Source organism: Oncorhynchus clarkii, chromosome 22, assembly GCF_045791955.1.
Source record: "Oncorhynchus clarkii lewisi isolate Uvic-CL-2024 chromosome 22, UVic_Ocla_1.0, whole genome shotgun sequence".
Taxonomy (NCBI): Eukaryota; Metazoa; Chordata; class Actinopteri; order Salmoniformes; family Salmonidae; genus Oncorhynchus; species Oncorhynchus clarkii.
Window position 1 is genome coordinate 28,171,768 of NC_092168.1, and position 144,179 is coordinate 28,315,946.

At 41.6% G+C, this 144,179-nt stretch overlaps 4 protein-coding genes and 1 non-coding gene across 15 annotated transcripts; 1 reads left to right on the forward strand and 4 right to left on the reverse strand.

Annotated features, from left to right (window-relative positions):
- Nucleotides 1–4,187: 4,187 nt before the first annotated feature.
- LOC139380729 (zinc finger MYM-type protein 2-like) lies at nt 4,188–33,420 on the reverse strand. Its single transcript, XM_071123704.1, has 24 exons — nt 33,306–33,420; nt 22,291–23,095; nt 21,852–22,140; nt 21,598–21,760; nt 21,049–21,261; nt 19,886–20,042; nt 19,426–19,535; nt 19,077–19,202; nt 18,695–18,845; nt 18,266–18,438; nt 17,931–18,096; nt 17,815–17,849; nt 17,562–17,694; nt 17,322–17,443; nt 16,889–17,039; nt 16,473–16,595; nt 15,776–15,876; nt 12,868–13,018; nt 12,564–12,718; nt 6,825–6,939; nt 6,223–6,468; nt 5,966–6,104; nt 5,605–5,797; nt 4,188–5,469 (listed from the first exon to the last, which is right to left on the reverse strand). The coding sequence occupies exons 2-24, from the start codon at nt 23,078–23,080 to the stop codon at nt 5,410–5,412; spliced, it is 4,062 nt and encodes a 1,353-aa protein (XP_070979805.1). The 5' UTR covers nt 23,081–23,095; nt 33,306–33,420; the 3' UTR covers nt 4,188–5,409.
- A 1,716-nt stretch (nt 33,421–35,136) lies between these two features.
- Nucleotides 35,137–61,610, reverse strand: LOC139380730 (M-phase phosphoprotein 8-like). The gene is made up of 5 exons (XM_071123705.1): nt 61,538–61,610; nt 41,667–43,761; nt 36,341–41,436; nt 36,117–36,203; nt 35,137–35,383 (listed from the first exon to the last, which is right to left on the reverse strand). The coding sequence occupies exons 3-5, from the start codon at nt 36,461–36,463 to the stop codon at nt 35,360–35,362; spliced, it is 234 nt and encodes a 77-aa protein (XP_070979806.1). The 5' UTR covers nt 36,464–41,436; nt 41,667–43,761; nt 61,538–61,610; the 3' UTR covers nt 35,137–35,359.
- trnaa-ugc (transfer RNA alanine (anticodon UGC)) lies at nt 39,056–39,131 on the forward strand. The gene has a single exon. It is a non-coding gene; the product is annotated as a tRNA-Ala (tRNA).
- Nucleotides 61,611–69,335: 7,725 nt separating the features above from the next.
- LOC139380731 (M-phase phosphoprotein 8-like) lies at nt 69,336–110,935 on the reverse strand. Of its 11 annotated transcripts, none has more exons than XR_011628459.1 (15): nt 110,605–110,915; nt 102,006–102,167; nt 100,072–101,058; nt 99,835–99,922; nt 97,819–98,055; nt 95,435–95,557; nt 91,873–91,961; nt 75,016–75,156; nt 74,792–74,878; nt 74,437–74,591; nt 71,523–71,680; nt 71,287–71,411; nt 71,074–71,157; nt 70,554–70,925; nt 69,336–70,503 (listed from the first exon to the last, which is right to left on the reverse strand). XR_011628459.1 is itself a non-coding variant. In XM_071123711.1 (14 exons), exons 1-14 carry the CDS (start codon nt 110,692–110,694, stop codon nt 70,884–70,886), a joined length of 2,568 nt encoding a protein of 855 aa, XP_070979812.1. In that variant the 5' UTR covers nt 110,695–110,922; the 3' UTR covers nt 69,339–70,883. The 11 variants fall into 11 exon arrangements, 6 of the variants coding, with proteins under 6 accessions (XP_070979812.1, XP_070979811.1, XP_070979809.1 ...); XR_011628456.1 differs by having other exon boundaries at nt 69,705–70,503; nt 70,546–70,925; nt 101,961–102,167; nt 110,605–110,917; XR_011628458.1 differs by having other exon boundaries at nt 69,705–70,503; nt 70,548–70,925; nt 110,605–110,904.
- Nucleotides 110,936–127,408: 16,473 nt separating this feature from the next.
- Nucleotides 127,409–131,508, reverse strand: LOC139380733 (acyl-CoA-binding protein-like). The gene is made up of 4 exons (XM_071123713.1): nt 131,371–131,508; nt 128,326–128,443; nt 128,164–128,226; nt 127,409–127,946 (listed from the first exon to the last, which is right to left on the reverse strand). The coding sequence occupies exons 1-4, from the start codon at nt 131,377–131,379 to the stop codon at nt 127,873–127,875; spliced, it is 264 nt and encodes an 87-aa protein (XP_070979814.1). The 5' UTR covers nt 131,380–131,508; the 3' UTR covers nt 127,409–127,872.
- Between the last annotated feature and the right edge of the window lie 12,671 nt (nt 131,509–144,179).

A 144,179-nucleotide genomic window follows, 5' to 3' on the forward strand; every position in this document is an offset into this window, starting at 1 on the left:
TTAGTTCATATCATGTGATTCGAAAAGGATTCATCACACATTAGAGGCCCTAATCACCACCTATAGTCTGCCCTCGCCTGGGCTGCAGGGTTCACCCACATGACCCTGCTGAGCGCAGCGCTTCCTTTATGCCCCCTGAAAGAACCGGGGATTGAGCCCAAACAAAAAAAAAACAAGAGGTTGAAAAATGTTTTTACACCAGGCCTGCTCTCTCTCAGGTCTGGCTGTGTGCGCACAGGGCCGTTTTAGCTTTAGATCAATGGGACAAGTTATTGGAGTCTGGCCAACTCTAACCGATAGAAAAGAAAAAAGCTGCCTCTTCAAAAAAAGGGGTTGTCATACCTTTGTCATAATGCTCATGATGAAATGACCTGTTTAAACACCTGAAGTTTATGCTAGACCATTTAAAGGTTAAGATTTCCAGATAGATTTAGCACTGCTAGTGGGGAAGGTTACAGGGGTCTATGTCCTCTGAAATACTGGTGGGATGGCCATTAAGGCCTTACGTCAGTCACACACACAGGGGAAACACTGCAGCCCCTTTCACACGCCCCTGCTGTGGAGTTCAGCATAGCAGCATTCATGTGGGGAATGATGGATATTATTTTAACATGACCTTGTGCTGTGATGTTAAGAGTTTAGGCACCATCTGCCCATCTATGCACTGGTCAATAGAGAACGTGCATGCTCATGGCATATAGCGCCCCCTATTGGGAACATGTTCAATACCCTTGTTCAGAATGTTTTTCACAATAATATGAACACTAAACAGGAATATGAATTACATGCCAGGGAAAAGAATGGACAATTTTGAGTTCATTAATTGAATTTCAATTCACTTCCTGAGTTGACCCCAATCACTTTACATCTAACAGTGGATGATTATCAGAATGTCACCATCATTATGATATTGTATGGCAAGACATTAACATATGGGCAATTCTACAGTAAGAGTGATGCTGAGACTAAGATTTTTTTCATTACAATGTATGCCAACAAAAACCAATGACTGCAAATGTAAACAAACCATACAACTCTCTGCACAAGGACTAGGTTTAACAATGTCCATTGACAATTTTACAAAAACATTTACTTGAAGAACAGTGCAAAGTTTGGTAAAAAAAAAAAGAGGGTTTGTGCTGTCGGTGCAGTCATTCTGTTACCAAACTTTACATCTACACAGTTCAAGTAAATATGATATTGTAAAGAATTATTTGTAGAAAATGTTAAGTCATCCTTCTTTATAGAGTTGCATGGTTTGTTTAACTTCGCAATCATTGCTTTTTGTTTGGCTTAATTTTAAAGGGAAAGTCTCACCATGGCTCTGTTTTATCGTGGAATTGACCATATCAATTCACTGAGAGAAAATAGGAATGGAATGCCAAACTTTTCTTACTAAACTTGATACTATTCACTACTCACCACTGGGAACACACTGGATAAACCAACAATGTTTCCACATCATTTCAATGACATTACATTGAGCCAAAGTGAAATAGACATTGAATTGACGTCTGTGCCCAGTGAGCTTACATCACTTCCTGTCATGTGATCCCCCAGCCTCTTTTCCTGGGCGAGTTGTTGACATGCGTCACCCCTTTATGCCCCCTCTGTCTGCCACCTAATAGATATGGGCCTTCATCAGTGGGCTGTCTGCCGGTCACCTTGTAATGCAGGAAACAAGTTACCACGACTACATGCGAGGGCCCTAGTGTTACGCCACTGACGGAACCAGTGAGGCGGCTCTCATATGGACACATCCTCATCCCGTCAGTCGAGGATGCCTGGTCGTTCTTTAAAACTAATTTCCTCACCATCTTAAATGAGCATGCACCTTTCAAAAAATGTAGAACTAAGAACAGATATAGCCCTTGGTTCACTCCAGACCTGTCTGCCCTCGACCAGCACAAAAACATCCTGTGGCGAACTGCAATAGCATCGAATAGTCCCGGCGATATGCAACTGTTCAGGGAAGTCAGGAAAGCAAAGGCTAGCTTTTTAGAACAGAAATTTGCATCCTGTAGCTCTAACTCCAAACAGTTTTGGCACACTACAGTCCATGGAGAACAAGAGCACCCCCTCAAAGCTGCCCACTGCAGAAGCTAGGTAACACTGTCACCACCGATCAATCCACGATAATCGAGAATTTCAAAATGCATCTCTCTACGGCTGGCCATGCTTTCCTCCTGGCTACCCCAACCAACAGCTCCGCACCCCCCGCAGTTACTTGCCCAAGCCTCCCCAGCTTCTTCTTCACCCAAATAGCATATGTTCTGAAAGAACTGCAAAACATGGACCCGTACAAATCAGCTGGGCTAGACAATAATTTAAAAAAAATGACTCTCCGCCATTGTTGCAACCCCTATTACCAGTCTGTTCAACCTCTCTTTTGTATCGTCCTAGATCCCTAAAGATTGGAAAGCTGCCGCAGTCACCCCCCTCTTCAAAGGGGGAGACACTCTAGACCCAAACTGTTATAGACCTATATCCATCCTGCCCTGCATTTCTAAAGTCTTCAAAAGCCAAGTTAATAAACAGATCACTGACCATTTCGAATCCCACCGTACCTTCTCCGCTGTGCAATCCGGTTTCCGAGCTGGTCACAGGTGCACCTCAGCCACGCTCAAGATAGTAAACAATATCATAACCACCATTGAGAAAAGATTGAAGACTGCTGCACAGTACATCGACCTGGCCAAGGCTTTCGACTCTGTCAATCACCGTATTATTATCGGCAGACTCAACAGCCTTGGTTTCTCAAATGACTGCCTCACCTGGTTCACCAACTACTTCTCAGGCAGAGTTCAGTGCGTCAAATCGGATGACCTGTTGTCCAGACCTCTGGCAGTCTGGGTGTACCACAGGGTTCAATTCTCTGGCCGACTCTTTTCTCTGTATATACCAACGATGTTGCTCTTGCTGCGGGTGATTCCCTGATCCACCTCTACACAGACGACACCATGCTGTATACATCTGGCCCTTCTTTGGACACTTAACAACCCTCCAACGAGCTTCAATGCCATACAACACTCCTGTGGCCTCCAACTGCTCTTAAAACGCTAGTAAAACTAAATGCATGCTTATTAACCGTTCGCTGCTCGCACCCGCCCGCCCGACTAGCATCACTACTCTGGACGGTTCCGACTTAGAATATGTGGACAACTACCTAGGTGTCTGGTTAGACTGTAAACTCTCTTTCCAGACTCATATTAAACATCTAGAATCGGCTTTCTATTCCACAACAAAGCCTCCTTTACTCACGCCGCCAAACATACCCTAGTAAAACTGACTATCCTACCGATCCTCGACAATGTCATTTACAAAATAGCCTCCAACATTCTACTCAGCAAATTGGATGCAGTCTATCACAGTGCCATCCGTTTTGTTACCAAAGCCCCATATACCACCCACCACTGCGACCTGTATGCTCTAATCGGCTGGCCCTCGCTACATATTCGTCGCCAGACCCACTGGCTCTAGGTCATCTATAAGTCTTTGCTAGGTAAAGCTCCGCCTTATCTCAGCTCACTGGTCACGATACCACCACCCACCTGTAGCATCCGCTCCAGCAAGTTTCTCTCACTGGTCATCCTCAAAGTCAACACCTCCTTTGGCCGCCTTTCCTTCCAGTTCTCTGCTGCCAATGACTGGAACAAATCGCAAAAAAATATATAATAAAAAATAAAAATTGCTGAAGCTGGAGACTTATAGTTCCCTCACTAACATTAAACATCAGCTATCCGAGCAGCTAACTGATCGCTGCAGCTATACATAGCCCATCCAATCTACCTACCTCATCCCCATATTGTTTTTAATTTACTTTTCTGCTCTTTTTGCACACCAGTATTTTTACTTGCACGTCTATCACTCGTGTTAATTTTTCTAAATTGTAATTACTTGCTACTATGGCCTATTTATTGCCTTACCTCAAAACACAATTTGAACACACTGTATATAGACTTTCTTATTTATATATTCTGTTATTGACTGTACGCTTGTTTATTCCATGTGTTTGTGTCACACTGCTTTGCTTTATCTTGGCCAGGTCACAGTTGTAAATGAGAACTTGTTCTCAACTGGCCTACCTGGTTAAATAAAGGTGAGAAAAAAACAACATAAATGTGAACACCATCTCCCATAGAGAACTTCAGAACTTTGTAAGCCATGTAAGAGAAATGTAAGCAATGTAAGAGGATAAACATTAAGAAATGAAATGATTTATTTTGTCAAGTCAGCCCACACGGCATCAACCTCTCGTGAAGTTACACACACTTTCAGTACACACAGATAGGCACATTCACATTAGGCTTCAGAGCCAGCCGGTCATTCACAGACCCAACCCTGACTTTTCCTTTCCTTGACAGGCTCTATCCAGACACCCTCCAGCTTCGAAGCGTGGTCTCCAGACATTACATGGAAGTCATTAGGCAAGGCAGGTGTCATTCAAAGAAAACTAAAACAAACAAAATCCTATTCAGAAGTCAACGTAAAAACGAGGTATTCGCTTGTGTAATTTATTGATAGAAAATAAAAGAAAACTTAAAAGGGGGGGTGGGACAAATTCAGAGCTTTCTATTGTAACTTGGATGCCTGGAGATGGAGTGAATTTGGGAAACGTAACCAGGCAGGTCTATAATGTGCTACTCCTGAAAGAGATCTGACCACCCTAGTTGCAACACAAACAGTTTCAGTTGTTGCCGTTTTAACAGATTATCACTCATTAGTTGGGAGTAATACATCACCCATTATCAAGTGCTACGTTTTCAACTAAATAATAAACATCAAATAGCTTAAATGAGACAACAAAACACAATGGAATTCAAACTGACAAAATATAGTCTTTCGGCAGGATACCATCTCCTTCATACTTGAACTTGCAACTACTCTGAAGCCCCAGACAGTACCCCTACAGCCCCCCTCAGGACAAAGAGAAGGGAAAGACAGGGACACGGGAGAGCTCCAGGCTGCAGCAGATTTAATTGATCAACTAATTCATGCTCTTAATGGAGGAGAGGAAAATGGCACATGGGGCACAATCGAACACACATCCCATCCCGGCGTAAAAATAACAAAATGTACAATAGAAGCAATCAATCAACCGCAATAAATAAATGTCTCATCTTTAAAAAGGCTTCTGGGGGTCAAAGCGGAGGATTCGGTGGGCATTTCTTGTGGATGTCTCTGTCTCTTCCCATCTACTACTTTTAACTTTCAGAAATAGTTACACAGCATAGCAGCCCAATCTGGGCTTAGCAAGTAATGCTACATCACGTGAACGGAGTTCCCCTATGGAAGGAAGGGCAACAGTTCTTGGGGAATTGCTTTTCACACGACACACTCCAATATCACCCTAGCTACTCGCAGTCAGAGTCCCCTTCCTTGGCCCTTCAGGGAAACACCGTCCTCCGATCAGCTCTGGGCATGTGTAGTCCCTTCCAACCGGACATCCACTGTACGCTCACAGCTGGCCTGAGATTGGTGTGAAATGGTGGAATTACTAACAGAGAACGCAGCAACCCAGTTGTAATGTTGTTGCGGATGGAACATGGAGCATAAGCGGACTCTTCTCTGTGATGACGGAAGAGTGGACTATTCTCCGCCTACCTCCTCCTCTTTTTCTAGATGGCGCTCTCTGTAGATGTCTTTTACCAGAAGGAGAGGGGTGAGGATGCTCTCCAGGACACTGCGGTCCATAGGAGTAGAGGAGTACCACAGGGAGCTGTCACTGTTACTGCTGCTGCCCGATGACTCTGGCTGCATATAGAACACATCCATACGCTGACTCAACGACCCTGGGCTGGAGAGGAATGACCACAAATTATAGTTATGTAGCTACATTTGGTCCAATATATTTGTTGTGCAGTGGTCCCTGACAAAATAACTAATAAATGAGTGCAATGTATTAAGGGAAGTTGCAATTAACCACTTGAGGAAGACAAGGTTATAGAAGTGCAGAGTAACTCACCATTTGGAACGGTAGAGTTCGTAGAATCTGCCCTCGTGCTTTTTGACTGGACAGTGTGTGGAGCTTCCCGAGCCGTCGTCTAGCTCGTAGGCTGCATCACTGTCCTCTTTACGTTTCCTCTTCCTGGACCCTGTTGGTACTGCTCACAGAGACAAAAAAATAATATTAACAACATGACAGGCACCCTGGCACAAAAAGGAAATGCTGATAAAAAGATGGACTCGACCACAAGTGTGTGTTTTAGTGGTCAGACTCACAGTGGTGGTCCTGTGGGGAGAAGGAGGGGATGCAGATGCAGACAGTGGTTTCCTGTGTGGTTGGGTCTGTGTGGTCAGGGCCATAGACATTTCTGAAAGAGAGGCGCAGGTGCTGCTCCACGGTGCGCAGGCCAAAGTACTTGGTGTTGAGATAGACCAGGGAACGCAGCAATGCTGCAGGACTCTGCTCCCCCAGCAGCTTACAGCTCCACAGGCACTGCTCCTCCACACGGCCCCACCGAGAGCCTGGGGGCAAGCAGACAAAACAGACACAGCTGTTAACACAGATCACAATACACTACCTCTGGACTTAACACAAACATAGGTACAAGGTATGAACCCTGCTACAATCGAATGTGGTTTTAAAATGTATCATGTCTACAGTGTCCTCATATCATAAATATTGTGCAATCACTGTTTAGAATGTGAAAAGCAAAAATGTTTCTAATCATTGGACACTGCAGGAAGGTCTTCTATTGGAGGAGTTGGAGTTCAAAACATACACTTCCAGGTCTAAACCTATTACCATAATGTGTGCTGAAGATCATTTAGTTGATAGACAAGTAAATTGAGCCGTGGTAAAGTGTGCGCTATTTGTTTACCATCAGGCATCACGCTGGGCTGCCAGTCTTTGAGGACCTTGTTGAGCTCCTCTCCAAACGGCTCATAGCACAGGTCACTGAACAGGTCATCTTTCCTGCCTTTGGCCTGCAGATGCTACAGACAAACAAGTAATACGTCACCAGTGGAGAATAACTGGACTAAAGGTAAATCTTGTGGGAATCCAAACCTAGGCCTGGTTATGAGATTGTGAAGAATATACATGGTGTCCTCATATTTTAAATAGTCAACACCTTGTTTCAGGATGTGAACAGCAAAAGTTATAATCATTGGACAAGACTTCAAAAAAGAATGATGGGAGGGGCAATAGAGGAGGAAAGATGAAAGGAGAGCGGTGAGAAATAGAGGTCTGTTCCTGCTCCTGAGAGAGTCCATTTCACAATACCATCTTCTAGGGCTGGACAATATTGACAAATTCATATCACAATACTTGACGGTATTTTAATGTTTTTGAATGATAAAAGTTCTAAATATGGTTTATGAGTAGTTAAATGACCCTAGGGTGACAACACATAAATTAGTAATTTAAAAAAATTGGGAATTCTCCATTTATACTTACTGTTCAATCCAACAACAAAAAATCCCCAGCACATTTATAATTTCCACACTGTGCCACGCAGCATGATATGGGCAAAAAAATATAGGCCTAGGTGAACAGTTGGAATTAAGGACATTTTATAGTTGGAATATAGTGGGCAGCACCTTGAATACATTGTTTGACATGACAACTGATGGGGTCAAATTGGAGTCACGATAGGGAATGCACCAAATGTTTGATATATTATAATAATTGATTATTCTTATGTTGTATTAATAGAAAGGGAGGGGCTATGGGACATTATAGGGTCCTAGACTACAGATTAACTATATATACACACATATTCATTGTAAGGTTTTAGAATTGTTCCACCGTCTTTTCTAAGTCTCTGCCTCTTATAATGAAATGTGAGAAAGCATTTCAAATATAAACAAAGAGCCCTGCAGGGGAGTAGAATAGATAAGAGGCTAGTCAGACATACCTCTATAAAATCAACTTGGAGTGGACATTTACTGCTGAGGCCTTAGATAAAATAGTGTCTCTCTTGCAAGTTTGTATAGCTGTATATGCATGGGCTTGGTCTGAGGAGTAGCAGGTAATGATGTATGCAGTGACATCACAGGGGGTTGACGAGAAGCATGATAAAAGCAACTTGGACTTTTCCTATGGGGCAGAACTCATGAGACATCAGTTGTATATGTGATGTTTGACTTCTGTCTACAGCTGTATTTCGATTAAAATTGTTATGATTTATAAGTGCACATTTTGAGTGTTCCAACACAATGAATGAATAAACCAAGGAGGAATTATTGACTGGGTAGGAACCAAAATGTTGGTCAGTGTTTCCAAGTGACCCTAATTAGATGCTACATTACATGCTGCTTTCTTACTTTGGCTGCGTTTCAAACTCAAAGTAGACAGACCTCGGCCCTAAACCCTCAGCACCTTGAATGACGTTTTACATCTTCCCATACGGGTGTACCTTAACAATGTCCTTTGCCCAAGCGAAGGAGACTGATGATTGGCGATGCAACGTCCTTGGTGAAAATGTTGAAGTTGAGCTTAAAAAAACAAAAAAACAACCTAAAGCTATTAATGTACCTAGTAAGCTAACGGATCTAGCTAGCACTCCTGTCAGGCAGCTAGCTACAGTTACCCATAGCTGGCTAGCTAGTATTATAGTTTGGTAATTTATTCCAATACATTTCAGAACTCCAAAAAATATGTTTATGAATCTAGCTATGTTTTATAGGATACCCACTATGAGACTAAGCCAAATTTGCCAACACAAAAATCAATGTATATAAATATCAACTCAGCAAAAAAAGAAACGTCCTCATGAGGGAGGATGTTTTCTGCAAACTTAACATGTGTAAATATTTGTATGAACATAAAAAAGATTCAACAATAGACAAACTGAACAAGTTTCACAGACATGTGACTAACAGAAATGGTATAATGTGTCCCTGAAGAAAGGGAGGGGGTCAAAATCAAAAGTAGTCAGTATCTGGTGGCCACCAGCTGCATTAAGAACTGCAGTGCATCTCCTCCTCATGGACTGCACCAGACTTGCCAGTTCTTGCTGTGTGATGTTACTCCCCTCAAGGCACTTGCAAGTTCCCGGACATTTCTGGGGAGAATGGCCCTAGCCCTCACCCTCCGATTCAACAGGTCCCAGACATGCTCAATTGGGATTGAGATCTGGGCTCTTCGCTGGCCATGGCAGAACACTGACATTTCTGTCTTGCAGGAAATCACGCACAGAACGAGCAGTATGGCTGGTGGCATTGTCATGCTGGAGGGTAATGTCAGGATGAGCCTGCAGGAAGGGTATCACATGAGGGAGGATGATATCTTCCCTGTAACGCACAGCGTTGAGATTGCAGGCAATGACAAGCTCAGTCCGATGATGCTGTGACACACCGCCCCAGACCATGACGGAGTACAGGCCTCGTACCATACCACTAGAGTGAAAGCACGGCCAGCATTAAAAAGTGACCAAAACATCAGCCAGGAAGCATAGGAACTGAGAAGTGGTCTGTGGTTACCAGCTGCAGAACCACTCCTTTATTGGGGGTGTCTTGCTAATTGCCTATCATTTCCACCTGTTGTCTATTCCATTTGCACAACAGCATGTGAAATTTATTGTCAATCAGTGTTGCTTCCTAAGTGGACAGTTTGATTTCACAGAAGTGTGAATGACCTGGAGTTACATTGTGTTGTTTAAGTGTTCCCTTTATTTTTTGGAGCAGTGTACTTTTGTACCTGTTTCCTACAGCATCTCCACAAGGTCCTTTGCTGTTGTTCTGGGATTGATTTGCACTTTTAGCACCAAAGTACGTTAATCTCTAAGAGACAGAACATGTCTCCTTCCTGAGCGGTATGACGGCAACGTGGTCCCATTGTGTTTATACTTGCGTACCATTGTTGTTTGTTTCATCACACCCAAGGACATTTCTCCAAAAGTACGATATTTGTCCTCATGTGCAGTTTCAAACCATAGTCTGGATTTTTTATGGCCGTTTGGAGCAGTGGCTTCTTCCTTGCTGAGTGGCCTTTCAGGTTATGTCGATATAGGACTCGTTTTACTGTGGATATAGATACTTCTGTACCTGTTTCCTCCAGTATCTTCACAAGGTCCTTTGCTGTTGTTCTGGAAGTGATTTGCACTTTTCGCACCAAAGTACGTTCATCTCTAGGAGAAAGAACGCGTCTCCTTCCTGAGCTGTATGATGGCTGCGTGGTCCCATGGTGTTTATACTTGCGTACTAATGTTTGTACAGATGAACGTGGTACCTTCAGGCATTTGGAAATTGCTCCCAAGGATGAACCAGACTTGAGGTCTACAATTTTTTTTCCTGAGGTCTTGGCTGATATCTTTAGATTTTTCCATGACGTCAAGCAAAGAGGCACTGAGTTTGAAGGTAGGCCTTGAAATACATCCACAGGTACACCTCCAATTGACTCAAATTATGTCAATTAGCCCATCAGAAGCTTCTAAAGCCATGACATCATTTTCGGAAATTTTCCATGCTGTTTAAAGGCTAAGTCAACACAGTGTATGTAAACTTCTGACCCACTGGAATTGTGGTATAATAAGTGAAATTAATCTGTCTGTAAACAATTGTTGAAAAAATTACTTGTGTTATGCAAAGTAATTGACCTAACCGACTTGCCAAAGCTATAGTTTGTCAACAATAAATTTGTTGAGTGGTTGAAAATGACTCCAACCTAAGTGTATGTAAACTTAAACTGTATGTATGCATGCATGTATGTATGTACGTATGTATAAGCAAGCTATTTTTTTCTGACATAGCGAAAATGCAGCCTTTTTTATTAAATTTGACAGTTTGCGTCCACCAGATTTTGACATGTGCCTACATTTTGCATTGAATTGTGGGTCATATCAACCCCGCAAGTGACCAACGTTCACTCACTCCCTAAATCGAGGGCCAAGGGGGCAACGTTAGTGAATTGGACCTCCCCTCAAACTGTATTCTAGTTTCCAGGGAAAGTGGCTAGCACAATTGCTGAGGGGGTAAAAATACTGTGTTTGGACTGCAGCCTTCATGTCCATGCTGCGCCTATTCCTGTCTGAGAAGATACCGTTGCACAAACATGCTCATCCAGGCCTACACCGGCACCAGCTCGCTAGCTGTGTTTGCTCTGACTCTTAGTACATTTAGCAAGCTAGCCAGCCAGCTAACTGCCAATTAACATTAGCGGTTAACAGATTTGAGTAAATTTAGCAAACGCTCTTATCCAGAGCAACTTACAGTAGTGAGGGCATACATTTTCATACTGGTCACCCATGGGAATCGAACCCACAACCCTGGTGTTGCAAGGGTCTTGCTCTACCAACTGAGCCACACAGAACACAAATTATTTTAGCAACAACTTGCTAAGAAAAATACAAACTAGCAGATATTTTGTGCATCTTACTGTCTGCAAACTACTAAGTGTATAGAACACTTGTGCAAAGCAGCATGTCACCAACATTGTTGCAGCCATCTGACCATGCAGAGTGAACGACAAGAAAGTACTTGTGACTCCGTGGCCGAGCAACTGCCCTCTCCTTGAGTGACAGGGTAGGGCTTGGTGTGGTTAGCGGCATGCAGCAGCAGGAGGGGGAGAGATGACTCATGTAGCAAACAGAGACAACTAGAGCAAACTATATAAACTGACATTATACTGGCCGGAGTTGCAAGATTCTCTGGTCTAATGAAACCAAGATTAAACCTTTTGGTCTGAATGCCGAGCGTCACATCTGGAGAAAACCTGGCACCATCCCTACGGTGAAGCATGGTGGTGGCAGCACCATGCTGTGGGGATGGATTTCAGCAGCAGGGACTGGGAGACTATTCAGGATCAAGGGAAAGATGAACAGAGCAAAGTACAGAGAGGTCCTTGATGAAAACCTGCCCCAGAGTGCTCAGGACCTCAGACTGGGGCGAAGACCTTCCAACAGGACAACGACCCTAAGTACACAGTCAAGATAACGCAGGAGTGGCTTTGGGACAAGTCTCAATGTCCAGAGCCCGGACTTGAACCTGATCTAACATCCCTGGAGAGACCTGAAAATAGCTGTGCAGTGACGCTTCCCATCTAACCTGACAGAGCTTGAAGAGATCTGTAGAGAAGAATGGGAGAAACTCCCCAAATACAGTTCTGCCAAACTTGTAGCGTCATACCCAAGAAGACTTGAGGCTGTAATCGCTGCCAAAGGTTCTTCAACAAAGTACTGAGTAAAGGGTCTGAATACTTATGTAAATGTAATTTCCGTTTTTCTTTTACATTTTATTTCTTGCAAAAATGTCTAAAAAACTGTTTTTGTTTTGTCATTATGGGGGTATTTGTGTGTAGAGTGATGAGGGGGAAAAAACAATTTAATCCATTTTAGAATAAGTGAGGAATGTGGAAAAAGTCAAGGGGTCTGAATACTTTCCAAATGTGGGCCTGGAGCCATTCTGGTCATTAGCACCTATTCAGCTGATGTTCATAGATCTATATAGCACTGAAACAGCCTTAAGACAGAACCTCCAACATATTGCTTTCACCTATCCATGGCTTGTCAGATCTGTGAACACTGCCTGAATGGGTAGGAGCAAAGGGCTACAAATTGAAATGGAACCAGGCCACAGTAGTCAAACGAGAAGGGGGAAACTAAACAGAGGTGACCGACCTGCTGGATGCCCAGGCAGAGATAGAGGACGCTGTCGGGGGCGTAGCACTCCCCGTTGGGCCGCCGTACCTCATGGACAAATCGTGACAGGGCCAGGCTGAGTTCTGATGCTTTCAGAGAGAGCGGGTTACTTGTCGACCGGGCCGGTGGAGGTTCTGAGGACAAAGAATTATAATCGCTTAGCAACTTAATTATATAGCACCTTTCATACAGAAAGCCAATGGTTCCAATTGTTGTACGATAATACTTGCTGTGGGCAGAGCTTACTCAGCCTGCTTGAGATAGTCTTTCCCTTTATGGTCACCTGATTGTTCAGCTGAGGACAGCGCCCAACTTTTCCAGGCGTTGACCGCGTAGCGAGATCTCAGGGGTAGCGAGCGCCCCTCCACAGGACCATCTGGTGTAGGGGGGGAGGGGGAGGAAGGGTCTCCCTCCACAGCTCGCCTCTTGTGTCCCTAAAACAAACACACAGCTCCTACGAATGAGACTGGTAATGTCTCGGTAGAAGCCTTCGTCGTGTGGGAGACTCTTTTCTTTGTATGAATAATTTTATAAAAACATAAGCCCACACACTTTCAATATTTAAATAATTTCCCTTTTCTGTTGTGTTAATGATGCCGGATTGTTTTTAGTATATATTTTATCAAGATGTTTAGATGTTAATCTTCATCATGGCTTATTATTTAATGTCCTCATGAAAAATACCAATCAGTTTCAGGATGTGAACAGCAATAGAGTTCGAATCATCAGACACAATTCTGCTTCCAATTGGAGCTAGTAGCTAGATGAAAGGGGCCAGGGTTAGAGTTGCACAATATTTTTTTAAATTTAATTTATCCATTATTTTACCAGGTATATTGACTGAGAACACATTCTAATTTGCAGCAACAACCTGGGGAATAGTAACAGGGGAGAGGGGGATTAATGAGCCAATTGTAAACTGGGGATTATTAGGTGACCATGATGGTTTGAGGGCCAGATTGGGTATTTAGCCAGGACACCGGGGTTAACACCCCTACTCTTACGATAAGTGCCATGGGATCTTTAATGACCTCAGAGAGTCAGGACACCCGTTTAACGTCCCATCCAAAAGACGGCACCCTACATAGGGCAGTTCCCCAATCACTGCCCTGGGGCATTGGGATATCTTTTTTTTTTAGACCAGAGGAAAGAGTGCCTCCTACTGGCCCTCCAACACCACTTCCAGCAGCATCTGGTCTCCCATCCAGGAACTGACCAGGACCAACCCTGCTTAGCATCAGAAGCAAGCCAGCAGTGATATGCAGGGTGGTATGCTGCTGATATACCGGTACCATGGTAATATCACTGTACCAAAACGTCATGATACCAACATTTTAATATACAGTAGTACCGTTTCTTATGATACAACCACACCACGCTGGCGCCTTTTATAAAGTCAGTTGTTTATAAGTTCAGTAAATTTTTATTGAACCGGTCAAATAATATCCACTTCACTTTAATTTATGTATTTTTATTTCACCTTTATTTAACTAAGCACATATCAGGTGTGGCAGCTGTAAATCAGCCAACCGTATCCCATACCAGCCCTCACTTACCTGCTTCTCTCCATCAGCTCTTCATAATAACACATGGGACCTTACATAGCACTTTTCAAGGACTCAAAGTCGCTTCACAATTATAGAAACGAAAAAGAAAAAACAAAACAAGAGGGAAAACAGACTAAACATGAATAAAGAGAGGGGTGAGCTCAAAGGGAAAGAGTGTGATATCAGTGTATGGGGACGGTAATGGTTGGGATTTGGATATGAATCTGGTTTAGGGTAAGGGGTGGGATTCATGCACATCTATTCCTCCGTCAGATTAAAATATATTTAATTTAGCAGTGATGGTGAGCGGAAATGGGGATGCAAACCCAGAAGAGTCTTCTGTTGTTAGATTTGTACATTGGAGCAGCGCTCAAAGCGAGGAATGTTGATACATTGTATAATTTCATTGCCTGTTGTAACCAAGAGCACAGACCAGTCAGAGTAGACTTTGCAAGTTCACTTTCATGCATCCTCAGTGTCAGAGGGAAAATGGAGCACCGCTTCGCGACAGGCATGATTTCAGCTTTACAGCAAAGAAAACTGCTTGTCTCTAGCCTAAACAGTTAAAACAATATGACCCATATTACCAGAGGTCTAGTCTCTAGCCTAAACAGTTAAAACAATATGACCCATATTACCAGAGGTCTAGTCTCTAGCCTAAACAGTTAAAACAATATGACCCATATTACCAGGTCTAGTCTCTAGCCTAAACAGTTAAAACAATATGACCCATATTACCAGGTCTAGTCTCTAGCCTAAACAGTTAAAACAATATGACCCATATTACCAGAGGTCTAGTCTCTAGCCTAAACAGTTAAATCAATATTATCAGATACTTTTTATTGGAATTTGCAAACATATTTTTTATTTTCACAAACCATGTCATGGGCCGTTTTAAACTAACCCTGGGTTGCTATTTATTGGTTTGATAACAAACAACGTTGTTCAGTCATGTTACCTAGCTAGCTAACAACCTGGTAACTTGACAATTGGTTTAGGCACATTTGATTGGCACAGAAAAAAAAAAGAAAAAAAAGTATGCTACTCATGAGATGTGCTTCAAAAAGGTTATTTTCAAATAGACTGGTGCTCCTTAAAATTCTGTTAGATGCCTAACGTTTTAAAAGTTGGAGCAGTGTGTGTCTATGTGTTTGTGGGAGAGAGAGAGTGTGGGGGGGGGGGTGTTTATGAGAATGAGGGAGACAGTGAAAGTGGGGGGTGTGTTTATGAGAATGAGGGAGACAGAGAGAGTGTGTGTGTCTGTAAACTGAAGATTAAAGAAGGTTTCATGCAGTGTTTTCCCCTAACTGACACAATGACATATACACTCCTTCCTCCCATTCCTCCAGCCAAATCACAGGCAGGGCTTTGCAAATATGAGCAAATCAGACATTCTATGCAGCATACTATTATACAGCGAACAGTGTGCAGTTAAATTTAATATGTGTTGTATTGAGTAGAAGTGTGAATTTCAGGTTTTTAGAGAACGTTTAGAAAACAGGAACAAGTGTCCGGGGGATGGGGCGAACAGGATGGTAGGACACAGATATTTGCCCCACCGTGGTATCGTGATACTTGGCCTAGTATATTACTGTTTGTAAAATGTTGGTATCGCGACAACACTAGTCAGGGTGGGTAGTTTACCTGTCTCCTGGCTCTGGGTGCCACTTCCTTCTCCTCAGCCAGGAGAGGGGGCAGGGTGAACCCCATGTCCACGTCCAGGCCCTCCAGCGCAGGGACAGGGTCTGGGGCACCACAGGACAAACAGACAAATGGATGAGCCAAGTCAAAGCCAACCAGACTTAGTTGGACAGAGGTAGGCAGAGCTAAAGTGAACCGGGCTGAACTGAGACAAACTGAGCCAGACAGATGGAGGGAGGGATGTGAATGAGTGAATTAGCTACTGGCCCTTAACTGTGGGGGTGAATTAAATCAAACCGCCGTTTTATAACTAGCGTCTCTCTACTGAACACATTGTCCAGTGCTGCTGGTCACTGGCTCAGTTGGCTAGGTTCTTTAAGCTACCATTATAAGCATTATTCATTTATTAGCTAGGTCCTTCACTGTTCCTTCTGAATCCACTTCGGATTATAAATAATAAAAAATCCCTTTGTCCGATAGGAGTGACGAGTCAAATGAGCAGGCAGTCCAGAAATAACCCTAGAGAGATATTTATCTGTACAGTACTGTTCCATAATATAAAAAACACACCCATGTGACATTGTAACACCTCCCCACTGTACAGAGAGCAGTCAAATAATATAATTTCCCACAATAGAGAAGGACAGCACTAGAAAGTGTCTCAGTGTCAGAGTGGTCAGATGTTGTTCAGTCGTCGTACCTTGAGGAAAGTCGTTCTCCAGGTCCAGGTCTGGTTCATACTTCTCATCCTCCCCATCCGATTCAGAGCTGCTGCTACTGGAGCTGCTGGACCTGGCCTCTCCTCCTCGCTCCCTCTTAACATCTGAAACAGTCACACAACAATCAACCTCACAACTGTGCTTCCCATTCAGGTGGACAAAAACACGTACTGGTAGTCATGGATAACGTTTCATGGCTTGTTTCATGTCCTCACATAACAATACACCAATCACAGTTTCAGGATGTGAACAGCAATAGAGTCCTAATCATTGGACACACTTCACAGTACTTGAGTAACACAGAGTTTGCACTGTTGGAACATGCAAACTGTGGATGTGATATCCAGCTTTCTTTCTTTCTCTCTGTGTGTGTGTGTGTCTCTCTCGCTCTCTCTACCTGGCTTCTGGTCCTCTGCGATCATCTCAGCTATGGAGAGGAGGTCAGCCTCGTGGGGGTCAGTAGGGACTTTGGCCTTAAGCTCGGTGATGGTCTGGACAATCTGATCTGCACCCTGCATCGTGGTCGGCAGGAATACCGGCACTGGAACCTGGGATACAAGGGAGGGAGAGGGACAACTGGTTGGTTAGGGACTGTCCATGTGTCAAATACTAGTAACAGTAGATTGAGAGTCAATATTCGCTCCACCTTATTATTTTCACAACAAGAATGTGATTCATAGTTGTCCTCATATTTACAAAATACCAATCAGAGTTTCAGAATGTGAACAGCAATAGAGTTCTAATCATCGGACACACCTCTGCTTGAAATGAACAAATTTGCACCTTTGGGACAATTCTATAGGTTCCATGGAGCCCAGGGCGTTTCTTACCGGGACGGGTAGTGTGATGGGCATGGGTGTAACCTGGGCGTAGAGGTTCATGGGGACGGGGATGAACACGGGTACAGGGATGGGCACGGGAATGTACTCCCTCTTCACCCCGTCATCCTCATCTGGAGACAGACACACTGGTCAAAAGTCAAACCAAGGACAATGACACTACTTTGTGGAAGATAATGTGCTGAACAGTTTGAACCACAGCTTCTCAGAGAGTAATATTGAGCTGTGTACCCGTCTGTAGGAGCTTGCTCTGCATGTGTGGTTTGCAGTAGGTGGCCTTGGTCATAGTGAGAGGCTTGCAGAGTACAGCTTTATTCTTTACATCCTTTAGGATCCCTCCACCGGTGTACGGCTGACTCAACATCTAGCAGATAGAAAGGATAAGAGAGGAAACTTGTTAAAGAAGGAGAATGATATTCTTTACCTTACGGTCAGCTGTACTGCAACAATTATAGGGTTTTAACGTGAAGTGTTTTTTTCTCACCGCAATGTTGGTTGCCTCGGTTTGTATTCCAAATCCTGTCAATAGAAAACAGGGTTCCATAAGTCAACCACAAAGAATCACTTGTATTAAAAGACTAAACACACACAAATTAGTACCAAGTCTGGTGTTCTCTGGGCCCTTCTGCGTTTCCAGGTTGGGTTCGTTCTGCTGGCAGTAGAAACGGAGGAGACACTGCTGGTCACAGAAGTGCTTCATCTCTGCTCTCCACTGTACCGACTCAGTCAGGTTCCCCTGCACCTTACAGCAGTCACAACGCGCCGCCTGGAGGACATACAGGGTAACGCACACAAAAACACCCTTCATATAAGAGATTGATCAAATCAAAATCACCCTCTGGAGACAATTGAGGACAACATAAAAATAAGTAATCATTGACTAACTCAGGAATAGTATTTTTCACAGCTAAACTGATTTAGGTAGGTGCACTGACCTTGTAGTACCACTCATGGAACTTCTTGGCGCAGGTTTCACTGCAGAAGTCCCTGGAAACACCAGCCAGCTGCCTGGTTACTCCTCTCTTACACAGCTGAGTGCAGTAGTTACAGGTGACACACTTCAGACCCAGCCGGTTGGCAAAGTCCTGCTTGAACAGCAGCTTACAACCTGAGGGGAAACAGGGACAACAACTATTAGGTGGTTACATGATGTCAGTGCTCACCTGACAAGACAAACTGTGGCTCAACTCATGTTTGGTCTGAGTGAAGTGCCCCATCTAGTGGCAGAACATGGTAAGGCCATGAATAAATATGGGATGAGGACAAGTATTATCCACCCCGAGAGTGTTCAATCAGGTTTCTCTCACAATCAAAACCGACTAGCTAACAGGTACACAGATGAAGGAGTGAGAGCCTTGGCGAACCTTCGCTGCAGAAGGGCCTCTTGACTCCAGAGAACTTGACAGTCTCGTGGAGTGTCTTCTCCTCCTGGCAGTACTCGCAGAACGTGACGATGCAGTGCAGCTTCTTGTAGTCCTCACAACATATTTTACTGCAGAACTGGTACACTCTATCCTGGGGGGGGGGGGGAATAGATACCGACACAATGTTGAATGCTCTTGCATATTTAATTTTGACCACTTTATTTATCCTGCACACAGAGGGAGAAGTGGAGCATGTACACTCAGACTTCCAACAGAAAGGTGTACAATTAACTTCAATTTTGAGAACAAAAAAAGACTACAACTAAAAACCTAATAGAATTGTGTTAAATAAACCACGTTCATGACCATAAAGTGAATTTACCTCCCACTCCAGGATTTCAGGCTTTAGGCTGAATGCTCCTCGACAGTAATTACATTTGAGCTGGATGTTGTGGTTCGTTGTAGACAGGGGAGCTTGTCCATTGGTTACTGTATGAATGGTTGCATTCTGAAGAAAGAAAGAGAGAAAAACATTTAATTGAGCTGCAGACAACCAGATAAGGGCCCAAGACAGTCAGGGACTCATATTGTTTCATTGCACTGCACTAGACATGCTCTTTCTAACATGAAACCTAACTTTAAAGTAGGCTTTTAGAATTCTTATTCAAATCTTTAGTCCTGGTGAAGGTGACATTTACAATAATAAAGACAGAATTGGAGTTCATACGTACCTGGAACTTGGTGACACACATTGAGCTGCAAAAGTTTACGGCCTTCCCCTCAGGCAGTGATGCCTGGTACTGAGGTAACGATGTCTTCTTACAGAAGTGACACGTGGGCTCTGAATCCGCAGAAATAAAAACACAGAACACCCCTTACCACATAACCTTCCTACACAGGGTATGATGCAACTTAAGTAAGCACCAGCACCTTTTTTATTGTACTTGCTGCACTACACTCATACACCCATGCATATGTACACAGAGACAAATAAAACAACTAACCACCACATTTAAGCAACCACACCAACAGTTAGTGTAAAGGACATAAGATGTGGGCTCACTGGAGAGTGAGAGTGGCAGTGCTATAATATGTGTGAGACGAGGTTTAATCCAGGAACTGAAATTCAAGTAATGAAGTTAAAATTGAGAACAGTGATGCTCTGATGGTGAGGGATAGACAAATACTGACGGAGGATAGTGGTAGCGCTGCTGGCGATCTTGGTCTTGTTCATGCAGGCTGTGGAGCAGTATGGTTCCATTGAGCCGCTGGCCCCGATGCAGTGAGTTACTTCACTAGACCGGACCATGGCCCTACAGCCAGTACACATCGTCATCTTAGAGTTGGCCTGGAGGAATAAGGGAACACAAATATTTGTAACCATAACATTAATAGCACCTAAGGTAGATACTATTGTTAACAATTAACAGCTGATATGGACCAATAGAAACAAATAGCAAAAATCTACAATCGCCCAGTGTCAGGGAGAGATGACACAGCTGGCTTTTTACCCGCTTGCAGTCCCTGATACAGTTCTGAGTGGTTGTTACCTGCTTGTAGTCCCTGATACAGTTCTGAGTGGTTGTTACCTGCTTGTAGTCCTTGATACAGTTCTGAGTGGTTGTTACCTGCTTGTAGTCCCTGATACAGTTCTGACTGGTTGTTACCTGCTTGCAGTCCCTGATACAGTTCTGAGTGGTTGTTACCTGCTTGTAGTCCCTGATACAGTTCTGACTGGTTGTTACCTGCTTGTAGTCCCTGATACAGTTCTGAGTGGTTGTTACCTGCTTGTAGTCCCTGATACAGTTCTGAGTGGTTGTTACCTGCTTGTAGTCCCTGATACAGTTCTGACTGGTTGTTACTTGCTTGTAGTCCTTGATACAGTTCTGAGTGGTTGTTACCTGCTTGTAGTCCCTGATACAGTTCTGACTGGTTGTTACCTGCTTGTAGTCCCTGATACAGTTCTGACTGGTTGTTACCTGCTTGTAGTCCCTGATACAGTTCTGAGTGGTTGTTACCTGCTTGTAGTCCCTGATACAGTTCTGAGTGGTTGTTACCTGCTTGTAGTCCCTGATACAGTTCTGACTGGTTGTTACCTGCTTGTAGTCCCTGATACATTATGGTTGTAACCTGCTTGTAGTCCCTGATACAGTTCTGACGGGTTGTTACCTGCTTGTAGTCCCTGATACCTTATGGTTGTAACCTGCTTGTAGTCCCTGATACAGTTCTGACTGGTTGTTACCTGCTTGTAGTCCCTGATACAGTTCTGACTGGTTGTTACCCGCTTGTAGTCCCTGATACCTTATGGTTGTAACCTGCTTGTAGTCCCTGATACAGTTCTGACTGGTTGTTACCTGCTTGTAGTCACTGATACAGTTTTGGCAGCAGAAGCGTTTCTGCTTGCCATCGATGATGAGGAAGTGGTTGGCGGTGGCGCGGCTGGGCAGGTATTCACCACACTGCTCACAGCAGTTCACAATGAGCCCGTTGGCCATGCGGTAACGGTTGAAACAGGCATCACTGCAGATCTTATGCGTGACAGTCTTGAAACTCACCTCATGGCGGATCTGTTATGAGGAATGCCAATAGAAATAATTATTTTGACCACATATTGTTATGAATCAATCAGTGTATGAATACTCTGGAAGTAGTAAGATCTGTGAGAGACTCTAGCTGGTGTTGTTGGGGTTGTTTATAAATACTCTATTGTGAGATGGAAGCCACGCTTAATTTTGATGCCAACTGTTTTCCATGCAGTAACCATGGTCACCAGGCTCAAGGCTTGGACAGACACAGCGGATGAGAAACTGTGCCGTCGGCAGCAATGTTGGAGGGCGAGTGATTGGAACGCATCTCATATATGCTCAGTCCCTAATCGACCCCTACCCACGGTTGTGACTAACCTCAGTGAGCTTGCTGCAGACAGTGCACTTAGTTTTAAGGGAGGACTTGGGTGGGTTCTGTTTATTCTCGTAGGCTCCCAGACAGCCTGTACTGCAGAACTCCTGGAACGATTCACTGGAGTCCACCTGGGCCACAATAGTGCCCTTCATTGTAGTGATGTCCCTGGAAGACAGGGTAATGCACACACACACACATTAGAAATAATGTAGCAAATTAGATATAGATACACAAAAAAACAACACTTCCTTCTTACTTTTTGCACATGGTGCAGCTCTTCTTAGGGGTAGGTTTGTGTGAGAAGGAAGAGAGGCAGGTGGTGGAACAGAAAAGGTGTGTGGACCCTTTCCGCTGGTAAGCCGTCTGGCCTTTCTTCAGAGGCTTCTTACAATTGGCGCAGGTCACCTTGACAGTGCGAGGGGGGTTCTGGGAGCCTGAGGGGGAGGGGCCAGATGGTTTGGGCAGGGATACGGCTGGTGATGTAGAGTCCACACCCGTCCGTTTCTGGTTTCGCGGGAACGAGGCCGACTGGGAGATCCACGAATCTGTGGCAGGAAGAAAACAAGAACAAAAAACAAACATTAGCACACCTGAAGAAATGACTTAACATGGCTGCAATGTGAAAATAATAAAAATAAGCCAGCACAGAATGATTCAGCACATTCGTGTGAAATTCATGAGTGAGTGTTTATTACCAGGCGTCTGGTGGGTCACTGTGTCTCCGTTCTGTACAGGCTGGCTAGTGGTGGAGATGTTGCTAACCCGGCCAGGGTTGAAGGTGGCCGGGAGCCTGTTGGTGCTGATGGAGCTCTGGGCCTCAGGATTCAGACTGAAGGTGCTGCTGATCTGCAAGCCATTCTCCACCATGCCCACCTCGCCCTGCAGTGATGTCACACTGGTGATCACCAGGTTCATGTCCCCTTCCGCCATTGGCTCGGCTGCTGTAGCTGCCGTGGCAACAGAGGGCCCCAGCGTTGTGACACTGGCAATCTTTATCTCAGAATCGGGCTCTGTGCTGCTCAGTATGCCTTCGCTATCTGAAGAAGGGCCTCCGGCTGTAGCAAGTGAGGAAAAGCCTCTGTGCCCGGGATCCTCCTCATCGTCAATGACGATGGGCTCTGTAGGTGCTGCAGAATAGGTGGCGGGTGGACTGGGGATCTTGGCGGGGGCTGTGGCTGTTGTCGTGTTGATCATTGCTGTGGTATCTGTTTCAGTGGGGTGGGGCTCGGTGCTGTCTGTGGGTGTGGAGGCAGCTTGGAAAGAGGGAGTAGCAGAGGGAGACGGGGCCTCTTCCACCAGCACCACATCATCATCGTTCTCTATAACCCTGGAGGGTTCCTCTATTGCCTTGGTGACAGGAGCCTGGGTTCTCATGGGGGGTGTAGTTTGCTCTGAGGGAGTAGTGTCTGTGTCCATGGGTTCCTTATCTGGGGCTGTGCTCTCCTCCTCTACTCGAGGTTTGGCCTCTGATTCCCCATCCATCATTTAGACTGCTACCACCTGCACCCACATAAACACAGCACAGATTATTAGGTACAATTTACCATAAGCATATTAAGTGCAAAGCATGTCAAGTGCAGGTATCCCAGGTATAGCTGTGTGTATGTGAAGAAATAGGAATACGGCCAAGCACTGTCTAAGCTAGCAGGTTGATTCCCTAAAGAGTCATTAATGAGTTCAGTTAAATCCCAGTTAGGAGACTGTGGTTTCTTTCCAGACAAACAAATGATGTGGCTCCTCAGAGACTTCCCTGGGAATTGTAAAACATATTTGAAATGTTGTGCATGCCTTGGTGTACTTGGAACGCACATGTGTGTTCAGGAGACATTGATTGGATTACATGTGAATCTAGTTGCATGGCTGAATCTGGAGCATAAAAATGCCCGCAATACCACTGACTGTCCAGGGGAGCCACTGTCCTGCAAGAATACTAATCTCTGAATATTTTCGCTCTCATCCTTTCCCACTTCTCTTGTCCCTTCTACCCCTTTTGGTCTCCCTCTACTCTTTCTATCCAGGTTCTCCTCTCATTCAAAACTCTAGCTCCTCATACAAACAGCCACACACATCTATCCTCTCAGTTTCAACCGTCTGTCTCCTCACCCTTTGTCCACCTCTACCATCTCTGTTGCCAAGTGATGCAACACCTTGGTTGCTGTAGTGATCAGGAGACTGCCATGGGGGTTGGTTGTTCTATGAAGGTAGACATCAGGCTAACATTCAGTACTAGTCAGTAGACACCAAATGGAAGCCAAGATGCAGCACAACCTGGCTACACTCATTCTCCAGTTTGGGTCCATGTTTAATCCAGTCCACTATACCAAACACAATTGTAGACAACGGATTGCAGTTGCCACAGAGACAAACGGTCAATTTTGCAGAGCCTTTCATGAGCGCAATGGACATCCCCCCAAAGTCCACTGTTATGACAACATATATCGAACAACAATATAAATGCAACATGTAAAGTGTTGGTCCCATGTTTCATGAGCTGAAATAAAAGATTACAGAAATGTTCCATATAGGGAATCACGATATATAGGTGAACATATCGGAATTGGACGATATTAGCTAAAAATGCTAACATCGGTATAGGCTGATGTCTAGTTTAACGCCGATGTGCAAAACCAAATGTCAAAGCTGACGTGCATACCTATATAACGTAGGTACATGACGTAATGACGCCACGTAAAAATGACAAACACGTGCAACACAGCATTCCTAACATAGCCCACAATGTCTGCTGTTTGGATCGAGCAGTCAACAAGTCGAGCAGTCATTTGAAAGAGTAAGAAAATATCAGCAGCGAAATCCATTAAAGCCAAGATTGCCCTTGACAATCAACCGTTCTGTCGTGGGTGATGTTGGCTTTCGCCGACTGGTCGAGCACCGGTACACACTACCAAGTGCGCTATTTATCAGATGTTGCCCTACCGGAGTTACACAGTAATAGTGTCACACCTATTAGCTTTACGACATACATACTATGGAATGTAGTTTGGTTCTTTGCGTCCCCAAAAAGATAAGAGTAGCCATGTCAAAGCTGTACAAAAATCTGCAAACACCGAACGAACGATGTGTTTACAATACCGCGTTGGTAATAAAGCGTCATTTGTTTGACCACAATTTCTTCGGTAGCTACCTAGCTAGCCCCAATACAATTGGACATTTATTTAACTAGGCAAGTCAGTTAAGAACAAATTCTTATTTTCAATGACGGCCTAGGAACAGTGGGTTAACTGCCTGTTCAGGGACAGAACAACAGATTTGTACCTTGTCAGCACGGGGGTTTGAACTTCTGGTTACTAGTCCAACACTAACCACTAGGCTAACCTGCCGTCCCGATCAGCCTGAAAACAATGGCCAGTAGAAACTGCAGTCATTTTCATTATTCTTAGCAATGATTTAGGAATCCTTGTAAGTATTAGCTACGTTGCCACTTATTGTCCGCCAATTGAAATTGAACTTCAGTTCAGGAAAGTAAATAGCTAGCCAGCTACTAAACTCTGTTGCACAAAGCTAACGTTATAAGCAGCCAGCTAGCTTCATCTGGCTAGTGAGGTTCAACCAGACCGGGTTATGTGTTGTGAAGCTAGCCACAATAGGGACTAGGTACAAGTGGAATTTGCAGTTTTCCTTCAAAATGTAAAAAGTATGTAATTGACAGTGATGCAAGTGAATACAAATAGATTTATGCCATGCTTTTATTTTGAAGGCTAACCGCAAAGTCCACTATCGTGGCTAGCTTTACAGATGGGCCCAAGCACCAATAACCAAATAAGAACTGTCTTATAAAGGGTTATTTTAGATGACACCTAGCTACACAGTTAGCTAGCTAACTATAGCTACTGAAACAGATGTCGTGTTGCTATGTTTTGGGGATAAAACATTGTTTGCATCCATGAGCTAGCTAGCTTTTTATTTTATCACCAGCACTATATGTGCAAGAGACAACTTCACCAGCATCATAGAGCATACATATCAATGAATCGTTGTGACATTAAATATGAGTGATGGTGTAATAACTGTAAAAATTAAGGAACGAGTTAAATGCAGTCATATTCAGGTCCTGATTGGTCAACAAGCTTATTTGACACGCAAAGACGCAAACGGCGTTCCATAGAAATTCTGGTTGAGAATGAAACGACTGAACAACAAAACAGCGGCGCAAGTAAGAGAAATAGGTTTTGATTAGGTTTTTACTGGTAGTGGGGACATACGTAAATGCCAACAAAACAATGTTTTGGTCAGTGTGGTGTGTAACCTTTATTTAACTAGGCAAGTCAGTTAAGAACAAAATCTTATTTACAATGACGGCCTACCCTGCACGACGCTGGGCCAATTGTGCGCCACCCTATGGGACTCCCAATCAAGGCCGGATGTGATACAGCCTGGATTCAAACCAGGGACTGTAGTGACACCTCTTGCACTGAGATGCAGTGCTTAGACTGCTGTGTCCATGTGCGTTAACTATTTAACTGTACTAGAATGCTTTAAAGGCCGCTAAAACTTTAAAATAAAAATTGGTATTGTTTTTTTGCAAGACAAATATCGGAATCGGCCAAAAACGTCATATCGGTGCATGACAAGTTCCATATGCACAAAAGCTTACCTTAATTTTGTACACTAATTTGTTCACCTCCCTGTTGGTGAGCATTTATCCTTTGCCAAGATAATCCATCCACCTGACAGGTGTGGCATATCAAGAAGCATGATCATTACACACCTTGTACTGGGAACAATAAATGGTCACAAAAAAATGGTCACAATAAATGGTCACAACCGCACACCACTTGTTAATGGCGAAGTATGAGCGAGCGGTTTGCTGATGTCAACATTGTGAACAGAGTGCCCTATGGTAGCTGTGGGGTTATGGTATGGGCCGGCATAAGCAACAGACAAAAACAACTGCATTTCATCGATGGCGATTTGAATGCACATACCATGACGAGATCTTAAGGCCCATTGTCCTGCAATTCATCTGCCTCCATCACCTCATGTTTTAGCATAATAATGGCACAGCAACCATGTCGCAAGGATCTGTATACAATTCCTGGAAGCTGAAAATGTCCCAGTTCTTCCATGGCCTGCATGTTCACCAGACATGTCACCCATTGAGCATGTTTGGGATGCTCTTGATCGACATGTACATCCAGCAACTTCGTAAAGCCATTGAAGAGGATTAGGACAACATTCGACAGGACACAATCAACTTTATGCGAAGGAGATGTGCCGCACTGCCTGAGGCAAATGGTGGTCACACCTAGGGTTGCAAAGGGCCGGAAACTTTCCGGTAAATTTCCCATGGGAAGTTAAGCCTGGGAATTTTGCTTAAATTAATCAAAAAGTTAGCTTATAACAGTGAACCTTTTTTGGTGGGATACACAAAGCAATTCTAGGTCTTGTGGCATATTTTGGTTAAACTATCCCAAATTCAATGGAATTGCAACCCTCTGCATGCACAGTGCATTCTTCCATCACATGTACCGCTGATTCTCAAGATCTTGCACACTAATGAGATGCTATAGATGCTATTGAGCACACACTACTACACTCTGAGCCAAGGACTACATGCTTTCTAGTAAGTTTTGATTACAATACTGGGTGGGGTGAATATATTTGTATTTCTATCCATACATTTATATAAAAATATATATATATAAAAAATGTAAAAAACTTATTTGGGACAGGGGGCAGTATTTTCACATCCGGATGAAAAGCGTGTCCAAAGTAAATGGCCTGCTACTCAGACCCAGACGCTAAGATATGCATATTATTAGTAGATTTGGATAGAAAAGTTTAATGTTTCTCTGAAGTTTCTAAAACTGTTTGAATCATGTCTGAGTACAACATAACTTATTAGAATCGGTCGTTGGGCAGAACATTTAAAAAAAATATAAATATGCACTTTATCATAGAGAAAATACATACATGTATTGTGTAACATGAAGTCCTATGAGTGTCATTGATGAAGATCAAAGGTTAGTGATTAATTTAATCTCAATTTGTGCTTTTTGTGACTCCTCTCTTTGGCTGGAAAAATGGATGTGTTTTTCTGTGAGTTAGTGGTGACCTAACAATCGTTTGTGTTGCTTTCGTTGTAAAGCATTTTTGAAATTAGACACTGGCTGGATTAACCTCTTTGATCTCTAGGGGCGCTATTTCATTTTTGGATAAAAAACGTTCCCGTTTTAAGCGCGATATTTTGTCACGAAAAGATGCTCGACTATGCATATTCTTGACAGTTTTTGAAAGAAAACACTCTGAAGTTTCAGAATCTGCAAAGATATTGTCTGTAAGTGCCCCAGAACTCATTCTACAGGCAAAACCAAGATGATGCGTCAACCAGGAAATGAGCAGAATTTCTGAAGCTCTGTTTTCCATTGTCTCCTTATATGGCTGTGATTGCGCAAGGAATGAGCCTACACTTTCTGTCGTTCCCCCAACGTGTTAGCAGCATTGTGACGTATTTGTAGGCATATCATTGGAAGATTGACCATAAGAGACTACATTTTCCAAGTGTCCGCCTGGTGTCCCTGCGTCGAAATTGGAGCGTAAAGCCAGGTGCAATTATTTTTCCATTTGAGAGCAAGGAGAAACCAGGCTTCCACGAAGGATATATCATTGAAGAGATATGTGGAAAAACACCTTGAGGATTGATTCTAAACCACGTTTGCCATGTTTCAGTCGATATTATGGAGTTACTTTGGAAAAAAGTTTGCGTTTTGAGGGCTGAATTTTCGTTTTTTTTTTTTTTGGTAGCCAAATGTGATGTACAAAACGGAGCTATTTCTAATACACAAAGAATCTTTTTGGAAAAACTGAGCATCTGCTATCTAACTGAGAGTCTCCTCATTGAAAACATCAGAAGTTCTTCAAAGGTAAGTTATTTTATTTGAAGGCTTTACTTGTTTTTGTGATAGTTGCCTGCTAAATGCTAACGCTAATGCTAACGCTAAATGCTACGCTAGCTAGCTACTGTTACACAAATGATTGTTTTCCTATGGTTGAAAAGCATATTTTGAAAATCTGAGATGACAGTGTTGTTAACAAAAGGCTTAGCTTGAGAGATAGCATATTTATTTCATTTCATTTGCGATTTTCATGAATAGTTAACGTTGCGTTATGGTAATGAGCTTAGGTCTATAAATAGAATCCCGGATCCGGGTTTGGTCGTCGCAACAGGTTAAGGATAATTTTATCTTTAAAATTATAAATTTTTGTTGTTTTGAATTTGGCGCCCTGCACTTTCACTGGCAGTAAATCCTTTTTGAAATCACACTGTGGCTGGATTAACGAGAATTTTATCTTTAAAATGGTGTAAAATGCTTGAGGAATTTTAATTTAGATTTTTGTTGTTTTGAATTTGGCGCCCTGCACTTTCACTGGCTGTTGCCGGGGGGTACAATTCCTTTGTCTGTACAAATAAAGTGAAACGTAGCTAGCTTTCACGTGAGGGCGCCAGACCGAGGATGTGGCACTCTGCCAGACCACTCACTCAAAGAGCCCTTATGAGCCCCCCTTTAGAGTAGAATCCTCAAAACAGGTTCTAAATACTGTTGACATCTAGTGGAAGCCTTGGGAAGTGAAACATAACTAATATCCCACTAAATCTTCAAGCTGAAAAACTACAAACCTCAGATTCCCCACTTCCTGGTTGGATTTTTTCTCAGGTTTTTGCCTGCCATATGAGTTTGGTTATACTCACAGACATCATTCAAAGAGTTTTAGAAACTTCAGAGTGTTTTCTATCCAATATTACTAGTAATATGCATATATTAGCATCTGGGAGAGAGTAGGAGGCAGTTCACTCTGGGCACGGTATTCATCCTAAAGTGAAAATGCTGCCCCCTATCCCAAAAAGGTTGTAGGCTACTATTTATTAGTTAACAAAAAAAATAATCTGTGTCATATATTCACCCCACCCAGTATTGTAATCAAAACTTACCAGAAAGTATGTAGTCCTTGGGTCGGCCAGTGTAGTAGTGTGGGCTCAACAGCATCTCATTAGTGTGCAAGATGTTGATTATCAGCTGTACATGTGATGGAAGACTGCAATGCACACGTGATGGAAGAATGCACTGTGCATGCAGAGGGTTGCAATTCCATTGAATTGGGGATAGTTTAACCAAAATATGCCACAAGACCTAGAATTGCCTTATGTGTATCCCTCAAAAAAGGTTCACTGTTATAAGCTAACTTTTTTAAATGAATTTAAGCAAAATTCCCAGGCTTAACATCCCATGGAAATTTACCAGAAAGTTTCCGACCCTTTGCAACCCTAGGTGAGCTACCACCCTGTATCCACTCCTCGTTCTATTATATTTTCAAATACATCTCCCCCATCAGGCATCTGATGTAATTAAGCCTATACTAGAGAAATTTGAAGTTTGATATACATTTGCTAATATGGGTGATTGTTAATGGGACAATTGATGGCTAGTCCCATCAAACTAGTAGTACTAGGTTAAAAAATAAATATATTTTTTAAATTGGTGCATATTAATGTTAGAAACTTAACGTTCTATTTAAAGTTATCGTATCCATTCAGGCAATTGATCGATATGGATTCGTCATCCATATCGCCCAGCTCTAGCCTGTAGAATGGTTTTGGCCAGAAGCTGTTTTACGGTAATAGACCCAACTACTCCAAAACTGGGTGGTTGGTCATTATAAAATGAGACTCTACCCACTTCCTCATGCTCTGTCGCACACAGATATATAGAGATCACAACGTTGTATCTGTCTCAATGGCGCTGCCCATGCGCTCATTGACGCCATAATGTGACAGATACAATGTTGCTACCTCAATACATCTCTATGTGACATCAAGACAGAGAATGAGGAAGTGGATAGAATCTTGCTTCTTATGATTATCTTTATTTGTACTATTTTCTACATTGTGTAATAATAGTGAAGACATCAAAACGATGAATTAACACATGTGGAATCATATAGTAATCAAAAAAATGTGTTAAATCTAAATATATTTTATATTTGAGATTATTCAAATAGGCACCCTTCGCCTTGATGACAGCTTTGCATACTCTTGGCAAAATCTGTCGTCAAGGCAAAGGGTGGCTATTTAAAGAATCTAAAAAATAATTAGTAAAAATATAAAAACCCTTGAATGAGTAGGTGTTATAAAACTTTTGCCCGGTAATGTATGCATGCATGCATGTATAACTTTGTAAGACTATAAATGACCAACCACCCAGCTTTGGAGTAGTTAAGGTCCAATTCCCTGCTTTTGAGAGGAGCTGGCTACTGTACTGGGGCGGCAGGTAGCCTAGTGGTTAGAGCTGACAAAATGTAATTCTGACCCTGAACAAGGCAGTTAACCCACTGTTCTCCGGTAGGCAGCTGTCTGTTCCCAGGCTGTGTCACAACCGACTGTGATCGGGAGTGCCAATAGGGCGGCACACAATTGGCCCGGGTTAGGGGAGGGTTTGGCCGGGAGGACTTTACTTGGCTCATCATGCTCTAGCGACTCCTTGCGGCAGGCTGGGCGCCTGCAGGCTGACAGTGAAAGGTGTTTCCTCCAACACATTGGTGTGGCTGGCTTCCGGGTTAAGTGAGCGGGTGTTAAGAAGCGTGGTTTGGCGGATCATGTTTCGGAGGACGCATGACTCGACCTTCGCCTCCCGAGCCCGTTCGGGAGTTGCAGCGATGAGACAAGATTGAAATTGGGGAAAAAATGGGGGTAAAATACCCCCCCAAAATAAAATGCATTATAATCTCCAAACCACACACACATAAATGGTATCCATGAGTTTGTCTGAAAAATAACCTAAATCTCAATCGAAGAATCCCTTCAAATAAAGGTTAAATAAATTGTTTTATTCAAAGTATCAATAAGAATGTTCTGGGTTCTATACATAGAGTAACATTATGCATTATTCATATCAAAATAGTAAAAAATAAAACCGCAAAAGAACCTGTGCTAGAACCAAGTCACTGATACAGAAAGGAGAAAATAGACTCCAGACTGCAGTGCAGCATTGTGCGAATGTACTCCACATTCACGTGTCTCCTTCCTGCAAAGGGCTTGGACATGCAACGTTCCACCAACAAGACGTATCAGTTGATGCGCCTATCCTCATAACAGGTGTGGTTAGAGAGACATTCAGGATTTGAACTGAACACTGAAGCACTGCACTAGTGTTACACAGACGGTACAACAGCCACATTCTCATACATCTGCAAACAGGCAATACAGAGCACAGCTAAAACTGCATCATTTCAATTAGATCATGGGGAGTGACTAAGGTATGATGTAATTAAGACAAGCACATGCCCCTTGCTTTCATCATACCCCAGGTGGTCTGCTCTTACAGTCATGACCATTCAGTCATATTATGTAATGTGTATGAATGATGCTTGATGTAGAGTGAAGCAGCTACCAAACACCTGACTATGCTCAATTGTAGTCCTATTCCATTCCTGCTGTTAGACTGCTAATGCTTCATATAATTTCTTGCCATAAAGCCCCATGTTTAGGGCTACTAATAGCTGATGATCACAATGATGTGGCTCAATACATGGAAAAATACCACATTTTGTCCAAAGCTCTCCCCATATCAGGCCGTGCCCGTCACTACACAACCCGGGTAGAACCTCCGTTCAACCGCGAGGACCACAGCTCCTCCACTGTCAAGGCAACCGGATAACAATGTCAACCCGCCTCGCTATCATTTTTATTCAGAAAACTTAGAGCGAAAGGTCCAAAACTTCAGGTGGATAATAGACCTATGACAAATATCATTAATGCATACCCGAGAAGACCCACTGACGAACAGAGGAGAGGGGTAGATGGGGTCAGTGAGCTAATTTGAGGACCACAAAACGTGGTTCAGTTCCGTTCCCACCTCTGCTTGCCCGGCCTTCCACGAAATGGATTTGCGGCGAACTGGAGAGATGAGCCAACAAGACTGCGCCATTCTTATTGAAAAATTAACGTAAATTATTCCAGACTATTAGTGACCCATGTGATGTTTAGTCGCATAACCGACAAAAATCCTAGAGAGCAACGTATTATTCACGTTAATCCGACAATGTGATAGGCTACATAGCTAGAGAAAAAAACGTGCTCTCTGAGGCGAACACATCATTATTCAGTGGATATTATTTGTTTTCACAAAACAGTCTGAAAACCAAAACAAATGTATTGTTTATGTAATACCTGTGTAACGTAAACGTTTAATTGGAAAGTTACCCCAGAGATTACCCGGGGCAATCACAGAAAATACACGTTGCCACCCGAAGGGGGGCGCTATACTGTTACATATCTACAAACTGCTCTGTTTGTGTCAATAAAATAGTTGACAGACCTAAAAACATATTTATTTTCAATGTGTCGTTTCTACAACACTAATCCAAACATGTGGGGGTAACTAAACATTTTCAACAAGGGCTAAATTGCCCCCCCCCCTTCCGTCAGCAAGCAGCACTGCCTCACGTCCGCCATTAGAGAGCGAGCGAAACAATATGAAAGAGTGGTGGCAATATAGCTTAGTACCCTTCCACAGCAGAGAGGGGGAGAAAATCTCAGGCGGGGTACAAACTGACTGATAAATCGTCACATATTTACTTTCTAACATAGCAGGAGACTTAAGGGAGCCCGTGGACATCTGTCTAACACCTCAGCTAGTTGTTGAAACTTTGACTAATTAACCGTAAAATGTCAATAAAACGTCTCGGAAATTCTTACCGGAGTCGAGCTTGAAACGATATAGCGCCACTTTTGTGCCTTGATATAAATCGGGGAACGCACGCATGCGCCCCAACGTAAAGACGTTCTTGTCCGCGAGTGGGAGAATTCTGCCAACGAGATCTGAACGAGATCTTTCTTCTGTTTCATCATCGCGCAGGCGCACAATGTTCAATCAGGAGTGGTGCGGTTGACAATTAAATTGGTCTCGAATACCTGAAGCTCATAATAATAGCAGTACTTTACCATGAACCAGCCACATAATGCATTTGGCAATGATTACGCATTTTACTATGCCATCTGGTGTGTTTACGGTTGAACCGCAATCGAGGTGTCATTGACCACACTAGAGATCCAATCAGCATTCAGTCCTGTCCCGGTTGCGTTCAGGTCCAACACACGTCTACCGGTGGTTTCTACATTACATAATGACTTTCAATAGAATATTACTGTGTGTCAAAATACATGTTAATGGAAAATGTCAAACACCACCCTTGGAATCATGTAGCATGTGATATGAAAAACCTAATGTTGCAAACATCTGGTTCAAATCACCCTCTTAACACTTTGGCCAGTATGTGTTCGGTAGACCAATGTTATCTTAACCATTTCGGAACCGTCTTGCAACGAAGCATTGCGGAGTTGGACCATGCTAACATGTTGAGAGAACACGGGGCACTTTTTATACAAAGCACACAGGACTAGAGGGCGTATAAAAATGGCGGATCAGGTGTGTTTACGTGAGATAAAATGTGGTACTGAGTCAAGCATGGGCTCAAAACAAAACATATAAACCAGGTGCTATGTCCATACTCTGATAACCTACATCTGCAAATTTACCGAATTAAGAAGACCCAAGAACATTACTTTCATGGTGATGATGCTATAACGGCAATATTTGCTAAAGTGCTGAATCATTCAGGATCATTGATCTATAAAAGAACAGGATCCGCTTGCTCTGACCCAGCTCTAAAGGACTAAACAACTAAAACAACGGTAATGGGTAGAACGGATCCTGCTTTTCTCAAATTAACGTCAGATTTGACTTCGTAGCAGTTTAGGCGAATTGGGTTAAAGGTTAGGGTTAGCTAAAATGCAACAAAAAATACATATTCTGGCGTTATTTTGACAACTGTTGGATCCCTTCTAGTCATGACCCTTGTGCTGTGGGGCATTTTTATCCACATCGTTTTATTGGTCTAACCCCCGCCTAGCGATTAATTTATGCTATTGCAAGCAGATGATTATGTGCACTGACTGTATTAGGCTATACTTTATTGTTGAAGAGTGGAACGTTGATGCTCATAGTGTCTGCGTGTAAATCACATGTGAATTAGTAACCTTAGTGATATGATCTGGCATCTTGCGTAAACACCCTGCTAACACCTAGGCTTTAGCTCAGCAGGCCAACCCAATCCTGGGAAACCTGAGTTCGACCCCAGTTGGTCACACAGCTACATCCTGTAAAGTGCTTATTATACAAGTATGAGCCTTTATAGTTAATAGGCCATTAATAAAAATACATTATCAAGACATTTGATATACAGTACATATTATTATTATTTTTTTAATCTAGATGTACATCTATCCTAATTCCAAACCATTCACAAGCACTTATTCCCATTTTGCAGTCCCATTCTATTGCAACAAATGGGTGACACAGACTTGAATTGCTGGTCAAAGTTGTGAAGTAATCTGTCTTGTGTCGTTCATCAGCAGGATTTGCATTCTAAGCTACCATGGCTGTTACTCTCTCACACAAGCAGGAACAAATGCCCTGTTTCAAAATACTGCATTCCAATTCTCTACTACACAAAGTGTGCATTTGACCACTCCTCCTCATGGATTTAAAATACCTGGATTGGTGTAAGAATAAACCAGAGATTTTCCACCATAATTCATAAAGTCAATTTATTTTCAATCGATGAGGGGGAGTTAAAACAAAAATGCAATAGGGGGAGAAATTGGACCACAGCCCTATGAGTCTTGCAACCGTCACTCAATCCGCTCCGGCCATTTTGTTCGTCCTCAAAAGGACTCTCTACTGATGACGTTCAGATAAAGGACCGCCCAGGAGCCTGTTCAGGACATTGAAACGGTACAATACATTCAATACATACACACACAGAGAAAAAAACATGATCAAAGTACCGGCAGACACAAGACATAAATAAAACCTCACTGTTTTATTGAACTAGGCGAATATATCACCCTGTTTTACTTCAATACCAGTTTGTACAGCAGTTGACAAAAAAGGGGAAATGATTTCAATGATATGGCTGTTAAAGCAGAAGTAATGCTCACATCAAATGAATTCCCACCTCTTATAAAACAAGGATTACAGTAGATCATCATTGAAAACTGTGTATCGTACGTCTACAATGGCATGTTGTTGCCAGGATGTGCTCTGCATTATCCTCATCACAGCTACTACTTTAACTACAAGTGATTTGGACGACTATTTAGACCAGGTAGTTATAATCATGCATTCATGAAAGCTCTTATGTAGTTTCGGATATAGAATTATGTGTTGCAAAGGTGCCTAAAACAACAACTTCAAACTTATGGTCACCGCACATGTACAGTGCATTCGGGAAAGTATTAAAAGCCCTGGACTTTATCCACATTTTGTTACGTTACAGCCTTATTCTAAAATTGATTAAATTGTATCCCCCCCTCAATCTACACACAATACCCCATAATGACAAAGCAAAAACGTTTAGTTTTTTAGAAATGTTTGCGTTCTAATTAAAACACAGCATTTATCTTTACCTCCCCCATTTCCCCCTTATTTTTTCTCCTCCCCCGTACCTTCATCAGGGCCGTCTCTCCTCCCAGTGTCTGAGCGTTGACGTAGGACCCTGCCTCCAGGAGGATAGCAACTGTGGTCAGGAAGTTCTGAAATGATAAATGAAAGGATAGCGGGTTAAGTTAGTAAGTAAACATTGCAGAACAGACATTTAACATACAAACAAGGGGAATGTATACGTGTGTACTTGTAATAAGGTGGTTTAAACCAGTCTGTCCTGTGTTACCTTCTCTGCAGCGTGCATTAGGGCAGTGGTGCCGTTCTTCTGCCGTCCGTTCCCCTTCACCCCCTTCTTTATCAGCAGCCTCAGGATGTGATCCTGTCCCCCTGCTGCTGCCAACATACTCATGGAAATACCACTGGAGTCCTGTGGGAGGCAACAGACAGAAAGACAGACACCTTCATTACCGAGGACCACAGCTTTCCAAAGCCACTTGTAGCAAACAAGTTATATATGATAATAGATGGGGAGGGGCTAATTGCTTAAAGAATTAGAGGGGCAGTTCACTTATTTGAAGGTTTAGCTGATTGTATACTTACCTAGGGCGTTGTCTTTTCATCCAAAAAGGTTAAGTTCATGAAAGCATAAAGCAATGGTGATGATAGATTCCTAGCATTACAACGTCATGAAATCTCAAAGCTGTTTCCTTGAACTGTTATTGGTACAATTCTAAATCCCTGTTGGAACACTAATGGTGGACCTCAAGGCTATATGAATATTCTGAGAACTGGAATAACATTTTAACATTTACATCAAGTAACAATTTATTAACGAAGCAAATACGGTATCTTAGATTACACACAATGAACACCAGGGGGTAACGAAAGGCAGCTTGATAACAAATACATGTTCGTGAAAAAAAACTATTTAAACATCTTTAGACAGTAAATAGTGGGGTGTGGTTGAAACCCCTGATTATTTTTCCTCAGTTAACACCTAACACCGTAGCAGATCTGTTGCAGTTATTACACAAACTGATAAATATAAACACTCATTTATTTACATAATTCCTCCTTGAACCTTAATGCAATTAGAATCAACAAAGATTGACTTGCAATAATAACATTATCTAGGAGGCAAGTGGATGAAATATATAATATTAGTAGTCAAGTGGATTAAATAATATAGAGAAGCAACAGCTATCACACCCTATACAGGTTAGTCAGCCTAAATTAGTGTTGAAAAACTTAAACTGCTGCTGTGAAATCAATAGCAACATTAATAAAACAAGTAGACCTACACTACCATTTATTGTCTATTAAAATAACAAAATTGATCAGAAATACAGTGTAGAAATTGTTAATGTTGTAAATGACTATTGTAGCTGGAAACTGCTGATTTTTTATGGAATATCTACATAGGCCCATTATCAGAAACCATCACTCCTGTTTTCCAATGGCACGCTGTGTTAGCTAATCCAAGTTTATCATTTTAAAAGGCTAATTGATCATTAGAAAACACTTTTGCAATTATGTTAACACAGCTGAAAACTTGTTCTGATTAAAGCAGCAATAAAACTATTTAGACAAGTTGAGTATCTGGAGCATCAGCATGTGGGTTCGATTACAAGCTCAAAATGGCCAGAAACAAAGGACTTTCTTCTAAAACTCGCCAGTCTATTCTTATTCTGAGAAATGAAGGCTATTCCATGCAATAAATTGCCAAGAAACTGAAGAGCTGTGTACTACTCCCTTCACAGTACAGTGCAAACTGGCTCTAACAAGAATAGAAAGAGTGGGAGGATCCTCTGTACGCCTATGTAGATATTCCATTTAAAGAAAAATCAGCCGTTTCCAGCTACAATAGTTATTTACAACATTAACAATGTCTACACTGTATTTCTGATCAATTTGATGTTATTTTAATGGACAAAAACATTTCTAAGTGACTCCAAACTTTTGAACGGTAGTGTACATGGACAGCTAAAGACTGAAGTACAAGAGGAATAGGCTCTGTGATTCTCTGAAACCAATTACACACACACACACAGAACGAAGGAACTGTTTCCAAATGGCAAAACACATTTCAGTTACTTCCATGTATGTATGTATGTATGCATGTATAATCCATTAAAATAAAACATTTAATGGAGCCGGCCTTTGTGTAGTCATGTGAAGATTCTATATTGAACAAAAATATAAATGCAACATGCAAAAATTTGAATAATTTTACTGAGTTACAATTCATAAGCATATACATCTATGGATATCACATGACTGGGCAGGGGCACAGACATGGGTGGGCTTGCCAGGACAGAGAGGGGTGCTAGGACAGAGAAGAACTTGGATCGGCCTGAGCTGGGAGACCCAAGAGACCTTTTCTTTATTTTCTTTTTCCATTATTTTACCAGGTAAGTTGACTGAGAACACATTCTCATTTACAGCAACAACCTGGGGAATAGTTACAGGAGAGAGGATGAATGAGCCAATTGTAAACTGGGGTGGCACCTAAGGTTGCAGAACGCAGTGCTCGGCTTGGGGTGTAGGGTTTGAGCATAGCCTGATGGTAGAGAGGGGCAGTTTTTCTTGCTGTTCCGTAGGTAAGCACCATGGTCTTGTAGTGGATGAGAGCTTTGAATGGAAGCCAGCGGAATGTGCGGAGGAGTGGGGTGACATGAGAAAACTTAAAGTTTGAAAACCAGGCGGGCTGCAGCATTCTGGATAAGTTGCAGGGGCTTAATGGGTTAAGTGGGGAGCCCAGCCAACAGCGAGTTGCAGTAGTCCAGATGGGAGAGTACAAGGGCCTGGATTATGACCTGCGCCACTTCCTGTGTTAAATAGGGTCGTAATGTACAGATGTTGTAGAGCATGAACCTGCAGGAGCGGGTCACTGCTTTGATATTTGTAGAGAACGACAGGGTGTTGTCCAGGGTCACACCAAGGTTCTTATCAGTCTGGGAGAGACACACCTGTCAGGTGGATGGGTTATCTTGGTAAAGGAGGTCCTGTGTGGCTCAGTTGGTAGAGCATGGCACTTGCAACGCCAGGGATGTGGGTTTGATTCCCACGTGGGACCAGTATGAACAAATATTAAAATGTATACCCTCTGTACTGTAGGTCGTAATGTAAAGGAGAAATGCTTACTAACAGGGCTGTGAAGTAATTTGTGCCCAACATTTGAGAAAAATAACGTTTGTGTGCTTATGGAACATTTCTGGCATCTATTTTAGCTCATGGGACCAACACGTAACAAGCTGCGCTTATAATTTTCGTTCAGTATAATTCTAGAACAGCCAAAGAAACATTTTTCTTTACGTGATTGGTGGATTTCAAGCAGCTCAAACATCAAACCAGACTCTCTAACCGGGGCACAAATGTAGTACTTTAACTCATTCACACCGCACTTCTACCAGGAATAGCCTAACCCACTAAATCCTCGGTTTGCTGAACAGTTGTTTTAATTCAAAACCTAACCTACACATATACATTAACTACACATACAATGGTACAGGCAAAAATACAATTTCCTTAAAGTATTTTAGAGTACTAATGTTACTGTCCTCACTACAACAACAACAACAAAACACATGTAATTCTGTCCTTGAAACATTTAATTAAAATACTTTAGAATTCCAGTCATTCCTATGGAGGACTACTCCTAGTGGGGAGTGCCAACAAGGCCAACCAGTGTCTTCAAAGCCTCTTAAAGGACAATACATAGCATCAGCAATCCAGGGTTTACATACATCGTTGGTGTAGCTCATGCCAAAGGATTTTGAATTTGGGCGTCAGAATACATTGTGCCCAAAAATTTTAAAAAGCTGAGAAAATGTACGTAAAATTCAGCTAAACATGTTTATATTCATACTACGTCACTATGTAGTCTAATTGCTACGGATACATTTGTAGAATAAAGTACGTAGTGATATTATGTCCTTAAAATGGTTCTACATTCTTGCTTTATGTTACAAAGTGAGATCAGAATGAGCAAGGATGTCAGATTAAATCAAAAGCTTTTAAAACTAGCTCAAGGTAATCATAAATACAGATAAACAGGAGGATCTTCTGGAAGTCCCAACAGTGTCCCTGGTTTCTGATGCACCCCTGGATTTTGTTGGACCCCTGGTTTCGGGGTCCTTGGACTTGGTTTTTCATGGTCCATGTTTTGTTTGCCTGAAATATGCCTCCTGCACATTGTCATTAATGTATTACGCACATAGTTTTTTACATCTTTCCATGTCCTGCCTTGCAGAGCTGGTTCAGCTGCAAGACATGCATCACATTCCTTTTTACCTGGAATCTTCATCAGTTTAGTGAAGTCTCCTAGCTGCCGCCTGACCGCAGCCTGAGCCTCATTACTCCATATCTTCTGTTTCCTTGGTGTTGCCACAGGACCTGCCTCAAGTCTGTCTTCTTGACCCTGTGCAGGTACTGTAATTGTTCCACCAACCCATTCCTTAGCACGCTTTGCCTCTTTTTGTTTCTTTGCTGCTCCTTTCTTTGTCTGTTTTGAGGGGTCCACTCTTGTAAGGCCATTCTTTCGTTTTATAGATTTTACTGTGTTGTGCACATAGTTTTTGATGTCCCTCCATGTCCTGTCTCTTAGAGCTGGTTCATTGTGCAGGCAAACTTCACAGTCCTGTTTACCTGGAACCTCCATCATTGAGATAAAGTGTCCCATCTGACGGTTCACCGCAGCCTTAGCTGCATCACTCCACATCCTCTGTTTCCACACTGTGCCCACCTTATCTGTCCCCACAGAACCTGTCCCCAAAGGAACTGCACCCAAAGGAACGGCAACCGCAGGCACTGCCCCAACAGGAAGTGTCTGTGCATTAAGTGTTGGCGTAATAACAGTACGCGCTGGAAGTGTCTGTGCAGGATATGTTCCGGCAGAATATGACCTTGCAAGTTGTGACCCCGCAAGATGTGTCCCTGCACGATATGTCCCCATAGGATATGTCTCTTCAGGATATGATTTTGCAGGATTTGTCCCCGAAGTATATGATCTTGCAGGAGATGATAGGTCATAAGGACTTGCAGGATATGAACTTGCAAGATGTGTCCCGGCAGCATACGAAGCTGCTGGATAGGTCTCTGCAGGATGTGTCACAGAATATGATCTAGCAGGATTTATCCCAGTAGGATACACCCTTGCACAATCTGTCCCAGCATGATATGACCTTGCAGAATGTGATCCAGAAGGATATGACTTCTCAGGATATGTCCCAGCATGATATGACCTTGAAGGCTGTGCCCCCAATGTATATGACTTCGCTGAAAATGTCGCTGTAGGATAAGATGACCCAGTGGTATATGTGCCAGTAGGATACGCCCTCGCAGAATCGGTTCCCGCTGAATATGTCCCTGCAGAATATGCCCCTATGAAATGAATACAGAGAAGAAAATTATTCATGAATGTGTCATTATCATATATTGTAAAGAGGAACAGAGAAAATAGTTTAGGGTAATGAGTTGAAAGCTTCTCAAAAATGTAGCTCTAGTTAACATGTCATGGCACAAAATTTGAATTGTGATTTTGACTGAACATTTAACCCTTGAAACAAAATGAAAATGTTGTCCAAATACTCTCCAAAGCAACTGATACCCACCATATGTAGGTGAAACAATCCTTTCCTCAGATGGTCCTGGAATTACCACTGGAACCTGATCCATTGCAAGCAGCAATTTGCTGATTTCTGCTAGATGTGCTGCGTTTTCAGACAGTCTGTAGTACTCTTTGTGGACCTGGGTGTCATGTCCCAATAATTTTGCCACCTGATCCAATTCACTTTCATTTAAGTTCAGAATTTGGCAATGGATAGCAACCTCTTTCCTCACTGTAGCATGGATCAGACTTTCAGGATTCTTTGCATCACACTCATGAGCAAATTTCCTCAAACAGTCAGACCCTCTGACGTAGCTTGCTGCATCTGGGCTCCGTGCAAAGACATAAGGGTTGTCCTTTGACACACCAACTTTGTCTCGGTTTGCAATTAGGATCTCAAGAGATGAGATCATCCTCGCCGTTAGTAGGACCGGCATTGTTCTACCATTTTTGCCTTCTATTTCCACCCTGGTTAGTTTGTCGTCACCAAGCTCCTGTTCCAGCCTTGAGAGGCTATTGAAAATGTCTGCACTAGCTGGAGATTTCTTTCTGTTTGTGTACGTTTCCAACAGCATTTTCGCAACCTCTCCTGTCCTTTTTCTGTTGAAGAGAGCTATTTCGGCAAGAAGAGTTTCATTGAGCTTTTTCCAGACAGCGTTGGTGGGGCTCTCGAGCAATTCTCTCTTTGCTGTGTCCTCTGCAACCTTGAGAAACTTCTGAAGTTTAATCAAATCCTCAGTTAGTGAAGACACATCAACTTCATCACACTGAGGGACAGCGCTGAGGGACAAACCGGAAAAACAGTTATTCCAATCGTTTTCAAGAAGCTCAATGAACCTTCTGGCTTGTGCCTCTGCATCACGGTCCTCTGTCATACGACTCTCCCCAAAAGCTATTTCAGTAGCTCTTTTCAAGGAATAGCCAATCTTTAAAGGAAGAGATTGGGTCTTGTACCTGTCGGAGGCAGGATCAAAACCACTCATTTTCCTGGCAGCATGAACGGCCAATTTGAATTTGGATGGTACACATACTTCATGCAGATATTGGACACCACAGTCCATCTCATTTACAGTAAGTACAAATCTAGCCAATTCCCTCATTTTTGATCCAATGTATGTAAACTGTGACTTGGCATGGCCATGCTTTGCAGATAATGCATTGCCATATTTACATATTAGGGGATCATTTTTGATGTGGCATAAGATGTCATCTTGATTCATATTGTGTATTATTTCTTCACATCCTCCAGTAGAGTAGACAGGCAATGGAAGAAGTCGAGAGGACGCAGCCTGGACCCGCACTCTTTTTCCTCCCCTTTTTTCATCTTGTCCTTTTCTGGCTTTACATGAGCCCTCATGCTTCCATAAATCTATTTTGTTGAAAAAAGCTAAGCAGTGTTGGCAGGGCAGGCAGTCACGCACAGAAACACCATCGTAAGAGGGTCTATCCTTAGTCACAATTTCACCATCTCCACTTTGAAGAACTTGATAGTTGCCTTTGTTACGGAGTTGGTCAAGCAAAAGAGACCTGATTTTGGAGAGTTTGGGGAAGCTCATAGCATGAGCGACAGATGCTTCTTCTGCGTGTATCCTTTCTAAATGTCTTGCAATTTTGTGGTGTGGTTCATTGCAATACAGGCAGAAGTGTTTTTTGTCCCATTTTCTTTTACCATCATCTGTCATACTACATGTGCTGACTGTCATTTTTGTGCTAGAACGTAAGCTTGACCTTGTACCTTTCCGTGGCGCGAATTTCTTGCGTTGAGGTTTTTTAGTTTGGGAGGTTTTTTGTGGCAACGGCTCAGATTCATTATCGCAGGGGTGTTCTGCATTAGATGGAAAAGGCTCTGAGCCACTTGGGGCTTTTGAATCCAGTCTTTGTCCAACCTCATCATCTGAACTGTTCTCGTCATTACTTGAAATGCTCTCTTCAGCACTCTTCTTTATGTCACACAAAGCTCTCTCCATGTCACATAAAGTCTTCTCCACATCACATGAAGTCTTCTCTTCAGTGTGTAGAGCATTTTCTTTCTCATGTGAAGGATTCTCTTCCTGGTGTTCCCCGTCCATCATTTAGGCTGCTACCACCTGTACCTGCACCTACACAAACACAGCACAGGTTATTAGGATAAACCTACCATAAGCCTATGGGTATAGTCCATGGTAAACATGTTGAGTGCAAGTGTTCCAGGTACAAGCTGTGTATATGTGAAAAAAATAAGAATATAGCCAACCACTTTTTAGGCTAGCAGGTGTATTTCTTAAGAATCATTACCTGAGGAGAGCTTATTAAAGTCCACTTAACCACCTGCCTCTCATTGCACTCCACGAGGAGCCTGCCTGTTACGCGAATGCAGTAAGCTACGGTAAGTTGCGAGCTAGCATTAAACTTATCTTATAAAAAACAATCATAATCACGAGTTAAACTAGTAATATCAACCATGTGTAGTTATCTAGCGTGTCCTGCGTTGCATATAATCGATGCGGTGCGTATTCGCGGGAAGAAAAAAAACTGTCCTTGCTCCAATGTGTACCTAACCATAAACAATGCCTTTCTACACAGAAGTATATTTTTACACCTGCATATTTAGCTAAAAGAAATCCAGGTTAGCAGGCAATATTAACCAGGTGAAATTGTCACTTCTCTTGCGTTCATTGCACGCAGAGTCAGGGTATATGCAACAGTTTGGGCCACCTAATTTGCCAGAATTTTACATAATTGACATAACATTGAAGATTGTGCAATGCAACAGGAATATTTAGACTTATGGATGCCACCTGTTAAAATACGGAACGGTTCCGTATTTCACTGAAAGCATAAACGTCTTGTTTTCGAGATGATAGTTTCCGGAATCGACCATATTAATGACCTAAGGCTCGTATTTCTGTGTGTTATTATGTTATAATTAAGTCTATGATTTGATAGAGCAGTCTGAGCAATTCAAACAGCACTTTCGTGCATTTTGCCAGCAGCTCTTCGTTGTGCTTCAAGCATTGCGCTGTTTATGACTTCAAGCCTATCAATGCCCGAGATTAGGCTGGTGAAACCGATGTGAAATGGCTAGCTAGTTAGCGGGGTGCGCGCTAATAGCGTTTCAAACGTCACTCGCTCTGAGACTTGGAGTGGTTATTCCCCTTGCTCTGCATGGGTAACGATGCTTCGAGGATGGCTGTTGTCGATGTGTTCCTGGTTCGAGCCCAGGTAGGGGCGAGGAGAGGGACGGAAGCTATACTGTTACACTGGCAATACTAAAGTGCCTATAAGAACATCCAATAGTCAAAGGTATATGAAATCAAAATGGTATAGATAATTGTCCTATAATAACTACAACCTAAAACGTCTTACCTGGGAATATTGAAGACTCATGTTAAAAGGAACCACCAGCTTTCATATGTTCTCATGTTCTGAGCGAGGAACTTAAACGTTAGCTTTCTTACATGGCACATATTGCACTTTTACTTTCTTCTCCAACACTTTGTTTTTGCATTATTTAAACCAAATTGAACATGTTTCATTATTTATTTGAGGCTAAATTGATTTTATTTATGTATTATATTAAGTTAAAATAAGGGTTCATTCAGTATTGTTGTAATTGTCATATATATTATATATATATATATATATATAAAACATTTTTAAAGCGGCAGAATAATCGGTATTGGCTTTTTTTGGTCCTCCAATAATCGGTATCGGCGTTGAAAAGTTATAGTCGGTCGACCTCTAGTAGGTGGGACTAGAAAGAGGGACAGGATGAGAGAAAATGTGCAGAGATTAGTATTCTTGCAAGACAGTGGCTCCCCTGGACAGTCTGGTATTGCAGGACTTTTTATGCTCCACATACAACCCTGTCATTGTCCCCTGACCACAGTCGTCTTCCAAATACACCAAAACTGCGCAGGCATGCACAGAATGTCAGGTATGTTTTACAATGCCTAGGGAAGTCTCTAGAATTCCTGCATTGAATTTGTGTCTGGAAAGCAACCAACGTCTCTTAGAGCGTTGGACTAGTTAACTATAAGGTTGCAAGATTGAATCCCCGAGCTGACAAGGTAAAAATCTGTCATTCTGCCCCTGAACAAGGCAGTTAACCTCTTCAGTCTCCCCCCTCCTTTTTCGAACATTCTGTTAAAAATCGTGCAACATTTCAGCGTCCTGCTACTCATGCCAGGAATATAGTATATGCATATGATTAGTATGTGTGGATAGAAAACACTCTGAAGTTTCTAAAACTGGTTAAATCACGGCTGTGACTATAACAGAGCGTGTGTTTCATCGAAAAGCGCAAGAAAAACTGGTCACTGAAAGCTGAAAAAAGTATCCATGCGCCACTTGCATGTATTGTTTAAAGGACACCAAATTAAAATATGGACACGGATGCAATTCCTACAGCTTCCACACGATGTCGCCAAAAACGTCATTTTCATTGACAAAAATCCTTTGAGACATGACCAATAGATCCGTCATTCCATCCAGCCTACAGCAATCGATTTTGGAAGATTGAAAAATGGACATTGTTTTCTTGAGTAGCTGCTATTGAACACAGATCGCCCAGTGATCAATTTGATCGCTTATTAACGTTTACAAATACCTAAAGTTGGGTTACAAAAGTAGGTTGAAGTGTTTTGTCAAAGAATATAGGCAACTTATATAATTTTAAAAAATGACGTTGCGTGTTGGAAGAGAGCTTTTTTCCTGAACCAGACAGGCTATACAAATAGATATTTTGGGCATACATGGACGGATTTAAATCGGGAAAAAGACCAATTTGTGATGTTTATGGAACATATAGGAGTGCCAACAAAGAATATCAAAGGTAATGAATGTTTTATATTTTATTTCTGCGTTTTTGTGTAGCGCCGGCTACGCTAATTCTTTTGTTTACGTCCCCTTCAGGTATATTGGGGTGTTGCATGCTATCAGATAATAGCTTCTCATGCTTTTGCCGAAAAGCATTTTAAAAATCTGACTTGTTGGCTAGATTCACAACGAGTGTAGCTTTAAATCAATACCCTGCATGTGTATTTTAATGAACGTTTGAGTTTTAACGAGTGCATTTAGCATTTAGCGTAGCGCATTTGCATTTCCAGGTGCCTACTTGAGACGTCTGCGTCTCAAGTAGGTTCAAGAGGTTAACCCACCACCGTTCCTAGGCCGTCATTGAAAGTAAGAATGTGTTCTTAACTGACTTGCCTAGTTAAATAAAGATTAAATAAAAAGTTGTAAAAAAATATAAATAAAATTGGTGTCCAAAAATACAGATTTCCAATTGTTAATTAAAAATCGGCCATTCCGATTAAAATCGGTCGACCTCTACCACCTACCCCTTTTGGGCTCCCTCTACTCCTTCTGTCCAGGTTCTCTTCTCATTCAAACATCTACCTTCTCCTACAAACACTGTCACATATCTATCCTCTGTCTCTCTCCTCCCCCTTTGTCCACCTCTACCATCTCTGTTGCCAAGTGATCCAACACCTTGGTTGCCATAGTGATCAGGAGACTACCATGGGGGTTGGTTGTTATCTGAAGGTAGACATCAGGCTAACATTCAGTACTAGGCAGTAGGCACCAAACGGGAGCCGAGATGCAGCACTACCTGGCCACACTCATTCTCCAGTTTGGGTCCATGTATAAGCCAATCAACTATATCAAACACGGTTGTAGACTGCAACTGATTGTAGTTGCCACAGAGACATAGCACGCCAATGCTGTTGCACAGCCGTTCATGAGTGTGACGGACACCCCCAAAGACCAAAGCTGAACACAACTGAATGGTCATTTTGTTATGACAACATAGTAAACACGGCAACTGCCTCAGCATCATGGGATCCATTTTGTCTCAAACCATGGACAATAAAGGGTAAATATTCTCCAAGTGCAATGTGAAATATCATACAATTCTGAAGCCTAGGCAAAATCAAGTAGTTTAATTAATGTGTCAGGCTTACAAAAACCCATGTAATGTGACTCACACAGCAATTTTTAAAAAAAGAGCTGTAACACATTTGTTTCCATTCTGTAAATTTCATTCCAAGGTTTGTTTGTTACTTTGCTTGCTTGATGACATCAGAAAAAATGGGTGGTGGTCAAGTTCACTAATCAGTTTCTTACGGTTTTGAAAAACCAGAATATGCTAAATTACAGAATATTATATTAAAATAAAAATGTTATTTGTCACATACACATGTTTAGCAGATGTTATTGCACGTTCCTCTTGCTAGACTGCGAATGCAACTCATAATTTATTGCCATCAAACCCCATGTTCAGAGATACTAACAGCTGATGATCCTAATGATGTGGCTCAATACACGAAAAAATAAAGCCTACCACTTTTGTCCCAAAGCTCCCTTTTTCCCCCCTGAGGCCGTGCCCTAGACTACACAAACTGGGTATAACTTTCATTCCACAGCTCCTCCACTCTCAAGGTAACCGGATAACGATGTCAACCTGCCCTGAGTTATCATTTTTATTCAGAAAACTTAGAGCGAATGGTCCAACACATTAGGTGGATAATAAATTCCTGTGTGAATTTAGGTGTGCTCTCTCTAATTCTCTCTTTCTCTCGGAGGAGGACCTGAGCCCTAGGACCATGCCTCAGGACTGACTACCTGAGGTGATGACTCCTTGCTGTCCCCAGTCCACCTGGCCGTGCTGCTGCTCCAGTTTCAACTGTTCTGCCTTATTATTATTATTATTATTATTATTAAACCATGCTGGTAATTTATGAACATTTGAACATCTTGGCCATGTTCTGTTATAATCTCCACCCAGCACAGCCAGAAGAGGACTGGCCACCCCACAGCCTGGTTCCTCTCTAGGTTTCTTCCTAGGTTTTGGCCTTTCTAGGGAGTTTTTCCTAGCCACCGTGCTTCTACACCTGCATTGCTTGCTGTTTGGGGTTTTAGGCTGGGTTTCTGTACAGCACTCTGAGATATCAGCTGATGTACGAAGGGCTATATAAATCAATTTGATTTGATTTTGATTTGATAGACCGATAACAAATATAAAATTATGGATACCCGATAAGCCGCTCTAGCGAACAGAGAAGAGGGGTAGATGAGGTCAGTGAGTTAACTTGATGACCACAAAACAGTTCCATTCCCACCCTAGCTACAGTTTGTATACAGGGTATGAAATAATGTACTCTGGCATACTTCCATACCCGTTACAGTTTACTAGGCTTGGGCGGTATACCGTATACCAGGGTATTTGGAAAAAGTCACAGGGTGGCTTTTCAATACTGTCAAAACTACTTCTGTGAAGTGTTTCAACAAAAGTGAATATTTGTAGCTACTTGGGGTTATTATCTGCAGTCAACTTGTGCAATACCTTAGGAGGTAAAGCAGACTGCGTTCTTGATTTCCCCGTCACAATATTTTAAATTATGAAGCTTACCATAGTTCCCCAGAACAATTGAGCCAGTCACTTGTTTGTAAATAGCACAACGGGAGAAAGCGAGCTGATTATTCCATAGCATTCAATATCTATCAGCGAGTCTTTGTTGTGTGGCGCACAAGGTGATGTATGCAATTCACTACTAAATTATTGCCTTCAGAAATGTATTAATGGCTTCCTGACAGAAGTCAAAGAGTTCTGGATGAGTTCTGTACAGCTGCAATTATTTTCCTGTGCTTTCCACCTGCGTTCTTCTCCCATCTGCTCTCTGTAACCCTGCTGCTCTTCCTTCAGAAAACCATGAATCACAACTTTGTTCATTTGCACAATTTATCTTGTTCACTTCTGCTTGTAAATGTCCACACTTATCAAAAATGACATTTGGTAGCTAATAGCTATGCTTGTATAACTTTATGAGCTGGATTTGCAATTAGTTTGTTAGCTAAATGCTAACAAGTGAAAACGAACAGCGTCTATGTGATTTCACCATTTGTTTTTGCTAGTTTTGCCCAATGGGCTTTTCTTGCGTTTTTAAAACACACCCCCCCCAACACAATAACCAATAAATGACAAAGCAAAAACATTAGACATTTGCGCTAATTTATTCAAATTAAAACAGAAACACACATTTACATAAGTATTCAGACCCTTTACTCAGGACTTTGGTCAAGCACTTTTGGCATCGATTACAGCTGAGTCTTTTTGGGTATGACACTACAAGCTTGGCACACCTGTATTTGGGGAGTTTCTCCCATTCTTTGCAGATCCTCAAGCTCTGTCAGGTTGGATGGGGAGCATTGCTGCACAGCTATTTTCAGGCCCCTCCAGACATTTTAGATCGGGTTCAAGTCTTGGCTCTGGCTGGGCCAATCAAGGACATTAAGGAGACTTGTCCCGAAGCCAATCCTGCATTGTCTTGGCTGTGTGCTTAGGGTCGTTGTCCTGTGGGAAGATGCACTTCCACCCCAGTCTGAGGTCCTGAGCGCTGTGGACAGGTTTTCATCAAGGATCACTCTGTACTTTGCTCTGTTCATCTTCACCTCGATCCTGAATAGTCTCCCAGTCCCTTGACCAAGACCCTTCTCCCCGATAGCTCATTTTGACCAGGCAGATAGCTCTAGGAATAGTCTTGGTGGGTCCAAACTTCTTCCATTTAAGAATGATGGAGGACACTGTGTTCTTGGAGACCTTCAATGGATTTTTTGGTACCCTTCCCCAGATCTGTGCCTCCAATCCTTTATCGGGGCTCTGCGGACAATACCTTTTGACCCCATGGATTGTTTTTTTCTCTGACATGCAGCGTCAACTGCAGGACCTTATATAGACAGGTGTGTGCCTTCCAAATCATGCCCAATCTAATGAACTTACCAAAGGTGGACTCCAATCAAGTTGCAGAAACATCTCAAGGATGATCAATGGAAAAAGGATGCACCTGAGCTCAATCTGAATACTTATGGAAATAAGGTGTTAAAAAAAAAAAAACATTTACAAAAATGTATAAAACCTGTTATTGCTTTGTCATTATAGGGTATTGTAGGTAGATTGCTGAGGATCTTTTATTTATTTAATCATTTTTTGAATAAAAAGGGGTCAGAATACTTTGAAGGCACTGTACACAGACACACGGGCTTTACTCAGTGCTAGTGGCAGGTTATTGGTAAAGATTGAAAAAAGTGAAAGGGGCCTAGACAACTTCCCTGGGGAACACCTGACTCGACCTGGATTATGTTGGAGGCTTCCATTAAAGAACACCCTCTGCGTTTTGTTAAAAGTAACTCAATCCACAATATAGCAGGGGATGTAAAGCCATAAAGTTTTTCTAGCAGCAGATTATGATTGATAATGTCAAAAGCTGCACTGAAGTCGAACAAAACAGCTCCCACAAGCTTCTTATCAATTTCTTTCAGCCAATCAGTCATTTTTTTTACAAGATGTTGAGGGCCTTTCCCTATAATCATGCTGAAAGTCAGTTAATTTGTTTCACTGTGAAATAGCATTGTATCTGGTCAAAAAAAAATCAAAAAAGTTTACTAAACTGATTGGACAACTGTTTGAGCCAGTAAAGGGTGCCTTGCTATTCTTGGGTAGCGAATGGCATTAGTCACAAACATCTTACGCTGCTTATATTCAAAATTGGTGTACGGTCATTGATTGTTTTTAGCAATATTTTTAATTATATGGACACGTGAACATTAATTGGAGTTTGTGGTGTATTTGATCTGCGCATGTGCTAGCACCAGCTGTGCAAGCCTCCCTCTTTTGCACGAGTGAAATTAGTTCAGAAAAAGTTTAAGTATGCATACAAACTTTTTAAGTCTGAACAGGACACCCACATGTTTTGACCAATGAGAGAAACATCTGAAATAAACAAGATGGAGGTGTATCATTGCTGGATTACTTTGTTCACAGCAAAAATGAATTTACCTTAAGGGCTCCCGAGTGGCGCAACGGTCTAAGGCACTGCATCTCAGCGCTATAGGCGTCACTATAGACACCCTGGTTCGAATCCAGGCTGTATCACAGCCGGCCGTGATTGGGAGGCGCACAATTGGCCCAGCACCGTCCGGGTTTGGCCATCATTGTAAATAAGAATGTGTTCTTAACTTGCTTGCCAAGTTAACAAAAGGTAATAAATAAATAGCGTTATTTTCTCATTTCAAACATTACACCTGCAACTAGGGATGAGTTTAGGAGACACTGGTGGCTTCCAAGTGAAGAATAAAATGTTAGCCTAGTTGACAAATAGCTGATGGAGCTCATAAAATGTAATTCAGCCTGGTCTCAGACTAGACGTAACCTAGTAAATGTAAATCCGGAACACTCAAATTAGTTGGTTGTGTTACGTTTGGTATAGTTACCAATTGTAGAGGAATATAAATATCTGGGTGTCCTTTTGGACAATAAGCTTCAGTGGAGTAAATGTACAGCCCTTGACCAAAAAGAGCCAACAGAGACTGTACTTTCTAAAAAAAGTTGGGCTCTTTTAATATAGACTGTACTATATTGACTGTGTTTTACAAATCCTTTGAGAGTATTTTAACTTCTTGTATTGTTTGTTGGTTTGGCAATGCCACTGTCAGCCAGAGAAACATGCTGAGAAGGATTATTACCACAGCAAGCAAGGTACTTGGAGTCAAACAGACAGGCCTGGAAGAGATCTTTAAGGTCAGGGCCCTCCGTAAGGCTTACAAAATCATTTTAGACCCAAGCCACCCCCTGTACCTGGACCTTGAATTACTCCCCTCTGGGCGCAGGTATAGGGCACCCCTCAGCAGGAAAAACAGAACGAGACAATCATTTGTGCCAGATGTGATATCCCTCCTAAATAGCTCGGGCGAATGTTCCCATTGACCCTGTAAGGCAAGCAGGCTAGTCTTTTCTTCTTTAAAAAAAAATGTTTTATTTCATATTTCTTACTGTTATTATTTTTATTGGTGCGTAACTTATGAAAGTTGTATTGTCAATCTTGTTTTGTATTTAAACGGCACTTTAAATGTGTACATGACACTGCAACAAAATTTCCCCATGGGGACAATGAAGTCAGTAAGTAAGTAAGTTACATAAGACATAAGGTTACTTCAGGCAAAAACGAAAGGATGGTGGTTGGTTGGGATGGATGGGTTGCGTGTTGAATCTCATCTTGAACAACTTTAGCAATTTTGAAACAGAATGATCTGGATTTTGTAGTTGTCTTCCCCTAATCCTAACTCCTGAATTTAACCCTCATCTTAACTTTAACCCCTAGCCTAGCTAACGTTAGCCAGCTAGCTAGCATTAGCCACCAAGCCAATGTCGGACACAACAAATTGGAATTCGTAACATATACTTTTTGCAAAACTTGTAACACCATGTAATTTTTGAAATTCGAAACATATCATACTAATTGTAACTCATAACATCCACTATACTGTATATACACATACAAGCAGGGTCCGAAATGAACACCCGTCAAGAGCCAAATGCGGGTAAATTTTCCATTTGGCGAGAAAATCTCAGGCTTTCCACGGCACTGACAGGTAAATCTTTTTACCAAAAGTCACATAATAAAATATCTGGCATGATGGTTAGGAGGAAATTACTCATGTTTGCCAGCCACAGACCGCCTCTAGTGCTCCTAGTTTCGCAGCACTGTTTACCGTACAGGGCATCAGCTACTCAACATCGCTCACTTGTCACAGGTCTGCTGCTAGATATTGTTCATTAAATAGCTGTTATGTGGCGACATTTACCTGGAGTAAGCCAACCTTTGGAACAAAAACCCACCGACGAAAAGGAGGACAATTCACATAAAAAAAGAATGTTTTGTGAGAAATGGAGATGGAGTTTCAAGAGGCTGGCTACAGTATGATGCCGAGGCGATGAGTTGTTTTGTGTGGTGTCGCAAGTACGCTAAAGATAAAAGCATAAACAACTCATTTGTCATCGGAAATAAAACACGGAAATTAAGCTGGAGAACATTTGTGAACATGAACACAGCAAGTGTCACATTGAGCCAGGGACACAGACACGCAGGCAATCAATCGGAGCCCCCCCTTGACACCCTCTGTGATGGTGCTAATGGCAGTGTCAGAGCAGACCAACACGAAGATACTGTTTAGGACTGTACATGTCATTGGCAAGAAGGCGAGACCACTTTCTGACTTCCAGTGGATGTGCGAGTAAGAGAAAATGTTGTTACTCTTGTAGCTAGACTAGTACTTTTGTAGGTCGTTTTTTCAAGTCTATTTAGCAGACGTGGTCCAGTATTGTAGGTTATTTCTCAGCTCTTGATAAGCTTTGGTTCACCTCAAAATAGTGTATAAATACCATAAAATTATAGGCCTACTGATGCTGACATGGATCTCCATGCTTTCCTGTGGCTCTGTAACATTCTATTTTAATGTTTGTCTCCAGATGCTGTTTACATTTTAAAGCATTGTGACACAATTTACTTTATCAGCCTTATAGTGTTGATCCTTAAGTAAACAAAAGGGTAGAAGGCTAATTTAGCACAATCAACTGCCAGCTATATTGGATAACATGATTGAATATCTAATTAATTTTGTTTGATTTTTGCATGAAAAAAAATAGGAATCGCTGTGGGCTCAACATATAGAAATGAGAAGCATGCCAAAGAGTTTATGCACCATATTGCAGAGGTGGAGAGAAACAAAGACAATCTGAAAAACACCAACTTTTTCTCCATGTCAGATGGCTCCACAGACAATTTTGTGAAAGAGGAGGAGTTAGTTTGTCAGATTCTGTCACAAGGCCAAGATCGAGAAAGTCGGCATCAAGTCGGTCGAGAAAGCAGACGCGGAACACATAAGCAACGCCATCAGTGCCATCATGGAGGGAGTGTGTGAGGATTGGGGGAGCAAGTTGGTCGCTCTGGGAACAGATGGAGCTGCTGTGATGACCAGAGTCAAGAATGGTGTGGTCATCATGCTGAAGGGGGGCGGGGCCTACATCATTGCCATCCACTGTATGGCACATCGCCTTGAAATGAACTTTTGATGCCATCCAGTCCAAAGTGATGATCGCTCTAGGAACAGACTGCTTCTATCACGTGGATTGAGATATGTTCTGCATTGCGTACAACAACAACATTGACGAATACGCTGATTCAGTGAGCGAGTTCATTAGAAAGTGCATTGGCGATGTCGTACCCACAGCGTCTATTAAAACATTCCCAAACCAGAAACGGATTGATGGTAGCATTTGCGCGAAACTGAAAACCACTGCTTTTCACCAGGGCAAGGTGACCTCACCCCGCTATCATCCAGAAGGCGAGGTCAGTACACGTGCATCAAAGCAGGGACCGAGAGACAGAAGCTGTTTTTCAATCTCAAGGCCATCAGACTGTTAAACAGCCACCACTAACATTGAGTGGCTGCTGCCAACATACTGACTCAACATCAGCTCACTTTAATAATGGAAATTGATGGAAAAAATGTATCTCTTGCCACTTTAATAACCTCTTAAAGGTTAGGGTGCATTCTTTCAACTTTTTGATAAAAAGCGTGCAAAATTTCAATGTCCTGCTACTCATGCCAGGAATATAGCATATGCATATGATTAGTATGTGTGGATAGAAAACACTCTGAAGTTTATAAAACTGGTTAAATCATGTCTGTGACTATAACAGAACTTGTGTAGCAGGCAAAACCCCAAGGAAAAACTGTTCAAAATACAATACATCTCTCTGCCGGTTCCCTGTATTGTCTATGTCAAGGGAAAATAGATAGCGCCCAGTTAACAGTTTCTACAGCTTCCACACGATGTCGCCAGTCTTGGGAATTGGGTTGAAGTTAATCCTTGGTGAAATGAAGAATAGGCACTTCCTGTCAGAGGGTACACTCTGGATAGTTATGAAAGAGAGAAAATCGTCCATGTTTTGTTGACTTGCTGCTATTGAATACAGATCGCCCCGTCATCAATTTGATTGATTATTAACGTTTACAAATACCTAAAGTTGGATTACAAAAGTAGTTTGAAGTATTTTGGCAAAGTTTATAGGCAACTTTTTAAATTTTTTGTAATGACGTTGCGTTTTGGAAAGCTGCTTTTTTCTGGATCAGACGGGCTTTATAAATGGACATTTTGGGTATATATGGACGGATTTAATCGAAAAAAAAAAACAATTGTGATGTTTATGGGACATATTGGAGTGCCAACAAAGAAGCTCGTCAAAGGTAATGCATGTTTTATATTTTATTTCAGGTTTTGTGTAGCGCCGGCTACGCTAATTCTTTTGTTTACGTCTCGGTCATGTGTTTCGGGGGGGGGGGGGGGGGGGGGTGCATGCTATCAGATAATAGCTTCTCATGCTTTCGCCGAAAAGCATTTTTAAAATCTGACATGTTGGCTGGATTCACAACGAGTGTAGCTTTAATTGAGTACCCTGCATGTGTGATTTAATGAAAGTTTGAGTTTTATCGAGTACTATTTGAATTTGGCGCTACGCATTTCCCCAGGCTATTGGCTAGGAGAGACGCTAGCGTCTCAGTAGCCGTAACAGGTTAACCTCTTGGATCTCTGGGGGCGCTATTTCATTTTTGGATAAAAAACGTTCCCGTTTTAAGCGCGATATTTTGTCACGAAAAGATGCTCGACTATGCATATTCTTGACCGTTTTGGAAAGAAAACACTCTGAAGTTTCAGAATCTGCAAAGATTTTGTCTGTAAGTACCCCAGAACTCATTCTACAGGCGAAACCAAGATGATGCATCACCCAGGAATTAGCAGAATTTCTGAAGCTCTGTTTTCCATTGTCTCCTTATATGGCTGTGATTGCGCAAGGAATGAGCCTACACTTTCTGTCGTTCGCCCAAGGTCTTAGCAGCATTGTGACGTATTTGTAGGCATATCATTGGAAGATTGACCATAAGAGACTACATTTTCCAAGTGTCCGCCTGGTGTCCTGCGTCGAATTCGGTGCGCAATTGCCAGCTGCTTCCACTTTACCATTTGATTCAGGGGAGAAAGCATGTGTCCAAGAACGATGTATCAATGAAGAGATATGTGAAAAACACCTTGATGATTGATTCTAAACAACGTTTGCCATGTTTTCAGTCGATATTATGGAGTTAATTTGGAAAAAAGTTCGCGTTTTGAGGACTGAATTTTCGTTTTTTTTTTGGTAGCCAAATGTGATGTATAAAACGGAGCTATTTCTAATACACAAATAATCTTTTTGGAAAAACTGAGCATCTGCTATCCAACTGAGAGTATCCTCATTGAAAACATCAGAAGTTCTTCAAAGGTAAATGATTTTATTTGAAGGCTTTTATGTTTTTGTTGAAATGTTGCGTGCTGGATGCTAACGCTAATGCTAACGCTAAATCCTTTGTTTGCTAGCTACTGTTACACAAATTATTGTTTTCCTATGGTTGAGAAGCATATTTTGAAAATCTGAGATGACAGTTTTGTTTACAAAAGGCTAAGCTTGCGAGATGGCATATTTATTTCATTTCATTTGCGATTTTCATGAATAGTTAACGTTGCGTTATGGTAATGAGCTTGAGTCTGTATTCCTGATACCGGATCCGGTATGGGGAGTTCCAAGAGGTTAAACAATGCCACTTAATATAATGTTTACATACCCTACATTACTCATCTCATATGGATATACTGTACTCGATACCATCTACTGCATCTTGCCTATGCCGTACCATCACTCATTCATACATCTTTATGTACATATTCTTTATCCCATTACACTTGTGTGTATATGGTAGTAGTTGTGTAATTGTAAGGTTAGATGACAGGTTGGTTATTACTGCATTGTCTAGAAGCACAAGCATTTCGCTGCACTCGCATTAACATCTGCTAACCGTGTATGTGATAGAGGTCGACCGATTATGATTTTTCAGCGCCGATACCGATTATTGGAGGACCAAAAAAGCCGATACCAATTAATCGGGCGATTTTTTTTAAAACATTTTTTTGTTGTTGTAATAATGACAATTACAACAATACTGAATGAACACTTATTTTAACTTAATATAACACATCAATAAAATCCATTTAGCCTCAAGTAAATAATGAAACATGTTCAATTTGGTTTAAATAATGCAAAAACAAAGTGTTGGAGAAGAAAGTAAAAGTGCAATATGTGCTATGTAAGAAAGCTAACGTTTCAGTTCCTTGCTCAGAACATATGAAAGCTGGTGGTTCCTTATTCCCCAGATAAGAAGTTTTAGGTTGCAGTTATTATAGGAATTATAGGACTATTTGCTATGCTAAGTACTCCAAAAGTCATCATCAATATGTAATGTCCAGTAAATAACAACATACACGGTTACAATTGGTACCATGTTTCCATGATTTATGCACGGATAAAATGTGTCATATCTAATATAGGTTTTTTGGACAGCAATTTACTATTTGTATGTCTTTGTTCTTTATCTATTTAAGATTCAATGTGCTGATGCCCAAAATGTCTGATGTGTCTAGCAGGCCAAGGCCAGTACTGCGAGGGAGGCTGTTATCCGCTTCTGTGGCTTCCTGCATGACACACTAACACACCGGAGCAAACTGTCCGCCTATCTGCAGAGGTCCACCATCACCATAGCAGAAGCCCACAGCTCCTTGTGCTCAACACAGGCAGTACTTAACTTCACTAGGGTAGGGGGCACGATTTTCACTTCCGGATGAAAAACATGCCCAAAGTAAACTGCCTGCTACTAAGGCCCAGAAGCTAGGATATGCATATAATTGGTAGATTTGGATAGAAAACACTAACGTTTCCAAAACTGTTAAAATAATGGCTGTGAGTATAACAGAACTGATTTCGCAGGCGAAAACCTGATAAGAATCCATCCAGGAAGTGAACTTTTTTTAAATGTTTGTAGTTTTCTATTGAATGCCATTACAGTATCCATTAACTTAGGAGTCAAATTGCACTTCCCATGGCTTCCACTAGATGTCAGTCTTTAGAAATGGTTTCAGGCTTGTATTCTGAAAAATGAGGGAGTAAGACCACTGAATGAGTGGACCATTCAGTGGCCCACAGACTTTTATGCACAAGACCGAGCGCGCCTTTCTTGTTTACCTTTTATATTGATGTTATTGTCCGGTTGAAATATTATCCATTATTTAGGCTAAAAACCTGAGGATTGATTATAAAACATCGTTTGACATGATTCTACGAACTTTACGGATACCATTTAGATTTGTAGTCTGCCTGTTGTTACTGCGTTTGAGCCTGTGGATTATCGAACAAAACGTGCAAACAAAAAACTGAGGTTTTTGGATATTAACCTCTTGGTGTTAAGGGGCAGTATTTTCATTTTTGGAAAAAAAAACGTTCCCGTTTTAAACTGGATATTTTGTCAGGAAAAGATGCTAGAATATGCATATAATTGACAGCTTTGGATAGAAAACACTAACGTTTCCAAAACTGTAAAGATATTGTCTGTGAGTATAACAGAACTGATGTTGCAGGCGAAAGCCTGAGAAAAATCCAATCCGGAAGTGCCCCAGGTTTTGAAAGCACTGCGTTCCAATGACTCCCTATATGGCTGTGAATGTACCATCAACGAGCTTACGCTTTCTACGTATTCCCCAAGGTGTCTACAGCATTGTGACGTAGTTTTACGCATTTCTGTTGAAGAATAGCCGTATGGGGGCACATTGCGTAAGTGGTCACATGGTGGCTCCGAGAGAGATTCTCGCGTAAAGTGCAGAGGTAGCCATTACTCCAATCGGTCCTAGAGAAAAAAAGAATTGTCCCGACGGATAGATTATCGAATCGATATTAGAAAACACCTTGAGGATGGATTCTAAACAAGGTTTGCCATGTTTCTGTCGATATTATGGAGCTAATTTTGAATATTTTTCGGCGTTGTGGTGATCGCAATTTCCGGGCGATTCATCAGCCAAACGTGAAGAACAAACGGAGCTATTTCGCATATAAAAATAATATTTTGGGAAAAAATGAAATTTGGCTGTCTACCTGGGAGTCTCGTGAGTGAAAACATCCAAAGTTCATCAAAGGTAAATTATTTAATTTGATTGCTTTTCTGATTTCCGTGACAAGTTTGCCTGCTGCTCGCAAGGCATAATGCTATGCTAGGCTATGATAAACTTACACAAATGCTTGTCTAGCGTTGGCTGTAAAGCATATTTTGAAAATCTGAGATGACAGGGTGATTAACAAAAGGCTAAGCTGTGTTCCAATATATTTCACTTGTGATTTTCATGAATAGGAAGATTTTCTAGGAAGATTTATGTCCGTTGCATTATGCTAATTAGTGTCAGATGATGATAACGGTCCCGTTCACGGGCTGGGCATCACTACAGGTTAAGAGAGACTTTATCGAACAAAACAAACATTTATTGAATAAATGAATGTCTTGTGAGTGCAACCATATGAAGATCAAAGGTAAGTGATTCATTTTATCTCCATTTCTGACTTGTGTAACTCCTCTACTTGGCTGGTTACTGTTTGTAATGATTTGTCTGCTGGGCGCTGTTCTTAGATGATCACATGGTATGCTTTCGCCATAAAGCCTTTTTGAAATCTGACACAGTGGTTGGATTAACAAGAAGTTAATCTTTAAACTGATGTATAACACTTTTATATTTATGAATTTTTATAATGAGTATTTCTGTTTTTGAATTTGGCGCTCTACAATTTCACAGGATGTTGGCCAGGTTCAAGCGTTCTATGGAGTGATGACGCACGCTTCACCATCTGGCAGTCCTACGGACGAATCTGGGTTTGGCGGATGTCAGGAGAACGCTACCAGCCCGAATGCATAGTACCAACTGTCAAGTTTGGTGGAGGAGGAGTAATAGTCTGGGGCTGTTTTTCATGGTTCGGGCTAGACCCCTTAGGTCTAATGAAGGGAAATGTTAACGCCACAGCAAACAATGACATTCGAGACCATTCTGTGCTTCCAACTTTGTGGAAACAGTTTGGGGAAGGTCCTTTCCTGTTTCACCATTACAATGACACCGCACACAAAGGGTGTAGAAGAAGTTGAACAAGCAGTTGCCCACATACTTTTGGTCATGTAGTGCATCATACGAAATGGTAACAAATTAATACCATACTAAATGGAGTATCTTGGATTTACGTATATAGAATACATTTTCATTTAAGCAGGCAAGATAATTATGAACAAATTCTTATTTACAATGACCGCCTACCCTGGCCAAACCCAGACGACGCTGAGCCAATTGTACGCCCAATTACGGCTGTCCCTATGACAGCCTACCTCCTTACAAACTGTTGCTATACCCACCCCTGCTGGCAGGAATGGATTAGAGGCGAACCGGAGGGAGGAGAGCCAACCAGACTGTGTCATTGTTATTACAGAAAAAAATATAAATTATTCCGACTATTGGTAACACGTGCTGGCGAGTCATGTAACCGACACAAATCCAAGAGCACTACATAGAAGGAAAAAAAACGACCATGCTCCGAACACAATACAGTGGACATTGTTTTCACAACACTCAAAACAAATGTCTTGTATTTGAGATAACTGTGTAAAGTAAATGTTTAATTGGAAAGTTACCCCAGAAACTATTCGGTGCAACCAAAGAAAATACACGTGACGTAGTCAACTTGCCGAAGGGAGGCGCTATACTGTTACATGTCTAACTGCCCTGTTTGTGTGAAAATACTTGACAGACCTAAAAACAATCATTCTCAGTATGTCGTTTTTACAACACTATTCCAAATCTATTCCAAATAATATAACATGTTCAACAACGGCTAAAATGTGCCCCTCTTCCGTCAGCAAGCAGGACCGCCTCACGTCCGCCATTAGAGACAGCGCGAAACAATAAGAGGGCAGAGGCAAGAGGATGAGAAATAAATAAAATCTCAGGCGGGTTAAACATTTACTGCTAAGTGGTCGCCTTTTTTTACTTTAAAACATATCAGGAGACACAGGAAGTCCGTGGACATCTGTCGTACACCATAGCTAGTTGTTGAAACTTTGACTAATTAACCGTAAAATTGTACAAAAGGTATTGGACATTCTTACCTGAGTAGAGGTTGAAACGATATAGCGCCACTTTTGTGCCTTGGCATACATCGAGGAACGCATGCGCGACAATGAGCAGTTCTTCTTCGGTGGGATTAATCGACGTTTGGCCTCCAGCGTTAATGGTGCATTACCGCCACCTACTGTGCTGGAGGATGGGTCAGCGACAGGGAGGAACTACCAGCCTAATTTTAATATAAACCACATGGAACATTTCATAAATCAGATTTGAAATATAACTAAAAACTTCCTAAAGTGCCTAAAAGCTTATTTTTCACATGTCCCATGGCATGTTTTTCTGACTTCTAGGAAGATTTGAACCCACTACCTAAAATCTCCCCACATTTTCACCATCATTGTAAAGTTATTTAGTTGCTTTGACAAAGTTATTTCTGGGCCCAGTTTTCAAAAGTTATCTGATCGGATTTCAACAATCGGATAGGATTAAATGTTAGAATTGGGGTTTTCAAAACTGAAAAACCCCAGTAGGGTTCAGATTTGGTCATCCAATCTGACATTTAGGATTAAATGTAGTTTTTGCATTTTTCAAAGGTGATTAGGATAGTTTTGATGCCTAAAATCAGGATGATCTTAATCCCACTAGAAGGGTGGATTCAGGGTGGACTTAGAAAGGTGAAAGGCATGCAAGAAAGAAATGTAATGTAATTAAGGTGAACAGGTTTAAAAAACGTTCTTACAACTGAAAACCAAAGGTTCATATGTTAAATTGACTGCATTATAGGTATGTGGTCAGTTGTCATATTGAGATGTGTCAAATAAATGTGTGTACTTACTTATAACATAAGTGATCTTCAGGCTTTATTATTTTTAATATAGGTACCCTTATTAATATAGTTTATGTATTTATGTATTCATCTCTGTTTCCTTATGACAGTGTAGAAGTAGTACCACAACCTGTCCAGTAGATCGAATGGTTTTCTCAAAAACAGCCAAATTTATCTGATTCTGTATTGCAAAAAAGAGGATTACAGAATTAAAACACTTGAAAAACTATGCCCTGAAGACTATTATTTATTTAATGTGATTAGTGATTCATTTACATATGTCCCTAATTTTAAGGTAAACCCTGTGAACTGAACTGAACTCTCGTTTTAATATGGCGAAACTATTCCTTTCTAAATATATTTTCAAAAGAAACATATATAACAGTCAAATCATAGTGTAAAAGCAGGTGAACTCATTTATACTTTTTTTTGTTATGTTCTGGTGTTTTGTGGTGGAGAACTTACAAGAAGAGGAGAGAATTGGACCACAGCCCTCTGAGTATGGCAACTGTCACTCAATCCACTCCATCCTCATGTCGCGTTCCCCTGCTCAGACGTTGCTTGCATCAACCAATGGTTATGTGCTACGTCATCAACTGTGTCATCGGGCACCAGATTTCTATAACATATGTGGTTAGCTCATCATAAAATACCTATCCAGGAGTTGTAAGTTCTATCATCAGTCAGCAACGCCTGGGCAGAGGAACGCACCATCTTTGTTCGTCCTCAAAGAACACTCCATTGATTAAGTGGAGATAAAGGACCATCCAGAAGCGTGTTCAGGACATTGAAATGGTACAAGACATTCAGATATAAATATATTGTGTAGAACAGTGGTTCCCAAACTTTTTATAGTCCAGATCCCCTTCAAACATTCAACCTCCAGCTGCGTACCCCCTCTAGCACCAGGGTCAGCGCACCTTCAAATGTTGTTTTTTGCCATCATTGTAAGCCTGCTACACACACACTATACGATACATTTCTTAAACATAAGAATGAGTGTGAGTTTTTGTCACAATCCGGCTCGTGGGAAGTGACAAAGAGCTCTTATAGGACCAGGGCACAAATAATAATATAATAATAAACAATAATTTTGCTCTTTATTTAACCATCTTACATATACAAGCTTATTTGTTCATTGAAAATTGTGAATAACTCACCACAGGTTAATGAGAAGGGTGTGCTTGAAAGGATGCACATAACTCTGCAATGTTGGGTTGTATTGGATAGAGTCTCAGTCTTAGATCATTTTTCACACACAGTCTGTGCCTGTATTTAGTTTTCATCCTAGTGAGGCCAGAGAATCCACTCTCACATACAGTGCCTTGCGAAAGTATTCGGCCCCCTTGAACTTTGCGACCTTTTGCCACATTTCAGGCTTCAAACATAAAGATATAAAACTGTATTTTTTTGTGAAGAATCAACAACAAGTGGGACACAATCATGAAGTGGAACGACATTTATTGGATATTTCAAACTTTTTTAACAAATCAAAAACTGAAAAATTGGCCGTGCAAAATTATTCAGCCCCCTTAAGTTAATACTTTGTAGCGCCACCTTTTGCTGCGATTACAGCTGTAAGTCGCTTGGGGTATGTCTCTATCAGTTTTGCACATCGAGAGACTGACATTTTTTCCCATTCCTCCTTGCAAAACAGCTCGAGCTCAGTGAGGTTGGATGGAGAGCATTTGTGAACAGCAGTTATCAGTTCTTTCCACAGATTCTCGATTGGATTCAGGTCTGGACTTTGACTTGGCCATTCCAACACCTGGATATGTTTATTTTTGAACCATTCCATTGTAGATTTTGCTTTATGTTTTGGATCATTGTCTTGTTGGAAGACAAATCTCCATCCCAGTCTCAGGTCTTTTGCAGACTCCATCAGGTTTTCTTCCAGAATGGTCCTGTATTTGGCTCCATCCATCTTCCCATCAATTTTAACCATCTTCCCTGTCCCTGCTGAAGAAAAGCAGGCCCAAACCATGATGCTGCCACCACCATGTTTGACAGTGGGGATGGTGTGTTCAGGGTGATGAGCTGTGTTGCTTTTACGCCAAACTTAATGTTTTGCATTGTTGCCAAAAGGTTCAATTTTGGTTTCATCTGACCAGAGCACCTTCTTCCACATGTTTGGTGTGTCTCCCAGGTGGCGTGTGGCAAACTTTAAACAACACTTTTTATGGATATCTTTAAGAAATGGCTTTCTTCTTGCCACTCTTCCATAAAGGCCAGATTTGTGCAATATACAACTGATTGTTGTCCTATGGACAGAGTCTCCCACCTCAGCTGTAGATCTCTGCAGTTCCTCCAGAGTGATCATGGGCCTCTTGGCTGCATCTCTGATCAGTCTTCTCCTTGTATGAGCTGAAAGTTTAGAGGGAAGGCCAGGTCTTGTAGATTTGCAGTGGTCTGATACTCCTTCCATTTCAATATTATCGCTTGCACAGTGCTCCTTGGGATGTTTAAAGCTTGGGAAATATTTTTGTATCCAAATCCGGCTTTAAACTTCTTCACAACAGTATCTCGGACCTGCCTGGTGTGTTCCTTGTTCTTCATGATGCTCTCTGCGCTTTTAACGGACCTCTGAGACTATCACAGTGCAGGTGCATTTATACGGAGACTTGATTACACACAGGTGGATTGTATTTATCATCATTAGTCATTTAGGTCAACATTGGATCATTCAGAGATCCTCACTGAACTTCTGGAGAGAGTTTGCTGCACTGAAAGTAAAGGGGCTGAATAATTTTGCACGCCCAATTTTTCAGTTTTTGATTTGTTAAAAAAGTTTGAAATATCCAATAAATTTCGTTCCACTTCATGATTGTGTCCCACTTGTTGTTGATTCTTCACAAAAAAATACAGTTTTATATCTTTATGTTTGAAGCCTGAAATGTGGCAAAAGGTCGCAAAGTTCAAGGGGGCCGAATACTTTCGCAAGGCACTGTAGGCACGTGGTTGCAAAGGGCATCAGTGTCTTAACAGCGCGATTTGCCAAGGCAGGATACTCTGAGTGCAGCCAAATCTAGAAATCTGTCAGTGGCTTCTGATTAAATTCAATTTTTACAGAACCGCTTGTTGCAATTACGATGAGGATCTCTTGTTCAGGTATCGGTAAGTGGACTTGAGGCAGGGCATGAAAGGGATAAGGAATCCAGTTGTTTGTGTAATCCGCTTCGGGAAAGTACCTGCGTAATTGCGCACCCAACTCACTCAGGTGCTTCGCTATGTCACATTTTACATTCATTGTCCATAAGCTTGAGTTCATTTGCACACAAAAAAATCATACAATTATGGAAAGACCTATGTGTTGTCCTTGTTAATGCAGATAGAGAAGAGCTCCAACTTCTTAATCATAGCCTAAATTTTGTCCCACACATTGAATATAGTTGCGGAGAGTCCCTGTAATCCTAGCTTCAGATCACTCAGGCAAGAAAAAACATCACCCAGATAGGACAGTTGTGTGAGAAACTCGTCATCATGCAAGCGATCAGACAAGTGAAAATTATGGTCAGTAAAGAAAACTTTAAGCTTGTCTCTCAAAAAAAAAAAAAAGTCAATACTTTGCCCCTTAATAACAAGCGCTCTTTGGTAAGTTGTAAAAGCGTTACATGGTCGCCCATATCATTGCATAGTGCAGAAAATACACGAGAGTTCAGGGGCCTTGCTTTAACAAAGTTAACAATTTTTCCAAAACGTCTTTCAAGTTGTCAGGCATTCCCTTGGCAGCAAGAGCCTCTCGGTGGATGCTGCAGTGTACCCAAGTGGCGTCGGGAGCAACTGTTGGCACGCACATTACCACTCCACTATGTCTCCCTGTCATGGCTTTTGTGCCATCAATACAAATACCAACACATCTTGACCACCAAAGTCCATTTGATGTCACAAAGCTGTCCAGCACTTTAAAAATATCCTCTTATTGTCCTGGTTTCCAGTGGGTTGCAGAAGAGGATGTCTTCCTTAATTGACCCCCCATAAATGTAACGGACATATACCAGGAGCTGTGCCAGGCCTGCCACGTCTGTTGACTCATCCATCTGTAACGCATCGAAATCACTGGCTTGTATGCGACGCATCCACTGCCATGTCACTGATGCGTCGTGAAACCGTGTTGTTTGATGAAGGCATTGTCTGTATAGATTTTTTGGCCTTTACCCCCAGCATTGTTCCAGCCATATTCGCGGCAGCAGGAATAATTAAATCCTCCACAATAGTATGGGGCTTGCCTGTCCTAGCCACTCGGTAGCTCACCATATAAGACGCTTCTAGCCCCTTCTTATTAATGGTATCTGTTGTTTTTATACTTTCATTTTTTTAACCATTTATCCATTTTCAAGCAAACGGAATGAGCAGCAGCTACATTTGGCTACATACGGACTGTTAGTGGAATTCCTGCAAGAGTGTAACGGTTAATGTGATTGGATGTTAATTGTTAAAGACTACCATATTTTGACATTGTGCTGTTATTTCTCTGAACACTAGATGGTTTAAGTGTATTTTCGGCAGTGAAACGAGGCTACTCAGGGGAGTAAAAAACCTCACCCAAATGTATAGCCCGTTTGGAAAATATAAATGGACTGTTTGAAAATGTGTTTTTTTTTTTTTTAAACGAACAAATAAAAAAAGAAAAAAATGTGAATCAAAATTTGATTTGGCGTACCCCCGACGGCATTGTGTGTTCCCCTGGGGAATACCTGGTGTAGAACATACTATTTTCTGTCCTTGAAACCTGTCAAGTCTATACATTACATTAGAATCCTGTGTCAACTCTATACATTACATTTCTACATGTCATCTTACTGAAATGTCAAGCCAACACCTTAACCGTTACGCCAAGTGGTTTGACCCTCTTGATGTACTAGGCTAGGTACAAACGTTTCTGAAAGTGCGCCAGTGTCACCCTTTGGGAGAGCGTGTCCCCACACTTCTCTATATCAAGTCCCTCATGTGTACCAGCCTCTTGGATGCTCTCATGGGTGCCATCCCACTTCTGACACCAATGTAGCGAATTTGGGTGGTAGCTCCTACCATGCAGGTATAGCCTACATAATGAGATTATTATGGACAATTATTTTTATTTGTCAAACAGTAGCCAAGCATTGATCATCATGTCACCAGAATAAGATGTCTATTGGAAAGCAGCATCAAGCTCATCACCTTGCACTTTAACCACCCTGTAAAGTTCATCATAACTTATTTCATCTGTAACATCATAAACTGCATGCTTTCCTGAGCCGTCAGGGGAGGTTTGTAGCCTAGTGGTTAAGAATAACTGAAAGGTTGCTTGTTTGAACCCTGAGCCACCTAGGTGAACAATTTGGCTGTGCCCTTGAGCACGACACTTAACCCTTATTTCTCCTGGATAAGAGCGTCTGCTAAATGACGTAAATGAAAACATGTCGTAGGGGGAAGACCACACGTCGTCACGTGACCTCAGGTTTACTCAATATGATGGTTATTATATCAATATTTGCACATTAAAAGCATTACCACTGACGTTTCTCACATAATTCATTTTACTGACACAAAAAGATCCCACCTCATCTAGCGTATTTTGTTTCCTCACATTTGGAAAGTTTACCGACAAAATTGCTGTTTCCATCAGGCCTGTCCTGACATTTATTATTCGACATGTACTTTACTTGCATAAAAATGTTTGATGAAAACCTAGTTAGTGTAAATAGCTCGGTTTCCATCCAAATGGGACAGATTTTCATACAAATATTCTAAAATCCCCATGAAAACATATGCACATTTTCCCACCAGAGATGTTTCCATCAAATTGACTTGTGGATAAAAGGCTGTACATGATGACCCAGTGCACATAAAAACACCTTTTGAAATACTTGTGCATATTTCTCGCATAATTAATTTTACAGACACAAAAAGATCACATATTGTCTAACATATTTAGTTTTGTCAACATTTGTAAAGTTTAAAAAGGTTGGATGGAAACCTGGTTAATTAGACAATATTTGCATGTGGCACACCTTTTAGTCTCATTAAATGCTTTCAATATTTGTACATGTACAATTGATAGTTGGTTTGAGGTTAAGTGATTGAAATTTGGAGCGATTGGAATTTTAACATATTGTCCCATGTACATTATGTAATATACAGACAATCCCTAACTAGCCCCAAAGGGATATTCATAGGCAACCCAAATGTACCATGGCATTACGACTGGGTCGGGTGCAGCAGCACTCCGAATTGATGATTAATTGTGTGCTGCCAGCTGTGGGGAGGATTGAAACAAACCAAACCTTAATTTATGTTGTGCTGCCATTTTGGACGAGACGAACTAAGATCAAAACTATCATATTTATACTTTGGAGTCAATTTTGAGAGTAGAATAAATGTTTATGACTCATATCGATGCCACATAGGTGGTTTTCTAAATGAAAAGTAGTTTTTTATGGGAAGTTGCTCTTTAAGATTTGCAGAGCTATGACTCCACTGGCTCAGGCCATGAACCTAGCTATCTGGGATCCTTTGGACATCCCCACCCCACTGAAGTTTAAATGTAAAATGGGTAGGGGGTAAAGGTTAGGGACGTCCCAAGTATTCCCGATAGCACTTACCATCTTAGCCATCCGCCCACCAAACACACAACAATTCATTGATTGAAGACAGCTTGTGTCAATTAAAGAACATAGGATTTTATACCTGCAGCAACACTAGTGGATAATGCTAGAAATACTGGAAAAAGCAAAACCTAAAAAGCATGTCCCCTACTAATGCACTACTCTTTTCTGTTTCCATGCCTACAGTACCATACATTATGGCCTTGAAGAGATTTCATAGGTCTGAGAAAACCAGATATACAAACTGTGTACTTGTAATGGTATGAGCTTTCCCCTGTGTGGGGTAAACAGAAACTATTGTTCTCATGTTAGGGACTTTCCATTGGCGACTTGACATTCAGGAAATAAAGAACATTCTTGTTCCGTTTGTCTGACAGCTGGTAGTTGGCTGACTTCGGAACATCTTCAACAAATTACCTTACATTCCCATTCTGTTTACAGTCATTTATGAATATGATATGAAAACATATGTACATTTAATTTATCATAGAGACAGACTCGTGGTGTCAGATGTCAGCGAAAACATCATGCCGGTAGACACCATAGACAGAAATAAAATCTCACTATTTTCTGGAACTAAGCCTAGTCTTCAGCATAATTTAATGTTGGAACCTGTTCCTGATCTTCTCACTGACACTACACCAACTAGCAGATGTGTGTGTGTGTTAGCCAGGGTTCTTGGGTACTTGTAACCAGGATGGGTTATAGAGTTCATATGGAGATTCTTGTAAAATGGCAGTGTTTGAAGTAAAACTGAATGTATCAACATTAGACAAACAAAGACAATATCAGAAAAATGTTGACAGACCAGTAATGTAATTCAATTACATAATGACAATTGACAAATCTACAGAAAAAACTACAGACATGTTTATCCTTCTGTGAATTATACCCCATTTTACTTTGTTGCCACAGTTTGCACAGCAGTTGACAAAAAAGGGGAAATGATTTCAATGATGTGGCTATTAAGGCAGAAGGAATCCTCAAATTAATTCCAACATCTTATAAAAACAAGGACGGCAATTCCTATTCATATTACAGTAGATGTTTATCCTAGATTTATCATACGTCTACAATGACATGGCATAGCCAGGATGTGCTCTGCATTATCGTCATTACAACAACTTCAACTACAAGTGATCTGGATGTCTATTTTGTTCCAGTAGTTAAAATCATGCATTCTAGAAAGCTCTTATGTAGTTCTAGACAAAATAATTCATCAGAATGTGTTTCCTTTCATCCCAAGAAACAGGATTCCACACTTAAGGAGTCATGTTAGACCTTTAGTAAATTAACATCTGAAGCGTCTTGTACTGTACATACTAGAATTTAACCCACTCCAACAGTGGTAAAGGTGCCTAAATCAACAATAATCATTCAGATGTATGACACCCCACATGTGTATGTACAGACCATAAAATGTAGACAACTCCAGAAAGGCAAAATTTACAAAAATTCTATTCAAAAATATAAAAAGGTCTAAAATGGTTTAATTGAGCAAAGCATTAACTTGGTCCAAAGTATCTCCATTCACTCCTTGCCTGTGATGCCATCAAGAGCACCCAGGTCCCAAACAAAACATCAGGATATTGTCCCCCTAAACACACACACACACACACACACACACACACACACACACACACACACACACACACACACACACACACACACACACACACACACACACACACATCTGTTAGACTATTAATTGCACACACATAAATAGACATGATTGAACAGGGTTGAGATGCTGTTCTTGTCCTTTAATCCTATGCCAGAGAGACAGTCTCTCAAACTCTGGGTGGATGCTGAATGTCCAACAACTTTATCTGAAGGTAGCCTGGAGTGGCTCAAACTGTTCTCCATGTTGTGATTGCATACATACACACACACACACACAAGATTCATGTGCAATCTTCCATGCTGTACTTTGAGTTCAGACAGCTTGCGAACTCTGAAGGTGGCAGGTGCTACATATCACTGTAGCTGAACACGGAATGCACAGATGAGAAGCTTCACCTGGGGAGAGAAAGAGTCCATCAATCAAATGTATTAATAAAAGGTAATTGATCAACAACTTGTCAGAGTATTTTACAGTAACTAGGCCTAGAGCCCCTCTCACCATGGCCATAGGTTACTCTGCTGGTGGGTGTGTGTGTGTGTGTACCTTGGCTGTAGGTGACTCTGCCAGGCGAATGAAGAGTTTGTTGATGCCTGGCACTGGGCTGAATGAGTAGATGAAGTGACTATCCTGTGGGGTGTAATTGAAAGAGGAAAAGATGAGTGACCTGACTCAGTCACCTTCCAGGTAGAACAGAACACCAGCCCTTTACTCCACATCTCTAGACCTGGAGTATTCCTGATCTAGAGTGACACTCACCAGGAAAATAGGCAGCTGGAACTTGTCGTTGAGTATCACTGCGTGGACGCTGCAGGGCCCACACAGCCTGGCTGTGATCTCACTCAGGAAGTTAGCATGGAAGATGAAGAGCAGGATGCCTGAGCCTGGATGGAGAGAGAGGGAGGAGACACATTTAGTTGGGATGAAATGCTTTCCCTAAACACTACCCAGACAGTGTGTGGAGGGGATTTGCACCATTTGTGCGTGTATCCTACCCTCTCCAGGTGTGTGAGGCGATAGTTTGTAGGCAAACTCCAGGGAGAAGTCTGGACCCTCACACAGTCTGTGACACGCCAAAGGGAACACTGGCTCCAGCAGGGCCAGCCGAGTCTCAAAGTACGCCCGGATAGTGTTCTCTGCCACATTTGACAACCTGAGTGTGTGTGTGATTGAGGGAGAGAATGTGTGAGAGAAAGAAAATAAAAAAGTGTATTTGTGTGTGTAACCGGCGTCACTGTGCTGCTAACAGTATGTGAGGATACAGTATAGGATCTTAACTCCGTTACATACAGGTAACTGACAAAATTATAGAAACACTTGAGAAAATGAGGGACACAAAGTATATTGAAAGCAGGTGCTTCCACACACACACACACAGTTCCTGAGTTAATCCCATAATGATAGGGTCATGTGTAAAAATGCTGGGCAGGTCATTATTTTGGCTACCATGGCAATGCCCCCATAGGATGACAATGCCTCCATCCACAAGGTATGATTGGAAACAATGAAAATGATGTAAACCATATGCCATGGCCATCTCAGTCACCACATCTCAACCCAATTAAACACTTATAGGAGATTCTGGAGCGGCAACTGAGACAGCGTTTTCCACCATTAATGACTAGGATTATGCCTTTGGCTTCTGGACAACGAAAGAAAGTTGATATCAAAACCAATAGAACAGGAGGGCGGCAGGTAGCCTAGTGGTTAGAGCGTTGGATTAGTAACCGAAAGATCGAATCCCCGAGCCGACAATGTAAAAAAAATATAATAATCTGTCAATCTGCCCCTGAACAAGGCAGTTAACCCAGTGTTCCTAGGCCATCATTGAAAGTAAGAATTTGTTCTTAACCGACTTGCCTAGTTAAATAAAAGGTCAAATAAATAAAAGGAGAAAAATGGCATAGCGGCAGGTCCAATAGGGATGTAAATGGTAATACATTTGTCAATACAAATTGAAAATACTTCACCAGAAAGCATGACTTAGCCACAGAACAATGGAGGATCATAAGCTGTGGATTGTTTCAAATCACAAGCTCATAGGGAAGCCCGCAATTTGGGCAGCGAACGTGGCAATAGGATTAGCTGATTGAGTTTCGGCTGTCAGTGAACAAATATGTTTGAAGATAATGCGTCTTGAATATAATTAAACATTTTGAGAGGAAGGGGAGTGTGGTGAAGACATGGGTGAGTCTCTCCAGAATGGCTCAACTGTCTCCTGCCAATTCTTGTGCATTCACTGTTTAATTTTGTAAATTGTTTGCCCTTTATTTAAAATTAAAAATAAATTCCCCATTACATATGTCACCAGTAGTAAATGTACCGTCATTTGGTTACATTAATTTATCACTCATTCTCAGAGTGGAAACATTGTTTACAGAGTTCAAAACTTGCTACACTTGTGGGACAAGTTTTGGTTCATTTCATAACCATTATTTACGAGATTTGTACATTTTTTCCATTGACTTTTGTTACGAGTACTTCATGTGAGCAATGAGTACTTCATGTGAGCATGTGTCTGGTTTCTCTGTCCTGATAATGTTGAGGGAGTGCGCGCGCCTGAGCACGCTTAGAAGTACTTGGCCTGCTGCGCTGAAATGTAGGAAAGTGTTTTTTAACATCATTGGTATTTTAAAACTATAGTACCTCACAGCAAGCAACTTGAAAAATCTTTACAACAATTTTTCCCTCGATAATCACTATTCCTCGGTGTGCAAGAGCAATGGGAGTTATAGTCCTACTGCTGTATTTTCCTATAGGCTATGAGTTCCATACACTCATTTATTTAGCCGCCAATGGATCACGGTGTATCAATGTATCCATATGGCAGAGGCTGGTGATCTCACATTATTTGACTTTTAAATTTAAGATTTTTATTATATGAATTCAGATTTTTATGATTAACCATGTGACAATGATTTTGAGAAACAAAAATTTTATTATTGAAATTAAACTGTTTCACAAAAATCACAACTGACACGCAGAACGGTATAAATGGTAGGATAAATTGTAACCTTCCCGAAACTTGAAACTCGTGTGCTGCCTATGAAGTCTTTATAAAATAATTGCCTTCACATTTCCATGGTCGGATTTTGCCTATAGGCTACTGACTGAAGCAATGTAAGACATGCCTCATAATATGAAATAAAACATTCAGGTTTCAAAACAATAAAAATACAAAATAAAATGCATACAGCCTCCAGCTCACATGGTAAAGTGGTGGGTGGCAAACCTGTTGCCTGTACTTGAATTGTGAATGGGAAGGACGTAATCAAAAACCAGTTGAGAACAAAAAATAGTAACAAAACTGTTTTTAACACGCAACTGCATTTACAATTGTTGCACTATGAAAAGCATGTTTTACTCCAGCAGCAACCAGCTGAGGAGCTGCAGAAGAAATCCCCCCCCCCCCCCCAAAAAAAAGTTACTGTATGCTGTGTGCTTGTGATATTTATTCAATACAACTAAGGTACTTGACGACTAATGAAAATTAACAGGCCAATTTAATTCCACTAAATTATGCAAACTAACCTATAGACCAATAAGCATGATGGTTAAATATACTTACATCAACTGGTATTTCCATCAATAAATAAAAAGCATTATTTTGCAATGGGATTTTTTTTCTCACTGTCATTTTCGCCAACAACATTTTTATTTATTGGCTATTCATTTTTTATTGGGGGGCAAAAGCCATCAATTGCTGCTAAGGCCGTTTTAGACAGTTGTAGAATCTATGCAAAGGTGCATTGAAGCTGTTCTAGCTTGTGGTGGACCAAAGCCCTATTAAGACACAATGTTGGCCTTTCCTTCATTTAGTCAGTTAGCTGTATATACCTTATACAAACCAATTCATATATGTTTACAAAGAGCGAGTGAGAGTGTGTGTGACGTGGCAGTAACACTCACATGCTGATGTGGTCCTCGATGAGCTCATACACCAGCAGGTTGTTGCTGACCTTGGCGAAGTGCATGGCCGTATTCTTGTGTTTGGACAGGATGTTGCAGTCGGCTCCGTACTCCAGTAGGAGGCGCACCACATCAGCATTACCCCTCTTGCATGCCTACAGAACCAAGGCTCTGGTAATGAACTATAGCGATAAGTCTGTCACATACGACTTTAGCAGAGATGAGGCTATTCACAAAAAGGGGTCATTGACAAGGTTCATCTATGTGCTTTAGGGGTGATGTTGCGTTCTAATTAAACACAGCATTTATCTTCACCTCCCCCATTTCCCCCTTATTTTTTTCTCCTCCCCCGTACCTTCATCAGGGCCGTCTCTCCTCCCAGTGTCTGAGCGTTGACGTAGGACCCTGCCTCCAGGAGGATCGCAACTGTGGTCAGGAAGTTCTGAAATGATAAATGAAAGGATAGCGGGTTAAGTTAGTAAGTAAACATTGCAGAACAGACATTTAACATACAAACAAGGGGAATGTATACGTGTGTACTTGTAATAAGGTGGTTTAAACCAGTCTGTTCTGTGTTACCTTCTCTGCAGCGTGCATTAGGGCAGTGGTGCCGTTCTTCTGCCGTCCGTTCCCCTTCACCCCCTTCTTTATCAGCAGCCTCAGGATGTCATCCTGTCCCCCTGCTGCTGCCAACATACTCAGGGACATACCGCTGGAGTCCTGTGGGAGGCAACAGACACACAAACACACACACACACAGACTCCTTCATTACTGACGACCAAAGCTTTTCAAAGCCTCTGGTAGCAAATACTATGGGGAGGGGGGCAGCAATCCAAATGTATCTGTGTAATTATTTAAAGAATTAAGGGAGTTCACTTTATTGAATGTTAAAGGAGAATTTCTTTTTTTTTTTACGAGGATGAGGAAGTGAATTGTTGGTTAGAGTAGGTCTCTCGCAAGTAAAAATGAAAAAAAAGAAAAAATTGCAAGTGTCAAACCTTCTATAACATTCCATTTACATAAAAAAAAACAAGAGATTTGGTTCTAAAAAAAAAGCTAACTTCTACTTTATGCATATCGACTTACCTAGGGTGTTGTCTTTTCATCCAAAAGGGTTTTAAGTTCATAAAAACATCATTAAATCTTAAAGCGGTTTTCCATAATTGTTAATGGTAAAGTTCTAAATCCCTGTTGGAAGACTAATGGACAAGTAGGCTCTACGAATATTCTGAGAACTGAAAGAACATGTCTTGCAGCTTAAGAAGTTTACGTCAAGTAACAATTTATTAACCAAGCAAATATAGTATCTTAGATTACACACAATGAGCACCAGGGGGTAACGAAAGGCAGCTTGATAACAAATACATGTTGGTGAAAAAAAAAGATTTAAACATCTTTAGACAGTAAAGTGGGGTGTGGTTGAAACCCCTGATTATTTTTCAGTTAACACCTAACAGAGCTGTTGCAGTTATAACGTGAACTGATAACTAAACTAAGCAATTTATTTACATGATTCTTCCATGAACCTTGGTCCAATTAGAAGCACTTTCAATAGTAATGAAGTAATATAATAATAATAATAGTAGTCATGTGGATTAAATAAGAGAAGCAACAGCTATCAAACCCTATACAACTTAGTCTGTTTAAATTAGTGTTGAGGAACTTAAAACTGCTGTGAAATCAATATGATTAAGACAGTAGTGAATAATAGCAACATTAATAGAAAACGTTGAAAGGTTTATCGTTTGACAAGAAGTAATAAAACAAGTAGATGGACAGCTAAAGCCTAATAAACCACATCAAATTTAGTACAAGAGGAATAGGTTGTGTGATTCTCTGAAACCAATTCCACATGCAGAATGAATGAACCGTTTCCAATCCACAAAGTACATTTCAGTAACTTATCAATTGTAACGGAGTGGATTGGACAACCGAAAACTGCCTCAAATTGGATGAAAAGTCAACTAACTTTAGTGAACATTACAGTAAAGTTACTAGTGACTGTAAACAAGACTTTGGTTTAGGAACCATGTTAGAGCCTCCACAAAAAGGGATGGCCATTGAAAAGTCTACCCGTCCTTGCCAAACCAATTAGCCATCACTCACGCTGCATCCGGATTCTCCACACTTCTTTCAAAAACTTTATTTGCACACTTCCAGTCACTTTGAGAGAAGGGTGGACAATCTGGATGCAGTCATAACTGGGCCCTTTGCTAGGATACGTCACTGACCTTGCCTGGTGCACTGATTTTTTCCCTTTCAGAACCTTTCAAATGGTCCTCAAGCGCAAACTCTGACCACCTGGCAAGCCTCATCAACAGTGCCCTTTCACCAAAGCAACTCGCCAGGACTGAGATGGCTCACTGGGTCATGCAGCTGGGGGAATCTGGCTTAGTAAAGAAAATAAATAACATCTAGATGCAAATATAAACAAAAACAAGGAAGATTGAAATTACTGAAAACTCAATCGTTGGAAAAAATATAAACTGAACAAAAATATAAACATGAAGTTGTTGGTCCCATGTTTCATGAGTTGAAATAAAAGAACCCTCACATTTTCAATACGCTCAAAAAGCTTATTTCTCTCCAATATTGTGCACCAATTTGTTTAAATCCCTGTTAGTGAGCATTTCTCCTTTGCCATGATAATCCATGCAGCTGACAGGTGTGGCACATCAATAATCTGATTAAATAGCATGATCATTACACAGGTGCACCTTGTGCTGGGGACAATAAAAGGCCACTAAAATGTAGAGTTTTGTTTCACAACACAATGTCACAGATTAAGTTTTGAGGGAGCGTGCAATTGGTATGTTGACTGCAGGAATGTCCACCAGAGCTGTTGACAGATAATTAAAAATACATTTCTCTACCATAAGCCAAATCCATTGTCATTTTAGAGAATTTGACAGTACATCAAACCGGCCTCACAACCGCAAACCACGTGTATAGCGTCGTGTGCGCGAGTGGTTTGCTGATGTCAATGTTGTGAAGATCCTGACGAGATCCTGAGGCACATTGTCGTGCCATTCATCCGCTGCCATTAGCTCAGGTCTCAGCATGATAATGAACGGCCCCATGTCGCAAGGTTCTGTACACAATTCCTGGAAGCTAAAAATGTCCCAGTTCCTCCATGGCCTGCATACTCAGACATGTCTCCAATTGAGCCTGTTTGGGATGCTCTGGATTGACGTGTACGACAGCATGTTCCAATTCCCGCCAATATTCAGCAACTTCGTACAGTCATTGAAGAGGAGTGGGACACATTCCACAGACCATTATCAACTGTAGGGAAGGAGATGTGTCACGCTGCATGAGGCACATGGTGGTCAAACCATATACTGACTGGTTTTCTGATCCACGCCCCTACTTTTCTTTAAGGTATCTGTGACCAACAGATGCAGATCTGTATTCCCAGTCATGTGAAATCCATAGATAAGGGCCAAATGAATTTACTTCAATATAATGATTTCCTTTTATGAACTATAACTCTGAGAAATATTTGAAATTGTTGCATTTATATCTTCGTTCAGTACATATAAAAATAACTACTGATACATATCGGTAGCTAGGAATACTAGCTAACGTTAATGACGAGTAAAATATCCATGATAAACTCAACCATGCTTCAAAAGCAATTGAATGTGGATAGTGTATGTGCCATGTATTTATAACTCATTTATAATACTTAAACATTTTCAAAAGGAGCTGGTAGTCTGGGTCTTCATCTGAAGATACTAATTCAAGAACAGCCAAAGAAACATTCGTAATGTATTTGGTGGATTTTAAGCAGCTCAAACCATACTCTTAGCTGGGCACAAATGTAGTACGTAAACCCCAGGCTCCAGACTAACATTTGTCCACTGGTGGCACTGGTGCCACTAACTTTTTCAGTTGGTGGCACCAGCCCATAATTTGGTCTCACCCCCCCCCCCAAAAAATGCATTTTATAAAGTCAGTCATAGTGTTTTATTAAGACGTGTAATAGACTACAGAGATGCTATTCAAGATATACAGTCCATTTGGAAAGTACTCAGGGCCCTTGACTTTTTCCATATTTTGTTATGTTACAGCCTTTTTAAAATTGTTTAAATATTCTTTTTTTACTCAGCAATACACAATATTCCATAGTGAAAATTGTGGAAACAGATTTTTAGAAAATGTTAGTAAATGTATTAAAAATAAAAAACAGAAATACCTTATTTACGTAAGTATTCAGACCCTATGCTATGAGACACGAAATTGAGCACAGGTGCATCCTGTTTCTATTGATCATCCTCAAGATGTTTCTACAACAATTGACAGTGCATGTCAGAGCAAAAACCAAGAGGCCGAAGGAATTGTCTGTAGAGCTCCGAGATAGGATTGTGTCGGGGCACAGATCTGGGGAAGGGTACCAAAAAATGTCTGCAGCATTGAAGGTCCCCAAGAACACGATTTGGAAAGGCAACACTCCAACATGAACTTTCAACTGTAGGACCTTATATAGACAGGTGTGAGCCTTTCCAAATCATGTCCAATCAATTGAATTTACCACAGGTGGACTCCAATAAAGTTGTAGAAACATCGAGGATGATCAATGGAAACAGGATGCACCTGAGCTCAATTTCGAGTTACGTAAATAAGGTATTCCTGTTTTTTTCCCTTCCATTTAAAAACATTTCTAAAAAAAAGTTTTTGCTTTGTCATTATGGGGTATTGTATGTAGATTTGAGGAAAATATTTCATTTCATCCACTTTAGAAAAAGGTTGTAATGTAACAAAATGGGGGAAAAAGTCAAGGTGTCTGAATACTGGGCTCCCGAGTGGCGCAGCGGTCTAAGGCACTGCATCTCAGTGCTAGAGGTGTCACCCTGGTGTCACCCTGGTTCGAATCCAGGCTGTATCACATCCGGCCGTGATTGGGAGTCCATTGGGCGGCGCACAATTGGCCCAGCGGCGGGGTAGGCCGTCATTGTAAATAAGAATTTGTTCTTTATTAACTGACTTGCCCAGTTAAAAAAAGGTTAAATCAAATAAAAAAGTATGTTAATTTTGTGCACCGCTCCGTATCGCAAAGCCATATCAAATCGCTTGTTTGTAAAAGTTGCTCCAGAGCTCAATATTGAGAAATAAAAATGATACCTACAGACAGGGACTAAAGTAGTTGCTTCCAATTCTGTTTTTAGCGCAATTGCATTTTGAAATGTTATACAATGAGAAACAATGTTTTTCTCCCAGAGAGGAGAGCGGTTTGCTCATCACATCAGCAGTCCCCAGTGAAATAGGCAGAGGGACAGACGTTTACATTACAGGAATCATGAGGATATTGCTCTTTACGGTTTGACCAAATCATGGTTTTAGCTGCCCCAAAAATAGGAAGGTTTGAGTGAGATGACAATGTAGAATGTGCAGCTCGCACTGACGCGATCGTGTTTTTTTTCTTGCACAGCCAAGTCAAATGGTTGCAAAATGTGACTAAATGGTCAGTCTGGAGCCATGAAACCCGTTCATACCGCACATCTACTAAAAATAACCTGCTAAATTCCCAGGTATGCTGGTCAGTTGCTTTAACTCAAAACCTAACCTACACATATACATTAGCTACACATACAACGGTACAGGCAAGAATACACAAAGATTTTATACATCTGGATCCAGATCCATTTGATGAAAGTAACGGATATCAGTAATGTGATCAAAAAAGTATGGTCATCAGATTAACTGTCTAGGTTTGCACTACTTTTTCCCTCTATGAAGAAAACAAAACATTCACTGTACTTGGTACATGTTATCTATGCATGTGGAGCATATATTTCAGTCAGTTATCTTGAGCATTTTTATGCAACATGGGTCTTACGGAAACATGGGGTGCGTTTGGATTCCGAAAGTGCGTCCATGAGCCTTGTTCCTGTTGCTGACCCAGAAGATTTAGTTTGACAGGTTTTATATAAAAAGACCATCGAAATTGTTAAATAAACTAAAAAAAAGGTATGAGTCCATCTTTACTTGCCTCCTCTCGCCATGGTTGCAAATGTGAGACCTTTACCAAAGGACTTTGAGTTTTGGCGCCACATAATACACTGTGCCAAGGACATTTTACAATTCAAAAGAAGTTCTGAAAATTCCCTTATCGACTAAACAAGTTCATGCATAATGTCACTATGTAGTTGCTACAGATTATTAATTGAAGTAAGTAGGTAGTGGTATGGTTAAAATTCTACTTACTTAAACTTGCTTTATGTCATAAAGTGAGATCAGAGTGAGCCAGGATGGTCAGATTAAATCAAAAGCAATCCTTTTCTCCTTTCTCCATCCTTGCTTACCTTGAACCCTGGGAGGTTCTAGTTAAAGGTAATCACAAGGACAGATAAACAGGAGGCTCTTCTGGAAGTCCCAACGGCACCCCTGATTTCTGATGCACCCCTGGATTCTGTTGCACCCCTGGATTCTGTGTATATGGACTTGGTTTCTCATGGTCCATGTTTTGTTTGCCTGAACTATGCCTCCTGCACATAGTCTTTAATGTGTTATGCACATAGTTTTTTACATCTTTCCATGTCCTGCCTTGCAGAGCTGGTTCAGCTGCAAGACATGCATCACATTCCTTTTTACCTGGAATCTTCATCAGTTTAGTGAAGTCTCCTAGCTGCCGCCTGACCGCAGCCTGAGCCTCATTACTCCATATCTTCTGTTTCCTTGGTGTTGCCACAGGACCTGCCTCTAGACCCTCCTCAGGTACTGTCATTGTTTCACCAACCCAGTCCTTAGCACTCTTAGCCTCTATTGTTTCTTTTTCTTTCTTTGCCAATCCTTTCTTTGTCTGTTTTGTGGGGTCCACTCTTGTAAGGCCATTCTTTCGTTTTATAGATTTTACTGTGTTGTGCACATAGTTTTTGATGTCCCTCCATGTCCTGTCTCTTAGAGCTGGTTCATTGTGCAGGCAAACTTCACAGTCCCGTTTACCTGGAACCTCCATCATTGAGATAAAGTGTCCCATCTGACGGTTCACCGCAGCCTTAGCTGCATCACTCCACATCCTCTGTTTCCACACTGTGCCCACCTTATCTGTCCCCACAGAACCTGTCCCCACAGGAACTGCACCCGCAGGCACTGCCCCAACAGGAAGTGTCTGTGTTGGAAGCGTCTGGGCAGGAAGTGTCTGCGCATGAAGTGTTGGTATAATAACTGTACGTGCTGGAAGTGTTTGAGCTGGAAGTGTCTGCGCAGCATATGTTCCAGCAGGATATGACCTCACAGGATTCATCCCTGAAGAAAATGATCTAGCAGGAGATGAGAGGTCATAAGGACTTGCAGGACATGCATTTGCAAGTTGTGTTTTTTCAGTACATGACCTTGCATCATGCGTCTCTGCTAGGTATGTCCCTGAAGCATATGAAGCTACTCGATAGGTCTCTGCAGGATGTGTCACAGTAGGATATGAACTTGCAGGATTTATCCTGGTAGGATATGCCCTCGCAGAATCTGTCCCTGCAGAATATGACCTCGGAGAATGTGATCCTGAAGGATATGACTTCGAAGGATATGTCCCAGCATGATATGACCTTAAAGGCTGTGACCCTACAGTATATGACTTCGCTGAATATGTCCCTGTAGGATATGATGACCCAGTGGGATATGTGCCAGAAGGATATGTCCTTGCAGAATCTGTCCCTGCTGGATATGTCCCTATGAAATTAATACATACAGAAGAAAAGGATTCATGAATGTGCCATTATTATATATTGTTTAGAGGAACAGAGCAAATACTATAGGGTAATAAGTTGCAAGCTTCTCAAAAATGTAGATCTAGCAAAAATGGAAAATGGCACAAAACATCTTTCATTGGGATTTTTCGACTGAACATTTAACCTTTGAAACTAAATGAAAAAGTCGTCCAAATACTCTCCAAAGCAACTGATACTCACCATATGTAGGTGAAACAATCCTTTCCTCAGATGGCCCTGGAATTACCACTGGAACCTGATCCATTGCAAGCAGCAATTTGCTGATTTCTGCTAGATGTGCTGCGTTTTCAGACAGTCTGTAGTACTCTTTGTGGACCTGGGTGTCATGTCCCAATAATTTTGCCACCTGATCCAATTCACTTTCATTTAAGTTCAGAATTTGGCAATGGATAGCAACCTCTTTCCTCACTGTAGCATGGATCAGACATTCAGGATTCTTTGCATCACACGCACGTGCAAATTTCCTCAAACAGTCAGACCCTCTGACGTAGCTTGCTGCATCTGGGCTCCGTGCAAAGACATAAGGGTTGTCCTTTGACACACCAACTTTGTCTCTGTTTGCAATTAGGATCTCAAGAGATGAGATCATCCTCGCCGTTAGTAGGACCGGCATTGTTCTACCATTTTTGCCTTCTATTTCCACCCTGGTTAGTTTGTCGTCACCAAGCTCCTGTTCCAGCCTTGAGAGGCTATTGAAAATGTCTGCACTAGCTGGAGATTTCTTTCTGTTTGTGTACGTTTCCAACAGCATTTTCGCAACCTCTCCTGTCCTTTTTCTGTTGAAGAGAGCTATTTCGGCAAGAAGAGTTTCATTGAGCTTTTTCCAGACAGCGTTGGTGGGGCTCTCGAGCAATTCTCTCTTTGCTGTGTCCTCTGCAACCTTGAGAAACTTCTGAAGTTTAATCAAATCCTCAGTTAGTGAAGACATATCAACTTCATCACACTGAGGGACATCACTCAGGGACAGACCGGAAAAACAGTTATTCCAATTGTTTTCAAGCAGCTCAATGAACCTTTTGGCTTGTGCCTCTGCCTCACGGTCCTCTGTCATACGACTCTCCCCAAAAGCTATTTCAGTAGCTCTTTTCAAGGAATAGCCAATCTTTAAAGCAAGAGATGGGGTCTTGTACCTGTCAGAGGTAGGGTCATGACCACTCATTTTCCTGGCAGCATGAACAGCCAATTTAAATTTGGATGGTACACATACTTCATGCAGATATTGGACACCACAGTCCATCTCATTTACAGTAAGTACAAATCTAGCCAATTCTCTCATTTTTGAACTAATATAAGTAAACTGTGACTTGGCATGGCCATGCTTTGCAGATAATGCATTGCCATATTTACATATCAGGGGATCATTTTTGATGTGGCATTGAATGTCATCTTGATTCATATTGTGTATTATTTCTTCACATCCTCCAGTAGAGTAGACAGGCAATGGAAGAAGTCGAGAGGACGCAGCCTGGACCCGCACTCTTTTTCCTCCCCTCTTTTCATCTGGTCCTTTTCTGGCTTTACATGAGCCCTCATGCTTCCATAAATCTATTTTGTTGAAAAAAGCTAAGCAGTGTTGGCAGGGCAGGTAGTCACGCACAGAAACACCATTGTAAGAGGGTCTTTTCTTTGTGACAATTTCTCCATCTCCACTTTGAAGAACTTCCAAGTTGTGTAGATAGTTGCCTTTGTTACGGAGTTGGTCAAGCAAAAGAGACCTGATTTTGGAGAGTTTGGGGAAGCTGATAGCATGAGCGACAGCTGCTTCTTCTGCATGCATCCTTTCTAAATGTCTTGCAATTTTGTGGTGTGGTTCATTGCAATACAGGCAGAAGTACTTTTTGTCCCATTTTCTTTTACCATCATCTGTCATACTACATGTGCTGACTGTCATTTTTGTGCTAGAACGTAAGTTTGACCTCGTACCTTTCCGTGGCACACATTTTTTGCGGCAAGGTTTTTTAGCTTGTGAGGTTTTTTGAAGGGACTGCTCAGACACATTATTATCACAGGAGCTTTCTGCTTTAGATGGAAGAGGATCTGACCCACTAGGGACATTTGAATCCAGTCTTTGTCCTTCTACCTCATCACCTGAACTGTTCTCGTCGTCACTTGAACTGCTCTCTTCAGCACAATTCTTTATGTCACATAAAGCTCTCTCCATGTCACATAAAGTTTGCACCACATCACATGAAGTATTCTCTTCATTGCGTGAAGGATTCTCTTCATCGTGTGAAGGATTCTCTTGCTTGTGTAAATGATTCCCTTTGTATAGAGGACTCCTCTCACGGTGAGGATTTCCTCTGCGGTGAGGATTATCTGCTGCACATAAAGGCCTCTCTTCATTATCACTTAAACTCTTCTTTTCCTCATTTAAATGCTTCTCTTTGCCACTTAAACTCTTCTGTTCAACAGTGCATGCCTGTAAAAGAACAAGTAAACGTAAGATTCATAAGACCTTATGATGCATTTTGTTTAAAATGTATGAAAAGTGGGACGTAAAACTTGGGGGGGGGAAAGCACAAGTAGCTTCAAAGATTTTGCAAGTTAGTATTTAACTTATGGCAAAGAGTAATTTGGTTAACTATACTATCATACTAGACATCTGGGGTCCTCTGACCCGTTTCATACGGGTGAAACCCACATAGTATTGCTCATTAAAAACACACGTGCGGTACACATTGTGAGTCATTCAAATGATTGCCTAGGAGCCCCTCAACAATGCTCTCAAACCTTAATCACAGTCAAGCGAGAATCAATGCAATGGTTACACAGCACCAAACCATGTAGACTTTGAATTCTTCCATAATAAAAACCACATGTGACTCATTCAAGGAACAGTTTATGGCTTTATTGTATTAAGCAGCGAACTACACCGTTTTCACATTGTAAATATGTCTGACGAGGAATTAATATTGTGATGTCAGATGAGATGCTGCATGGAGACCAGGAAGGTACAGAAAATAAAAATGCCATGCAACTAGCCCTACATTTAGCCAGTGACTTTATTTCTAATTCTCCATATATTCTGTATTGTTTTACATGCAAATGGGGGGTGATTTGTGTGTGTTTTCACAAATAAGACCGGAATAAGATCCTAAAGCGTTTGGAAGCCTATGAAAATGAGAAACAAACCCAGCTTCCAACTTAATTCTGGTACTTGCCCAACAGGTACCAGTTGCAGCAGTAAGTTTGAGAAATATAATTCTTTCCATTCTCTTATAAGCAGGAGGGTACTACATTTATATGAAAGTGTCCTTAAAAACACTGATTGGACCGTAATAATACTATTGTGTCCTTATAATTGCACATCAAGTAAAGAAGACTATAATTCACAACCCAAACAAAAGCATACTGTAACTGGGCAAGTATTAGTAACCTGTCATTTGTAAATAAATGTTTTGTTAAAATGGTAGATGTTAAACAGTGGTACATTTGAAACGGTAAAGAAAGGCTTTTCCACAGAATACATGCTTATGGCAGTAGTTTGTTAAAATGGTGAACAAAGGCTTTGATCTATTAATATTATTTATATTGTACACAAAGACAACAGTATGGCAAAAGCTGAAATGTGTTACCAATATTGTTATGATTGACTCAATAAACTGTTTTTCCTTTTAGCTTGGGGCTATTCGTTGTTGTCGATAATGATGAGTGAAACGCAGCAGCATTTTTACATGCTCTGCGGTGGTACAAGAATACTTTTCTGAAGGCATTACTGTACCTGAGGCAAAGGTTGTATTTTATAGCTTCTTGTGAACTAACCTTTTGCTCATCATGTCCATTGTCTGTAAATGAGAAGATCATAACCACCTTAGATCACTCTAGAAATGCAAAAAAACACTCAAAAAACATTCAAATCAATGTAAAGCTTGGATTTATTAATTTCCAGGCATCAAGTTGGAACAACAATTTATGAAGTATGATGGACATTTTTTTTTAATACCAATGCAATAAACAATTTAAAACTGTATTTTCCTATTCAAGCTTCAAACATCTTTACAAAACCATCTGTAGATCCATTAGGCTAAATTAATAACGGAGTAGTTTAATGGCATAATCTGCTTACCTTTGTTGGCTCACTGGTCCTCAATGGATGCAGTCAGCTGGTATTGCAGTCGTATTCTCTCCTCGCAATCGATGTCCTGGTATTCAACCTCTGCATGCCATTACTGGCTCTCACGTTTTAAGCAATGTTTAATTATTAAACTGCATTATAACTTGATCAGAGTGGATAAGTTGATCAAGTTGTATCCATGTTTGAACGAGACTTGCAAAATGAAAAAAAATTCTACACTTATGCACAAATGTAATTAAAAGCAGCAATCTGTAACTTTCATTCACAGTCATTCCTACTGACCTTCCAGTCATTTATGGAATAAAAGTTACATAGTGGTTTTAATTGAGTAATGCATTATGACACTTATATACACTACCGGTCAAAAGTTGTAGACCACCTACTCATTCAAGCATTTTTCTTTATTTTACTATTTTCTACATTGTAGAATAATAGCGACGACATCAAAACTATGAAATAACACATATGGAATCATGTAGTAACCAAAAAAAAAATAAGTGTTAAACAAATCAAAATACACTGCTCAAAAAAATAAAGGGAACACTTAAACAACACAATGTAACTCCAAGTCAATCACACTTCTGTGAAATCAAACTGTCCACTTAGGAAGCAACACCGATTGACAATAAATTTCACATGCTGTTGTGCAAATGGAATAGACAACAGGTGGAAATTATAGGCAATTAGCAAGACACCCCCAATAAAGGAGTGGTTCTGCAGGTGGTAACCACAGACTACTTCTCAGTTCCTATGCTTCCTGGCTGATGTTTTGGTCACTTTTGAATGCTGGCGGCGCTTTCACTCTAGTGGTAGCATGAGACGGAGTCTACAACCCACACAAGTGGCTCAGGTAGTCCAGGATGGCACATCAATGCGAGCTGTGGCAAGAAGGTTTGCTGTGTCTGTCAGCGTAGTGTCCAGAGCATGGAGGCGCTACCAGGAGACAGGCCAGTACATCAGGAGACGTGGAGGAGGCCGTAGGAGGTCAACAACCCAGCAGCAGGACCGCTACCTCCACCTTTGTGCAAGGAGGAGCACTGCCAGAGCCCTACAAAATGACCTCCAGCAGGCCACAAATGTGCATGTGTCTGCTCAAACGGTCAGAAACAGACTCCATGACGGTGGTATGAGGGCCTGATGTCCACAGGTGGGGGTTGTGCTTACAGCCCAATACCGTGCAGGATGTTTGGCATTTGCCAGAGAACACCAAGAGTGACAAATTCGGCACTGGCGCCCTGTGCTCTTCACAGATGAAAGCAGGTTCACACTGAGCACGTGACAGAGTCTGGAGACGCCGTGGAGAATGTTCTGCTGCCTGCAACATCCTTCAGCATGACCGGTTTGGCGGTGGGTCAGTCATGGTGTGGGGTGGCATTTCTTTTGGGGGCCGCACAGCCCTCCATGTGCTCGCCAGAGGTAGCCTGACTGCCATTAGGTACTGAGATGAGATCCTCAGACCCCTTGTGAGACCATATGCTGGTGCGGTTGGCCCTGGGTTCCTCCTAATGCAAGACAATGCTAGACCTCATGTGTGTGAGTGTGTGTGTCAGCAGTTCCTGCAAGAGGAAGGCATTGATGCTATGGACTGGCCCGCCCGTTCCCCAGACCTGAATCCAATTGAGCACATCTGGGACAACATGTCTTGCTCCATCCACCAATGACACATTGCACCACAGACTGTTCAGGAGTTGGCGGATGCTTTAGTCCAGGTCTGGGAGGAGATCCCTCAGGAGACCACCCGCCACCTCATCAGAAGCATGCCCAGGCGTTGTAGGGAGGTCATACAGGCACGTGGAGGCCAAACACACTACTGAGCCTCATTTTGACTTGTTTTAAGGACATTACATCAAAGTTGGATCAGCCTGTAGTGTGGTTTTCCACTTTAATTTTGAGTGTGATTCCAAATCCAGACCTCCATGGGTTGATAAATTTGATTTCCATTGATAATTTTTGTGTGATTTTGTTGTCAGCACATTCAACTATGTAAAGAAAAAAGTACTTAAGAATATTTCATTCATTCAGATCTAAGATGTGTTATTTTAGTGTAGGATGTGTTATTTTTTGAGCAAATTTTATATTTGAGATTCTTCAACCCTTTGCCTGAATGACAGCGTTGCACACTCTTGGCACTCTCAACCAGCTTCACCTGGAATGCTTTTCCAACAGTCTTGAAGGAGTTCTTGCATATGCTGAGCACTTGTTGGCTGCTTTTCCTTCACTCTGCGGTCTGACTCACACCCAAACCGTCTCAATTTGGTTGAGGTCAGGGGATTGTGGAGGCCAGGTCATCTGATGCAACACTCCATCACTTTCCTTCTTGGTCAAATAGCCCTTACACAGCTTGGAGGTGTATTGGGTCATTGTCCTGTTGAAAAACAAATGATAGTGGGACTAAGGCCACACCAGATTGGACGGCGTATTACTGCAGAATGCTGGTTAAGTGTGCCTTGAATTATAAATAAATCACAGACAGTGTCAACAGCAAAGCACCTTCACACCATAACACCTCCTCCATGCTTTACGGTGGGAAATACACATGCAGAGATCATCTGTTCACCCACACCACGTCTCACAAAGACACGGCGGTTGGAACCAAAAAATCTCCCCAATTTGGACTCATCAGACCAAAGGACCGATTTCCACCAGTCTAATGTCCATTTCCCGTGTTTCTTGACCCAAGCAAGTCTCTTCTTATTGGTGTCCTTTAGTAGTGGTTTCTGTGCAGCAATTCGACCATGTAGGCCTGATTCACGCAGTCTCCTCTGAACAGTTGATGTTGAGATGTGTCTTACTTGAACTTGAGGTATTTACTTGGGCTGCAATTTCCAAGGCTGGTAACTCTGGGTCTTCCATTCCTGTGGAGGTCCTCATGAGAGCCAGTTTCATCACAGCGCTTGATGGGTTTTGCGACTGCACTTGAAGAAACATTAAAAGTTATTGAAATGTTCCATATTGACTGACCTTCATGTCTGAAGGTAATGAACTGTCATTTCTCTTTGCTTATTTGAGCTGTTCTTGCCATAATATGGACTTGGTCTTTTAACAAATAGGGCTATCTTCTGTATACCCCCCTACCTTGTCACAACACAACCATTGGCTCAAATGCATTAAAACTTCTTATGGCTGCAGGGGCAGTATTGAGTAGCTTGGATGAAAGGTGCCCAGAGTAAACGGCCTGCTCCTCAATCCCAGTTGCTAATATATGCATATTATTAGTAGTATTGGATAGAAAACACTGAAGTTTCTAGAACTGTTTGAATGATGTCTGTGAGTATAACAGAACTCATATGGCAGGCAAAAACCCTGAGAAGAAATCCAAACAGGAAATGGGAACTCTGAGGTTGGTCAATTTTCAACCCAGCCCATATTGAATACACAGTGGGATATGGATAAAGTTGCACTTCCTTGGGCTTCCACTAGATGTCAACCGTCTTTAAAAACTTGAATGAGGCTTCTGTGTTGTGGAGCCGGATGGGAGCTCATTGAGTCAGTGGTCTGGCAGAGAGCCAGGTCCTGGTCACGCGCATTTCACATGATAGCGACCTGCGTTCCATGGCTTTCCTACAGACAATGGAATTCTCCGGTTGGAACGTTATTTAACTTTTATGATAACAACATCCTAAAGATTGATTCTATACTTAGTTTGACAAGTTTCTTCGACCTGTAATATAACTTTTATAACAATATAACAATATAACATCCGACGTTCGGATGGACCTGCACAAGCGTTTGGATATGTGTAAAACAAAAGTAGCTACTTGGACATAAATAATGGACATTATCGAACAAATCAAGCATTTATTGTGGAACTAGGATCCCTGATCCCTGAATCCCAGTTTGACAATAAATGACTGATTTGTTCCATAAAAGTTCCATCATTTATGTCCAAATAGCCACTTGTTGTTAGCGTGTTCAGCCTAGTAATCCATCTTCATGAGGCGCGAGCATTTCATCCAGACAAAAACTCGAAAAGTTCCATTACAGTCCTTTCGAAACATGTCAAACGATGTACAGAATCAATAGTTAGGATGTTTTTAACATAAAACATCAATAATGTTCCAACCGGAGAATTCCTTTGGCTTCAGAGAAGCACTGGAACGAGAGGTAACTCTGTCGGTAGCGCGCGTCATGAGACCAAGGCTCTCTGCCAGACCACAGACTCAGAGGTCCCATGAGCCCCTCCTTTATAGTAGAATCCTCATTCAAGTTTCAAAAGACGGTTGCCATCTAGTGGAAGCCCTAGGAAGTGCAACCTCATCCATATCTCAATGTGTTTTCGGTAGGCCAAGCTTTGAAAAACTACAAACCTCAGGATGTCCCACTTTCTGGTTGGATTTTTCTCAGGTTTTCGCCTGCCATATGAGTTCTGATATACTCACAGACATCATTCAAACAGTTTTAGAAACTTCAGAATGTTTTCTGTCCAATAATAATGATAATAATAATATGCATATATTAGCACTCTGGGCACGCTATTCATCCAAAAGTGAAAATGCTGCCCCCTATCCCAAAAAGGTTAAGGAGAGGTATATCTATATTTCCATGTCTAACAATTATATTTATCAACATTTATAATGAGTATTTCTGTAAAATGATGTGGCTTTCTGCAATATCACCGGATGTTTTTGGAACTAGTGAACGTAACGCGCCAATGTATACTGAGATTTTTTTATATAAATATGAACTTTATCAAACAAAACATAAATGTATTGTGTAACATGAAGTCCTGAGTGTCATCTAATGAAGATCATCAAATGTTAGTGATTAATTTTATCTCTTTGTGCTTTTTGTGACTCCTCTCTTTGGCTGGATAAATGGCAGAATTTTTCTGTGAGTTGGTGGTGACCTAACAATTGTTTGTGGTGCTTTCGCTGTTTGAAATCGGACACTGTGGTGGGATTAACAACAAGATTACCTTTTAAACGGTATAAGATACATGTATGTTCGAGGAATTTTAATTATGAGATTTATTGTTTTGAATTTGGCGCCCTGCACTTTCACTGGCGGTTGTCATATCGATCCCTAAGAAGTTTAATTAAGAAGGAAAGAAATTCCACAAATTAACTGTTAAGAAGGTACACCTGTTAATTTAACTGCCTGTCATCAAGGCAAAGGGTGACTATTTGAAGAATCTCAAATATAAGATCTATTTTGATTTGTTTAACACTTTTTTGGTTACTACATGATTCCATGTGTTATTCCATAGATTTGATGTCTTCACTATTTCTCTACAATGTAGAAAATAGTAGAAATAAAATAAAAACCCTTGAATGAGTAGGTGTTCTAAAACTTTTGACCGGTAGTGTAAATCCAATAGTTAACGTAAACTTTAAAAGCGGATCTGTTGTCACCCAAGTTGGTTAATGTATGTAAACGTTTCAAAACCCAAGAACCAGGCTAAAGCTTGTGAGAAGAGTGTCCTCATTTGAATGAACTCACAAGTATGACCACACACATAGGCTACTTTAACAAAAGTTAAACATCTTTATTTGACTAGTTGTGAAAAGTTAGTGCTGAATAAATATGTGGAACAGCTGGGGATCCCCAAAGACAGGAGGGAAGCAGGGAGGAGAATGCCGGTGACAGGTACTCTGGGATTGGGCTAAAAATATGATTTAGAACACGGAACGTACCTCCTGGTCTAGATTGTAATCCTCTTTGGAATTGAGTGCAAGTTTCACAGACATGTAATCCCCGCTTTTCACTGCATCCCGCAGCTCACCTGAGGGACACACAGATTCACATCAGTAGTTGTCTACATCTATGTACATAGTGTGTGGAAGCGAGCGGTTCACGTACAACCGGTGTTGAGAGACATCTGGGAAAACATGAGAGAGAGGGTAAGACAACATATTAAACTAACTTACTAGAGGGGTTGTGTCATAAACCCTCAAAGTTCCAGAATGGGGTGAAAATGGCAAATCCAAACCAGTCTAATTGGAATTAATGGCAGTAGAGGAATAATCCAGATTTTATTTATGCAGGAAAATAAAAGGCATGTGATACAGTTGAAGTCAGACGTTTACATACACTTAGGGTGGAGTCATTAAAACTCGTTTTTCAACCACTCCACAAATTTCTTGTTAACAAACTATAGTTTTGGCAAGTCAGTTAGGACATCTACTTTGTGCATTTTCCAAACGGCTGAAGGTACCACATTCATCTGAACAAACAATAGTACGCAAGTATAAACACCATGGGACCACGCAGCCGTCATACCGCTCAGGAAGGAGACGCGTTCTGTCTCCTAGAGATGAAAGTACTTTGGTGCGAAAAGCGCAAATCAATCCCAGAACGACAGCAAAGGACCTTGTGTAGATGCTGGAGGAAACAGGTACAAAAGTATCTATATCCACAGTAAAATGAGTCCCTATATCAACATAACCTGAAAGGCCGCTCAGCAAGGAAGAAGCCACCATTCCAGAATCGCCATTAAAACAGCCAGACTACGGTTTGTAACTGCACATGGGGACAAAGATCATACTTTTTGGAGAAATGTCCTCTGGTCTGATGAAACAAACACAGATTTTTTGGCTATAATGACCATCGTTATGCAAGGAGGCCTACAAACCTGACTCAGTTACACCAGCTCTGTCAGGAGGAATGGGCTAAAATTCACCCAACTTATTGTGGGAAGCTTGTGGAAGGCTACCCAAAACGTTTGACTCAAGTTAAACAATTTATAGGCAATGCTACCAAATACTAATTGAGTGTATGTAAACTTCTGACCTACTGGGAATGTGATGAAAGAAATAAAAGCTGATATAAATAACTCTACTATTATTCTGACATTTCACATTCTTAAAAAAAAAAGTGGTGATTCTAACTGCCCTAAGACAGGGAATTTTTACTAGGATTCAATGTCAGGAATTGTGAAAAACTGAGTTTAAATGTAGTTGGCTAAAGTGCATGTAAACTTCCGACTTCAACTGTATATCAGAAATTGTGTAATAGAATTAGTGTCAACCTAAAATTTTGTCATATAATTATAAATAGTTTATAGGGGTTTTATACATACAGTGCCTTGCGAAAGTATTCGGCCCCCTTGAACTTTGCGACCTTTTGCCACATTTCAGGCTTCAAACATAAAGATATAAACTGTATTTTTTTGTGAAGAATCAACAACAAGTGGGACACAATCATGAAGTGGAACGACATTTATTGGATATTTCAAACTTTTTTAACAAATCAAAAACTGAAAAATTGGGCGTGCAAAATTATTCAGCCCCCTTAAGTTAATACTTTGTAGCGCCACCTTTTGCTGCGATTACAGCTGTAAGTCGCTTGGGGTATGTCTCTATCAGTTTTGCACATCGAGAGACTGACATTTTTTCCCATTCCTCCTTGCAAAACAGCTCGAGCTCAGTAAGGTTGGATGGAGAGCATTTGTGAACAGCAGTTTTCAGTTCTTTCCACAGATTCTCGATTGGATTCAGGTCTGGACTTTGACTTGGCCATTCTAACACCTGGATATGTTCATTTTTGAACCATTCCATTGTAGATTTTGCTTTATGTTTTGGATCATTGTCTTGTTGGAAGACAAATCTCCGTCCCAGTCTCAGGTCTTTTGCAGACTACATCAGGTTTTCTTCCAGAATGGTCCTGTATTTGGCTCCATCCATCTTCCCATCAATTTTAACCATCTTCCCTGTCCCTGCTGAAGAAAAGCAGGCCCAAACCATGATGCTGCCACCACCATGTTTGACAGTGGGAATGGTGTGTTCAGCTGTGTTGCTTTTACGCCAAACATAACGTTTTGCATTGTTGCCAAAAAGTTCAATTTTGGTTTCATCTGACCAGAGCACCTTCTTCCACATGTTTGGTGTGTCTCCCAGGTGGCTTGTGGCAAACTTTAAACAACACTTTTTATGGATATCTTTAAGAAATGGCTTTCTTCTTGCCACTCTTCCATAAAGGCCAGATTTGTGCAATATACGACTGATTGTTGTCCTATGGACAGAGTCTCCCACCTCAGCTGTAGATCTCTGCAGTTCATCCAGAGTGATCATGGGCCTCTTGGCTGCATCTCTGATCAGTCTTCTCCTTGTATGAGCTGAAAGTTTAGAGGGACGGCCAGGTCTTGGTAGATTTGCAGTGGTCTGATACTCCTTCCATTTCAATATTATCGCTTGCACAGTGCTCCTTGGGATGTTTAAAGCTTGGGAAATCTTGTTGTATCCAAATCCGGCTTTAAACTTCTTCACAACAGTATCTCGGACCTGCCTGGTGTGTTCCTTGTTCTTCATGATGCTCTCTGCGCTTTTAACGGACCTCTGAGACTATCACAGTGCAGGTGCATTTATACGGAGACTTGATTACACACAGGTGGATTGTATTTATCATCATTAGTCATTTAGGTCAACATTGGATCATTCAGAGATCCTCACTGAACTTCTGGAGAGAGTTTGCGGCACTGAAAGTAAAGGGGCTGAATAATTTTGCACGCCCAATTTTTCAGTTTTTGATTTGTTAAAAAAGTTTTAAATATCCAATAAATGTCGTTCCACTTCATGATTGTGTCCCACTTGTTGTTGATTCTTCACAAAAAAATACAGTTTTATATCTTTATGTTTGAAGCCTGAAATGTGGCAAAAGGTCGCAAAGTTCAAGGGGGCCGGATACTTTCGCAAGGCACTGTAAATTCTGTATAAATAGCATCCAAAATATATGTAAACAGACCATACATTTCTCAGTACTATTATATAACAGGGCTAGAGGCGTCACTAGAGACACCCTGGTTCGATTCCAGGCTGTATCACAAACAGCCATGATTGGGAGTGCCATAGGGCGGCGCACAATTGGCTCAGCGTCATCCGGGTTTGGCCGGTGTAGGCCGTCATTGTAAATAAGAATTTGTTCTTAACTGACTTGCCTACTTAAATAAAGGTTACATTTAAAAAATGTAAATACAATAATCAGTACTTTTACAACTTGTCTAAGTCGTATAATCAACTGATTTCAGTCAGTGTATGGCTGTAGATTGACTGCATTGTTTGAATGGAATGTTGGCATATTGGCAGTTAATTTGTCAAATTAATGTAATCGTTCCTCTAAAACTGGTCTGTTAGCTAGCTTTTATCACAGCACTGGCAAACCATGGTTGACCAACTCCCTGACTAAAATGGCTGACCTTTTATACCACCATTTGAATGTTTATTCCCATTCTAGTATTCTAATTTTATGGTAGACACTTACTGGGAGATAGCGGTGGAGCAGAGAGAATCTCATCCTCTCCGTTCAAATGTTTCTGAAAGTCCTCCAGTGTCATCCAGTCCAAGTTGAGGTCCATTCCAAGGTTAAGAGAGGCTTGTCCTTTGTCTGTTAGTCACAAACCACATCAGTATTATTTCACATGGCCATTTGGAGGGCCTCTGTCCAGAAACAGCCCCTACTCCTAGATCTGAAAGGATTGGATAGGTGTAGTGCTGTGGCGGCCATGATGATTGTCATGCAAACAACTGCGGGTCTCATTGACCGTTAATTCTAATAAACACGTTTAGCATCTTCTGGTTTCCACGCATAGCCTACAAGCCACTAATGCAGACAGTTGGAACATCCACATTTTAAAAAGTCAATAAATCAATTTAATATAGCCTACACCATCACAACAAATCCATTATTTATTTTAGACAGGTCTAAAGAAATATATGAAGAAAATGTAGCCTATTTCAGAAGAACAGAATAGCATATTCTGAGTTGTCCTGATGTTAGGCCCTGATCTGGCTATGCCATATGGCTGTGGGCTACACTAGCTCATTTAGCAGACAAGATTTGCTTAGAATTCCGTGGCATTATTTTATACTACAAAGAATACAATTGAACATAGCTAAATAAAATAGGACATTTTCTCCAAACGATTTCGGAGGGAGTGTGCAAAACAACGTCATCAGTAGCCTGCACTCGAATAGCGAATGGAGGTTACATGCGGCTACGTTTTAATATGCAAGCATAGGCAGCATGTCCATAAGACTAGGGGAAGCTTTTCCTGAAGTAAATTGCCCAAATTATATAGCCTAATTAGCCTACTCCTGTCTACACACAGAAATAAAATCATTCAAAATAGGCTACTAAAGCATGATTTGGATCATTAGCTTCTTTAAAAAAATAAAATAAGGTGTGGATTATTTTAAATAGTATTTCCTTCAGTCAGAAGGAAAGGCAGTATGCAATTTGGGCAGATTATTTTTGAGTTGTGACTGTCTGAAAAGAGGCCAAACCAGACATTGCAATATTTCAAAATACAATCACAGGAAAATAGTTTGGAAAGCAAATAGTTATTGCTGTAAAGAGAAGAAAGTGAAAATACTAATGTATTTTAGTTATCAAAATCCTCAAATTAATATAGTGAACAACAGTATATCCTATATTATTGGCACCAGACACTCTAATGTACTTGTTCTCTTGCTCAATTGTGCACCTGGGCCTCCCACTCCTCTTTCTATTCTGGTTAGAGACAGTTTGCACTGTTCTGTGAAGGGATTAGTACACAGCGTTGTACGAGATCTTCAGTTTCTTGCCAATTTCTCACATGGAATAGCCTTCATTTCTCAGAACAAGAATAGACAGTTTCAGAAGAAAGTTCTTTGTTTCTGGCCATTTTGAGCCTGTAATCCAACCCACAAATGCTTATGCCTCAGACACTCAACTAGTCTAAAAAAGGTCAATTTTATTGCTTCTTTAAATCAGCGCAACAGTTTTCAGCTGTTAGCCTTTTAAAATTATAAACTTGGATTAGCTAACACAACATGCCATTGGAACACAGGAGTGGTGTTTGCTGATAATGGTTCTGTAGATAATCCATTAAAAAAATCAGCCTTTTCCAGCTACAATAGACATTTACAACATTAACAATGTCTACACTGTATTTCTGATCAATTTCATGTTATTTTAATGGACAAAAAAAGTGATTTTCTTTCAAAAACAAGGACATTTCTAAGTGACCCCAAACTTTTGAACGGTAGTGTATAATAAGTATTATATGTGTGAAATTATCATGGACCTGTCGGAACATAAATAGCGAATGGAGAAGGCTTTTCCCACGGTTCATTTTCAAGCCAGCCAGGTAGGCTATACTCCTGTTGTAAAGCAAAGTAATGTGCTTAATATTAGGAAAGTAGAAAAATAAATATAGTAGGCCTAGCTTAAAGAAAGCTGATGGGATCCTCCTCTTTTTAATAGAGGCTGCCATCAAAATTCTGTTTTCTCACACAATTGCATAGCCTATAGAAATGTTGCCGCAACATGAGTTCATGTGCTCTCACGAAGAGTTTGATTAGATTTTCAATTACATTGATGTCATAGTGATTAGAGGGACAATAGAGCGTTGAGTACCTGGCCATTAGTGACTGGCAGTGAGAAAGTTTGGTGGGCTATTAACGACCATCAGCAGCATCAGAGCAGTTTTGGAGAAGCCTAGTTACTGTGACTAAACAGTCATGATTCGTGACCGCCGGTATGGTGGTAATACGTAAGAGCCCTAGGATAGGTGTAAGCAATATGGTATTTTTGTAATGGATGCATGTCTACACTGAGTGTGTGTATGTGTGTTGACTTTTCCATGTGAGATGGTTGTGGCGTACCAGACTTGTCGGCGCTCTCCAAGGCGTCTTGATTGTCGTCGCAGGCGATGATGAGGCGTGGCTCGCTGTCTTCCCTCCTCCTCCTCCTTCTGTCATCGTCTTGGGTCCTCCTCTCCAAGCGTTGAGCATCCTCCCTACGTTCATCTCCACCAAACTTTGACTTCTGGGCGGGTTCATCCTCTGCCTCCGCCTTGTCACTAGTCTCCACAGCAGTGGGGCTCTGACTGGGCCGAAATGCTATTAATTAGAGGAGAGGAACAAATAATGTTAGTTAAGTGAAAATAAACAAAAGGTGGAATACGCAAAAGGCATCATGTCAGTTAAAACGTCTTGGTTGAGTCACTATGTAGTGGCTGCGTCCACTACATTTATCGGTAATTCAATGAAAGCCCTATAGCACTTGTCAAACTCATTCTACAGAGGGCCGAGTTGCTGCGGGTTTTTGCTTCTCCCTTGTACTTGATTGATGAATTAAGGTCACTAATTAGTAAGGAACTCCTTACCTGGTTGTCTAGGTCTTAATTGAAAGGAAAAAAACTTAAACCAGCAGACACTAGGCCCTCCATGGAATGCGTTTCACACCCCTGCCAGATAGTGTAAGCTTAACAATGGAATAGAGGTCGACTGATTATGATTTTTCAACGCTGATACCGATACCGATTATTGGAGGACCAAAAAGCCGATACGGATTAATCGGACGATTAAAAAAAATATGTATTTGTAATAATGACAATTACAACAATACTGAATGAACACTTATTTTAACTTAATATAATACATCAATAAAATCAATTTAGCCTCAAGTAAATAATGAAACATGTTCAATTTGGTTTAAATAATGCAAAAACAAAGTGTTGGAGAAGAAAGTGAAAGTGCAATATGTGCTATGTAAGAAAGCTAACGTTTCAGTTCCTTGCTCAGAACATGAGAACATATGAAAGTTGGTGGTTCCTTTTAACATGAGTCTTCAATATTCCCAGGTAAGAAGTTTTAGGTTGTAGTTATTATAGGAATTATAGGACTATTTCCCTCTATACCATTTGTATTTCATTAACCTTTGACTATTGGATGTTCTTATAGGCACTTTAGTATTGCCAGTATAACAGTATAGCTTCCGTCCCTCTCCTCGCTCGAACCAGCAACACAACGACAACATCCACCATCGAAGCAGCGTTACCCATGCAGAGCAAGGGGAACAACTACTAAAAGGCTCAGAGCGAGTGACGTTTGAAACCCTATTAGCGCGCGCTAACTAGCTAGCCATTTCACGTCGGTTACACTAGCCTCATCACGGGGGTTGATAGGCTTGAAGTCATAAACAGCGCAATGCTTGAAGCACAACGAAGAGCTGCTGGCAAAACGCCCGAAAGTGCTGTTTGAATGAATGTTTACGTGCCTGCTTCTGCCTACCACCGCTCAGTCAGATACTTAGATACTTGTATGCTCAGTCAGATTATATGCAACGCAGGACACGCTAGTTAATATCTAGTAATATCATCAACCATAGTTGTAGTTAACTAGTGATTATGATTGATTGTTTTTTATAAGATAAGTTTAATGCTAGCTAGCAACTTACCTTGGCTTACTGCATTCGCGTAACAGGCAGTCAGTCTCCTTGTGGAGTGCAACGAGAGAGAGGCAGGTCGTTATTGCGTTGGACTAGTTAACTGTACGGTTGCAAGATTGGATCCCCCGAGCTGACAAGGTGAAAATCTGTCGCTCTGCCCCTGAACAAGGCAGTTAACCCACCATTCCTAGGCCGTCATTGAAAATAAGAATGTGTTCTTAACTGACTTTCCTAGTTAAATAAAGGTATAAAACCTTTTTTTAAATTGTTATATATATATATATATATATATATATATATATATATATATATATATATTTTTTTTTTTAAATCAGCGCCCAAAAATACCGATTCCCGATTGTTATGAAAACTTGAAATCGGCCCTAATTAATCAGCCATTCCGATTAAATCGGTTGACCTCTACAATGGAACCTTGTAACTCTTCTTACCGTCTTTATGTTTGGTCTTGTCTGGCTCTGGCTTCCGAGCAGGTGACTCCTTTGTCGGCTTGGTCCTTTTCTCAACTTTCCCTATGAGCTGAAATTTTGACAGAAATATATTTAAGATTTTACTTGAGGCAGCATAAGATGTGCTGAAAGCCTAACAGTGAGGGCCTTGCTGCTGGCTATACCACCAGTGTTGATTTACTAACCTCACTGCATGTAGTGCAAAGCTGCTTTGTTTACCTTCAGTGGTTTAGTGTTCTCTGCAGGGGTGGGCTGGTGGACCATCTGTTTGCGGGGAACGCGGTCCTTGGCCTCACAGTTCAGCAGGAACTTCTCAAAAAGGTTAGTGGAGGTGGCTGGTTCCTTATCCCCGCCCACTTCCTCTTTAGACTCCTCCTCTCGGGCCTTGCTGGTGCTGGCCCCTGCACCAGAGGAAGACGAGGGGATTTTCGGTGGTGCAGAAGTTGCCTCCTGGCTTTTGCCCTTGGCCTTCTTGTGGACGTGGGCTGGGGTGTCGCTGGAGTCAGAGGTTGGTGTGGGCTCATCCCGGCTCTGGCTCTTGAAGGAGGCGAGGCTCTTGAGTTTTGCAAGGCCGCTTGTGGAGAGCGTGGGCGAAGTAGTTTCCGGCTTCTTGCCTTTCCTGTCCTGAGGGAAGTCCTTGATGCCCTGCAGCCTCAGGTCTGACTTTCCCTTCTTAATCTTGGGCTTGTCATCATTGCGAGACTTTTCAGTTGGTGTGGTATCATCCGTCTGGGACTCAGACGGCCCCTCGCTAAGCTCCTCTTCCAGGGGGGCGGTGGCCTCATCTTCAGTGGACTCCAGATCACCCCTTTGATCCTTCTTTGTCTTTTTCTTCTTCCCTTCCTCCATGTTATCTTTTTTCCTATGCTTTCCTCCTTCCTTGGACTTGTCCTTCCTGTGCTTCTTGGAGGGCACGGGGGCTTCTTCCTCATCAGATTCAACAAATCTCTTCTTGGAGTCTGACATCTTGGTATTGCGGCCCGGGGTCGGGGGAGGGGAAAGCTCCTCTTCATCAGACTCTGGTGCCGGACGAGGCCTGAAGTCCTCCTTGCGCTTGTCTTTCTTCTTTTTCCTCTTCTCCTTCGAGGGAAGTGCCTCTTCTTCTTGGGGCTTCTTCTTTTTCTTTTTCTTGACAGGCAGGTCTGTGGGCTTGTCTTTATCACTGTCAGAGTCGGCATCGAACACGTCACTCTTCATGGGCAGCTTCTACAGAGAAGAGGGGACATTCACATCAGCCATAGAAAGTGATATCAGTTACTCAAATGTATACTGAACAAAAATATAAACGCAACATGCAACAATTTCAACGATTTTACTGAGTTACAGCCAATTAAAATACATTCATCAGGCCCTAATATATGGATTTCACATGACTGGGCAGGGGCGTAGCCATGGTTGGGCCTGGGAGGGCATAGGCCCACCCACTGGGGAGCCAGGCCCAGCCAATCGGAATTAGTTTTTCCCCACAAAAAGGCTTTATTAGAGACAGAAATACTCCTCAGTTTCATTAACTGTCCGGACAGCTGGTCTCAGACGATCCAACAGGTCCTGGGCTAACGTGGTTACAAGTGGTCTGCGGATGTGAGGCCGGTTGGACGTACTGCCAAATTCTCTAAAACGACATTAGGCGTCTTACGGTAAAGAAATTAACATTACATTCTCTGGCAAAAGCTCTGGTGGACATTCCTACAGTCAGCATGCCAATTGAACGCTCCCTCAAAACTTGAGACATCTGTGGCATTGTGTTGTGTGACAAAACTGCACATTTGAGAGTGGCCTTTTATTGTCCCCGGCACAAGGTGCACCTGTGTAATGAGCATGCTGTTTAATCAGCTTCTTGGTATGCCACACCTGTCAGGTGGAAGGATTATCTTGGCAAAGGAGAAATGCTCACTAACAGGGAAACAAATTGGTGCACAAAATTGGAGAGAAATAATGCATCTTTTAATGCATCTGAAAAATGTTTGGGATCTTATTTCAGCTCAGGAAACACGGGACCAACACTTTACATTTATAACAACACTTTGCGTTTATATTTTTGTCAGTGTAGTTAGTGTAACAGTCAGTCAGAAAAATCTAAAACATTCCATCCCAGCAATTAGACTCACCAAGCCTTTCTTATGGTGGCTATGATCCTCCTGGATAGGACTTACCATGCCCTTCTTAGCATCTTGGTCTTTCTTGACCTTAGCCTCTGCCAGAGCCCTCTTGTAGCCCAGCAGCACCTCCCTGCAATCCTCCAGGTGGGCCTCAGGCTCCCAGGTGTCATCGTCAGATGAGTAGTTCTTCCAGCGAACGCGGTACAGGACCTCCCCCTAAAGACAAGGACAAATACATGTAGGTGAGAGCAATATGAGAATGCTTGCTGGAAATGTTTTCATTGCAGAAAATGAAGACTGACTGACTGTTAGGGTTTGGCGATATAGCAAATTAATTTGGATTTATGTAGTTGCGTGATATTCCAAAACGTCTGTATCGCAAAAAACACTTTTTGTGTGAGTATTTACAGTTGAAATCGGAAGTTTACATACACCTTAACCAAATACATTTAAACTCATTTTTCACAATTCCTGACATTTAATCCTAGTAAAAATTCCCTGTCTTAGGTCAGTTAGGATCACCACTTTATTTTAAGAATGTGAAATGTCAGAATAATAGGAGAGAGAATGATTTATTTCAGCTTTGATTTCTTTCATCGCATCCCAGTGGGTCAGAAGTTTACATGCACTCAATTAGTATTTGGTAGCATTGCCTTTAAATTGTTTTTACTTGGGTCAAACGTTTCAGTTAGCCTTCCACAAGCTTCCCACAATAAGTTGGGTGAATTTTGGCCCATTCCTCCTGACAGAGCTTGTGTAACTGAGTCAGGTTTGTAGGCCTCCTTGCTTGCCTTTTCAGTTCTGACAACACCTTTTCTACAGGATTGAGGTCAGGGCTTTGTGATGGCCACTCCAATACCTTGACTATGTCCTTAAGCCATTTTGCCACAACTTTGGAAGTATGCTTGGGGTCATTGTCAATTTAGAAGACCCATTTGCGACCAAGCTTTAACTTCCTGACTGATGTCTTGAGATGTTGCTTCAATATATCCACATAATTTTCTTTCCTCGTGATGCTATCTATTTTGGCAGTAAAGCACCCCCACAACATGATGCTGCCACCCCTGTGCTTCACGGTTGGGATGGTGTTCTTCGGCTTGCAAGCCTCCCCCTTTTCCCCCCAAACATAATGATGGTCATTATGGCCAAACAGTTCTATTTTTGTTTCATCAGACCAGAGGACATTTCTCCAAAAAGTACGATCTTTGTCCCATGTGCAGTTGCAAACCATAGTCTGGCTTGTTTATGGCGGTTTTGGAGCAGTGGCTTCTTCCTTGCTTCCTTTCAGGTTATGTCAATATCGTTTTACTGTGGATATAGATACTTTTGTACCTGTTTCCTACAGTATCTTCACAAGGTCCTTTGCTGTTGTTCCGGGATTGATTTGCACTTTTCGCACCAAAGTACATTCATCTCTAGGAGACAGAATGCGTCTCCTTCCTGAGCGGTATGACGGCTGCGTGGTCCCATGGTGTTTATACTCACGTACTATTGTTTGTAGAGATGAACGTGGTACCATTAGCTGTTTGGAAATTGCTCCCAAGGATGAACCAGACTTGTGGAGGTCTACAATTTTCTTCCTGAGGTCTTGGCTGATTTCTTTTGATTTTCCCATGATGTCAAGCAAAGCGGCAATGAGTTTGAAGGTTTGAGGTGTTGCCCACAGGTAACACCCCCAATTGACTCAAATTATGTTAATTAGCTTATCAGAAGCTTCTAACGCCATGGCATAATTTTCTGGAATTTTCCAAGCTGTTTAAAAGGCACAGTCAACTCAGTGTATGTAAACTTCTGACCCACTGGAATTGTGATACAGTGAATTATAAGTGAAATAATCTGTCTGTAAACAATTGTTGGAAAAATGACTTGTGTCATGCACAAAGTAGATGTCCTAACCGACTTCCCAAAACTATAGTTTGTTAATTAACAAGAAATTTGTGGAGCGGTTGAAAAACAAGTTTTAAATGACTCCAACCTAAGTGTATGTAAACTTCTGACTACAACTGTATGTCCGCTTCTTCTCGTGTTGTATTTTTGATCTTGTCTCCTTCGCTCCTTCTGTGCTGTGTGCACCTACGATTTACACCAAAGATCTGTATATAAATGACAACATGCTCATGTCTCCGCTCTAACAACGGGAGTCATTGTCCCAATGACTTGGGCTTATTTTGGACAGATTTTGGCAGGAGTGAAACAGTCATCTTCTCTGTTTGCGCACACACACACAACAAGCCCGTCACAACAAATATGAGAGATCACTTCTTCCTCTCTGACAAGCGGTTTGGTCCAACAGAAACGGTCATATGGACACTGAAACAGAGACATTATTTTACCATAATAGTGAAGTTAACCTTTGTAATTATACCCTTTTTATGTCTCAACTCTTCAAATTGCGCGCAGAGCAGATGTTACTAAAACAGGAGTATCAATGAACATTGATTCAGTTTGTCAGCTAGCAGAATTTTGGCCAAAGACTGTTATACTGGCTGTGTAGTCTTCTTTATAAATGTGCAATAAGCATAAAACAATTATATACAGAATGTTCATTCCATAATGCAATTAGCGGGAAAACATTGTTGTCAAATAGGCACTGCACATGCAAGCAGTTTCATGTGCGATGAAAATATCCATTAAAAAAATGAAAGAGGAGATCTAATACGCTACTTTGAAGCAAGGTAAGACATGCCTCATATGTATTAAAATGTTCAGGTTTCAAACAATTACGTACTTTTTCAAAATGCATACCGCCTCCAGCTCATTGCAAAGTGATGTGTGACGTGCTGATGAAGCCTGTCTTCCGTTGCCATTTGATGCACTGTTCAAAACAACTGAGAACTCAGAAATCTCCGACTTCCGAGCTTTCAAGACAACTAACTGGGAACTGGGGAAAAAACGAGCTCCGAAAATCATTTTAAACTCTCATCCAACTCGGAATTCCAACTCGGAATTCCAACTCGGGAACTCTGGACTCTTTCTAAAGCTTCGACTTTCCGAACTGAAGATCACTGACGTCATGATTTCACCTTGTATTTCACGAGTTCCCAGTTGCCATGAAAGCACCACAAGATGCTGCGGCAGCAGCAGATTTTTCACTCAAAGGCTCTGTATGCTGTGCACGTGTGATTAATAGGATCATTCACAAATACTGTACACAAACTGCAATTTAATTCCACTAGATTATGCAAATTTACTTAAACGCTAGTAAAACCAAATGCATGCTTTTCAACCGTTCGCTGCCTGCACCCGCACGCCTGACCAGCATCACCACCCTGGATGGTTCCGACCTTGAATATGTGGACATCTATAAGTACCTAGGTGTCTGGCTAGACTCTAAACTCTCCTTCCAGACCCATATCAAACATCTCCAATCGAAAATCAAATCAAGAGTCGGCTTTCTATTCCGCAACAAAGCCTCCTTCACTCACGCCGCCAAACTTACCCTAGTAAAACTGACTATCCTACCGATCCTCGACTTCGGCGATGTCATCTACAAAATTGCTTCCAACACTCTACTCAGCAAACTGGATGCAGTTTATCACAGTGCCATCCGTTTTGTCACTAAAGCACCTTATACCACCCACCACTGCGACTTGTATGCTCTAATCGGCTGGCCCTCGCTACATATTCGTCGCCAGACCCACTGGCTCCAGCTCATCTACAAGTCCATGCTAGGTAAAGCTCCGCCTTATCTCAGTTCACTGGTTACGATGGCAACACCCATCCGTAGCACGCGCTCCAGCAGGTGTATCTCACTGATCATCCCTAAAGCCAACACCTCATTTGGCCGCCTTTCGTTCCAGTTCTCTGCTGCCTGTGATTGGAACGAATTGCAAAAATCACTGAAGTTGGAGACTTTTATCTCCCTCACCAACTTCAAACATCTGCTATCTGAGCAGCTAACCGATCGCTGCAGCTGTACATAGTCTATTGGTAAATAGCCCACCCATTTTCACCTACCTCATCCCCATACTGCTTTTATTTATTTATTTTTCTGCTCTTTTGCACACCAATATCTCTACCTTTACATAACCATCTGATCATTTATCACTCCAGTGTTAATCTGCATAATTGTAATTATTTGCCTACCTTCTCATGCCTTTTGCACACAATGTATATATAGACTCCCCTTTTTTCTACTGTGTTATTGACTTGTTAATTGTTTACTCCATGTGTAACTCTGTGTTGTCTGTTCACACTGCTATGCCTTATCTTGGCCAGGTCGCAGTTGCAAATGAGAACTTGTTCTCAACTAGCCTACCTGGTTAAATAAAGGTGAAATAAAAAAATAAAAAAAAATAAAAAATTAACCTAGACAAATAAGCATTACCAGTCACACGTTTTTACAGTCACACGTTTTTACATCGACTGGTATATCCATTAATTAATAGGTTAATTAAGCAATGAGGCATGAGGGAGTGTGGTATATGGCCAATATAACACAGCTAAGGGCTGTTAATATACAAGATGCAAAGCGGAGTGCCTGGATACAGCCCTGAGCCATGGTATATTGGCCATATACCACTAACCCGCAAAATGCCTTATTGCTATTATAAGCTGGTTACTAACGTAATTAGAGCAGTAAAATAACATGTTTTGTCATATCTGTGGTATACGGTCTGATATACCACGGCTGTCAGCCAATCAGCATTCAGGACTCAAACCAGCCGTGGTATATTGGCCATATACCACACCTTCTCAGGCTTTATAGCTTAAATTCTATCGCAATGGGATTTTTTATTTTTCTCCCGGACAATTGGCCAGAGACAATTTTATCGGCGTTTCTATTTTATTTTTTTTTATCTGACAAAAGCCGCCTATTACCGACACACACTTTCACATATGCTGAGTGCAATGTAATCGGCCATAATCGGTGTCCAAAAATGCAAATAACTTAAAAATCAGTCTTCATAACATCGGCCCTAATTAAATCGGCCATTCCGATTAATCGGTCGACCACTACTGCCTACCCCGGCCTCCCCTAACCCAGATAACGCTGGAGCAATTGTGCTCCGCCCTATGGGACTTACGATCACGGCCTGTTGTGATACAGCCCGGGATCGAACCAGGGTCTGCAGTGACGCCTCTAGCACTGAGATGCAGTGCCTTTGACTGCTGCGCCACTCGGGAGCCAAAAATATGGGCAGTTATTCTTTTTTTTTTTTTGAATTTTACCCCTATTTCGTGGTATCCAATTGTTGTAGTAGCGACTATCTTGTCTCATCGCTACAACTCCCGTACGGGCTCGGGAGAGACGAAGGTTGAAAGTCATGCGTCCTCCGATACACAACACAGCACGCATCCAACCCGGAAGCCAGCCGCACCAATGCGCCGGAGGAAACACCGTGCACCTGGCCACCTTGGTTAGCGCACACTGCGCCCAGCCCGCCACAGGAGTCGCTGGTGCGCGATGAGACAAGGACACCCCTACCGACCAAGCCCGGGCGACGCTAGGCCAATTGTGCGTCGCCCCACGGACCTCCCGATCGCGGCCGGTTACGACAGAGCCTGGGCGCGAACCCAGGGACTCTGATGGCACAGCTGGCGCTGCAGTACAGCGCCCTTAACCACTGCGCCACCCGGGAGGCATGGGCAGTTATTCTAACATAGGCGGCGTGTGGATTTCAAGCTTTGGGGAAATTTTTCACCATAAAAATGCAGACTTATGTAAGAGCCTACTATTCCTAATATGATGATTAGATAACCTAACTCAATCACTGTTGGCAAAAAAAACTCTTCAATGCTGTGTGTAATGGCTTGGAGTAGGCTATAACAAATACAATATGACGTCCCTCTAACCTAATGGAGAATATTAATGCCCTCTTTATCATTGGGCACCGACACAATAATCCAGACAGTGAATATGCACACTCACCGGGGATATGGCCGATGTTCTCCGCTGGTGCTAATAAAATTCAATACTTGTCGCTCAATTAAGTTGATTATTTTGATCATTAAAACACAGATTGGAGTCTTCATTGTCTTCTCTTTAAAGCAATAGCCATTTGTTTTCCAAACAGTTTTTCTGCGATTGTATATTTAAATATTGCAATATGCCTGGCTCTCCACTTTTCACTGACAGTCGCAACTCAACAATCATCTATACGGCATTTGCAGCACGCTCTGCCCAAACTGCGGGCCCTTCCGACTGTAGGCAATGCGATTTAAAATAAAGCTAATAATCTTCTGTGACCAAATCATGCTTTTTGGTGTAGTAGCTTATTTACATTTTATTTATTTCTGTATAAACAGAAGTAAGCTAATTAGGCTATATCATTTTGGCAATTTAATTAAATGTACATTAAGGAAAGCTTAGCTTCCCCTAGCCTTATGGACTCGCTGCCAATGTCTTCTAACATCTTCAAATTGCTCATCGAAATTCAGTAAGAATGACACGCGCCGCTGTATCCAAGTTGCATGTTCTGTTACGATGAATTACCATAAATTAAATGCGATTTGTCATTCTGAGAACCTTGGGTGCACGCCCTAATCAGGTTATGCAACCAATGCATATGGGTCCAGTACATTTCTTAAATTCAAACGCTGCCAGTCAAATGTCCGGCATCACATTTTCCTGCTACGTGTACATATTACCTCACCTTGTACCCCTGCACATAGACTCTGTACAGGTACTCCTTGTGTATTAACTTTGCATTGTTGGAAACGGACCCGTATGTTAGCATTGCACTGTTCGTCTACACCTGTTGTCTACAAAGCAAGTGACAAATCTATTTGATTTGACCCATGCCTACTCATAGACCTCTCCGTCTGAGACAAACACACATTCAGTTGAAAGGCTGTGTCTATGTGTCTGTATTTTCAGTCCCCACCCTCCTATCCAGTGAACTGGGACAACAGAGAGCTCCAGTCAGATGGAATAAGGGACAGGGGCTGCAGAGTTCTCTGACAATTTGACAGACTTTGCTTGTTTGGATCATGTGAATAATGTGTTCTGGTTCAAGTGCGGTACAAGTGTGACTGTAGCACAGTGCGTGGCTGGTTGGGATTATAAATAATACTATTTTTTTTTAAAGAGTCAGGTTTCTCTCTCCCCACTCCATCTTCCTCAGAGGCTTTGTTTTCCTTTCTCCCTCTCTCATGCCTCAGCTCAAAAGCAGTTACATAAGAGGAACTGGCTGTGTGAGTGACACCAGACCTCCCCCTACACACACAGACCCCTCCTCCTCATCCAATATTGCCCTCCCCTCCGGAACTTTGCCTTTGCTGGGGCTGGGTATTTCACTGAATCGCTATTGAGCGACAATCACAAACACAAGCCTCAGACAAGCCTCTCTTTCTCCCGTTCTCTCTCCATTTCACACACACGCTTGTCTGCAGAGGAGCCTTCTGGTCCATCTTGTGTGGCAACACAGCAGCTCCCTTCTGTGGTGTCGTGCAGGGTTCCCCAACTGGCCTGCGGATGGTTTTATTTGGCCCCCCAAGTTTTAGAGAAAAGAAATCATGCGTGTGTAAATGTTTTTGTTGGACATAAGTTAAAGTATTCCCACGCATAATAAGAGAGACACGATGTGCTGGTATACAAATGTAAAAAAGGTAAGGAATGATTATGTATTAGTCAAACATATCTGTTTGGGCTTCTTGTGGTCAATTTGCAGTCTACAAATGATTTGTAATTATGTTCCGGCCCCCTGACCAATAAAAAAACAGCCGGCGGCTGAATCTAGTTGATGATCCTTGGTGTACTGTATGTAGTACAGTTATCTCACCAGACTGAAATGTGGTTGCCATCTGTCTGATTCTCAGGGGACTTTGTAAACCGTTCTCAGACAAGGGGAAGACAAACCCTAGCCAAACTCCAGTCCTCCCACCCCCTTTTCGCCAAAGTGTGCACTTGTTCACTCCCCCTGTTGTTCACTCCCACTTGTTCACCCCGTATTGATGCTTTGCCTGTTTGATGGTTAATCGGCGGGCACTGAATAACCAGTGCAACCTAACTAGAAGAGACCAGTGTAATGTTCTGCAAGGACACCTGGCTGTACCCACAACTCAAAGAAAGCCGACTCATTATTGTAGAACACCATCACCTGTTCATTATTTTCATAGGCGTGAAAAGGAACGGTCTGTCCCATTGTAATATGTACCGTAGGAAAAGGAGCGTCATTGCTAATGTATTTAGTTAGCTCGAAAATAGAACATGTCTAGAGACAGTGTCGATATACATGGCCAACATAACAAAAACAAAGATGACAGCAGAAGATAGAATTATGCAGCTGCCTACTAGACAGTTAGAGCTAGTTACGAGTTGGTTGTACACGCGTTAACACTGAGGGTTTGTTCTATTTGGCAAGTCTCTGCTAGTGGGACTGGCTGAAGTCCAGTGGATGAAAGAATAACACCAGTCTGTCTGGCCAAGCTTTAATATTCGTGCAAAGAGGGGGGCGTCGGATGCCTGTGCAAAGTTGTGCAGCCATTGACATTTCCTTTGCGGTTGGCTAGTTAGCTAACTGTTCATTTTATACATCAGTCAACTGTGCGTGGACATTTGAGCGTTTCTCTGCGTTAGCTAGCCATATAACGTTATTTAGTTTAATACAAAAGGGTTCCTAGTGTTTGTCATTGTCAAATTGTGTAGTTTGTTAGCTAGCAGCAACGTTCAGTTAGCTAAGTTAACAACAAGCTTGCTTTGTTACTGTACCTCCTCCGTTCGCATGTCAATAATCCTCTCCACTTCGTAAACATCTTCAACCTCGTCGTCGCTGTCTCCAGCCTCTGGCTTTTCCGCCATTTTATCGTAACAGGAATAAACAACAGTAATTATCTTATTATGCCTTCGCCGGTATTAAAGCCAAGCCCTGAGATAGCTAACTATCTACAGTACACGCTATCAATTTTTATTAGCTTTGTTAGCCACAACAACTGTATGTTAGGCTAGCTGGTTAACTAACATTAAAGAGCGGGGGGCTGATAGACTAGGCGGGCTGACTGAGTAGCCGGAGGTACGTCTTCTTCGTGTAGTTGACTTCTTCGATGAGGCAGTTGGCATCCAATAAATGTTGTATTACCGCCACCTATTACACTGGAGTATACCTCCTTTTTACTTTGCTTGAAAAAAATATAATAATAATGATAAAGAAAAAATGTCATTAAGAAAACAATACCCTACCATCTAACCCTACACTCACAAAAAACCCACCACCCTACTCTATTATTTATATATCTTACCTCAGGCCAACAGTCTGAAAGGACAGTACACCACCAACCAACACACCCTGTACCTCTTCTTCTGTCAAGTCTCGGACACCCAAATACCTCTCTGCAGCTACCACCACAACCTCAATGTTCTGCAACTTACATTCCATCCCTGCAGTACAGTTGATAACCATTGCTATAAATGGAACAACACATTCACCATACTGACGCCCCTCAGGGGTGCGTGCTTAGTCCCTTCCCATACTCCCTGTTTGCCCACGACTGCATGGCTGGGCACGACTCAAACACCCTAATTTAGTTCTCAGACAAAACGATGGTGGTAGGCCTGATCACCGACAACGATAAGACAGCCTACATGGAGGAGGTCAGAGACCTGGTACACACCTTTTCTATTTATATACTGTCGATAATGTCTGTACACGCCATCATGTGTAGATGGGAGACCAGATGCTGCTGGAAGTGGTGTTGGAGGGCAAGTAGGAGGCACTCTTTCCTCTGGTCTAAAAAATATACCAATGCCCCAGGGCAATGATTGGGGACACTGCCCTGTGTAGGGTGCCGTCTTTCGGATTGGACGTTAAATGGGTGTCCTGACTCTCTGAGGTCATTAAAGATCCCATGGCACTTATCGTAAGAGTAGGGGTGTTAACCCCTGTGTCCTGGCTAAATTCCCAATCTGGCCCTCAAACCATCACGGTCACCTAATAATCCCCAGTTTACAATTGGCTCATTCATCCCCCTCCTCTCCCCTGTAACTATTCCCCAGGTCGTTGCTGTAAATGAGAATGTGTTCTCAGTCAACTTACCTGGTAAAATAACGGATAAATAAAATAAAAATCATATACATATACAGTATTTCTATATTTCCTAATTCCTTTCTTTACATTATTTGGATTTGTGTGTTTTGTTTTGTTAAGTATTACTGCACTGTTGGAGCTAGGAACATAAGCATTTCGCTACACCCGCAATAATATCTGCAAAATATGTGTACTCGACCAATAAAATTCAATTTTTTTATTTTTGATAGTACACATATCTGCTGGAGCCAGACCCTATTGAACCCAACTCTCGCATGGCACTACTTAGTGGGCGCAGACAGTGTGTAGTAGATCATACATGCCTCGCCCCACCTGCCGCTGCCCAGTGTGCTGTCCGCAGATAGACCTACTCCAAAAATGGGAAAAGGTACATGGGCTGGCAGACGTGATGATCAGCCGGTCATATCAAAGATGTTCAAGATCCAGAATTTTTTATTCCAAAGGTACTTTTACTTTAGAATACAACATTCTCATTAAATCAATCGATCATCAATAAATGTGAGCATAACCTAGGCCTATAACTGCTGGCAGCTATCACAGTGTTTTAAGACCTAATGTATTCTCATGATCAGATATTATACAGTAATGCTATTCATGATTGAACCCACTAGGTGGCATAACCAATATTTTGTTTCATGACCTGCACCTAAAAATAATCAAGATGTGCGACACAGCCTGGAACTGGTCTTACACTCCTGTTCTTGTGTTTATGTATCCACACTGTCTTCACGGGCCACTGATAATAACACCTGCCTTTTAACTATACTGGCCAACAGACTAGACCTACCAGACTTAGATTTGCCCTTTTCTATTCTTTATCACTCCTCAGTGTGTATGGTACCAATATTCAATATCACTCAGGGAATTTGTGACATCTGCTCACAGATTCAACAAAACCCCCAGACACTGAACCAACACACAGATCACAATCAAGTGATATTGTGATTGGATGGCCAGTAGGCTATGAGCTCGGAGTAGCGTGAAAAGCAACAGGAAATGTATCATTTGGTGGACAGAGAGAGTGCAAATGTCTTCTGTTTACACTGACCATTAGGCTCAGACACTTCCGGTGACCCTATATCAGTGTGATTTCGAGCAAACACAAACTCTCAGGCTACACACCACTGGGAGGTGGAGAAGTCAAAGGCAGCCACTTCCTCATACCAGTAGTACTCTCCATATTTAGATGGATTAGAGATGCTCTGCTAATGATCTACATCGTACAATGGAAAATTACACAATGTGGGTTGGCAGTAAAAGAAAGGGATACGTGTTTTAAGAAAAGGAGGTACGTATGCCCATGTTTCTTCTTCTCTAAATCGAAACCAGTTAAGGATGCACTCCGGGATCCAACTTTGTAATTTATTGCACAAATTAGATTTGTAACATATCACACAAATTGCAAAATACTTCTTACTTCAAGATGAGGAGAGCCACTTCAATTAATCAATCAATCAAATGTATTTATAAAGCCCTTTTTACATCAGCAGATGTCACAAAGTGCTATACAGAAACCCAGCCTAAAATCCCAAACAGCAAGCAATGCAGATGTAGAAGCACCGTGGCTAGGAAAAACTCCCTAGAAAGGCAGGAACTGTCAACACCTGATCTGTTTCACCCATCTTGTGCTTGTCTCCACCCCCCACCAGGTGTCTCCCATTTTCCCCATTATGCCCTGTGTATTTATACCTGCGTTTTCTGTTTGTCTGTTGCCAGTTCATTTTGTATTGTCAGGTCGTCACCAGCGTGATTTCTGGTTTTCCATGCGCTCTAGTTTTTTTTGTTGATAGCTTTTCCGATTCTAACTTTTCTGCCTACCATTCTGTACCTGCCTGATTCTGATCTGGTTTATGAACTTCTGTCTACCCTGAGCCTGTCTGCCGTCCAGTACCTATTGGACTCTGATCTGGTTACGAACCTCTGCCTGCCCTTTGCCTGCTCCCCGTGTTATAATAAATTATCTGAGAACTGAACCATCCACGTCCTGTGTCTGCATCTGGGTCATATCCTGCGTCATTATAGGAACCTAGGAACAAACCTAGAGAGGAACCAGGCTCTGAGGGGTGGCCAGTCCTCTTCTGGCTGTGCCGGGTGGAGATTATAAGAGTACATGGCCATTTAAGGACAGATTGTTCTTCAAGATGTTCAAATGGGAGACGAGTGGAAGACCGCGTTCAGTACCACCACAAGGCATTATGAGTACCTTGTCATGCCGTACGGGTTGATGAATGCTCCATCAGTTTTCCAATCCTTTGTAGACGAGATTTTCAGGGACCTGCACCGGCAGGGTGTAGTGGTGTATATCGATGACATTCTGATTTACTCCGATACACGCGCCGAGCATGTGTCCTTGGACGACTGTTGGCGCATGACCTGTATGTCAAGGCTGAGAAATGCCTGTTCTTTCAGCAGGCCGTCTCCTTCCTAAGGTATCGCATTTCCACATCAGGGGTGGAGATGGAGAGTGACCGCATTTCAGCCGTGCGTAATTGGACGACTCCCACCACGGTAAAGGAGGTGCTACAGACCAGGTTTCCGGAATAAGACGCACTATCCAGACTATGACTCAGAGGAGCGGCCCATGGATCAGACTCCCATACTCCCGGCCTCCTGCCTGGTGGCGACGGCCGTGTGGGATCTGGACACGGACATTGAGCAGGCGCTCCCCTCCAGTGTCCCGTTGGGCGTAAGTACGTTCCGTCTGCTGTCCGTGACCAGTTGATCTCTTAGGCCCACACGTCTCCCTCCTCTGCTCATCCGGGGATCGGTCGGACGGTGCGCTGTCTGACTGGGAAGTACTGGTGGCCCACCTTGGCAAAGGACGTGAGGGTTTATGTTTCCTCCTGCTCGGTGTGTGCCCAGTGTAAGGCTCCGAGACACCTGCCCAGAGGTAAGTTACATCCCTTACCCGTTCCACAACAACCTTGGTCACATCTGTGATCTTCCTCTCACAAGGAAATACCACGATCCTGGTCGTTGTGGATCGTTTTTCTAAGTCCTGTCGTCTCGTTTGTTTTGTTGTGTTACCGGTTTGGAACTATAATAAAGTGTGCTTTATTTACTCTGCTCTCCTGCACCTGACTTCGCCTTCAAACACATCTGACAAGCCACTTTAAACAATGCCGATTTATGTTTTCATACCCTACATTACTCATCTCATATGTATATACTGTACTCTATACCATCCATGTATCATCCAGATCCAGTAGCATCTTGCCTATGCCGTTCGGCCATCACTCATTTATATATTATTTTGTACATAATTGTATTCATTCCTTTACACTTGTGTGTGTATAAGGCAGTTGTTGTGAAATTGTTAGGTTATATTACTTGTTAGATATTACTGCATGGTCAGAACTAGAAGCCCAATCATTTCACTACACTTGCATTAACATCTGCTAACCATGTGTATGTGATAAATACATTTAATTTGATTTTTGATTTGAATATGCTTATCCTTGCTTCAGGGCCTGAGCTACAGTCAATTAGATTTGGGTATGTCATTTTAGGCAAAAATGTAAAAATAGGGTTTCAATCCTTAAGAGGTTTTAACATGCTGATAGAAATTTGGTAAAATGGATTTAAGCTTCCCTGCATTAAAGTCCCCGGCCACTAGGAGCGTTTTCCTGTTTGCTTATAATGGAATACAGCTCATTGAGTGCGGTCTTAGGGCCAGCATCGGTCTGTGGTGGTATGTAGACAGCTACGAAAAATACAGGTAGATAGTGTGGTCAACAGCTTATCATGAGATACTCTACCTCAGGCGATCAAGACTTCCTCAGATATCATGCACCAGCTGTTGTTTACAAATATACAGAGTCCCTCGCCCCTTGTCTTAGCAGATGCCGCTGTTCTATCCTGTCTATACAGCGTATAACCAGCCAGCTGTATGTTGATAATGTCATCGTTCGGCCACGAATCTGTGAAGCATAAGATATTTGCAATGTCCCGCTGCTAGTTTAATCTTCCTTGTAGGTCGTCAATTTTTATTTTTCCAACGATTGCACGTCGTTAACTAGTAGAACGGAAGGCAGTGGGGGTTTATTCGATTGCCTACAATTTCTCAGAAGGCAGCCCAACCTCCGCCCTGTTTTTCTCTGTTTTCTCTTCACTCAAATGACAGGGATTTGGGCCTGTTCCCGGGAAAGCAGTATGCCCTTCACGTCCAGCTCGTCAGACTTGTTAAAGGAAAAAAAATATTCTGCCAGTTCGTGGTGAGTAATCGCTGTTCTGATTTCCAGAAGTTATTTTCGGTCATAAGAGATTGTAGCAGCAACATTATGTACGAAATAAGTTACAAACAATGCAAAAAAAACGAACAAAAAACACAGTTGGTTAGGAGCACATAAAACGTCAGCCATCTTCTCCAGCGCCATGATAGGTGAAAACATTTGTAACATTTGGGAAGTAAGCTGGGACGAGCTGAAATTGTGACTTCTACAGTGATGTATGCCTATAGGCAATACCATCAGCCTTGGTGAGAAAGTACATATATGGGCAGAATAAAACCTATGAAATAACATGTCAATGTCTGGGGTAAAACCTGCTATTTTAATTTGGTGTCCTTTAGGAACAGATCATTTCCCAGTGTGGTATTGTGACTTGGGGCAGGTGGAATAAAATAGTAAATCACAGTGTGAAATGTTCTGGTTCTGCTCAGAACGTGATGCTTGGCATTCAGGCCAAAGAGTTTAATTTTGGTTTCATCAGACCAGAGAATCTTGTTTCTCATGGTCTGAGAGTCTTTAGGTGCCTTTTGGCAAACTCCAAGCGGGCTGTCATGTGCCTTTTACTGAGGAGTGGCTTCCGTCTGGCCATTCTACCATAAAGCCTGATTGGTGGAGTGCTGCAGAGATGATTGTCCTTCTGGGACAATCAAGGTTATCCCATCTCCACAGAGGAACTCTGGAGCTCTGTCAGGGTGACCATCAGGTTTATGGTCACCTCCCTGACCAAGGCCCTTCTCCCCCGATTACTAAGTCTGGCCGGGCGGCCAGCTCTAGGAAGAGTCTTGGTGGTTCCAAACTTCTTCCATTTAAGAATGACGGAGGCCACTGTGTTCTTGGGGATTTTCAATGCTGCAGACATTTTTTTGTACCCTTCCCCAGATCTAGATGTGATTGGGCAGTGCGATGGCGATTGCATTGTCTGTGGATCTATTGGGGCGGTAAGCACCTTGAAGTGGGTCTAGGGTGAACGTCATTTCATACATAGAAATGACATTCAACAGTACCATTCATTTAGAAGGTAGAGGTGATGGGCCTCCTGTGTGGCGCAGTGGTCTAGGGCACTGCATCGCAGCGCTAGCTGTGCCACCAGAGACTCTGGGTTCGTGGGCGACGCACAATTGGCCTAGCGTCGTCCGGGTATGGGAGGACTTGGCCGGTAGGGATATCCCTGTCTCATCGCGCACCAGCGACTCCTGTGGCGGGCCGGGCGCAGTGCACGCTAACCAAGGTAGCCAGGTGCACGGTGTTTCCGTGCGGCTGGCTTCCGGGTTGGATGCGCGCTGTGTTAAGAAGTAGTGCGGCTTGGTTGGGTTGTGTTTCGGAGGACGCATGGCTTTCGACCTTCGTCTCTCCCGAGCCCGTACGGGAGTTGTAGCGATGAGACAAGATAGTAATTACTAACAATTGGATACCACGAAATTGAGGAGAAAAAGGGGGTAAAATAAAAAAAGGTAGAGGTGATATGATCCTTAATTATCCTCTCAAAGCACTTCATGATGACAGAAGCTAGTGCTACGGGGCGATAGTTATTTAGTTAATTTACCTTAGGTACTGGAACAATGGTGAACATGTTGAAGCAAGCAAACTGGGATAGGGAGAGATAGAGGACACGGCTGGCAGCCTTGCAATGGTTAACACGCTTAAATGTCTTATTCACTTCGACCACGGAGAGGGGAGCGGGCTGCGTCTGCTGCACTTTGTAATCCGTGATTGTCTATAAACCCTGCCACATGAATTTCAACTCTATTTTGTCTCTGTACTGATGTTTTGCCTGTTTGATTGCCTTCCGGAGGGAATAACTGCACTGTTTGTATTCAACCATATTCCCAGTAACCTTGCTGTGGTTAAATGTGATGGTTCACGCTTTCAGTTTTGTGCAAATACTGCAATCTATCTGCTGTCTTCACTATGTACATTGTCTCGGGATGGAATTATGAAAGCGGCTCTTCTATTTCTCTCTCTTTTCAGTCATAATCTTTATTACCCAGTGTCTCCTAATCACTGACCGCACCAGCCAGTCAATCAGCCAATTACTAAACCGGACAAAAAGACTATAATTATGTTCAATCAGCCAGTTACTCAATACAAAGACTTCCAATCACTCTCAATCATTATTTTACTATGCACTAATCATAAAACATGCATCTATTTTTAGAAAACCCTCAAAAGAAGACTAGACTAATTTCCTCCCTTCTCTTCTGGTTGAGTTGACTTATTCTCCTGTCGGTCTCTGTCCTCAACAGGTCAGCTGTAAGATTGCTACAATGTTATCCAACTACTGCATCATGGCCTACTCCAGCTGGCTGCTGGCCGAGGGAAACTACCCACACAGCCTGGTCAGTGTCTCCCTCTTCTCCTAGAAGAGGCACCTCTGGTGGTACATCATCCTGGGCTGGTGTAAGCCTTTCTTACTATAGAAACGGTAGAAGCTTTTACTTAAGTGACCATGAATTAGCAAGAATGAAGTACAAGTTTGCTAAAGTTAAAGTTTCTACATTGATTTTGGCTATGTGCTTCTATCCCTGTCTGGGAGCTCTGCCTGGGAGCTTCTAATCACTGTCTTTTCCCATTCCATTGTCTCTACAGGTTCTCAAATGGTCATCATAGTAGCCTGGAGCTTGGCAAAATATATCCATGAGAATGAAGAGTAGGTTATGTCTGTATTCAAGTATTCATGTCAGAATGCTTATATGCTCCCCACCTATAGTGTGTTTATTCCCCCCGGTTGTAAAGGTGCTGGGAGACGAGGGGATCTGGTGAATTCTCAGAGTTCCTGTTCTCCTCCTCATTGTTGTGAGTTCTGACATAACCTTTGACCCCATAACCAAGTTTGTGATTTTCTGTTAGTCAGCACCTCACTCAAAATCAGTCTCTTATTTAGGTTACCTTTCTGTTTTTTCCTGAGTATCATAAGAATCCTGGTGGCCATGTTACGGATACAGGACATGCATGTGAATTAGTTTGACCAGTACAGGTAGTGAGTGTTTTTATTCTGTTTGACAAAAACAATTAACAGCTACAGAAAAAACCCCACTTTTGCCATGTTGATGATATCTTATGTAGTTGTATATCTTTATTTTCAGGCTTGCTATGTCCACCTTCCTTTTGGTATCTCTCTCTGGTTTGCACTACGTCCTCTTTGCATTTCTCCCACATAAAGTAAATGAAATATGGAATTGAGCTGGCTTTCGACCTCCACTCAGGTACTGTAGTGCCTTTATCCCACCTCTGTGGGTGTACTATACGTAGAGTACATTTCATGTACAAACTTCCAGTGGATCTATTTTTGGGGATACATTAAGTATACCTCAATATTTGGCTGTGCTTTGTTCTATTCTAAGGGTTTGTAGTAGCAGTTCTATACTGTTTTCTGAATGGAGAGGTAAGTTGACACCCACACAGTTAATGTTCTAGGTTATAGTGAATAGAGGGGATTGACTGAACCCGGGTGTTTAACTTTGACACTCCCCAGGTTCAGTATGAGGTCCAGAGGAGGTGGAAGCGATGGAGACTGGAGCAGTATATACACTATATATACAAAAGTATGTGGACACCACTTCAAATAAGTGGATTGAGCTATTTAAACCACACCTGTTGCTGACAGCTGTATAAAATCGAGCACACAGCCATGCAATCGCCATAGACAAACATTGGCAGTAGAATGGCCTTACTGAAGAGCTCAGTAACTTTCAACGTGGCACCATCATAGGATGCCACCTTTCCAACAAGTCAGTTCGTAAAATGTATGCCCTGCTAGAGCTTCACCGGTCAGCTGTAATTGATGCTATTGTGAAGTGTAAACGTCTAGCAGCAACAACGACTCAGCCGCGAACTGGTAGGCCACACAAGCTCACAGAACGAGACTGCCAAGTGCAACACTCACTACCGAGTTCCAAACCGTCAGCACAATAGCTGTTCGCCTGGAGCTTCATGAAATGGGTTTCCATGAACAAGCAGCCGCACGCAAGCCTAAGATCACCATGCGCAATGCGAAGTGTCATTTGGAGTGATGTAAAGCTCACCCCCATTGGACTCTGGAGCAGTGGAGACGCGTTCTCTGGAGTGATGAGTCTCGATTCACCATTTGACAGTCCAACAGAGAAATCTGGGTTTGGCGGATGCCAGGAGAACGCTACCTGCTTGAATGCATAGTGACAACTGTAAAGTTTGGTGGAAAGGAATAATGGTCTGGGGCTGTTTTTCATGATTCAGACTAAGCCCCTTAGTTCCAGTGAAGGGGAAATCGTAACTCTACAGCATACAATGATATTCTAAACAATTCTGTGCTTTCAACTTTGTGGCAACAGTTTGGGGAAGGCCCTTTCCTGTTTCAGCATGACAATGCCCCTGGGCACAAACCAAGGTCCATACAGAAAGGCTTTGTCGTGATCAGTGTGGAAGAACTTTCAAAGAGCCCTGACCTCAACCCCATCAAACACCTTTGGGATGAATTGGAATGCCTTCTGCGAACCAGGCCTAATCGCACAACATAGGTGCCCGACCTCATTTATGCTCTTGTGGCTGAATGGAAACAAGTGCTCGCAGCAATGTTCCAACATCTAGAGCAGCACCAGATTTAGGCATAGGCGACATTGGCAGCCGCCCAGGGCAGCATCTTGCCAGGGGCAGGATGGGGCACCCGCACAAAAAAATTAAAAATAATACAATTTTTTAAAAATATTCCGAATGGCGACATTTGCGCGATCGGTTTTCTATCGCTCATTTGCACGTCATGTCAATGATATCATGTCACCGTGTGGGACTGTGGGTCAATGAACCTTGTCGGAGTGGGCACCCTGGTTCTAGTTTGTGAGCTAGGCAGCTAGGCAACTACCTGGGAAGGGTTCCCACTCAGAGGTACGAGATGGGAAGGGGGCGGGGGTAGGTTGACCTCAGGTCTCCCCACTGGAATCCTGAGGTAGGGGGAGCAGGGGAATCTATCAAATAGCGCACCTCTAACTCTGTACAGTACTAATGCAATTAGTAATGCAATTAGTTGCAATTTAGTTTTTTTTCTTGTTTGAAGTGCAATAGTGTAATAATCAGGTTCTCTTCTTTATAAGTGCGTTATCTATTTGTGTGTTTGTGTGATATAGAATTTGTTCAATTTAGTTTTATTTGTGTGTTTTTTGTTAGCAATAGTGTAATAATTACATTCTTTTTTATTTGTATTTATATACTACAATTTGTTTCTAATTGTCTTTGTTACTACTTTTTGATATCTGAGTCTTATTTCTGTATATTTATATCTATATAGTTTTAAATGTTATGATTATTTATTTGTGGGGGAAGGGGCTAGAACCGCCACCGATCTAGCGGAAAGCCTTCCCAGAAGAGTGGAGGCTGTTGTAGCAGCAAAGGGGGACCAACTCCATATTAATGCCCATGATTTGGAATGAAATGTTCGGCATCATTTTGGTCATATAGTGTACCTTGGGAGGCCAGGCGCCAACATGGCTGTGTGATGGACATGACCCGCCGCTGTTGAGGAAGAGCAGGAACATTACGGTAAACTGGCACCAGAAGGTGAGGGTGAAGCCCAAGGGAGAGGTGTGCTGCCAGAGCAGAGCCACAAACACAATCACATCCCCCGCCGACAGCATAGCTGCTACCAGCACCAGAGCCGACCCCAGGCCCCACCACCGTTCCCGAGTCCCGGCCCTCACTCACTTGCAACATTACCAGTAACTCCAGGCAGAAGATGGCTCCCACACTGGCCAGGGAAACCAACAAGCGACACAAGCCCACCGCCACCCCCTTAGTCCTGATCCCAGTAACCTTGGTTATGTCGCTCTCCAGCAGAGTTTGAATCATGTGATTAAGAAGGAGAAACTTGAATACCAGATCCAGCTGTGTAGAATACCTTGGGTGCATTCTTTCATGTGAAATAAGACCGTAGGCATTTGAGGGAACAAATCATAGGCTTAACAAAGACCATAACAAAGGGAAACAAGAAAAATGTAATTTCTGAACTTATTAAGCAGGAATATCATATTTTACTTTTGAAAAGAGCCAACAACTGCAGGTTAAACTCAATAAATCATACTATTTAATGGCATACTGGTTAACATCTCGCAGACCTCACTAAACAAAAACACGCCAAACTAGTTATAATTTTAAAAGATGGGTACAAATGCGTTAACTAGAAACAGCACAATAAATTACCATTTTTAAAAGCTTATGAAAATCTATATAAAACAGAATTAAACAACAGTTGGACGGATCTTAAAACCTCTGGGATAGGGTCTCGTTTCCTGAATTTCCGCATGACTGACGTGCCCAAAGTAAACTGCCTGTGACTCAGGCCAGGAAGCCAGGATATGCATATAATTGGTAGCATTGGATAGAAAACACTTTGAAGTGTCTAAAACTGTTAAAATAATGTCTGAGACCATAACAGAATTGATATGGCAGGCAAAAATCCGACCAGAATGGGGCTCTTATTATGGAAACCTATGGTTTCTATGTGAATCCATCTCCCAGATTGCAATTCCTATGGCTTCCACTAGATGTCAACAGTCTTTATTCAAGGTTTCGTGCTTCTTTTTTGAAAAAAAATATTGTTATGAGACCACCTGGAGAAAATCAGTCTTTCGGTGCGCGAGCATACACATTTTCCTTTCCTATTGAACATACTACTTTCCGTATGAAATATTATAGTTTATTTACATTGTAGAGTACCTGAGGATTGTTTAGAAACATTGTTTGACTTGTTTGGACAAAGTTTTTTGGGCTCCTTTTGTCTGCATGTTGAACGAGTGGATTACTGAAATCGATGGCGCCAACTAAAGTCCTTCTTTATCCCAAAAAGTCAGTTTATCTAACAAAACGACCATGTTGTAGCTGGGACCCTTGGGATTGCAAACCGAGGAAGATCTTCAAAAGTACGTGATTTATTTCATCTCTATTTGTGATTTTGTGAAGCCTGTGCTGGTTGAAAAGTAGGTTGATGTGGGGTGCGGTCCTCAGACAATCGCATGGTACGCTTTTGCCGTAAAGCCTTTTTTAAAATCTGACAACGCAGTTAGATTAACAAGAAGTTAAGCTTTTAAATGATACATGTTCATGAATGTTTTAATATTAAGGTTATTTATTTTAATTGCGAGCCCTCCAATTTCACTGGATGTTGTCGGCTTGTGTCCCGTCTAAGATCTTAGACTCACAACCCAGAAGCAAATATCAGCAGACAAAAAATAATCACTAAAAACAGATCACCCAAAAATAAATATTAGACCCTGTTAAAATATTAGCGTGGAGAAAAGCACAAGGAATGTATTGTTTTCCAAAAGAGTCCTATTTAACATTCTGGGACAAAGTAGTGGCACTATTTACACAAATGACAACTCGTAATTCAGTTCTTCTTAGTTCCATCTATCAAACAGTTATCTCAGTTAGTCCCAGAGAGTCCCCTGCTGATTACAAACCCATATGTGTAATAAATTGTGAGAATAATATCAAAGCTCATAAGCAAACAAATGGAAAAAGTCTTACCAGACTTAATAAAAAATTATATAGTACTTTTCATAAGATTCTCAAAGCTCATTAATTATTGATACATATCAATCAATCCAACCACTCAAATTCATAGATGGGGGACTGCAAGGACTGACCATGCATATCCAAAATTATGGTTTTAACCATGTTTTGAGACTATAGTGTTTACATTTACTTTGTTTACAAACATTAGTAAAACAAGCTTCATATTTTGTGTTCTGATGAGGAACGACAGTTGAACAAAGCTCATGAGGCATTTATAAGTTGTTGTATTTATTTATTTATTTATTTTACCCCCTTTTTCTCCTCAATTCCACGCTGATCCTCAACACAGGGGCCCTTCAGGGGTGCGTGCTCAATCCCCTCCTGTACTCCCTGTTCACTCATGACTGCACGGCCAGGCACGACTCCAACACCATCATTAAGTTTGCCGATGACACAACAGTGGTAGGTCTGATCACCGACAACGATGAGACAGCCTATAGGGAGGACCGTGTGGTGCAAGGACAACAACCTCTCCCTCAAAGTGATCAAGACAAAGGCGATGATTGTGGACTACAGGAAAAAGAGGACAAAGCAAGCCCCCATTCTCATCGATGGGGCTGTGGTGGAGCAGGTTGAGAGCTTCAAGTTCCTTGGTGTCCACATCACCAACAAACTAACATGATCCAAGCACACCAAGACAGTTGTGAAGAGGGCACGACAAAACCTATTCCCCTCAGGAGACTGAAAAGATTTGGCATGGGTCCTCAGATCCTCAAAAGGTTCTACAGCTGCACCATTGAGAGCATCCTGACAGATTGCATCATTGCCTGGTATGGCAACTGCTCAGCCTCCGACCACAAGGCACTACAGAGGGTAGTGCGTACGTCCCAGTACATCACCGGGGCCAAGCTTCCTGCCATCCAGGACCTCTATACCAGGTGGTGGCAGAGGAAGGCCCTAAAAATTGTCAGACTCCAGCCACCGGAGCACCAAGTCTAGGTCCAAGAGGCTTTTAAACAGCCTCTACCCCCAAGCCATAAGACTCTTGAACATTTAATCAAATGGCTACCCGGACTATATCCATTGCCCAAGTATTTAACTTGATCTGAATAGTTGTCATGGAGTTGTATTCCCTGCAACAGTCTCCACTTGCCCAAGAGGCAAAAGCGGCGGTGAAACGAGTCTTTTAGGATATCGAAAGTACAGTGGCAGTTTAGTTTAGGTGTATAGTACCAGTAAAAAGTTCGGACACACCTACTCATTCAAGGGTTTTTCTATATCTTTACTGTTTTCTACATTGTGGAATAATAGTGAAAACATAGCTATGAAATAACACATGGAATCATGTATTAAACAAATCAAAATATATTTTAGATTCTTCAAAGTAGACCCCCTTTGCCTTGATGACAGCTTTGAACATTCTCTCAACCAGCTTCACCTGTAATGCTTTTCCAACAGTCTTGAATGAGTTCCTACTTATGCTGAACACTTGTTGGCTGCTTTTCCTTCACCCTGCGGTCCAACTCATCCCAAACCATCTTAATTGGGTGAAGGTCAGGTGATTGTGGAAGCTAGGTCATCTGATGCAGAACTCCATCACTCTCCTTCTTGGTCAAATAGCCCTTAGACAGCCTGGAGGTGTGTTGGGTCATTGTCCTGTTGAAAAACAAATGATAGTGGGACTAAGTGTAAACCAGATGGGATGGCGTATTGCTGCAGAATGCTGTGGTAGCCATGCTGGTTGTGTGTCTTGAATTCTAAGTAAATCAGACTGTCACCAGCAAAGCACCCCCCTCCTTCTCAAAGCTTCACGGTGGGAAATACACATGCAGAGATCATACGTTCACCTACTTTGCGTCTCACAAAGACACAGCGGTTTGAACCAAAAATCTCACATTTGGACTCCTCAGACCAAAGGACAGATTTCCACTGGTCTAATGTCCATTGCTTGTGTTTCTTGGCCCAAGCAAGTCTCTTCTTATTAGTGTCCTTTAGTAGTGGTTTCTTTGCAGCAACTCAACCATGAAGGCCTGATTCCCGCAGTCTCCTCTGAACAGTTGATGTTGAGAGGTGTCTGTTACTTGAACTCTGTGAAGCATTTATTTGGGCCGCAATTTCTGAGGCTGGTGATTCTAATGAACTTATCCTCTCCAGCAAAAGTAACTCAGGGTCTTCCTGTGGCGGTCCTCATGAGAGCTAGGTTCATCATAGTGCTTGATGGTTTTTGCGACTACTTGAAAAAACGTCCAAAGTCCTTGAAATTTTCCAGATTACTTTAAGGTCAGTCAATGATGGACTGACATTTCTCTTAGCTTATTTGACCTGTTCTTGCCATAATATGGACTTGGTCTTTTACCAAATAGGGTTATCTTCTGTATACCACCCCTACCTTGTCATAACACAACTGATTTGCTCAAATGCATTAAGGGGGAAAAAAATGCTAAAATTGAACTTTTAGCAAGGCACACCTGTTAATTGAAATGAATTCCAAGTGACTACCTCAAAGCTAGTTGAGAATACCAAGAGTGTGCAAAGCTGTCATCATAAAGGGTGGCTACTTTGAAGAAATGTTAAAACAAATATAAATATTTTATATTAACACTTGTTTGGTTACTACATGATTCCATATGTGTTCATTGTTTGTCTTCACTATTATTCTACAATGTAGAAAATAGTAAAAATAAAGAAACCATTGAATGAGTAGGTGTGTCCAAACTTTTGACTGGTAATGTATGATTAACAAACATAAGTCTCCTCCTGGAATAAACTCAGAAGTCCCCTCCCCTAGTTATTCAGCCAGAATTGACTCAAGTAGTTTTTTAGTTATTAGAAGTCCGGTCACGGGATACTCTGCTATCGCCAGGAGGAGACATGAAGGAAGAATGTTCATTCCATGAGTGCATGAGAGATTTTTGCGGCAAGAATATGGCAATTGAAGAGTCCCAATCCCACGCAATTATTTTATGAACGCACTCTGAGTAGAAACTTTGCCTCAAACAGTGAGAAAGCAGTGCAAAGTTCGACTTGCCTCCTGTGATCCACTGTTAGAGCCCCACAGTGGAGGTGTCATAATACCAATAAAACCTAGCAAATGAGAAACATAACAGGTCAATTTCAAACTTACAAGACATTCAGAATTGTCAATTTTAAAGAAATGTAGACGATTTATTACTACGTTTAGCTAACATTAGTTAATCCAGACATTTTTACCTTTACCTCGATTCAGCAGTCTCGTCCAGATCATTATGGCATTTGTAGTTATGATAGCCACATTAGCAGCTAATTAGCATTTCATTTTTGGGGTAAATACAATATATTGGTAAGTCACTTTGTCCTAGAGAGATATACACGGTTATCAAAATGTCACGTGTGGTAAGCCTACACGAAACAGACCTTAAGTGTTTCTAAAATCCCCTCTGGGCAAAATCTAATGGTGGAAAAACAATTGGCATAATTTTCCTTGTTTGACCACTAGGTTTTATGGTACTGTATTGGTTAACTGAAAAGCTAACCATTTATACTTCTACAAGAAGTATAAAGATATTGGGGAGCTGTCGGAAGCATTATTCAAGAAATGAGTGTTTCTCAAGACCTTTGTCCCAAGGAGATGGTGCAACAAAACAGGGTGGTAAAAATGGACAATAAAGTATTCTTCTTGATTTTAGTTTTATATTTACTGAATATACACATTTAGTTAAATGTGCGGAGTCAGACAAGTTAGTAAGATCTCATCACATGAAATAACCAAGCATGACAACAGAAATGTTAAAACAAATGTAGACTTTATGGAGTTCCTGGGCTGTACAACCAGTTCACTAGGAAATTGCTGGTGGAGGACGGCTTGACTCGGTCCGTAGCAGCGGCTTGTCGGTCCTGTATTCTCAACTTGACCATAGGTGGTCCACACTAGGCATACAGCGTTCGCATGCAATACAGTCGCAAACATACCTGAGTCCAACACATGTAAAATACATGAGGTGGGCTTGAGTTCTTGTTTTGTACCATTTGAATAGTCTAAAAAGTGCCAACTAAAATCACCCAGCAAGCTACTCTGCTAAACCAAGCACACCTCTAGAATTAAAAAGTATTTTACATATGCATTTGCCCCAGGTCTTGTAGCAAATGGCATACTACTGGAATTTAAGGCATCTCACAGGGACGAGGTGTGGGCTGACCACAGAGGTCATGGTTCTACACTGCCAGCGGTCGAACCCAGTCAGTAGGTTCTTAGACTCCGTACTTCCCTTTAAGCTCCTCTACCAAGGCAATGTACTCCTTCCTGGCTTCCTCTTGGTTCTTTCCTATAAGAGGCACAAGGAAAAACACATTCATAAAACATGCTGATAACAGGTTACTGTTCAAAGATTGTCTGGCTCAACCAGTACACTTATGACTGTAAATGCATTGAGCTGAAGGGATCCACAGCTGTCTAAATCTGATTCCCTGTGAATTACAAATCACTTAAGGTGAACCGTGCCCTCTACAATCTAAATGTGGGCAGGACTACAGGAAACACACCTTTCTCCTTCTCCCAGGCGTCCCACTTGGCTTTCCCAGTGAAATCAAGCATCCCAGGACGAGCTTCAGAAACAAAGTAAAAAACACAATCAACAGACTATACTCAATACAATGAGCCATCTACACTTGAGGGGTATCACAAAGCACTGGATGCTGGCTTACCGGTGTTGACGTCGCCCACTTTGGCCTGTTTAAACAGAGCATAAACCCTGAGCATCTCTGCATCTGCTGGTTTGGCCTTCAGCTGCTTCACCTCCTCTGCAGCCTTATCAAATTCTGCCTGGGTGGGATAGAAGCAAAATATGCGATTTAAAGTCAGCTAAACAGAGAAAGAAAAGCCTACACTGGAAAATGGCTGCTTCCAAGTGAAATTGGAGAGATATGATGGCTTTAGACATGAAAGGTTCCTGTACAATCTCATTGCAAAATGCCAGCAACCTTACAGCAGATCTATGTCAGAAAAAGGTTAAGCTAGATAATCACCGGATAGCAATTGAGTCAGCACTGGCGTACATTGAACCTTGATCTCATATAGGTCTATTTGGCTTAGCCTACAGACAGTAAAACTACATCAATGTCAAGATAACATTCCATTGTGAGCAACTGGAGACCAGAATGGCAGAACATAGAAACTGGCCTCAACCAGAACTACTGAGTATGGAAACAAATCATTGTTGCTGAAAAGGAGGTCTATTCTGCCAAGAAAGAAGAAAGAAAAAAAACAACGCCCCCCAGCAGTACAATGGTCCTCTGAGTGGGCTGAGCTTGAGCAACACTACAAAATGCCACACTGGATGTGCCACCCTGCCAACTGTGCCAAAGGGGGAAGAGAGACAAAACCCTGGTTGCTTTTCCTTTTGTATAGCCTAAGAACATAGGCAGTCTGTTGCCTCCACTTATAGTTTAGCCATTATTAGTGTCACTGAAATGTTTGGTGTCAGATGGCCTGGATGTTGCTTTCACCCTGGTAAAATCACCCTGGTCAGAGTCCAAGTAGAGGTAATAACCTGGGGAAAGTACCCAACCCTTATCTGTACAGCCTCCAAGGCAGGTTTTAAAAGACAACACATTAAGTGTATTGGGGTTCCTGAGTGGCACAGCGGTCTAAGGCACTGCATCTCAGTGCTAGAGGCATAAGTACACACCCTGGTTTGATTCCAGGGTGTATCACAACCGGCCGTGATTGGGAGACCCATAGGGCGGCGCTCAATTGGCCCAGTGTCGTCCGGGTTAGGGTTTGGCCGGGGCAGGCCGTCATTGTAAATAAGAATTTGTTCTCAACTAACTTGCCTAGTTAGATAAGGGTTCAATAAAAAAAAACAGTTCCAAAAAGGTGTTGTGCATCTATTAGCTTTGCACCTGCTCACTCAGACATTGTAAATGTTATACACAAAACAGTTCCAGGGAAAAAGCTTTGCATTGCCCACCATTTACAGTCCTGCCAGATACAAAAGCATTGTGTATCAATGCAAATATAATGCTCATTTGAGCCTAGGTCGATGCAGAGACAACCCGGCATGGTGCTTATGTATGAAAGTTTAGCAGCTAACTACAAAATAATCTGGCCTGAAGGTAATGGCTAAACAAACACATTATCTGAACTAAAAAATAAATAAAACAGCCAAGGTCTTGAGTTTTAATGTTGCAATATGTGTGAGGCAACACACTAAAAATGTGACCCAGCTAAAACCAATGTAATCTAATCTACTCAGCTAAACAGATATCCAATATGCTTTGGCCTCCGCTTCAATAGGAGGACAGAGATCAGGTTGCCAAACTCACTGATGAAAATATTATCTATCGTCCTGGCTACAACTCACCTGTGAACTTTTATAAGGGGGTATTCATTACGGAAACATTTACCGTTTTAAGAACCAAACGGAAGCAAGCAACGTAAGACGAGAGTTTCTATTTGACAAATTCAGTTAGGTTCCGCCCTGTTTCGTTAGCTTCCGTTTTAAGAAATGTTTTGCGACAGAATATGCGTAATGAATATGCCCCCAGGTGAGAGGCAGAGGGCATGAGCTGAAGGGACAAAGTACAAACCGGTGAAAATAAAATACTTACAAGCCCTTAACCAACAATGCAGTTAAGAAAAAATACCTAAAAATAATCATTAAAGAGCAGCAGTAAAATAACAATAGCACGGTTATATACAGGGGGTACCAGTACAAAGTCAATGTGCGGGGGCACCGGTTAGTCGAGGTAATTGAGGTAATATGTACATGTAGGTAAAGTTATTAAAGTGAGTATGCATAGATAAAACAGAGTAGCGGGGGGCGCCATTTGATTAGATGTTCTGGAGTCTTATGGCTTGGGGTAGAAGCTGTTTAGAAGCCTCTTGGACCTATACATATTTAGGTATATGTAAACAGATATAACGTGACTAATTTATATATACATTCATTCCTCTAACCAGAAACACAGATGCTTGCCATTTGTTTTCTGCAAGTTGTTCAATAATGGGTTTATTAAATGGGAGTTTATGACCCTGCGTTCCGGGCGCGAGCCTTCGAGTGACAATGTGATTATAAGAGCTGCGCAAAACGGCAACATGTCTTCATCCTATAAGAACAAGCTAGACTTTAGTCAACGTTAGATATAATTACTTTCACATGCTTCTTCTCACCAGGATATTACGCAAGCAATCATATACAACAGAGGCGCGTGTGAAGTCCACACACAATCAGTGCCTTGGGCTATGTCAAAGCCGCACCACACCCTTCAAGCAGGGTGACAGAAGTGCCAAAGCCAGGCAATCCTCTGGCACTCTGGTTTGCCAGTAACATTAGCTTGCTAGATATTGAGCTGCCAAACAAATGAAATAGTGGTTTCATCGGGTGGAAGCAAGGGCATTGCGCCTTTTTAAAGGCAATAACATTAATCCAGTTTAATAAAAAATTGCCACAAGACCGAGGGGGATAACTAGTAACTAAGTTACTATAATTAGTGGTGCCAGGTCAAGTGCCAACTCTAGTTTGGCAAAAACGATACGCTCTTTACTTGTGTTCTAGCTAGTAGGCTAATTTACCGTTAGCTGACAAAGCCTAGTCGACATGTTAGTGAAACTGCTCTTGGACCAGGAAATCAAACCGCTGTCTGTGCGGGTCTCTACAATAATAATAATAATAATAATACAACTACCTATGCATGTTATGGTAACTAGCCACAATATAATGTAAAACAAAATACAAATTCGATCCAAACCTCAGACATGGTTTTCAATTCCTTTTGAAGGCCCTTAGTACAGTCACAGAACACTGCTGGCGTCCACAGCCCAGAACTAACGGAAAGGAGAGTAGACCGTTCCTAATGTGTGTATCGTGAGCAACAGCGTGAGCAACAATAGTGGAATCGGCAGGTTCGCCTTAAAAATAAAAGTCACCCATTGAAACATGCAAACGGATAAAGTGCCCAACGTTCTGAAGTCTATACATTCACAGTGCGATTGTGTCAAATTAACTACTTATTGTATTTTGTTGAATGTATATAACATTCCAACCTTGTTTAGCGTTATCGGTTTGCATCGGTATTGGTATCGGTATATCAATTCGGGACTTTTATTTTGAAGGCAAACCGCCGACTATTGTTGCTAATGTTTACTCACGACACAGTGATCTGTTCCTCCAAGCGTTTCGCTACTGTGCGAGGCGATACCGCCCCTCAATTCCATTGGTAGATTTAACGAATGACATTCACGCAACATCTCAGTTAGTTGGGGTGAGTAAAGGTAACCAATCAAATCCCTGAATTCATTGGCACGAGTAGTGGTCCCACTAAAGTAGGGCACGGGGTCATGGGGATGTGTGTCTGCAACAATTAAATATGTATCTCTACTAAAGACAACACAGTCTTCTCCAATAGGTCGTTGTCATTAAAACGTCACAATTAGGTGAATAACGTTCGATTGGCCTGCTTTCCCGGCAAGGAGATCGATCACCAGCGCCGCTGAAACCACCTGTTTTAAGTGATTGTTAAATAAATTAACTTTTTGGTTGTAATATCATCACCACTTGAAGAGCATGGTCAGAACCACCTTTCCGAATATTCCATGCAAAACAATTGCGCATGGAGCTTAAAGTTAATACAAGAAACTGCACGCTTTTCATGATCAGTAAACATCAATGGGGAGGTGCATGAAGATGCGGCCCACATACACTTACAACAAATTCATTTTTTTTGCTAAATTCGCCTTATTGTACATTGCTCTCTTGTTACCTTTTTTGTATGTTCAAAAGCACACTATACACATTGCGCCAATTTTAGCTTCAAGGTGCCAGTAATTAGAAAAAACGAAAAAGTAGATTGTGCTGATTTATTGGGGGGCATTGAACCATGTCTCGCGCTGTAGTTAAAACATTCAGCGGATAGGGTTTCCCTAATTACCAGAGCCACAAAGGTCAAATTGGCTAGATTAAAAATAAAAAAAATACAAACAGCAGGTTTTTAGTCTTTAATAGAAAGGTTTGAGTTAGGCATACGCTTACCAGTGTGGTTAAGGTTAGGTTTAAAATCAAACTTTTGAAGATAACTTGTAGAAATGGGCGGGGTTTACGACTTTGTGGCTGTGGTAACTAGTGACGACCAGTGTATAGTGATAAAATTATGTCATATCTGAATTCCAACATCTTTATGCACGTTCGCAATGGATCATGTAATTCCAAATCGGCTGTGTGAGGGTAGCCTTATGATATCTCTCATCGGATTTTTAAATAATTTTTGCATTGTAATTTCAGAAAATGTCCATAATATATTTGCAATAGTTGTGGAATAATTGTTTCACAGTATTACTTAAGCAGCAGTGTTTTGATTGGCTGTGATATTCACTCATTAATTAATCCTGCTGGACCAGCATCCGTTGTCAAAATGAGAAAGCTTTTTTGGCTTTGGTGCTGTGTTCTTCTTTGGTGGGGTTTAACAGAAGTTGGCATCCAATGTGTTCCATTAGTGCCACCAACAGGACTGGAGTATAAATACATCCATTATACTTTGATACACGTGTAAAAGGAAAACATTTACCCTGCCAACTAACCCCCTATACTCATAAAAAAGGCACTACCCCATTCCCCTATTTTAACCCTATCTGATCCTACACCAGGCCAACGCCCTGGGGGGACAGGACACTACCATTCAACACCCCCTGTAACTCGTTTGCAGTAAAATCTCGTTGTATTTTTTTCCCCACCATTATTTAACCAGGTAGGCCAGTTGAGAACAAGTTCTCATTTACATCTGTCACCTGGTCAAGATAAAGCAAAGCAGTGCGACAAAAAAACAACACAGAGTTACACATGGGATAAGCAAAAGTACAGTCAATAACACAATAGAAATCTATATACAGTGTGTGCAAATATCAAGGAGGTAGGCAATAAATAGGACAATAGTAGCGAAGTAATTACAATTTAGCAAATTAACACTGGAGTGATAGATGTGCAGATGATGATGTGCAAGTAGAAATACTGGTGTGCAAAAGAGCAAAACAAGTCAATATAAACAATATGGGGATGAGGTAGGTAGTTGGATGGGCTATTTACAGATGGGCTGTGTACAGCTGCAGCGATCGGTAAGCTGCTCAGATAGCTGATGTTTAAAGTTAGTGAGGGAGATGTAAGTATCCAACTTTTGCAACTTTTGATTTTGCAATTCGTTCCTGTCATTGGCAGCAGAGAAGGTATTTTTGGTCATAAGTTGTAGTAGCAGCAACATTATGTACAAAATAAGTTTTAAATAAAAGAGTTACAAACAATGTAAAAATGTTTAAAAAAAATATATAGCACAGATGGTTAGGAGCCCGTAAAACGGCAGCCATCTCGACCGGCACCAAATGTCATCATTGCAATAGTTTTTCCAATGTTAATTTTATTGCCTGGTGTAGCATATTCACCTATGAATTTGAATATTTTTGGAATCGTTGTCTCAGCCTCTTATGTACATGATGACATCGTCGGGATATCTTGTGTTCATTTGGCCCCACCTGCAGCCCATTAATGTTTATGGCACTTCGAATAGATTCCGCCAGAGGTTGTATACTAAGGGAAAATATCAGACAATTTCCTTGTTGTAACGAAAAGGTTTTTATTGCAGTGCAATACGTTTATCTGGTTTGTCTTTTAACTTTAGTTTTAGGGATACCGGACTATGATCTGAGATGGTGATGTTATTAATCATATCGTTTTCTACCTGATGAGCTTAAGGTCTGAGTGATAAGAAAGTATATCCTAGAGTAAGTTCCATGAGGATTTGAAAAGAAAGTATAATATTTTGTTGTTGGTTTTAACTTTCTCCAAATATCAATAAACCCCTGTTCTTCAAAGTGAAATTGAACTGCTCTAGACATTTTTAATATGGGACCATCTGGTCGTGACTTGTCCAAATGTGGAGATAATGGACAAATCTTTTTTTTTTGCAATTAAAGTCACCTCCAACATGCAATGTGTATTTGAATGCTTAGCAATCTCTAAGAAACACCTACTAATCAATTGTGGGGAATCATCATTTGGTGCATACAAATTAGCAAAAGTAAAATGTATAACAAACTGACCCTCTGAATCAGTTACCTTATTTTTCAATGGAAAAAACCTCTTATTAACCAGAAAATTGTATGATCTACCCATTCCTTTTGAAGCTTTTTTGTGCTCCTTGTCTGATAAGTAGGCCTCCTGGAGGAGGGCAATGTTACAATCCATTTGTTTTAGCTGTCAATATTTTTTTTCCGTTTAAGCCCTTCACTTTATAAATCATAATGTTAAGTGATTTCATTATGAGTATAAAGTGTCAATATAAAACACTACAGACCTTGATTTCAATTGACCTTTTCCTCGTACCCATAACTGCAGACAGAAATGCATCTTTGTTTTTCATTTCAATATAAAACGCACACAGAAACATCATCAACACAAAAATAAGTGTCTCCACTAGAACGAAGGGATCCCTAACAGTGAAATTAAAAGTAGAACACATGACTGCCACATTCCTTGGTGGCAGATCTTGGTGGTGTTATTTAAACAAGGGGGGTTCCTCAAAATACCCAGTAGTGGGGCAATTGTGGAAACTAAGTGATATTTCTACCTATATTATAGTATATCGGACCAATTATTTATCACTAGACAATCTCACTTCAGTGACCTATCATTTAAAGAGTAGCCTGGATTCAAAAATAAATAAATATAAGAAACAAAAAAGGGGTGTAGTCCATAAACCTGCCTGGATGAGACATTCCCTACACCCCGTTATAAACTATGAATTATAAACTGGGTGGTTTGAGTCCTGAATGCTGATTGGCTGACAACCGTGCTATATCAGACCCTATACCACGGGTATGACAAAATATTTATTTTTACTGCTCTAATTACATTGGTAACCAGTTTATAATAGCAATAAGGCACCTCAGGGGTTTGTGGTATATTGCTAATATACCATGGCTAAGGGCTGTATCCAGGCACTCCGTGTTGCGTCATGATTAGCAGCCCTTAGCTGTGGTATATTGGCCATATACCACACCCCCTCGTGCCTTATTGCTTAAATATAGCCCCATGGCCTATTAAATGTTTTCCCAACTCAAATAATATTAGGCTATAAGAAAACAGAACGCCAAAAAAAATACAAGCATATCCAGGCGGGTAAATTTACTGTCTCTCATTCCAAAGCAGTCTGTCCTAAACAGTAAGGATTAAATGCTGGAAATTAAATGTAATCCAAAAGCATTGTCTAAATCAATAAAGGATCAGCACATTTTTTATAAATATTTTCAGTAACCTACATTTGGGTGGCCTATATGTAATTGCCAAAAAACAACGTATAAAAATAAATAATCTTTGCTCTATATCCTACTAAAAGAGAAAGTGGGAATGAGGAAAGCAGGCACTTCTGTTTTTTTCCAGATTAAATAATTACTTTATCATCCCGGCAAACTGTAGGCTAATAAATTTAAATTCCTTAATAAGAAGAAGGGGTCACTTCAGTAGTCAATGTGGATGGAGAATGTTCCGCAGTAGATTTAGGATACTTCTTGTGCTTCTGTCCTTCTGTCTCTCACTCCTTCTGGACCCAACAATTTGCCACATAGTCAGCATATTTTTCCGGACCCTGTCCTCGGGTCTGGAAAGTGCTGTAATCCCAATGGAGCGCAGGTAGGACTCGGCATCAAGTATGTGATGTTTTTGGCTGCTCTTGATCCCGTCATAATCTTTCTCTTCCTCAACAGCTCTGCAGAATAGTCATTGAAGATTGATATGCGCTTGTCCTTGTAGAATAGTTCTCGACAGCTGCATTATCCCCTGTTTTGTTGAGAAGGCGCACGATGATAGCGCTGGGCCTCTGTGTCCTTCGCTCCGGGCCTGCTCCGGGCTGCATTTGCCGTTCTGTGGGCCCTTTACATGACCAAAGGTGTAGCTTTATCGATTTCTAAGACCTCCCTCAGCATCTTGTCCACAAATGTAGACATTTTCTGCCCCCTTTCTGCATTGGTTTTGACCCGCAAAATTTGAATATATTGAATATTTATATCACTTGTTGGCCTATCCCTCTGTACTGGTGTAGATCTACTCACATCACTCCTCTCATGATCCCTCCTCCTTGCCCCATCTTCCTCTACTTTCTTCACTGCCTCAGCATACGACAACTTCAGCCCCATGTGCACCCCAACAATTAACACATACCGCTTCTTTCCCGAATGCTACACATACTGTACCTTTGTCTCGTGCCCTTCTGCACACTTCTCACACCTAGGAACCTCCCTCCTACACACTGCTTCCACATGGAAATAAGCTTTACATCTGTAACAATGTATTCGGTACAAAAGCTGGTACGGGATAACTGATATATCCCAACATCACTTTGTCTGGCAAATTACAAAGCACCTAACTCCATTTTTATCCACTCTGAAACCACAAATGGATCAGCCAAAAGGCAAGGGTCCACTTTTGCCAAAAATGTCACTCCTACTACTGTCATCTTTATCCTGAGTGCAAGCCTTGGACTCCCGAGAACTTCACCACACCTACCACCTCCGATACTTCTCCCTCAGTCACTTACATTTCTCTTCCTGTCTTCGATTCGGTGTACAGCTCACTCTGCTTACAGTTTCTACCATTCTTCAACAAACCATCTCCATTTTCCCCTACATTTTGTACCAATTCAAGATCCCCCCCCTCTTCCTCCCTCTCTCTCTTCGACCTCCACTGCCTCTCTTTTATCCCCATTCCTCCTCCGTAATCCAAGTATACGTCTCCTTATGATAATAATACACTTCTCCTGACATACAGTGGATTCGGAAAGTATTCAGACCCCTTGACGTTATCCATACTTTGTTACATTACAGCCTTATTCTAAAATGTATTAAATAAAGGTTTTTACTCCTCAATTGACACACAATACCCCATAACAACAAAGCGAAAACAGGTTTAGATATTTTTGCAAGTTTATTAAACATTTCAAATGGATACCTTATTTACATAAGTATTCAGACCCTTTGCTATGAGATTTGAAATTGAGCTCAGGTGCATCCTGATTCCATTGATCATCATTGAAATGTTTCTACAACTTGATTGGAGTCCACCTGTGGTAAATTCAATTGATTGGACATGATTTGGAAAGGCACAGACCTGTCTATTTAAGGTCCCACAGTTAACAGTGGATGTCAGAGCAAAAAACAAGCCATGAGGTCGAAGGAATTGTCCATAGAGCTCTGAGACAGGATTGTGTTGAGGCACAGATCTGGGGAAGGGTACATTTCTGCAGCATTGAAGGTCCCCAAGAACACAGTCACCTCCATCATTCATAAATGACAAACAAGATTCTCTGCTCTGATGAAACCCAGATTGAACTCTTTGGCCTGAATGCCAAGCGTCACGTCTGGAGGAAACCTGGCACCATTCCTACGGTGAAGCATGGTGGTGGCAGCATCATGCCGTGGGGATGTTTTTCAGCGGCAGGGACTGGGAGACTAGTCAGGATTGAGGGAAAGATGAAAATATATATAAATATATGCATTTTTATGAATCCTTAGGCCTTCTCTGACGGCGAAGAAGGCCCTGATGGTTCCCCACTAACTGATACTGTGTAGTCATTGTTGTGGGGGGTCCGTGGGTGTCTTTTGTCCCTTTCTTTAGAATACTCATGTCTTACTCATACTCCAATGTATACTGAGATTTTTTTATATAAATATGAACTTTACCGAACAAAACATACATGTATTGTGTAACATGAAGTCCTGTGAGTGTCATCTGATGAAGATCATCAAAGGTTAGTGATTCATTCTATCTCTATTTCTGCTTTTTGTGACTCCACTCTTTGGCTGGAAAAATGGCTGTGTGTTTTTGTGACTTGGCTCCGACCTAACATAATTGTTTGTGGTGCTTTCGCTGTAAAGCCTATTTGAAATCAGACACTATGGTGGGATTAACAACAAGATTACCTTTAAAATGGTATGAGATACTTGTATGTTTGAGGAATTTTAATTATGAGATTTCTGTTGTTTTGAATTTTGCGCCCTGCACTTTCACTGGCTGTTGTCATATCGATCCCGTTAACGGGATTTCAGCCCTAAGAAGATTTATATACTATAATAATGGAATATAATATATAAATTATATTATTTAAAATGGCCAATTTGGGTGCAATCAGTTAGATTAATTTCTGAGATCAAATTATATTTCAACAAAATAATGTTTCAGGAATACTAATTTGATCTGTATCTAACTACAGAAAAGATTAGAGAACTATCTGAGATGGTGGGTGTCATGGCTTGTTGAAATGACATGGAACGACACTTTAGATACTGTAGCTATGCCCAGCGAGGCTGGAATTTATCCAGTTTGTGAAAAATTCAAAATATGTTACCACTTGAGCCGGTCTACCACCCCCTTGAAGAAGTTTGTCTATGGTATGTTATGGCTGTATTTTAGTGGCTTCTGCCAACTTCCAATTAGTCCCCTACCATTGGCATGGCCCCTATGGTCCTGCCCATAGACACTTGTTATTGATGGTAGGGTTTAGGAGGCGATTATGGTCTGGGAAAGATGCCAGCACACTTCCAAATTATCCTTCACTAAACGTTGTTGCACCCATTGGCATGCATTCTTGATAAATGCAGTACATTGATTTGATGTCTTAAATTCTACATAATATATAATTTGAAGACATGATGAAGATCATCCACCAGGCACACGGAGCAAAGGTATCCTTCTCTTTTTGACATCTTACATAATTCATATACACAATAACCCTGTAAATCTGGCCCATTTGTTTCTTCTAGATAATTGTATTTTATAAATCCAATCAAAAATATTGATTTCCTGTTTGCAGATGAACAAGTTGGTGATGAGTTTGGAGGACGATGACAAGCTCATTCTTGACCTGGCATAGTCATCTTATTTTGTGCACATACAGTACACTTGTTGACCAAAGTGTGTGCTATGCTATTTATGAGTAGTAACTGTACATTCAGTCAACATCCTGGTAATGAAATGTTGTCAAAACGGATGGCCCTGTTTTATGCCTGTTTTTGTTGTTGTGGCAAATTAAGCAGAATTGGCCATCTTCGGGAAAGAGGATTATGAGCTCCTTTTAAAGTCAACCCCCAACCCACCTGGTGGTGACGGGTGTTTACTGGCCTTCATTCACCATGGGAGAGGTGATTCAGATCTGACATGGAGGATACACATGGATGGACGATAGAAGGGGGATCCTTTCGATTCTGCACGTGTTTCTTTACCGTTATGCTCACATCCTTGTGGTCTCTTTCCCTTCACATTTCTCACTGTCAATATTGAATGATAATTCTTCAGGGTTTACCAGTGAAACGTCCATGCAACATCTGCATACCAACCATTTGATCTCAGTCAGTTTCATGGGGGATATGCATTTAGATCTTGAGTTATACAGTGTTGTTTCGAAGTAGCCTACAATGTTGTTTTGAATGATGTATTGTACGATGAGTGAATTTTAGAGCAGAGGGTGTTAACAAACTGTATCATAGCCTACCTGTGTATTTTGCATAGTGAAGGCTATTCCCCCCTCACCATGGAGCGCCACATCACTGTCTGTCTCAGTAGCCTACTCTCTGTATAGCAAATATATCATTAGAACTTAGTAGCCTATTTTTTGCTCCAGCTGAGGTAGAATCTGTTTAACGTTAGCTTCTTACTTCATCCTTCTTGGATGAGGAATACTAGCCAGAGCCCTTCAACGTTACTGCAATAAACGTCTCTGCCGGCTGCTAGCCACCTGACTGACATATCAGTAAGCGACTACCAGTTGTGCACTCATTCTCAGAGAGACAGTTTTTGTTTGTTTGGGGGATGTCTGTAGACACAACAGGAGTCATGGGACGTTTTTAAAATTGCCTTTTGTCCGGCATCTCGCGAACACACTGTCATCTGCGTCTCTAGTTTTGCCTACTTCTCTAGTGCCCCATGGTGCACGTTTTGGTTATTGCCCTAGCACTACACAGCTGATTCAAATAAACAACTCATCACCAAGCTTTGATTATTTGAATCAGTTGTGTAGTGCTAGGGCAACAACAAAAAAAACATTTTTTCTTAAAATTCAACTAACTGGATTTCTATCAACTTCGTCAAACACCATAAAATACATTCCATTTTTACAATTATTGTCCAAGTGGTTAATTAAAGTTCTTGTTTTATTTTTAGATTCTAATGTTAGATTACTCCGATACAGTGCCTTCGGAAAGTATTCAGCCCCCTTGACTCTTTATTATTCTAAAATGGATTAAATAAAACAATCCTCAGTATTCAGACCCTTTCCTATGAGACTCGATGTTGATCTCAGGTGCATCCTTGAGATATTTCTACAACTTGATTGGAGTCCACCTGTGGTAAATGAAATTGATTGGACATAATTTGGAAATGCACTCAACTGTCTATAAAAGGTTCCACAGTTGACAGTGCATGTCACAGCAAAAAACAAGCAATGAGGTCGGCAGGTAGCCTAGTGGTTAGAGCGTTGGGCCAGTAACCGAAAGGTTGCTGGATCAAATCCCCGAGCTGACAAGGTAAAAATCTGTCGTTCTACCCCTGAACAAGGCAGTTAACCCACTGTTTTCCCGGTAGGCTGTCATTGTAAATAAGAATTTGTTCTTAACTGACTTGCCTAGTTAAATAAATAAATAAAAATATCAAAGTAATTGTCCGTAGAGCTCTGAGACAGGATTGTGTCGAGGCACAGATCTAGGGAAGTGCACCAAAAAAGTCTGCAGCATTGAAGGTTCCCAAGAACACAGTGGCCTCCATCATTCTTAAATGGAAGATGTTTTCAGGGACTGGGAGACTATTCAGGATCGAGGGAAAGATAAACAGAGACGTCCTTGATGAAAACCTGCTCCAGAGCGAAGAATGGGAGAAACTCCCCGAATACAGGTGTGCCAATCTTATCAAGAAAGACTGGAGGCTGTAATCCCTGCAAACAGTGCTTCATCAAAGCCTGAATACTTACGGAAATACTTACAGAAATCTGAAATTGCTGTTTTTTTGTATATATTAGCAAACATTTCTAAAAACCTGTTTTTGCTTTGTCATCATGGGGTGTAGATTGAGGTAAAAAAAACTGTAACAAGGCTGTAACATAATAACATTTGGGAAAAAGTCTGAATACTTTCTGAAGGCACTGTATGCTTGGGGCAAATACAACACAACACTTAACCACTCTTCATATTTTCAAGGTTGGTGGCGGCTGCATCATGTTGATGTTATGCTTGTCATCGACAAGGACCTGGGAGTTTTTAGGGTGAAAAGAAGCAGAATAGCGCTAAGCACAAGCAAAATCCTAGAGGAAAACCTGGTTTCCAACACACTGGGAGACAAATTCACCTTTCAGCAGGAGTTGCTTACCAAGATGACATCGAATGTTCCTGAGTGGCTTAGTTACAGTTTTGATTGAAATTGGCTTGAAAATCAATTACAAGACTTGAAAATGGCTGTCAAGCAATGATCAATAACCAACTTAACAGAGCTTGAGGAATTTTAAAAAGAATGTGCAAATATTTTACAATCCAGATGTGCAAAGCTCTTACCCAGAAAGACTCACAGCTGTAATTACTGCCCAAGGTGACTCTAACATGTATCAACTCAGGGGTGTGAATACTTATGTAAATTAGATATTTCTGTATTTAATTTTCAATAAATTTGCACACATTTCTAAAAACATGTTTTCACTTTGTCATTAAGGGGTATTGTATGTAAATGTGTCAATAAAAACAAACAAACATTGAATTCAGGCTGTAACACCAAAAAATGTGGAATGAGTCAAGGGGTGTGAATACTTTCTGAAGGCACTGTATATTATTTGATTATGTTGAAATGGTCCTGGAATAATGGAGGCAGCTTCTGTTTTCTTTGCAACTTGGTGTAGCCTAACTACATGGTTCTAAATCGATAGTTGTTTAGTAGTCTGAATATGTCGGAAACATTACCTTGCTTGACCATGCTGTAGGTCACGTTTGTTACATGCAATATGCTTTGTGGACTTGTGATGAAACACAGGTGTGGTTGAATTTATTCTGCCACCGTGTCTTCTCATTGTCTCTGCCTTAGGCCTATATATCAAGGTGGCAAGGCGTATGAACTAACAGGTTATAAAGCAAAAACCATAATTAATCACAACACAGGTTGTAATATGGCAATTTTTTTCTGACTTCCCCAGGGATTTCACCCATGCACCGATACTGCATAAGTGGTCTTGTTACACTACATGTAATGAAGACATGAATAAGGGGTCCTTAAGGTATTGCTGACCCTGCTCATTCCTGATCCAATTTAGGATTTTAGACTAATCTAACCTTTGATCAAATCTCTGGACACATCTCACAAGTTTTGAGAGAAATATTCTTTAAAGTCACAGAGGGCTATTGCAAGAAACTACATAATATAAATATCCATAGCTTTTTTGGACAGTTTGAAATGTGGATCCTCTCGACAAGGGCATATCCCGGCATAGAGAGGACATGGAAATTAATATTATTGAAACTCTTTTGAAAATAACCCCCCAAAATATTTTCCCTTATAAATTTCTCCTATATATACATTTGAAGTTCAAATAATGCAACAAAATAACTATACAAATAAAAGTTTCCCTGCCAAAAAAGAAAGGCCTCTTACCACAGGAGGGACCACTGGCTTTTCTTAGTCTAGTTTACACACAGAAAGGTACTGTATTACTCACATGACAACGAATCACAAAAAGTATCACAGATATAGAATGGGGCAAAAAAGTATTTAGTCAGCCACCAATTGTGCAAGTTCTCCCACTTAAAAAGATGAGAGAGGCCTGTAATTTTCATCATAGGTACACTTCAACTATGACAGACAAAATGAGAGAAAAACCCCCAGAAAATCACATTGTAGGATTTTTAATGAATTTATTTGCAAATTATGGTGGAAAATTAATATTTGGTCAATAACAAAAGTTTATCTCAATACTTTGTTATATACCCTTTGTTGGCAATGACAGAGGTCAAACATTTTCTGTAAGTCTTCACAAGGTTTTCACACACTGTTGCTGGTATTTTGGCCCATTCCTCCATGCAGATCTCCTCTAGAGCAGTGATGTTTTGGGGCTGTTGCTGGGCAACACTGACTTTCAACTCCCTCCAAAGATTTTCTACGGGGTTGAGATCTGGAGACTGGCTAGGCCATTCCAGGACCGTGAAATGCTTCTTACGAAGCCACTCCTTCGTTGCCCAGGCTGTGTGTTTGGGATCATTGTCATGCTGAAAGATCCAGCCACGTTTCATCTTCAATGCCCTTGCTGATGGAAGGAGGTTTTCACTCAAAATCTCACGATACATGGCCCCATTCATTCTTTCCTTTACACGGATCAGTCGTTCTGGTCCCTTTGCAGAAAAACAGCCACAAAGCATAATGTTTCCACCCCCATGCTTCACAGTAGGTATGGTGCTCTTTGGATGCAACTCAGCATTCTTTGTCCTCCAAACACGACGAGTTGAGTTTTTACCAAAAAGTTCTATTTTGGTTTCATCTGACCATATGACATTCTCCCAA

What these genes read in the sequence shown, in the direction of transcription:
- LOC139380730 (XM_071123705.1), bottom strand. Translation starts at nt 36,463, where the DNA reads ATGAGTATGTTGGCAGCAGCAGGGGGACAGGATCACATCCTGAGGCTG. An exon ending in TAATGCACGCTGCAGAGAAG is followed by an intron (nt 36,204 to 36,340) that starts GTAACACAGGAC and finishes TTATCATTTCAG; the next exon opens with AACTTCCTGACCACAGTTGC. An exon ending in GAGAGACGGCCCTGATGAAG is followed by an intron (nt 35,384 to 36,116) that starts GTACGGGGGAGG and finishes TGTCCTGAACAG; the next exon opens with GCTCCTGGGCGGTCCTTTAT.
- LOC139380733 (XM_071123713.1), bottom strand. An exon ending in AGTGGGCGACGTCAACACCG is followed by an intron (nt 128,227 to 128,325) that starts GTAAGCCAGCAT and finishes TTGTTTCTGAAG; the next exon opens with CTCGTCCTGGGATGCTTGAT. An exon ending in CGCCTGGGAGAAGGAGAAAG is followed by an intron (nt 127,947 to 128,163) that starts GTGTGTTTCCTG and finishes TGCCTCTTATAG; the next exon opens with GAAAGAACCAAGAGGAAGCC.
- LOC139380731 (XM_071123706.1), bottom strand. Translation starts at nt 110,694, where the DNA reads ATGGCGGAAAAGCCAGAGGCTGGAGACAGCGACGACGAGGTTGAAGAT. An exon ending in CAAGACCAAACATAAAGACG is followed by an intron (nt 98,056 to 99,834) that starts GTAAGAAGAGTT and finishes TCTAATTAATAG; the next exon opens with CATTTCGGCCCAGTCAGAGC. An exon ending in GATTGTTTCACCTACATATG is followed by an intron (nt 82,106 to 82,344) that starts GTGAGTATCAGT and finishes TTAATTTCATAG; the next exon opens with GGACATATCCAGCAGGGACA.
- LOC139380729 (XM_071123704.1), bottom strand. Translation starts at nt 23,080, where the DNA reads ATGATGGATGGGGAATCAGAGGCCAAACCTCGAGTAGAGGAGGAGAGC. An exon ending in CTGAAATCCTGGAGTGGGAG is followed by an intron (nt 18,846 to 19,076) that starts GTAAATTCACTT and finishes CCCCCCCCCCAG; the next exon opens with GATAGAGTGTACCAGTTCTG. An exon ending in CGCAGAGGACCAGAAGCCAG is followed by an intron (nt 16,596 to 16,888) that starts GTAGAGAGAGCG and finishes TGACTGTTTCAG; the next exon opens with ATGTTAAGAGGGAGCGAGGA.